This window comes from Petaurus breviceps, unplaced genomic scaffold (genome assembly GCF_028583685.1).
Source record: "Petaurus breviceps papuanus isolate PSGF00001 unplaced genomic scaffold, PetGlider_PUasm1.0 90903, whole genome shotgun sequence".
Lineage (NCBI taxonomy): Eukaryota > Metazoa > Chordata > Mammalia > Diprotodontia > Petauridae > Petaurus > Petaurus breviceps.
The window spans coordinates 156,428-287,072 of NW_027187376.1; the positions used below are offsets into that span (position 1 = coordinate 156,428).

General features: G+C 41.0%; 4 protein-coding genes across 15 annotated transcripts in view; 2 read left to right on the forward strand and 2 right to left on the reverse strand.

Annotated features, from left to right (window-relative positions):
• ZNF142 (zinc finger protein 142) overlaps positions 1 to 17,498 on the forward strand; it is a 20,224-nt gene extending 2,726 nt beyond the window's left edge. For 2 of the 7 annotated variants that reach the window (XM_069075139.1, XM_069075140.1), the window contains exons 2-9: positions 554 to 880; positions 1,971 to 2,573; positions 3,404 to 3,628; positions 6,026 to 6,838; positions 7,688 to 7,865; positions 8,370 to 11,301; positions 11,732 to 11,837; positions 13,017 to 17,498. In XM_069075139.1, the coding sequence (XP_068931240.1) occupies positions 601 to 880; positions 1,971 to 2,573; positions 3,404 to 3,628; positions 6,026 to 6,838; positions 7,688 to 7,865; positions 8,370 to 11,301; positions 11,732 to 11,837; positions 13,017 to 13,474 (5,595 nt within the window). In that variant the 5' untranslated portion in view covers positions 554 to 600 and the 3' untranslated portion in view covers positions 13,475 to 17,498. Of the gene's footprint in view, positions 1 to 182; positions 235 to 553; positions 881 to 1,970; positions 2,574 to 3,403; positions 3,629 to 6,025; positions 6,839 to 7,687; positions 7,866 to 8,369; positions 11,302 to 11,731; positions 11,838 to 13,016 lie in introns of all 7 variants that reach the window. The other 5 variants (XR_011165878.1, XR_011165879.1, XR_011165880.1 and 2 more) reach the window with 5 other exon arrangements.
• On the reverse strand, positions 15,049 to 40,309 carry PLCD4 (phospholipase C delta 4). The gene is made up of 17 exons (XM_069075145.1): positions 39,790 to 40,309; positions 31,504 to 31,647; positions 29,561 to 29,619; positions 29,246 to 29,404; positions 27,217 to 27,445; positions 26,023 to 26,152; positions 24,599 to 24,830; positions 20,734 to 20,935; positions 19,785 to 19,929; positions 18,898 to 19,050; positions 18,186 to 18,386; positions 16,826 to 16,982; positions 16,372 to 16,488; positions 16,006 to 16,172; positions 15,570 to 15,705; positions 15,316 to 15,465; positions 15,049 to 15,176 (listed from the first exon to the last, which is right to left on the reverse strand). Exons 3-17 carry the CDS (start codon positions 29,583 to 29,585, stop codon positions 15,073 to 15,075), a joined length of 2,307 nt encoding a protein of 768 aa, XP_068931246.1. The 5' UTR covers positions 29,586 to 29,619; positions 31,504 to 31,647; positions 39,790 to 40,309; the 3' UTR covers positions 15,049 to 15,072.
• A 3,251-nt stretch (positions 40,310 to 43,560) lies between these two features.
• On the reverse strand, positions 43,561 to 70,817 carry CNOT9 (CCR4-NOT transcription complex subunit 9). Its single transcript, XM_069075138.1, has 8 exons — positions 70,376 to 70,817; positions 63,089 to 63,268; positions 61,438 to 61,553; positions 58,793 to 58,902; positions 50,819 to 50,928; positions 47,362 to 47,460; positions 47,101 to 47,192; positions 43,561 to 45,843 (listed from the first exon to the last, which is right to left on the reverse strand). Exons 1-8 carry the CDS (start codon positions 70,397 to 70,399, stop codon positions 45,675 to 45,677), a joined length of 900 nt encoding a protein of 299 aa, XP_068931239.1. The 5' UTR covers positions 70,400 to 70,817; the 3' UTR covers positions 43,561 to 45,674.
• Positions 69,981 to 121,363, forward strand: USP37 (ubiquitin specific peptidase 37). 6 transcript variants are annotated; one of them, XM_069075133.1, is made up of 20 exons: positions 69,985 to 70,111; positions 76,741 to 76,837; positions 80,571 to 80,683; positions 81,352 to 81,572; positions 84,431 to 84,602; positions 85,609 to 85,709; positions 87,172 to 87,353; positions 88,755 to 88,832; positions 92,199 to 92,296; positions 92,710 to 92,794; positions 93,917 to 94,078; positions 94,651 to 94,782; positions 99,970 to 100,093; positions 102,074 to 102,279; positions 106,487 to 106,604; positions 107,934 to 108,013; positions 109,735 to 109,899; positions 113,996 to 114,061; positions 117,235 to 117,376; positions 121,004 to 121,363. In XM_069075133.1, the coding sequence occupies exons 4-20, from the start codon at positions 81,417 to 81,419 to the stop codon at positions 121,346 to 121,348; spliced, it is 2,412 nt and encodes an 803-aa protein (XP_068931234.1). In that variant the 5' UTR covers positions 69,985 to 70,111; positions 76,741 to 76,837; positions 80,571 to 80,683; positions 81,352 to 81,416; the 3' UTR covers positions 121,349 to 121,363. The 6 variants fall into 6 exon arrangements, with proteins under 6 accessions (XP_068931236.1, XP_068931234.1, XP_068931237.1 ...); XM_069075132.1 differs by lacking the exon at positions 69,985 to 70,111 and adding an exon at positions 71,023 to 71,228; XM_069075135.1 differs by lacking the exon at positions 76,741 to 76,837 and having other exon boundaries at positions 69,981 to 70,111.
• Positions 121,364 to 130,645: the final 9,282 nt, after the last annotated feature.

The window sequence follows — 130,645 nt, forward strand, 5'->3', positions numbered from 1 at the left end:
CCAACCAAACCAAAATGTAATTGGGAAACCTGTAACAAAATGAAAATACAACATGTAGATGATGTTACATTTTAAAAGTAAGTCAATATGTCATCCTTGGGGACCCTTATGAACAGATGAGTGGCCCTGTTTCTATCTGAGTTTGACACCACTAATTTAGTTCAACCTACTTTATTTTGCAGACGGGAAAACCGAGAACCTAAGAAGTTAAAAGACTTGTTCAAGGTCACACAGGTAGTGAGTGGGAGACCCTGATTTCAAACCCAGGTCCTTGGACTACATCTAGTACTTTTTCCACTCTATTGATTCCCCATTAATAGACCTATTGTGTGTGGTTTTTAAAAATTATTTTTGCTACTTAAAAATAATTATAATAAACAAGAGAACACTTTTCTGGATTCTTCATGTTAGATGGTACCATGAATACACGGTGATGCCCAAATGGGCAACCACTGGACTCTTCCAAGTTTGCCACCTCCAGACTAGATAGTTCATTTGGCTTATGGGGACCCGTGGAGAAAAGTAACTGGACATCTTTTGCTTTTTCTCTCAGTTGGCTTACTGGCATCCCAAGGAAGTACAGCAACTATATACGAAGTTATGACTGATACTGTATTGGACCCACAACAAGAGAATCTCAGTAAGGAAATGGATGGGCTGTGCCCTCAGCTGTTACTACTGCCCCTCCCCCTTCCTGACCATGGTGTCCCAGGGCCAGTTCAGAGCCCTTCCTACTCGGAGACTCTCCCATCTCTGCCTACCAACTCAAACTGCCTGCTTGTGGAAGCCACAGCAACAGAGGACAATGCAGCAAGCATGGAAATCTTCGTGGAAGCTGTCACTGGAGACTTGTCCCAGAGTGCCCCTGGAGAGACCCCAGGTACAAACATACTTTTAAACACTGATTTTATAGCAATTGTTAGTCATATTTGTAAAAATGTTTCAAGGGCCATCTTGGTGGAGGAGGGGGAAAAATGGCTTTTAGTCAGTAAGTGTTGATTGGGGAGTGTCTTGATTCGTAGCTTTGTAGCTAGTTCCAAGCACAATCTGTTTTCTTGGAGTTTTCTTCTTCTCCCATATGGATGAGATAATGGTTCCCATCTGGAACGATTCTCTAGGAAGGCACAGATGAGAGGGAAGCTGTTCAGAGACATGTGCCGATGCCTGTATTTCTCAGGTGCACTTTCCCTGATGCTAGCCAAGGTTTCTTAGGTGGGCAGACTTTTCCAAAAGTAATCTAGTTGTGTACCCCTACTCCAACCCCTGACCCAGGCTCCTAGGCAGATCTGTACCAAACTCAGCCTAGACAGATTGTTGAAAAGTGGGAGCTGAACGTGTACCCTGAATTAGTGTTTCCCGTAGCTGCCGTCTCCATATTGATCATACTATTCATTTTTAGGAAGTTCTTTCTGGCATTTAACTGCAACACCTTGTGCTAGAACTTTCACTTATTTTTCTTGATTATTTCTGTAGAGATGATGAATGTCCTCTGCTTAAGATATTACCATGACTTTGTGTCCTGTGATCCATCTCATCTTCTCTCGGCTTTCTCACTCTCATCTGTCTTTCCCCTTCCCTCATGAGATTGTTGTGTTTTAGTTATTGTCATCTCTGTATAATCTCCTTTTCTCTCCCCATATTTCATACGTCCCTCTTCAATAATGAAACTCAGAACTGGACTCGGGATTCCAGGCAAGTTCTGAGGTCTGACTGAGGAAAGTAGAAAAATGGCTTTTTAGTTCTATCTACCTGTGAAGATGGGACCACGTAGCCTCGGCCTTCTATATTCCCCCTTAGTGTGTAACATCATGCCGGGCTTTCAGCTAGCTCTTCAGTAAACATTTTGTCAACTGAATGATTCTGCATCTCACACTGAGAAGCCATTTCTCAGCCATCCTCACTATGCTTGAGGCTTTTGTTTCCTCACTTTTCTCTCCTGAATTTCTGTCTCTGTGCCATCCTGTCTACAGGTGTTCTGGTGAAGGTGGTGAAGCTGTACTTTTGTGAAGGCTGTGAGCAGAGCTTTCCTGAGCCCACACTGCTGGCCCTGCACCATTGTCCCAAGACCCTCTTACAATCCAAGGGCAGCCTCTCTATTGCCCAGCATTCTGCAGAACTGAACCTTGGGGATTCCAACCTCCCCAACCCCCCACAGGGGCACAGCCCACCAAGTGGGAATCCCATGCCATGCCCAGTGTGTGGGCAAGAATTTGCCCAGCCACAGGTCCTGAAAAGTCACTTCAGGAGCCATCAGGTCAGCCCTGAGGCCCTCTCCTGCTCTGAGCCAGCGTGTGAGTTCTTGACTAAGGAGCGCAAGGAGCTACAGGTCCACCTGCAGCAGGCCCATGGTTTGGTCCCGGTGCCCTGCTCCTTTCGTGCCTGCTCCTTGCTCTTTGGGAGCCAGCAGGGCATGGAACTTCACCGCCGTTCCCACTACCCCTTCCAGTGCAGCCACTGCAGCTACATGGGCTCCAATGCCAAGCTGTTCTGTCAGCACCAGAGGAGCCACCTGCCTGGGGCTCTCACAGAGCCAGCTCCTAGTCAGCACCCCTCTTCTCAGGAGATGCAGCCAGGTATGAGGCAAGAGCTCAGAGTTTCCCCACTCTCATTTGAAGGGAATTTGGTTTATGGGCTTTGGTTCTAATTTCCAACAGGAAAGATTGCTGCTGGCTTCCTTCCCCCTTTCAGTTAGAATAACAGATCTTATCAAGAGCAGGGTAAAGAGGTTCACTCTTGAAATAAGGGAGTAATTTAGGTATGGGTAACAGCACATCTGGACAGGAGAATCCAAGATCTTCAGGAAAAAGAAAACTCAAACATTTAATTCCTTTTCAGAACTGCCAAAGGAAGAATATGTTTGGCAGTGTTGGATGGGTAGCACAGAAATTTCTTGAGCTTGGAGGTGACAGGAACCTGGAAAGTGGAGAGATGGAACAGAATTGAAAATTCTGAGTCTTGTCAGTGCATAGACTGCAAAGAGAGTAACCACCTTTTTCTGGTGGTAACTACTTCCTTGCTGTGATGAGACAAACAGGTTTAAAGGTGAAAGCTTGGTCTGAGGCTAAAATTGGATTAGGGTTTCCAAGTGAAAATGCCTGAATAGGAGGGATTACAGGCCAGCATTGTGATCTTAGCCACCTTGGGATCCCTGGGCCAAGGGAGAAAGGGAAAGGTCTCTGTCCTTGGACGTGGAGCTATAAAAAGCTGAGGTCTGACCCACTCATTTTACAGAAGAGGAAATTAAGGCACAGAAAGGAGAAGGGACTTTCCCAAGGTCTCTCAGCCCTGGGATGACAGCCCACATTCTCTTCCATATCCAGTGTTCATAAGAAGGACTAGTGGAGAGACACAGGCAACACCATTTAACTTCTGTATGACTGTACCAGGTTAAATTTGTTTGCAGCAACTGAGCAGTCCTCTGGTGAAGGGAAGCCTTCTGAAGAAGCAGGTAGCTTCCTGCCTGGCAGGAAATCAGTAGAAGAGGAAGAGGAGAAAGAAGAAAGTGGAAGGGACCTTCTCTCTCCTGAGGAGAAGGAAGAAGAGAAGAAAATAGAAGATGAGAGTGAAGCCAAGGGTGGGAGCAGCAAGAAAGTCCAAAAGACACGAAAAGGGCCCCGGCAATTCAAAGGTAATTGTATTAGCCCTGAAGCTCTTTGTGAGTAATGAGTAATGCTTTCAGATTTATAAAATAATGTGTTATCTCTGGGGTTTTCTTCACAACAACCCTTCAAAATAGGTATTAGATTTTACAGATGAGGAAACTGAGGCTGAGAAAGGTTAAGTTTCTCAGGGTCACTCAGCTGATAAGTATCTGAGGCAGAATTTGAACCCAGGTCTTCTTGATTCCAAGTCTAATCCATTGTGTCACCTAAGCTGCTCCAGGGTGGAATCCAAGGTCCCCAGACTTTATTTGAGTAAGTTTAATGATGGAGGACTTCATGGCCTCTGAATTGGGTTTTGTTTCAGGCTAGAGCAGAGCTGAATACCATCAGGGTGTTACATTTTTCTCCAGCTTTGCCTTGTCTTCTCTGGAAGGGTATATGGTAGCTATGGAAATGGGATTAAATTAGATCGTTTATCTTGGAGTTTTAAAGTGTTTTGATCAAACCACCATGTATTGTCTGGGCTGTTTTCTCCTGGCCTCAGCTCTGTCTTTTCTCTTTTCCAATTTAGAACAACAGCATTTAAAATCTGTCCTTCAGGGAATCTATCTTGCACAATGAATACCAGAAATACCACTTTTACCTATAATCTCTCCATTTTACAGAATAAGATGATCCCATTTGGATTGTTCACAGCTTTTTACTCCTGGTTTCCTGCCTTAGACTTACTTTCCATTTCACCAGCACCTCTTCCCTCCTTGTCTTTATCAGGACAGGCCCAAGGAAGACAAATGAAACTGTGCTGTTCTATGTGAGGCAGCTGGAGGCTCAGTGGGAGGAGCACCAGGCCTGAGCACAGGAAGATCTGGGTTCAGATCCAGACGTGGGCACTTCCTGACTGTGTGACTCTGGGCAAATCACTTCACCCCTGATCCCCTGACAAGACGGATCCACTAGATCCAGTCAAGAAGGAAATGGCAAATCACTCAAGTTTTGTGTTTGCCAAGAAAACTCCAAATGGGGTCACAAAGAGTCAGACATGACTGAACAACAACAGTGCTGTTTAATTTTTTTTTTCCAGTGGCTTACATAAAGATATACATGGCTGGCTTATCAAATTGGCAGAAAACTCAAAGCTCAGAGGGATTGCTAACACGTAACAGAATTAGACTTCAAAAAGACCTTCATAGGTTAGAACCTGGGCCAAATCTCATAAGCTAAAATCTAGTTTGGATTTCCCTTAAAAAAAACCTACCCCCACATATACTAAATGGAGGTACAGCTAGAGAGTAATTCAACTGAAAAAGATCTGGGGGTTTTAGTGGACTACAAGCCAAGGATGGATCTTTACTGTGATATGATGACCAAGGAAGCTTGTATCATCTTAGGCTGCACTAGAAGAGGCGTTGTGTTTTAGGAGTAGGGAGGTATGATGTCTCTGTCTGCTCTCATTATTGGACCACACTGGGAGTATCATTTTCAGTTTTGGACAGTTTCAAGATAGATATCAGTGAGCTGGAGAAGCACTGCAGCAAGGCCATCTGGGTAGTGAAGAGCATTATTTTCATGTCCTAGGAGGACCGTTTGAAGGTACTTTGAGATGTTTAGAATGGACAAGAGAAGCTTTGGCTTGGGCAAGGGAGAAATACCATAGTCTTCAAATATTTGAAGGGCTACCATGTGGAAAAAGAGAAGGCCTGTTTGGCTTACCCCCAAAAGGCAGAATTAGGAGCAGTGGGTGACAGAGGTGCAAATTTGGGCTTCATGTGAAGAAAAACTCCAGTCCAACAATTAGAGCCACCAATAAGTGGAATAGCTCTGGAGGAAATTCTGAGTTCTCATTCACTGGTGGTCGTTAAGCAAAGCTGGGAGGCCATTTGTCAGGCAGGTTGTGTAAGGGGCCTTTTTCAAGTATGGTTTGGACTGTATGACCTCTAAGGTCCATTTTGTGTCTGGAATTGTGTTTCTTTTGGGTGGTTCTAGGAAAAGTTTTTAAAGCAATGGGATAGACAGGGACAAAACTATAATTTGTTTATCATTTGATTGATTGATTTAAAGGGGTAACTAGTCTTGAAGATTTTCTGTGGCTTATGTTCCTTAACATTTTCAAGAATTAATTGTGTTTATTTCTTGGAGGGTGTGCTGTCAGTTTAGTTATTGTCTCTCTCTACCCTGTCTGAATCTCAGAACTTCACACACACACTTTCTCTCTCTCTCTCTCTCTCTCTCTCTCTCTCTCTCTCTCTCTCTCTCTCTCTCTCTCTCTCTCTCTCTCTCTCTCTCCCACTCTCACACCCTACTCCCCCTCCTATCTCTACCTCATTCCTCACCTATGACCCCCCCTCCCTCTCTCTGTCTCTCCCCCTTCCCCCGCTAACCCCCGATCTGCACTGCCCCTGACTCTGTTTCCCTCCCCCTCCCAGGAGATGTGACCGCTGGCTCTGAATCCTTGTTCAAGACACACATGTGCCCCGAATGCAAACGTTGCTTCAAGAAGCGGACCCACCTGGTGGAGCATCTCCACCTGCACTTCCCCGACCCCAGCCTCCAGTGTCCCAACTGCCAGAAGTTCTTCACCAGTAAGAGCAAGCTCAAGATCCACTTGCTTCGGGAGCTGGGGGAGAAGGCCCACCGCTGCCCCCTGTGCCACTACCGGGCCGTGGAGAAGAACGCTCTGAACCGACACATGGCGAGCATGCACGAAAACATCTCCAACTTCTACTCGGATGTCTACACGTGCCCCGTGTGCCGCGAGGAGTTCCGCCTTAGCCAGGCTCTCAAGGAACACCTGAAGAGCCACGCAGCCGAGCCCACGCGCCTCCATTGCTTCCAGGAGGGCTGCAGCCACGCCGCCTCTGACCGCAAGGCCTTCATCCGACACCTCCGCGAGGCCCACGGGGTGCGAGCCGTGGAGTGCCGGCACCACGCCTGCCCCATGCTCTTTGCCACAGCCGAGGCGATGGAGGCCCACCGGAAGAGCCACTACGCATTCCACTGCCCACACTGTGACTTCGCCTGCTCCAACAAGCACCTCTTCCGTAAGCACAAGAAGCAGGGGCACCCTGGCAGTGAGGAGCTGCACTGCGCATTCTGCCCCTTCGCCACCTTCAACCCCGTGGCCTACCAAGACCACGTGGGCAAGATGCATGCCCACGAGAAGATCCACCAGTGTCCCGAGTGCAGTTTTGCTACTGCCCACAAGAGGGTGCTCATCCGCCACACGCTGCTGCACACTGGTGAGACTCCTCCTCCCTCTGGGTATCCCCCACCCGATTATAGGGTAGTCTCCCGAGCATAGGGCTGCAGGAAGATAGTGGAGAAGAATGTCTCCATTTGGGTCACTAAAGGTTCCTTCTGAAAGAGGCTGCAAATAAGGGGCCAGTGACCTCGAATTGTGTGGTTCCACCCTCTGTTGTGCGGGGCTCAGCTTCTGGAGAGACCCGGTTTCTTAGCTGGCCCAGTAGAAAACACAAACCCCCATTTGTGATCTATTTGTGAATATATCAGTGTGGTCAACTTGGTGTAAGAGTACGGTGTTTGAGCGTCTGAGTTTATTAACTATCCCCAAAATCCTTCATTTACGTAATCTTGCCTAACACCTTTCAAAGTAGGCCCAGGGATCTGGAAGGTGGTATAATATATGTCCTCTGCTCCTGATTCTTCATTCAGACCTAAGAATTAATGAGTTTGAGATTCTGACCAATTCCAGAAGTTTGCAGAGCATCCATCCATGCTAATAATAAAAGAAATTGAACAGAAGGCCCTAATGCCAATTCGGATTATCCCACTTTTACTTTCTTCCCTTTTCTGTAGAGCTCTTTTGTTTGCTTGTCTCTGATAGATTGTGGGGGTTCTGTGGGTCCTTGAAGATGGCCCATAGAAATCAGAAAAGAGGGTGGCTAAGACCAAAAGGCAGCCTTGGGAAATGTGACTGTATCTGAGGCCTAGGTCTCTGTCTTGGACTCCAGGAGGCCCCCAGACTCCATCCATTGTCCCAGTGGTTATGAGGAGGAAGCAGAGGGGCAGAGGAGAGGATGGAACCCCTACTCACTCTTGTTTCTTCCCCTTTTCTCTTTTTGCCCTAGGAGAGAAACCCCACAAGTGCAAGCTTTGTGACTTCACCTGCCGAGATGTGAGCTACCTGTCCAAACACATGCTGACTCACTCAAACACCAAGGATTACATGTGCACTGAATGTGGCTATGTCACCAAGTGGAAGCACTACCTCAGTGTGCACATGCGCAAGCATGCCGGGGACCTCAGGTGTGCACCCGGCTCCGCCCTGCTCTTCCCACCCTTGGCTCCTCTTGTCCTTCCCTCCATTTGCTCTTGACGACTTCCATGTATGAGAGCAAGAGCGAGGCTGCATCATGTGATCCCCTCACCCTTCCTGGAACTGAGCCAGGAAATGCTGCGTGAAGCTCAGGACCCATATCCTCATGTGCCCAGGCCCCCCCACTCACACTCATTCACACTCATACTCTCATACACTCACGCACACTCATGCACTCACACTCATACACACACATTCACTCATACATACATTCACACTCACACACACTCATGCACTCATACACACACTCACACTCATACACACACTCTCTCTCTCACTCTCTCACTCTCTCTCACTCTCATCCAGCCCATCTTTATTCCCCTCAGACTCAGCAGAGGCCCCACACAGACACCATACATTGGCATAGTAGAGTCTGAAAGTGAAGACCAGGCCATGTCTAAGCTGTCCCTCTTTTCTGCCCTCTTCCTTCCCAGGTACCAGTGCAATCAGTGTTCCTATCGCTGCCATCGTGCCGACCAGCTGAGCAGTCACAAGTTGCGCCACCAGGGCAAGTCCCTGATGTGTGAAGTGTGTGCATTTGTCTGCAAACGCAAGTATGAGCTGCAGAAGCACATGGCCTCCCAGCACCGGCCAGGAGCCCCAGCCCCGCTCTACCCCTGTCGGTACTGCAGCTACCAGAGCCGCCACAAGCAGGCCCTGCTGAGCCACGAGAACTGTAAGCACACACGTTTGCGAGAATTCCGCTGTGCCCTCTGTGACTACCGCACTTTTAGTAACACTACTCTCTTCTTCCACAAACGGAAGGCCCATGGCTATGTGCCAGGGGACCAGGCCTGGCCCCACCGACATGCCAGCCAAGAGCAGGAGGGTGCTGAACAGTGCTCAGCTCCCCTGCCAGCTCCAGAGGCCTCAAGCCAGTCTTCTACCCAGGAAGAGGGACAGTGCCCACAGCCTGTGGAGTCAATCGAGTCCAGCTTTAACCAAGCATTGTCAGAGATTTGCATGGAGAAGGGAGAGGGAAAAGGAGAGAACAGTGCCCCTCCTGGGGCTGACTTTGTGGGGACCTCTCCCAGCCCTGCAGAGGTAGATGAGGATGTCTGTACCCTGCATTTGGAGGCACTAAGTGTTGAGTTGGAGCCTGCTGCTGGGCCTCCCCACAGTGAAATGACAGAGACATCCCCTATGGAATATGGGGATCTGGGCACCTCGGAAGCTTTGGGGCCAGAGGAGCCAGATGGCACGTTGGAGGCTCTACCTGACTTTGAGGAAGAACCAGAGCTCCATAATGGTGGGCAATCTGACTTGGGGACTGTGGGAGAACCTGTGCTAGAGAAGCCAGCCCCTGAGGCCCTTAGAAACCCCTTATCCTCAGATGACCCCCCTGATAACTTAAAGGTCCCCTTTAAACCACCTCCATCACCTGGGGCACCAGCTCTGTCCCAGCTCCCTCAGTCAGAATCAGTGCTCAAAGCACTAAGGAGACGGGACAAAGAACAGGCAGAGACCTTGGTGCTGGAGGGGCGGGTGCAGATGCTGGTGGTGCAGGGGGAGGGACAGGCCTTCCGCTGTCCACACTGTTCTTTTGTCACCCGCCGTGAGAAGGCGCTGGGACTCCACACCAAGACCGGGTGCCAGGGCCGCCGGGAGCCCCTCCTTTGTTCAGAATGTGGGGCTAGCTTCAAGCAACAGCGTGGTCTTAACACCCACCTCCTCAAGAAGTGCCCTGTGCTCCTCAAAAAGAATAGGCCTCCACTCAAACCCAGTTCTCCCGCCCTTCTGGACCCTCAGCCTGTTGTCACTGTTGCCTTGGAGAATGTAAGTGAGGAGTTGCCTCACCCCGCAACCTGGGCAGTTCAGCTAGTGCCTGCTGACGGGCCCCCCGCCGAGCCTCCCCGGTCACCCCAGGGAGGCACTGAGACGGAGGGCCCTCCCTTTGACGCACTAGCCCCAGTGGAAGAACATCCCACACCCTTGGCATCCCCTGAGAAATTCCACTTTGAGCAGGGGAAGTTCCATTGCCGTGCCTGCCCGTTCCTTTGTTCCCGTCTCTCATCTATCACTTCCCACGTGACTGAGGGCTGCCGGGGCAGCAAACGTGGTACCTGTCAGACCGAGCTGGGCCCAAGCAGTGAGGAGAAGAGCGCACCGAGGAGTGATCGGGATGAGCCAGGCCCGGCTGGGGAGAATCATGCACCAGAGCCCCAGAAAGGGCAGGGGACCCGCTTCTCCTGCCCCACCTGCCCTTTCAGCTGCAGGCAGGAACGGGCTCTAAGGACGCACCAGGCCCGGGGCTGCCCCGGCGCTGAGCCCCAAGAGCTGCGCTGCAGTCTCTGCCCTTTCACTGCTCGAGCTCCAGCCGCCTTGCGGCTCCACCAGAGGCGGCGACACCGGGCAGCCCCCACACCTTCCCCCACCCCTCCGGCTACCCGTGGGCCCCGCCCCCTGCTGCGGTGCCAGGATTGCAGTTTCACCTGCAAGCAGAGCCGGTGCCTGCAGCAGCATCAGCGGCTGAAGCACGAAGGGGTGAAGCCCCACCAGTGCCCCTTCTGTGAGTTTTCCACCACGCGGCGGTACCGCCTGGAAGCACACCAGTCTCGGCACACAGGAGTGGGCCGCATCCCATGCGGATCCTGTCCTCAGACTTTCGGTACCAACTCCAAGCTGCGTTTGCATAGGCTGAGGGTCCACGACAAGACACCCACCCATTTTTGTCCACTCTGCGACTACAGTGGCTACTTGCAGCATGACATCACCCGACACGTTAACAGCTGCCACCAGGGCGCACCAGCCTTTGCCTGTCCCCAGTGTGAAGCCCACTTCAGCTCAGAGACGGCACTGAAGCAGCATGCACTGAGGCGACACCCAGATCCCGCTCCTCCGGCCCCGGGCTCACCTGCTGAGGCCTCCCAGGGCCCTCTCCTCTGTCCTCACTGTGGCCTCTCCTGCCCCAGCCCCGCTGGCCTGCGCTGCCACACCCGCAAACAGCACCCCCGGCTGGAATGCGGTGCATGCCAGGAGACCTTCTGCAGCCGTGGGGCCTTAGAGGAGCACCGGAGGCAGCGGCACTTCAGCCACCGCTGCCACCTGTGCAGCTTTGCGGCTCGCGAGCGGGCTGGGCTGGTGAGGCACTATCTGGACCAGCACGAGAAGGCGGCTGCAGGGGATGGTGGGGCCGGGGGCCCCCCCCTGCGCTGCCCTTTCTGTGACTTTGGCTGCCGGCACCAGCTGGTGCTAGATCACCACGTGAAGGGGCACGGGGGGACACGACTGTACAAGTGCACCGACTGTGCGTACAGCACCAAGAACAGGCAGAAGATCACTTGGCACAGCCGTATCCACACTGGGGAGAAGCCATACCGCTGTCATCTCTGTCCATATGCTTGTGCTGACCCCTCCCGCCTCAAGGTGAGGGGCTGGGGGAGGGCTCCCTAGAGGGTGAGGTTGGTGTTAGAATGACCAGCTCAGAAGACGATGAAAGGGAACATGATTGACGGGTGCATCGTGCCTGGAGCCTAGCTGAAGGACCAGGGATGACAATGCTCTCTTCTTGGTCCTTGATGGCCCATTGGGGAGGTCATTTGAACCTGGAAATCTAAGGACCAGGGCTGAAAGTAGAAACTCCTTACCCCAGATCCTCACCAGACCCAAGGCGTCCTCATCTGTAAAGGGGGGAGGACCTCTGAAGTCTGAATCCTGAGATCTGGGGGCAGAGACAGGGCATGATAAAGGGCTGAGAGGAGAAGCAGTACTTAACCTTGCCTTCCAGCTCCCTGGGGGCTGGGGGGCACTGAGTGACCTCATCCATTCTGTGTGCTGCCTTTCTCCCCATTTTTAGTACCACATGCGAATCCACAAAGAGGAGCGTAAATATTTGTGTCCCGAGTGTGGCTACAAATGCAAGTGGGTAAACCAGCTCAAATATCACATGACTAAGCACACAGGTGAGTCTGGGCTTTGTGGGGAGGAGGCGGGTTCACTCAGCCTCACTGAGGCAGCAGGTGTGGGAGTGCTCGCACTATGACCTGCAGAGTGTCTGCATCCTGCCAGGCCTGGGGCGACTCAGGGCAGGGCGGCCTGGCTCCTGCACGAAGGGAGCGTGAACTATTCTGAGTCAGGCGAAAAGAAAAGGCAGATCAACCAGATAGAATATAAGCTCTTTGGGAGCAGAGATTATTTTATTTTTTAATCTTTGTATCTCCAGTTTCTAGTGCATAGTAATGCTTATTGATCAGTTGGTTTCATACAGCAGACAGCCATTTGCCCAGCATAGCACTCTTAGAAAAACAAGATGGATTTTCAGGGCTTCTAGGATTTTGTAGATATTGTTTACTCCTCCCCAATCCAGTCTTCCCAGCCATCCTCTTTTACCTATTTTTCCCTTGACTTAGACTAGTGTTTATTATTTGTTTCTAAAAAACTGAGACTCTGGAGCCTCTCAACAAATAGTGAGTCCCTTGGCCATGCCGTTCCTCGCCCTTTTTGGACTCTTTCTACATAGCCATTGCTTCTTCTTGTCCTGAAAGGTGGCAATTTAGGCATCAGTTAGTGATACATATTGAATGCCCTTGTGGAGGGCATGGAGTACAAAAGAGGAGACGTGGTCCCTGCCTTTGAAGAATTTACAGTCTAATGGGGAAAGCAGGAGACAACAAGAAATCCCCAGAATAGGGTTCTGAGGGTTGAGGTAATGTGAGCTGTCAGAGCTGATATGTTAGGTTTTGAAGTTCCCTGGAGGAGGGCTAAAAAAAGGAAACATAACTAGTGTGTAAGCTCTGAACAAGGCTCTTTCCCCCTTGTTTGGAGATCCCCTCTTCACTACTATTCCCACCCCACCCCCAGCTCCTGGCTTTACCTCCCTGATTATTCTAGTAAAAGGCCAGAAGTCCAGATTAAGCTGTGAGCCAGAAGGCAGGGACCTTGGTCTCATATCTGTGCTGTGGCTAGCCCCCATGCCAGGAGTTGAAACCTGTAGAGGACTCACCTCATGGCTAAAATACTTGTCTCATAGCTGTAATACAGCTGGGTCCCTTACAAGCCATTTGCCTGTTGTGCTGTTTGCTAGTAAGTCACTTGGGACTGGGCACTGAGCCTCCCCCCTCCTTTTGTCTCTCCCCTGACAGGACTGAAGCCGTACCAGTGTCCAGAGTGTGAGTATTGTACAAACCGAGCAGATGCGCTGCGGGTGCACCAGGAGACTCGGCATCAGGAGGCTCGGGCCTTCATGTGTGAGCAGTGTGGCAAGGCCTTCAAGACAAGGTTTCTACTACGCACCCACCTTCGGAAACACAGCGAGGACAAACCATACGTGTGCAACGTGTGCCACCGAGCTTTCCGCTGGGCTGCTGGCCTACGCCACCATGCCCTCACCCACACTGACCGCCACCCTTTCTTCTGCCGCCTCTGCAGCTACAAGGCTAAGCAGAAGTTTCAGGTGGTCAAGCATGTCAGGAGGCACCATCCTGACCAGACTGACCCCAGCCAGAGTGTGGGCAAAGACCCTACCACCCCAACAGTGCATCTTCATGATGTGCAACTTGAGGATCCTACTTCCCTACCCCCTGCTGCACCTGAAGGCTGAATCAGACTTTTGAGAAGTCATGCATCAAGGGACAAGGGCTTGGACCAGAACCCGCTACTGGTACTGAGGAGGGGCGAGGAATCACAGGCTTTGTCCCTTCTGGGAGACTGGAGCCCTCCTAGGACTGTGCGTAGGGTACTGTGAAATGTACAGCTGTGTGAAAATGACTGATCAGAGGATGGCTTATCACATTTAGGGTGTTAGTCCTCAGGATCCCGAAGGTTTTCTTCTAGAAATCCTCAATTTAGGGGCTTGGAGTTTATCGATTCTTTAAAGGCCTTTTCTTCTTCCTTGTCATGTCTTTCACTTGTCATGTCATCATCATCCAAACATCTTTATTAAGCATCTAATGGCATAGACTTTGTACAAAGCAACTTCAACAGGATGTGATCTCTAGCTTCAGATCCATGTCTGTCTTTTTCTTAACATATCTTAACCAAGCTGCCACTTTATTCTCCCCTTCCTTCTCAGACTCTTCTCTGAATCTTTTCCGTCCCCATTGAAACATAGGAGTCTAGTGTCAGGTGTGAGGGCTATGCAAGCTTTCACTCTTGTCCTTGCTTCTGACCCCTGCCCCCCTCACCCCAGCTCTGAAAAAGGGTTGGGTAAAGGAGGTTTAGCAGGAGGGGAGGCCTGGAGCAGATAAACAGTTTGTATTTCCTCTTTTTCCATAGGAATCCCCAGCCCTGAGACACACCCAGAGGCTGACCAGCAGCTTTCAGGAGCTGAAGGGCAAAGAGGGCTCTGGAGATAATGGCCCACCCAGGGCCTTCCTCCATGATCCAGGAGCCTTAGGTGAGATCTGGCTTCAGGCCTTGTGCATCTTTCTTGCCTTTCTTCCCTTCTGTGCCATCCACCCCACCAGGGTGCTTTTCCATTTCCTGCTCAGCACCTTTGTTCCCTTCATCTTACCTTCTCTCCCCATCCCCCAACAAAGCTGGACCCTGCCCTTCTTCACTGCTGGGGCCCTTTTCTACCTTTTCCTATGCTCCCTACTCCAAAAGAAGGACAAGCCACATTCTAGACTGAATTAGGGGGAGGAGCTGTATTTTGTACAGGCAGGCCTAGGAAGGCCAGCAGGAGATCTAGGAGAAGTGTTTAGTGTCACTCTTAAGAGGTCAGATGCAGTGCTGTCCAGGGTGCAGTGACCCGATTGTCCCACAGCCTCTGCCCCAAGGGCCCTGGCTTCTTCTTTTCCTTAGCACTTACAGCAAAGGATGCAGAGCCCTGCCTTGAAACTCCAGGTACCATTTCTGGGTTCCTCAGCCCCAGGCTTTCTCTTCATCTCTGGCTGCAGCAGCCTTTGCCTCCGCATGGGAGTGAGAATCCTGGAACTGGACCCTGGGGTGCCACAACAAAAGGAGCAGCTTCCAGGGAGAGCAGGAGCAGGGGATACTGGTGGCATGGCAGAAAGCAGAAAAGATGCAAAAGGCCCGAAGAAGCAGAGACCTAAGAGGAGAGGGAGGATGAGGCCTCTTTTCTCAGAGTTGGGCAAGGGCCCAGGGATGCAAGGAGAAGCTCCATCTAATCTGGGAGCCCTCCCTGACACCTGCTAAGAGAGGAAAGAACCATCCACCTGAGCTGCTGACGCTTCTTACTCAGTCGTCCTCATCCAGCTCTTCCCGGATCTGGATGTACACAAAAATGGAAGCAGGGTGGAGACTCGTACCGTCCTTTGAGAGAAGATGTATGTGACGGTAACCTGAGCAAGGAATAAAGCCCAGTGTGGGCATGGTGTGGGAGAGAAGGGTTTCTGAAGATCCCTGTCCCTTAGCTAGGTTGGGGTCAGGGTCAGCCTGCTGAGAGACACAGCTTGGGTAGGATGGGACAGACAGGCTCACCTTGTTGGACACAGGTCCAAGGTAGTGTGTACTGACCAACAAAGTCATTTCTTGATGCCCTGTCATAATCTTCCACCACAAATCGTAGGAGGGCAAGCTCTGGCACCCGGACTCGGAACTGCAGTGTCTGCCCCCAGTAAGGGTTAAAACCTGGTGGGCCAGGAGACAGCATTGACGCAGTAAATAGCTGTGAAGAGGGAAGGGGGCATGTGGCAATGCCTCCCCCTACCCTTCATGGGACCAGTCTTCCTCACCATTGTTTTCCACATGGCTGGTCTCCTGCCGGGCTGTGTCTCCTGGCACTCCATAGATTTCTACCCGCACCAGGGGATCCACAATAGAGCCCTCTTTGCTGTTGGCCACTTTAGGTAGTTGCTGACCACTGATCACCTGCAACCAGACAGTGACCCAGAGCTGCCCAAGTAGTTCCCTCGGCCTCTCTAAATACTGCCTTCGTTCCAGTTAATATCTGGAATATCTGGTGTCATTTTCTAAGATGGAGTTTCTTAGACTTCAAGTTTCTTTCCATATATGTACTTTGCAGTTTATAACACATCCAAACAGAACAATAAGATTTAAACGAGTATCTAATGTTGCTTCTACATGTTCAGTCTACCCATGTTAATCCTCACCATCCTGCCCCACCTCCTTCACACACACTCACGCTCTTATTTCCTCAAAGCACCATACCTGAATGAGAAGAGTCAGCGTGGGACTGGCTGGTCTCTCAGGATGAAAGGAGCTTTGGGGGTCACACAGAAAAGCTGGCTTCAGCACATAGCCACAACCACCATTCTGACCAAAAAGCCCATCACAAAGGTCCATCTCCAGCCCTGCAGTCTGAATGTTGAGGGCCACTTGACAGGCCAGAGAAAAGGGGTGGGAATAATTCAGATTGTGGCGCATGGCCCAGTAACCCCACCCCTCCCCACTCTGGCCTCTCCCCCAGACTTAGTCTGCCCCTTCCGGAGCCCCATCTCCCACCCCCAGAGTGTCTCTGCATTTGGGTGTCCACAAGTTTTTTCCCTTTTCAGTCTGGGCCCGGTCTCCTCTCACCCATCTGGCAGCCTGCATTCCAGAGCTCCTGAGGGCTGTAATTGGAGGAGTCTGTCCTCAGACCACTCGGATACACTCGGCTCAGCTGCCATGCATTGTGCTGCACAAATTCATTACCTGCAGAAGGAGTTGGGAGTGAGGAGCTGCTGAGCTCTCCAGTCTCCAGCAGAGCTAGAGCCCCACCACACAGGACTTATCTCCGTAGGACCTCTCTGAGTTACTGTCTCCCCAACTTCCCCAGCTTGACCCTCAGTCTCCTTTTCTTTGGTACCCTTTACCTTTCTTCTGTTTGGACACCTGCTCCTCACAACTGCTTCTGCCTCCTGTCCTCATGCTCCCACCCCCATAACCTACTCCCTCTCTGTCCTTGGCAGCCTTCCTGTACTTTGGTGCCCCAGTACACCACACCCAGCCTATGTCCCTCCTCTCGATTTCACTCTCTCCTTGTCCTAACCAGCCTCCTTGACCAGGCGCCGGGCCTTTGCCTCAGAGAAGGATGACGTCTCATAGAGGCGGTAGTGAGCCTTCGAGTGCGAGAAACTTCGAAATGGAACACTCTTCATATAAACAACCAGGGCAGATAGGGCTGGGCACAGGGTGGTCTTGGATTTCTAGAGAGAAGAAAGCTGGTGGTAGTGGAAATGGGACAAAGAAAAGAGAAGAACCTGACCTAAGATTGAACCATGCCCCTCATGCTAAGGCCCTCCCCACCACCACCACTAGGCTTCTCCTCCCAACCCTTCCCTCCCCACCTCACCTGCTTGGGCAGGAGAGGGGACCCAGACATGGGACCAAGGACCTGGGGCCCAGTCTGACAACACACAGACGGACACAACAGCCGACAGGACACAACCTGGGGGTGGGAACGGGAATAAATGCAGCCTGGATACCCTAATGGTGTCATTGGGACCCACCATATGCTCTGGGTATGGATCGTCTGCCTGGGCACGTTCATTAGCATCTGCTCTCTTGCAATTGGGGGGGGGGGAGGCGCAGGGACTGAAAAGCAATGGGGAGTATTTCTCTTAAAACTACTAATCTGAACTTTGTATCTCCCCCCAGCCAGTGCCTAGCAATGTTCTACAGCTAGTAGGTGCTTAATAAATGATTGTTGATTTTAAAAAGCCCTTGTCTAAGTGCATGAGTACAAATAGTTGTTAATGGTTTGCATCCTAGCCCTGGGAACTCTGGGTATGCTTTCTAGAATTACCATTCATGTTAAACACAAACAATGAGGTATCTCACCAGCTGGATAAGGTTAAAAGCCTCATCATAGGAACAAAGGAGATATATAGATACTACAGATAGACCCAGAGCTAAACTTCTCATCATGAACCTTAGAGGCTTCCACCAAATTGCCTACCTTCCATGTCTTCTGACTACCCTTCCCCACCTCAGCAACCTGTCTCTACACAGCTAACCACCACCTTCCCATATTGGGAAGCTATCCCTCTTTTCTGTCAAACTTTTTCTTCTCTCCCTCTACATTTTGCTCAAAACTTGCCTCCATAAAACTTCCCCACCTAACTTCCCTGGATGACATAATTCCAATTACTCACAACAGAAATATCTCTGTGTTCTCTCATGCACATGTGTACATATAAATGGTATCATCATGCCTGTCAATTTCCTAAGCAAGTATGCTATCTCCCCCCACAACACAAACACATGCACACAATTAAATTGTAAGCCTCTTCAGGGACACAGATTTTTGCCCTTTACTCCTTTGAATCTCCACCATCAACTGTTGCACGGTTGTGCAGTGATAGTGTCTCACAGAAATCCAAGGGATCCTGCAGCCAGGTTAAAACTACCTCAAGCCCCACTTTCTTTTTCCTCTTGTCCTCATTTCGAGCTGTCTCATCAAAGTCCAGTACATCAGGCTCCAGTTCTGGCTCGGGCTCCTCCTCTTCTTCAGGCTCTTCCAGCTCCTCAGGGTCCCCTGGAGCCTCTCCAAGCTCCTCCTCAAGTGTCCCCATCTTCTTCCCCTTCAGGAGAATCTTCCCTCGAAGTTCCTAACAGTATGAGAGGGAGGGAGATGAGGCAGGACAGGTTCCAGACCTTTCTACTATGGAACCAACCTGAATTGCTCATACTGAAGCACCTCCAAGCAGGACATGTAAAGGGTGTATGCATCTGCAGATCACCCCACAGAAGGTGAGAGCAAGGCCTGAGCCACCTTAGGGTGAGGATTTGGTGGGAGGGAAAGAGCACTAATTCGGAGTCAGAAGATGAATTTAATTCAGGGACTCAACCTATGGATAGATTTCAGGGGTATCTATGAATTTAGGAAGGAAATTACATCTTTATTTTCCCTAGCTCTGGGTTTCCTGGTTCATTCATTTTATATACTTAATGCACTCAAAAACATTATTCTGAAAAGGGGCTGCTTTGCCAGACTACTAAAAGGGTTTCACACACACACACACACATGTTGAAGAACCCCTGGTATTTGACCCAAAAAATCTTAAAATCTGTGAAAGCTAGATCTAAGAGAAGAGGGTGGGGAAATAAGGATACCCATACCTCTGGGGATGGCAGTTGGGTGGGCAGGAGCCCATCCAAGGTGGTATTGAGCAGTCGCTCTCCCAGGATCTCTGTCAGGTGCTGGGCAATGACTTCTTGTTGTTCCCAGCTACAGTGATTCTCCAGGGACACTATGACTGGGAAGTCTGATGTCTGTATCAGGGATGCAGTATTGGTTTCAGATACTGGATCCAGGCCTTTGAAATGACATCTCCCACCCTCCCCTAATACTTGCTAACCCTGAGGTCGCTAGTACCTCAGTCTTCACCTAGCAAGGGCTTCCCCAGGTGTCCTTGAACAGAGCTGGTCTTGACACCCCTTAGAATACCAAGCTAGGTCTCAGTCTAAATCCCAAAGACCACTCTCTAGGGAATTTTATCATTAGGCCGAGATTGGTAAAGGCTCTTTGGGGCTGGGCTGGAAGTCCTAGATTTTAACTGTAGGAAGTATGGTGCCATTCACCTCATTTCTATCTGTAAAAAATGACTCTAAAATTTTAGAGCTACAGAACCCACAAAATAACAGTGAAATACATCTCCAGCTGAAGTCAGCCTGGCAAAACTATGCCAGGAGAGCAGAAGCAGCTTCTCTGAGTACAACCTCAACCACAGATTGTGTCTGCTTGCTAAGTACAGAGAAGACGTCCACCGATGTAAGTTGGCTGCTAGGTGATTAACTCATAAACTCCAAGGTCTCCATCTCCCTAGTTCTCCAGACATCTAGCCTTCCCTCTCCCCAGTTCTCAATTCTTCCCTCTAATCTACTCCTTCCCTGCCCCTTAGACTCCACAGTCCCATCTCCTTATCTCCCCACTCCCAACCCCAACCCCAGGCACTCTTTGCTAAGATCTTCCTGCCTCACTTGTTCCCCAGTCTCAGGTTCCATACCTGGAAGGCATACTGGGCAATCGTAGCCACAACATCTTGGAAAGGGATCCGAGAAGTCAGAGTGTGTCCATGGTAAACAATGGGTTCCCCACTAGGTCCATCCCATACATCCACTTCCACACAGCGACATCCCCGCTTCAGAGCCCTGCAGGACCCCTCCAACCCCAAAGGGCATGAAGGGTCAGACAGCCTTGCTCATAATAATTTTCTCTCACATATTTATATTAGGGCTTTGTAGCATGCAAGAAACTTTCCTTCCCATTTTCTCCTTTGATCCTAATAACTATGCTGTGAGGTAGGTGGAGCAGGGATTTTTTTTAAATTCTATTTTAGAGGTTATATGACATCAAGTGACTCCCAAAATCTATAAGTAGCAGAGCTCAGATTCAAACTCAGGTCTCCAGTTTCTTAGTCATGTACTAGACTAAAAATGTTTTTAAACATATGTTTAACATTGTTTGTTAAATGAATGAATGAATCACAGGATAATAGGATTTTGAAAATAGAAGGGACCTTGGAGATTATCTAGTCCAATCCTCTAATTTTAAAGACCAGGATTCAAAGAAGTTAAGTGATTTATCCAAAGTCACACAGCTAGCAAGTGGCAGAGCTGGGATTCAAACCCAAATCTTCTGTGATTCCAAATAGCCTCCCCCTCCCCTTGCTGAGACCTCCCAAATTTCATGACCGTATCATGAAGTTCAATTAACTCCATGATAAAGAGGAAAGTAACTCAACCACCCTTAGGAACTCCACCTGCTCTCTGTTTTCTGGTCTCCAAATCTACTGATATCCCAGGAACTCTCTGGTCTCCCCACTTCCCTCAATCTCTCCACACCTACAGATGCTTCAACCCTCATTCCACCCCCCTGGGACCCTAATGATACCTCCCTCCCCCACTCCACAGAATTCCCTGGGATCTTTCATGCTACCACCCCATGCTTCACACCGTATGTAGCCTTCCACACTGCTCTGTCCTCGAAGCTGGTCCCCCAGCAGGTACGTGTTGTGTGAGGAGTGAATGAAGTAGTGATTCAGTGGATAGCTCATGTCCTGGTAGACAGGTCGGCAAGCTGGAGAGAAGATATCTCCATCGGTGGAACAGAGGTAAGCAAGGAAACCATCTATGGTCAGTACATGCCGCAATTTGGCTGTAGAAATAGAGTGTTAGATAGGAAGACCCTGTCAATGTCTGACCTGAGAATACAGCTATGCCCCCTGCCACAATCTTTACCACCCCAACCCAACCCACCCTACCAGTCCTGGCTAAGGCTATAACTTCGGCCATAAGGAAAGAAGGGGATATGTGAGGAGGAGGAGGAGCTCAATATCTAGACAGCAACAAAGACAGTGAGAGCCTCCCTTTGAGCTGGTCACTGCTGCCTGCATCTCTGAAAGTCCAGTTGGTTGTCATAAGACAACCACATAATTGGCATAGATTGAGGCCCAGCCAAAGGAGCCACTGGTTTAGAGATTAATTCACCTTTTTGTGTCATAGCCCCCCTTTGGGAGTCTGGTGAAGCCTTGGGACCCCTTCTCAAAATCACGTTTTTAAATGCATAAAAAATGCATATTTTTACGAAGGAAACCAATTATATTGAAATAGTTATCAAAATATTTTAGAAACAGGCTCATGGATCCCAACTTAAAAGCCTCTGGATAGGACTAGACTAAACCCCTTCCATCTCAGCCTCCAAATCCTGATCAAGAAATGCCCCCTCTTTACATGGCCTTTCCCATTTAGTGCTACCCATCCTTCAGTTATTTTCATGTCAAAACTCTGGCCTCTAGAACTTACTAATAGAATGATGATGATAACATTATTAACTCATGTTCATATAGAATGGTGAGGTTTTGAAAACACAGGGTAGCATGGGGAGGCAGCAATGATGGCAGAAGCACTAGATTTGAAGTCAGTGCGGACGTGGGTTCAAATTCTGGTTCCTCTCTATGTCTATGATCTTCAACAAATTATTTCTCCTTTCTGGCCCTCACAGTCCTTGTTTGCAATAAAATAGGGGTGTGGGACTAAATAATTTCTAAAGTCTTTTCCAACTGTCAATCCCATGAACCCTGTATAACGGGTACCTTAGAGGTAGAAGGGACCTTAACAGTCACGAAGTCTGACTCTCATTTTACGGATGGATACACTAAGGCTGAGTCTCGGGGTCATTAGTGAGACTTGGATCTCCTGATTCCTAGCCCATGGCTCTTTTCACAACATTATCCATATGGAATGTTATGTCTTCCTGTCACTTGTATCAATTTCAGGGTTTTTATTAATGAATATCTGTTTTGTCTCTCCCCTTAGTGAACAGGGACCATGTGTCCTTCTATATCTCTCTTCTTCCTCAAACAGCTATTTAGGTTCTGCATGAAGCAAGGAGCCAATGCCCAGTGGATTGAAATGATGGCGTGTCTGCCTTTCTGTCTCCCATTTATGTCAGTGACATTCATTCAACAGATATGTATTCAATGTCCTACTATGGATATATGACAGAATGGAACTGATGAATTCTACATCCAGAGGGACACTAGTATTTACTGTCAGTCATTCAATCAGCGAATATTTATTAATCACCTACTATGTACTGGGCACAGTGCCACACACTAGGGCTACAAAAATAGGTAAAAGACAGTCCCTTCAAGGAGCTCACAGTCTGATGGATTTCTGTAACTTACTGTTCCATCATTCTTCCTTTCAAACCCTAAACTTGAAGAAAGTAATAAGAGACATATAATTCTCCTCTGGTCGAAGGGAGGGAGAAGGTCAGGAGCCAGGCAACCTGCATCTAGAGTCCAGCTCTCACACACATTTCTGACTCTCACTCTGTTGTCTATAATTCCCCAAAGTCGGATCATAGGTTTAGAACTTGAGGAATTTTAGAGATCATCAAATACAGCCTCCTCACTTACCAGATAAAGAAGCTGAGAGACCCATAGTAGGAAAGTGATTTAACAGTGACAACAGTAGCTAGCATTTATACATATAATGCTTTAAGGTTTGTGAATCATTTTACAAATATTATCTTCACAACAAACCTGGGAGGTTAGGTACTATACTGAGGCAAACAGAGGTTAAGTGTCTTGTCCAAAGTCACACACACGCACACATATTCAGTTAGCAGAGTGTGGATTTGAATGTAGGTCTCAAAACTTTGAATTGAATGCTCTGGACCAAAGAAGGAAGGATCCTGACTCAGTCAGAGAGACAAAGAAGGTTTGCTGTATTTATTACAAATGAAAATATATCATAATCATCAATCTATAGCAACCCAATGAATCATCTCTAGTCAAGTTCGGTCCAATGCTGGACTCAACAACTAAAGTTAGATGGGGGGAATGTGGGGAGAATACAGTGAAAAAAACAAAAAAGACAGATTAAATCTGGGAAATGAAACCTTATCATTTATCTCTGAGAAGAGAAGACAGCAGAGGGATCATGGAGTGATGGATAGAAAGCTGTCCTCTGACTCAGGAAGACACAGATTCAACTACTGGCTGCTAGGGTGTACATCAGGCAGAGTCCTGGGCCTGGAGTGAGGAAGACCTGAGTTCAAATTCAGTCTGAGACGCTTGCTAGCTATGTGGCTCGGGGCAAGTCACTTAACCTTTACCTTAGTTTCCTCATCTGTAAAATGAAATAGTAATAGCACCTACCTCCCAGGGTTGCTGTGAGGACTAAATGAGATATTTGTAGAGCCCTTTGTAAACCTTAAAGCACTACATAAACACTAAATATTGTCATCGTCATCGTTGTTGTTGCTTATTATTATTTATTCTGACTATGTGAGCACCAGGAAGCTCTCTAAGACTGGCAAATTGTAAAAGAGTTGCTTATCTGCTTCGGTGGAGTGTCTCCTCGTTAGGGAGCACCCTATGCTGATGAAATAACAGGTTTGGTCCAAAATTTAAATTAAAATGTACAGAGGTGTTTAGGTGGCGCAGTGAATACAGCACTGGCTCTGGAGTCAGGAGGACCTGAGTTCAAATCCGACCTCAGACACTTAACACAAAAAACTAGCCGTGTGACCTTGGGCAAGTCACTTAACCCCAATTGCTCTACCCTCCCCCCTCCAAAAAAAATGTACAGAAAGAAAAGACAGGTAGTCGATAAGCAGTTTAGTCTCCCTCTCTGGGGAACATGGAACTGAAACTGCAGTAGATGGAAGTTAGGCACTCGAATCTCCTAATAGTGAGGGATGAGAACAGTTGCTTGGCATTAGTCAGAGGACCTGGGTTGGAAGCACTGTTGTCCCCTTACTACCTTGTGTAACCTTGGACAAGTCTCTGCATCTCTAGGAGGCCTTAATTTCCTCATCTGCAAAATGAGGGGATTGGTTTAAGTGATTTTTTCCACAGTGGATAGAGTGCTGGACCTGGAGTCAGGAATACCTGAGTTCAAATCCTGCCTCAGACACTTATTACCTCTGTGACCCTAGTTTCCTCATCTGTAAAACGAGATGGAGAAGGAAATGACAAATCACTCCCAAGAAAACCCCAAATGGAGTCATGGAGAGTCAGGAACGACTAAAAATGACTGACAAGGAAAAGCTCTTTTCTAAACCTAAATCTGTGTTTCCATTAATGGTTACTGTGGCAGTCATTCCTTCCCTGAAGATTTAGTCAGTGTCATCAGCCATGATCCCCAGAGATAAGATGCCACGATTGGGAGCAAGAACAGGGATTTGTAGCCAGTCCAGGATTAGATAAGGGGCTCCTTGTGAATCTGTACTTCACCCTCTGGCATCCCACACCATCATCCTGTTCCCTTTCTTTCTCTCTTCCCCAGCCACACCCCCAAACACATGTACCACTCTCTGATGGTTCATAGCGAGCAATCAGCTCCAAGGCAAGGTCAGAAGCATGGTCTCCCTCTTTCTGCTCTTCCCGAAGGAAATCCACAAACTCCAGCAGCGTCAACTTCTGGCCATCCCCTGAGAGGGTTTCAAACAGCTCCAGGATCTCTGAGCGCTGGGTCAGGGCCCGATAGAACTCCACAAATTCCTCTCCTTCCAACATCCCTGACTCTGACTTGTCTGCAGCCTGTGTGGGAAGTTGTGGGGATGGAGTTTTCAGGAACCCCATTCTCCATTCCCTCAGCTCCCCAACCAGGCATCAGCCATGCAAAGAGATTATGAGAAAATGATATGATATCCCCTCTTTGTCATTTAACTTCTCATGCATCTCATCTCTTGTGAGACAAGATGCATATACATCTTGTCTCCAATATCAATGTCAATTAGTCATTTATCAAGCCTCTACTATGTGCCAAGCACTGGGGACACACACATAAAAGGCAAAAGACAACCCCTGCCCTCGAGAAGCTCACAATCTAATGATAATCCAGTATGATATTACAAACTCCTTAAGGAATTATGCCTTAGATTTAAAATAGATCATAGAATTTAGAGTTGGAAGGAATCTTACAGATCATCTAGTAAAGGGATTCACCCTTACAGCCCACCATGGGGGCTGTGGAGTTATTGGAAGGCTTCTGGGAATCTATATGTAAATATATAAATAAGCAAACATACCTTCTGTAGATTGAATAATGATGATGATGGTAAAAGATAATAGCTAGCATTCATAAAACATTTTACAGTTTACAAAGCATATATATATATATATATATATATATAAAATTTCAATTCTTATAACAACCCTGGGAAGTAGGTACTTTATTATCCCCATTTTACAGGTGAGTAAACTGAGAGAGTTTAAGTGATTTGCACAGATTTAGTAAATTTCTGAGACAGGGCTTGAATTCAGGTCTTTCTGATTCAAGGATAGTGCTCTCTCTAAATGCCTTACACACATATGGAACATATATATGGCTTTTTTTTCAAATGTATACAGATGCTTTTTTGGTTAATAATATAATAAACTAATTTTAATAAATAAACTAATTTTAAAGCATCGTAAGATTAATACTAACTTGTGCTTATTCTGTATTTTCCCAACCAATGTATATTCACTACAGTACTATCACATAGAAGAGGTAGTCTGTAAAATATTTTATCATCAGAAATGAATCCTCATACCCAAAAAGGTTGAGAACCATTGATCTAGACCAATTCTAGGTGGTTCTTTGTATGCCCTTCCCCCACAGTGTCTAGCTAAGCAGATAGACATTTAATAAAATATTAATTGATTGAACAACTAAATGATATCAAGGGGTGGCTTGAGCAATTGAGGTCAACTGGACCTTTTCATCCCTCCCCACTAGGACACACACCTGGAACAGCTGGAGAGCATGCTCAGGGTCCATGTCTACATTCATCAACCGTAGTAATCGCTGCACTTCCCGGAAACTCATTCTACCATCCTGGTCTTTGTCCCCCTGCTGAAACCAATCACTCAGCCATCTGCATCAGGGTGAAGGAAAACCCATAGGCTGGATTTGGGGGTTGGGTTTTTTTTTTTTTGAGAGGGTAGTGTTTTAGCATGAAGGATAGACAACCTAAGGAACCTGAAATGATTCCATACCTTTTGACCCATCAAAGTACAATAATTTCTCATCCCAAATACCTTAGCATATCAGACCCTTATTTGGCTTCTTTGTCCCAATCTTTGTTTCCTCCCTTTTCCTCTTCCTTTCCTGAGCATGACATCTCCTACTGCCCATTTCTCTTGTCATTTTCCCCTGGGGTCCCATCGTGCTATGCTCTTGGGCCCATCTCTGTTACTTGTGCATCACAGGGCATCCTCATGCTGGGCCAAAGTCATTGATCTGCCCAGGATCCATTCCCTTGCTCCACTTCTGTGACTCCCTTTAGTTCAGAGGTTCTTAACCATTTCTTTGTGACATGGACTAATTTGGAAGGCTGGTGAAGACTAGGAACTTCTTTTTTCAGAATAATGTTTTTAAATGCATAAGATTACAAAAGAAACCAAATATATTAAATATAGTTATTAAAAAATTTTTTTTGAAAATTCACATACCCCAGGTTGAGTCCTTGCAAGGGATAGAAGAATGGATGAGTGGATAGGTAGGCAGATAGATAGATAGATAGATAGATAGATAGATAGATAGATAGATAGATAGATGGATGGATGGATGGATGGATGGATGGATGGATGGATGGATGGATGGATGGATGGATGGATGGATGGATGGATGGATGGACGGATGGATGGATAGGTGGGTAGACAGATGGATGAGATGGATAGATAGACTGATAGGCAGATAGAACATGTGTTACTATGTGACAAGCGATGGGCCGAGCACTTCAGCACCCTTGGACACTGCTACACTACACACACTCTGTAATTACCTTCTAAGCCCCCCTCCTTACCTCCACCTCAGCCCAATCACGCCCTAATCCTAGTCCTCGATGTCGCATCATTCCTCTGTTCCTAGCCCTGATATCTCATACCATTCTCTGGGCTCCTCCCACATATACAACCAGTTTCCTCACTGGAAGGATACTGGTCCATCTTCTCTTGCTGGTCCATGCTGGTGATAATCTCCAGCAGGCGTCGAAGTCCTTGCACCCAGCTCTGCGCCTCTTGGACGCTGCCTGCCACCAGGTCCAGGTTGGGGCGGCGCCCATGGAAAACCACTGTGAAGCCGTGCTCTAGAGGGATTTCATCGGCTAGGCTTCGCAGCATTTCTGATTCATGGCCCTCTCGAACTGTCTCCACATCGGAAATGGAGACTGAAAATGGAGTGGAAAGAGCAAGACAAAGGAATGGGAAGGAAGAAGAGTCAGGATTTTGTTTTGTTTTTTAGTTCATAGGCTTTCAAAGTCAAGGACATTGTTGTGAGGTCTCAGAGAATCTCAGAAACGGAAAGGAACTCAAATATCATCTAGCCCAGTGGTCTTTAAACTTATTGTCTTAAGAGACCCCTTTAGACTTTTTAAAATTATTGAGTGCCCCAAAGAGCTTTGGTTTATGTGGGTTATATCCAAGAGTGTGCTGGTAAATGTTTAACAATTGGCTTTCCAGAGGGAAAAATGTACTTATGACACACTTTTAAGTTTTATGTGGATAATTAACATTTTCTCTAACACTTTAAGTTTCAATGATCAATAAAACAATAAATCAAGTCCTAATTTGTAGTTTGCCAATATCAGAGGTGTAAATAAATATTCACATTGAAAATTTAACAATTGACTCTCTTGAGCTGGTATGAGCCAGCACCAGCACATGGTTATACCTATCAATATATAACAGATATTAAAATGGATAAAATTTCAAAATATGTATTAATTCATTAAAATTATAAACAATTACATATTAACATAAATAACATTTTAAATTAAAAACAACTATATTTTCTTTTAAAAATTAGTGGTTAGAATGGCATTATTTTATATATTTTCGCATGTCTCTTTAATCTCTGATAACAAAAGAGATTCTCGTGTCTACTTTTGTGTTCATTCTGTTGTGAAATGTTTTGGTTGAAATAGATGAAGAAAACATGGCTTCACACAGCTTAGTTGGTAAAAAAAAAAAAGGAGGAGTATTTTCATGAGCAAATAATGTCTTAGTATTATTATAAAGGAGGGTAGTTAGGTAGTACAATGGATAGAGAGCTGGGCCTGGAAACTCTTTGTGACTCCATTTTGGGTTTTCTTGGCAAAGATACTGGAGTGGTTTGCCATTTCCTTCTCCAGCTCATTTTACAGATGAGGAAACTGAGGCAAACAGGGTGAAGTGACTTGCCCAGGGTCACACAGATAGTAAATGTCTAAGGCCAGATTTCAACTTAGGAAGATGAGTCTAGACCCAGAACTCCAACCACTATGCCATCTAGCTGCCCAGTGTATGAAAACTCATGAAAGGGTAAATATGCTACAATTTAGAAATTCTTATTGAACCTAATTGTCTGATTCCAGTTCTGCAAGGGAGAAAACTAATCATTAGCTTTTCCTGTCTATCAAGGAACTAAATTGTTTAGCTCTTCTGAAAACACTTGAGATTAGATCTCATTTTGGCCTTTACATTTTAAAAGACCTAGAAGGCCTTCAGTTTCATAAGCAAATTGCCTCTGGAGAATTAAAGAGAGAATGTGGACAAGAATGATATAGGATAAGAAGGCATGCTGGGTTGCTGTCTGTACTGCTAGAGGCAATATCCATATTAATGATACAATAGATCTATTGTTATAAAGTATCCTAGTCTATGAGTCAAAAGATGGCCCTCTTGGAGTGATCAGATCATAAAATTCTAGAACTGTTATAATGGACTTGGCCAATGGTGTTTATAAAATGTTGACATTTATTTCATGTGGAGTTTTGAAAAGGAAATAAGAAATCACACACCTTCCCCAGACCCAGCTCCTCCCTAGAAACACAATCATTGTGTCAGAGTCCCAGAGGGGACACACAGGCACAGATATAGTTGGCTCACTCGGCAGATACTTTTGTTAGTCCCTGATACCTGTCCTTAGAACTTAATCTCTCAGTGTCTTTCTCCCTTTCCCCGTCATCCCTTTCTCCGCAGTCACTCACAGCTGGGTTTGGTCCTTCCACCAGCCTGCCGGGCATACCAAACAGTCATTCCATCATCCTGTAGTCTATAGTATCTCTGCTTCTTCCAACTTCGGGATTTGACCTTGCGTAGCATAGAACCATTCTGCATCAACAGCAGATTGTCATCCAGAGGCAGCCCTACAGGTGGGGAAGGCAATGTAACAGAAGGTCTGGTTGGGGAATTGGAAGAGACCAGGTAGACAGCTCTAGGACTTCATCCAAGTCATCTTGGTCACCACTTCTAACACTGCCTCCTGCCTCCCCACATTGTCCTTTCTTCCAACTGATACTCACGAATGCTGTGCAAGGGTGATGCCATGACCCTTGCGGCTCCCAGATTTTACAGAAGGCACCTGCTGGGGCAAGAGCGAATGTCAGACAATGGGGTTATCTTGAAAGTCACACATAAGCAAATAATCTCAGAAATGGAAAGGACCTCAGAGGACACTGAGTCTAATCTGCACTGGATTAAGAATTTCCTCCATAACATACCCAACAAGTGGATATCTTGAAGACACATAAAGATATGACAACATACTTTGTGAAATAATCAAACTACAAATCTACATGCATTCATAGACTGTTAGAGCTGGAATGGTCTTTAGGAATTATTGAATCTATAGAAGCATATATAATACTAACACTTCACTAGCATAGTAGCTAAGAGGTGCAGTGGAAGACCAGAATTCAAATCTGGCCTCAGACACTTGCTAGTGATATGGCCTTGGACAAGTCACTTAGTCTCCATTTGCTTAATAATAATAATAATAATAATAATAATAGCACCTACCTCACCCGAGAGTCAGGAAGATAAAAAGAGAAAACTGTTGTAAAGCACTTTGCAAACTTTAAAAAAACACACTATCATAAATGCTAGCTATCATTGTTAAGAAAGATTTGGAATGCTACCGGAAGTACTGTAAGAAATGATGAACAGGGGTGGCCAGGTAGCACAGCGAGTAAGAGCACGGGCTCCAGTGTCGGGACGACCTGGGGATTGAATCCGGGCTCAGACACTTAGCACCCACCCAGAAACACCTGGCCGTGTAACCTTGAGCAAGTTACTTAACCCCAATTGCTTAACAAAAAAAAATGACGAACAAGTCGATTTTAGAAAAAAACATGGAAAGACTTGCATGAAATAATGTGGAGTGAAACGAGCAGAATCAAGAGAACATTAGATACAGTGTCAGCAATGTTGTTTTAAGAATGACTTTGAAATGATGTGAACTAAAAAATAAAAAGTTAAAAAATAAAAGGAATGACTTTGAGTGCATAAGTTATTCTGAGTACTATAAATACTCAATTCAAGTACAAAGGACCTATAAAGGAAGATGCCATCTACCTCTAAAAAAAGAACTGATAAATAGAAGTATACATAATATGGTTTTACACACACACACAGATATCTATATCTGTATATATCTATATATGATATATCTATCTATACATATATATGTGTATGTCAAATGGTGGCTTTCTCTAGTGAGAGATAGAGAGGGACAGAAAGAGATGGTTCAGAACTTAAAATGTAACAAAAAATTAATTTAATTTAACTTTAAAAAAGAAAAAATATATCACAAGTGACTTAATCCAAAGTCCTCGGACTCAAAAACTAATTTGTATTCTTTGAAGGGAAGATTTTATCAGTTTCAGGAAGGACTCTTTATTTCCTGAAATTAGGAGACTTGGATTTGTTTATTTCTATCAAACAAGAGCATAAATGTCTTTAATTATATTAGGAGAAATATCTCTTTGTTCACCTTTGACCAAATTAAAAGGGCAGTAGCTGAAGGAATGATTGATTTTAGAAGTTATCTTTTCTAAAAGTGCACCAGAAATAATATTACTTTAGTTTTGTTTCAGTAAATAAAAAAAAAAAACCTTACATTTAACCCCTGTACCTTTGGTTTATTTTGGTGTGGAAGTATCTTTTGTTTTAGTATGCTTGTAGAATGTGGGACAGCTAGGTAGAACAGTGGATAGAGTGTCAGACCTGGAGTCATGACTCATCTTCCTGAGTTCAAATATGACCTCATAAACTTGCTAGCTGGATGATCCTGGGCAAGTCACTTAACTTTGTTTGCCTCAATTCCTTATCTATAAAATGAGCTGGTGAAGGAAATGGCAAACTACTCCAGTATCTTTGCCAAGAAAACCTTAAATGGGGTCATGGAGAGTCAGACAAAACCGAAAAAATGACGGAACTGAATCTGTAGATTGTAAGTGGAAATTACCTGGGTGGTAGAGAATTTCGATCAGCACTGGGAACTTTGCCAATTTGGACCTCTCTCATAGCTGGAATGTGCATCTAATAATAAATCATCTCAGAGCTCTTGGCTAAGTTTTTCTTCCATAAGTTCAATACTCTCATCTTGCTGCTAAGAAAACAGAGACTCAGGGTGGTTAACAGGACTTGCCCAATGTCACATAGCAAGGCAGTTGGAGAGTAAGAAGCAGAACACAGTTTTCCCAAGTCCTGGTCCAATCTCTACTCTACTACTTTCGGAAACAGACACAGATCTTTTGAACTACCAGTCTACTAATGCTATTTTAAGAAGGAAATAAAGTTAATCTGGTATAATTCATTTTTATTTTTAGTAAGCCTATACTAATTCCTAGTGATCCATACTACCATTTCTATGTGTTCACAATTCATCTGTGTAATAAGCTGTTCTAAAACAGCCTGGGGATTAATGTCAAGCTCACTGAAAGATTCTTTTCAGGGTCCATTTTTTGAAAATCAGGACTTCCTCCTGTCTCTGGTGTTTTGACATCTGTCTACAATGTCTCAAAGATAGAACATCTCTCCTGCCTAAAGTTTCTTCAGTCATCTGGAATCTAATTCATCCACACCTAGAGACATGAATCATTTAGAATCTAGGTGTTTCTTTATCTTGTACTTCAAATACCTGATTATTTTAATATTTCTATTGACATAGCCTGCTTTTATATCCCCTTTATTTCTGAATATATCCTTTCCCTTCCTCTACTCAGTGAGCTGCCCATGCCTTGTAAGAAAGAATAATAAAGAAAAAGGAAAAGAAGTTTAGTAAAAGTACATGGGTGTAGTAGAAAAAGTACCAGGTTTCGAATCAGAGGACCTGGGTTTGACTTACTACCTGTGTAACACTGTGCAAGTCATTTTTTATTTTTTTGCTTTTTGGAGGGCAATTGGGGTTAAGTGACTCACCCAAGGCCACACAGCTAGTAAGTGTGTCAAGTGTCTGAGGCCGGATTTGAACTCAGGTCCTCCTGACTTCAGGGCCAGTGCTCTATTCACTGTGCCACCTAGCTGCCCCGAGGCAAGTCATTTTTAAGTCCCCAATTTTCCTCATCTATAAAATGAGAGGGGCTAGCCCTCTCTAAAGCCCGTTCCAGCTTAACTGTATGACCCCATGGTTAGCTGAATCTGACAAAATAGGTAGCTCCACACCTATAATATTGCAGCTCTGCAAAGGAAAGAGAGATTGCTGTTGTTTAGTCATGACCCCATTTGAGGTTTCCTTGGCGAAAATACTTGAGTGGTTTGCCATTTCCTTCTCCAGATCATTTTTACAGATGAAGAAATTGATTCAAACAGGATAAACTGACTTGCCCAGGGTCACATTGTACATGTCTGAGGCTGGATTTGAACTCAGGAAGATGAATGTTCCTGACTCCAGACCCAGCATTTTATCCACTAAGCCACCTAGTTTAGGGAGAGATATATTTTCTTATCTTTGAGACCAAGCCTGCTCATCAAATACCTCTTCAACCTATGTTCTTCAATATTTTCCAAGATGAAAACTAGAGTAATACAGAGTAGAAAGAGAAGGAAGCTATATTTCCTTTTAAAATACCATTTAAAAAGAACTATTGTTTTTTCCCCAATTTTTATTTAGAATTTCATTTTTTCCCCAGTTACACATAAAAATAATTTTTAACATTCATTTTTAAAACTTTGAGTAAAAAAAAAAAAACAATTCTTAAGAAAGTGTTTGCATTTGCCTAAATTTTATTGTTTTAAAAGAAAAGGAACCGAGTTAGATCCAGGAACCTGTCATCAGAGTGGATTCATTCTGTGTTCTATGCCTTGTTACAACCAAACACCCCACGTTAGCCATACAGCCTCCAAGTCAGACTTTGCTCCTCTTACCCAGCCTTAGTGGGGATGGGGAACAGCAAGGTAGACCCATCACTGTAAACACCTTTCAGAATCTTGAAATCTGCCCCTTTGTTATTTTCTTGTTTAGCTCCCTCACGAGGCTCATTTTTCAGGCTTGTCTGTTTCTTAGTTTTCTGGCCATTGAGAATCACAGAATGTTGGAGGTGGAACCTCATTCCTTGGGTCATCTAATACAACCACCTCACTGAGCAGATGAGTAGCTTAGGACCCAGAAATAACTTAAGCCAGTGTGGTGGGGTGAAAAAATATTAAGCGACCTTCACATACTTGCCCCTGCCTACCTTTCAAACTTCACTGCACATATATTCCCCCTCCTATAGTCTGAGAACCAGTCAAACTAGCCCTCACCTGAAATGTATTTCCTCCTCACTTCTACCTCTTAGAATCTCTTCCTTCAGACACACATCTCAGGAATCACCACCTATAGGAAGTTTTTTGTCTGATTTCTTTCCTCCTTTGCCCAAATTGCTAGTTATCTCCTTCCCTAACTACTTTAAATTTTAACTGGCTTGGCTTTATTTTGTATTTATTCTATATATTTAATATTTGTTCCATATACTAAAATACATAAATATTTGTTCTATATACTTATGGGAATGTAAATTCCTTGGGTAGGATTTGTTTCATTTTTTTTTTTATATTTGGAATTCCCAGAACCTGGCATGGCATCCCAGGGCTGGGACTCAGAGCATTCTTTTAGAAGGGACAGCCCCTTTTGATTTCTTCTGAGGTGTAACTAGTATAGAAATTGAAGAGTAATACAACTGACCCAGCCCTCAGAAAAACAAATTTCTTTCCTTGTTTTTAAAAGATCCCAGAACTGGCCAGAGCTCTCTCCCCAAAACTAGGGTGTGAGCTCTCCTTTCTTTCTCACTCCTGCCAGACATCTTATCCCAAGGGCTGGGCACTGACCACACCACTTCTCTGTCCTTTGATTCCTCTCTTTGTGGCCATAAGAGATAGAGCTGTTGTTCGTGTTTGAAAGGTGGGACTCACTTTATTCAGCCTTGGATTGTCATGGATACTGGAGCCTCACAAAGGACCATGAAATGGAGACAGAGTTAGAACAGGTCACTGTATCTACTGTTTAACAGTTGGAGGAAATGGCTTTGATCTCCCTTGTCAAAACTTCCCTATCCACCCTTCCTCCATCTCCACATCAGGGTTTTACCTGTGTTCAAATAAGATATGATCATCTGTGGTGCTGATTTCATCTAGAAGAGCATTTTATGGGTAGAAGGTCAAGACAGAGGAAGGAGTTGGTCTTGAGACAAGGGATATGTTAAAAGACTCTTCTTTCCAGGAGCAACAGACCTTCGTTGCCTTCATCCCTGGGGGCCACCACATTCCCTGAGAAATGCATTTCTCTGGGCTGTCTGCGTGGCTCTCAGAACTGACAAGCTGCTGAATATGAGGAAGCAGATCTAGGCCACAGTCACTATCTTCTCCCACCAGATGGCTACCTGCCCTCTCCAATTCCAACTCCCCTTTCCTCCCTTTCTTAGCCCCATCCACTTCACACATAACCCTTTCCAGCTGATCAAAAGCAGTCACATCTATGGTACTTAACTGCTGTTTGCCTCAGTTTACTCATTTGGAAAATGAGGGTAATAACGGCTCCTACCTCTCAGGGTTATTGTGAGGATGAAGGAAGCCCTCAGCACACTGCCTGGGACATAGTAAGCATTATATAAATGTTAGATGCTGTTGTGTTGTAACCACACAGGCCTGTCCCTGACCCTAAATTCCTGGACCACGCTCTCATTTCCTTTCTTGTCATTCCTCATACAGTGACAGTCATTTTGCAACATCTACAATCTTCTTCTTGTCTCTGTCTTGATGAGTTGAGTCACCCTCCCCTCCACACATGGTTCTCATGCTACCCATCTTCCATTAACATCTCTCAACTATCTTCTCCTTCCATCCATCCTCCTGTATTATTTGAACTCTATCTGTTACCTAGATCCATAGCTAGGCATTGTTTTTGGCTCAGGGGCTAACGGCACAAAAACAAAGGACTTTAAAGAGAACATTTTAGTATAAATTAGTTTGATGTATAGATAGAGACTCCCTTCTGGATAGACTCCAGACCATAGTAAAGCACTCATGTGTGTATGTGTGTGTGTGTGTGTGTGTGTGTATGTGTGTGCCATGTACACCCTCCAGAGCTCATCTCAAATGCAAGGTAGAAGAAGCTAGGAAGGAGGAGTCAGTAGGTGGTGATCCTCCTAGTTTATGATTCTTTTAGGGTAGCTAGATGGCTCAGCGGCTAGAGTATTAGACTTGGAGCCCGGAAGACCTGAATTCAAATCCTGCCTAAGATATTGACTAGCTATATGACCCTGAGCAAGACACCTACCCTCTACTTACTTCAGTTTCCTCATCTGTAAAATGGGGATAATAGCTTCTACCTCTCAATATTGTTGTAAGAACATGCAGATATAAAACACACATGTATACTATATATGTATATATATACATACACACATACATATATATTAAAGCTTAATAGCTTAAAGCTGAACTAAGACTTTTGGGAACACAGAATACATACATACACACACACATACATCCTGTCTCCTCATATCTTTTTTTAAAATCTTTTTCTATTCCTGTCCCTAATCTCTTCACCTCATCTTCTCTTCCCTCTTCTATCATTCTTTCCCCTCATCATTTTATTCTCAAAACTCAGTTCCTTTCACTTCCTTGTTCCTTCTTCTTATCACCTCCACCTTCTTCCTCTTTATTTTCAGACCTATTCCTATACCATCTGAGCCTGTCTCAATTCTAGTCATTTCCAAGGTAGAAGACAAAATGTTTAGGCTCTGTCCCTAGGACAGGCTTCCCATCTTGGCTTCAATATCTTCCCATTTCCTACTAGGAGACAGGATTTAAAAACATTCTCCACAAGAGAACTGGAGTTGGAACCCAAATGTCCTACCTACTAGTAATTTTCCTAGTGCCCAAGGTGGAATTGGGGCAGATGGGGTCAAAGCAATGGCTAGTGAAGGATTGAGGATTTTTAATAACATGTTTAGAGAGATGGGTGGGGGAAGAGTAGGGGTTTAAAAAGTCTTGGGACTAAAGTGGAGTAGGAACAAATTTGGGTAATGGCATGAGGGAGTTTGGATTCCCAGCAAAGTCAGCATGTCAAGATGAAGACAATGGATAGAGACAAAGAAGCACTCTAGTATCAATAATGCATCCCATCTTCATGCCCTATTCTTCTCCACCTCCCTCCCCACTAGACCCTGGGGAGCAGAGGAAATGATCTTTCATGCTATAACTGGGAAACATGAGGCATAGATAGGAAAGACTCTTAGTCCAGAATTGCAGGGTCAAGCTTCAAGCTCTGACATCCACAGACCACATAGCTTTGATCTAAATTCTTGGAAAATGATTGCCCTAGAGTGACTGCTAGCAACCTTTAGATAGTACTGCTTCTGGCTGGGATCCCAGGGGTTCTGAGGGTGGGGTTGAAGGGCAGCATCTCCAAGAGAGTGGAAGGAGAATTTAGGTCATGTTCCCCATGTCCCTGCTTCCAGGAAGGGCTATATAGCTCACCTAGTTCAGAAGAAAAGGGAGAATGAAGTCATGGACCAAGATCATAGAACCATGGAATGTTGGATCTGGAAGGGAGGTCAGAAATGGTTTGAGTCCAACCTCCCACTTTTACATATGAGGAAATGGAGGTAATGAGGGAATATAAAGTCTGGGAAGCCCTCTGTGAAATAACACACATTCAAAAAAGCAGAATTAACTAAAACAGGGCATTAATTAGAACACTAACCTTGACCATTAGCCATCACAAAAGAGGAAATGCAAATGAGAATTCAGGGACTAAGATTCCTGATAGGGACTTGGGAGAGTGACTGAAAGGTTATAACTTTTATGCACTGAAATGTATTTAAATGTAAATGGTTGTAAAACATGGTTAATTAGTTGTGTCATGCTTAATATTGTTTATAATTATTTTTTAAAGAAAAAATGAAAATAAAGAAGTTCCATTTTGGAATTTCATTTTGCTTCCTATAGTAATATTTTCCATTCTTTAGAGATAAGGGATGGGGAACAGACCTGTGATTTCATTAGCATATACAGGGTGCTTGCTGGTGAGGCAGCACCCTCCATGAACAGCAGTTCCATACCTTCTCTGCAACTTCTAGCCATATGGAATTGTCTAAGGGTGCTCAGAGGTTGAATGACTAGTCACATCTCATGGCAGGAATTGAATCTGGGTCTAATGTTCTCTCCACTCTGCCATATTGGCTGATGACTGCCTACTATGTACAAGATCCAGTGTTGGGTACTTCAAGATATGAACATGCATAAGATTTGGGTTATTTAGGACAGGACAAAGTCATGGGTTTAGAATAATTCAATGCCCTCATTTTACAGATTAGAAAATTAATGCCCAGAGAGATGAAGGTTAAACAAATTAGTAAAATGCAGAATTAAGATGTGAATGTGTGTCTTCTGCCCACTTAGGTGGGTTTTAAGGAAGAGAAGAACAGAAGACAAAGAGGATTGGAGAGTGTAGTTCAGGCATAAGGGATAACCTATGTTATTAAATGTTTAACAACTGGCTGTCCAAAAAAATGTATTTGTGACATACTTTTAAGTTTAATATGCATTCTTGAAATTTTAACTTACTTTCTTAAATTGACTCTAGACAATTCAACAAAAGGAGAAATCAAGCCTTTGCTGCTCTGATTTCCCAGTTGTATATGCTCATATTGACAATTTAATTATCTCTCCAAGAGCATGTACAAGTTGGCTCCAGAACAACCATCAAGATTCCTAACCTTTTTTCGGTCCTGGACCCTCTTTGGCAGTCTGATGAAGCTAATGGACCTCTTCTCAGAATGTTTCTAAATAATTGAAGAGTATGCTAAATTTCAGTGAGAAGTTAGTGAAAATAAAGATACAAATTTTCCCCACCTAAGTTCATAGACACCACTACTCCCTGCTCCCAAATCTATTCAGAAGGGCCTTGAACCTCAGGTTAAGAATCCACACTCTAGGAGCTCCTAGCCGCTAGGGGACAAAAACACATATAAAGGGATTGATCTTTGAAGAGATGGACCTCAGGCTACTCTCACATACCAAGTAGCGGGTAAAAAGACAAAAGGGAAGTACAAATAAAGTACCAAGAGACATCAGAGATTTCTGGTTAATCTGGATAAAGGATAATGAGATTTGGTCTCATTAGGATGCCATGTCTGCCAATGGCATTTCCTCAGCTCACCTCACCTTGATCAACTTCTCTCAAAACATCTACCAGTAAAAAAGAATCGTTTTGGCCTCACATTAACCAGCGTCCACAAAAATATTCCATTGCAAAGCTTTGCTTAGCTCAGAATATTTCCACATTTCCTGTTCTGGGATGTTTTCTTTTAGGGAAAGATACCTCTGTAATACACTGGTGGCCAGGAACTGAAGGCACAGTAGTCTGAGGCTTGAACATCTTCGTTAAATGCATTGCTACTCCTAACTACTTACAGCCTTAGGAGACCTTTGCATGAAGTCAACTTTAAGTTTTAAAAGATGTGATTTTATGGTCATTGTAGATGCTTTCAGCTTCAAAATAAGAAAAGAATTGAGTCAGGAGAATCAATTATACCAGCGGTGTTCAAAATAGAATTAAGTGATGAACATTAGAATTTGGGATAAGGCGAGCTAGTCCTGGACTCCCTTTGAGGAAGCTTAGTTATGGAGATAGCATACAATTTCCGTGCCCACCAAAGTTATCTGGTATATAGTAGATCCTCAGTAAATGTTTGTTCATTCCCTGTCCTCTACACCATACTCACTGTTCTGAGAACTCTCCATTGACCCTATTCACAGTCTAAGAACCAAGTGTTTTGAACTCAGAGCCTTGCTCTTTCAGGAGAAGTTTAGGAATTTTCTTCTCAGTTTAATCTTAGGGTAAATGACCACAGTCTTGACCAGTAAGGAAGTTTGGTTCTATTGTTGTTAATGATAGGACCCATCCCTCTTTGAATGAGAGACAGAGACAGAAAGAGAGACGGAGACAGAGGGAGGGAGGGAGAGAGAGAGACAGAGAGACAGAGAGAGAAGAGATTGTTGAGTACTGGTATGTAGTCTAGACCGGGCAAGAGGATGGAAAGCAAAGCGCATAAGCCAAAAACAGAGCCTAGGGGCAGGTTGTGCAAAGCGGTCCCTGGAGGAGAGAGCTCTAGGGATGAGCCACAGCGATGGGTCCCACGCACGGGACAGATCTGGGTTAGGGGTGGGGAGGGATAGGAGAGTAGGTAGGAGTCAGAGGTTCGGGAGAATCGAGGGAAGCACAGTGGGCTGGGTAAAACTGAACGAATCCCGCAAGTCCTCTTACCGTGGCCAGGATAATCCCAGGTCCCGGTGCTGGAATTCCTTTGCGCTGCAGTTTTTTCTCTTCTTGCTTTATTGTCTCCCCTTCTTTGCTTCCCTCCCCTCCTCTCCCTTCCCCTCCTTCTTCAGCTGCAGATCTTCTAGCCACTGCGACTGGCTGAGTTACAGCAAAGCGAAGTGGGTTGCGGGCGGGCGGAGGTGAGGGCTTTGCTCAAGCCTGCCTATCAGACTCTTAAAGGTCCAGGACACTGGGCTGGGCAGGGAATCTGACAAAGGAGGAGGGGTATGAGTAAAGGGGGTCCACCTCTTCTCTGAGAAAGGGCATTGGCTGCCTCTGTCTTGATTCTAGCCCTTACCCTAAGTCTTCGGTAGCTCTCAGAGTGAAATCTAAGAAGTATCTGAAGCCTGTACAATTTGGTGAATCACTGCTTTCTACTCTGGTAGTTTTCCTGTGTGTAACTCTCCGGTCGCTGCTATCTTTCGTCTCTTCAACAGTTTCTGTTTCAACTGACCAGGTCCCAGGTCCGTCCGATCTGCTTTGTACAACACCCAGCCCCGCATTAAGGCAGGAGGAAGAGGGGGAAGGAGGATGGTGATAATCCCGGATTATCCAGGGACTTTGTAGTGCTTTTAATATAGTAGGTTCCCAACGATTGTCGGACTGATGGATAGATAAATGGCAAGGTCCCTTTAGGAGGAATTGGAGAGGTTGGGAAGAGGGTTGGGAATGTAGAAAGAGAAGTAGTATAAGGTTCTGCTGATGAGGGGAGAGTACGTATTTAGTAGGAAACCCAGAGAGGAAGCCCAGTTTGTGGGAGTGGGAGCAGTAGGAAGGAAACACTGAGATACAAAGGTAAGGGGCTCCATCCGCACCCCACCTCAGTACCCACCAGAGGGGTTGTGAGAAGTGTTTTGCTGTGACATTTTCCAGAGGGTGAAGCTGACCCTGAGTCTTAAGGAGGAGCAAACTATCCTGTTGTCTGTCAATAGCTAAGTCAAACTTGGCTCTATGTTCCTTGAAATCTCACCAGTGACCTGAATTGGGACCTACCCAGCCACTGTGATTCTGTCTAGGTCTAGACCAACTCTGCAAGACCCCCTCAACATCCCCACCCTCAAGCCTGCCCTGCCCCAACAGCCCCCATGCCTGATGATCTGACTCTCTGACAAAAAGAGGAGGAGGTCATGATGTTAAAGTCAGGTTGCCACAGGACCCAATATTTAAGTGCACATTGAGCACCCGCCCACATTCCTCCTTGTCTATAAGAAACCTGCAAAAGGCTTCAAGAACACTTCCCAGAAAATCGAGCCTTCACTGTAGACAGAACAGGTCTGTATGGCATGATTTTAGAGGCAATAAGAAAACATCTCCTAACCCTCAATATTTTCCCTATAATTATTTTCAATATTCCTGAACTTTCACTATTAGAACTTCATTACTCTAGCTAAAGACATATACCCTATTAAAACACAAGTATCATGGGAGGAGTTTACATTATATATACTTAATAAGACTATAGAAGTTTTAGAACAGTGGTCAATCTAGTGTTGTGTAGTTTTTTTTTCTTTTTGGAGGGGGGGAGGCTGGGCAATGGGGTTAAGTGACTTGCCCAAGGTCACACGGCTAGTAAGTGTTAAGTGTCTGAGGCCACATTTGAACTCAGGTCCTCCTGACTCCGGGGCCCGTGCTCTATTCACCACAACACCTAGCTGTGCCAATCTAGTGTTTCTTTACTGAGAGTTCTCTGAATCAATGAAATCACAGGTGTGGACCCCCTGCCCAAGTTGTAGTTATCTAAATTTAAATTTATTAGATTCCTAAGATTCTGCTTGGATTTGGGTAGTAGAAAAAGAGCCTAAAGGAACTAAGGGGAAGTGAAGTAGGTGCCATCAATGGAAAAGGGGGCCCAGAGGGAGGTTGGAGGTCACCTACTTCATTACCCTCTCAGGGTAGTCTTATTCCCTAAGCTCTGGTCCTGACCAGCATCTCCCTTCCTATGTCTCCCTGCTTCATTTACTCTCTGTCCCTCACCTGTTCCCCTGGGAATCCACCCCACATCTATATATAATCCCAGTCTGGGTAAATCTACCTCTCTCTGAGCCTCCATTCTCCCCTTAGTCTTATGCTGCACTTGAATCCCTCCCTTCTGGTAATTAATTAGGGAGGATTTTGGCAGACCCTCAAATAAAATTATTTTAGAACTGGAAAGAACCTCAGAGGCCACCTCGTCCAATGTCCCTTTTATATATAAGGAAATGGAAGTTTAGAGGGAACGTGATTGATTTAGCAGGTCATCTGGCTTTTTTTAGCAGGGCAGTGATGAGAAATGGTGATCTTTCAGCTACATCCCATTGCCTCCTCTGGTTAGCACAATCCTAAAGGGGATGTTGGGAAATCATGTCAGTTGCAGAAAATAGGAAGATAAACAAGACCCTCAGGGCTCAGCAACTATTCGTCTGATTTAGTCCTAACAGGGACCAGGGTCTTGTTCTTTTCCCTTCCCCCATTGTTGTCTATTATTAAATGGGCCAGAAACTTGAGCAGGACACCAGTAGCCCAGGGATCTTCTGGGAATTGTGCCCAGGAGAGGTCTTGTGAGAGGCCCTAAGCCTAGCAGAAGTTGGCAGGAAGCTCTACTACCACCACCACCCTGTACCCCTAGCTTCTTCAATATCAACCCAATTTTTGAATCTTTAGTGTGCCCAGATAAGAAAATGGATCCTTAATGTCCCATTTTCCACTTTGGTAGCTAGCTCAAGTATATCTCTTTAACTGGGAGTCATGTGGCATGAGATCAGAAAGTATTTTGGTTCTCAAGGAACCCTAAGGCTTTCTAGGGTCTTGCCACTTTAATGGTCTCACCTTGCCACCTGGAGTTAAGTCCTTGAAACTTCTTGACACAGTACCCACCCATATCCTCATTTCCCAGGGTCACTGCTTTAGCAACTGGGAAGGCCTATTTGTCTGTCTCCCCTCCCCCTTCCCTTTTTCTGTTCTTAGCATTCCACTCCCCTGATAAAATTTCTTTAAAATGTTTTCAAAATCCTACTAAAAACCATGGCAAATATCTAGACTTCATTTCTGCTAACAGCTTCCACTCAGCATTAAATAACAATTTTGAATCTTTTCAATCAGCTCCATTTCATTCTGAGGGAGGGTGGAGCTGACATGTTCCAAAAAGGACAAATAGAATGAATTATTCTGGAAATTGTGAGGCAATGGTAACCCTCCTCCTCCCAACACCATTGATTTCTTAGTTTAAAGTCATCCTAGGCCATTGCAGAGAGCAGCAAACATGCTGGCAGCAAAACTAACTGCCCCACAAAGAACCAGGCAGCCCTCCAAGGGCCAGGAAAGTACATACAAGGCATAGAAAGGACACTGAAGGAGGGCACCGAGACTCAGTCTCCCAAGAGAGATGAAAGCAAAAACACAGCATAGAATTATTCAGTGCTCACATCAGCTGCAAAGTCCAGCTGGAACAGAAATTGGATGATCAAAGTCAGGAATGGAGTAGGTTGGGTGGCGCTCCCTGAATATAGTCAGGCCAAGGGGCTATTTGTCCCTAGAGTATAGATAGGGGTCAGGCAGATATAGGCACCTTCTCTGGCTCTAATTCTTCAGGTAGACATCCCACCTCTTCCCAGGCTGACCCATATAAAGCACAAAGTGGAATACTACCACCCTCTGGAGGTCAGGTCATCGGACCAGAGCTTCTAGGCATACCACAAATACACAGGTAAAACTTCAAATTAAAAAAAAAAAACCAAACTATTACAAAACAGAAGCATGTTTTATTTCAATCCTGTTGGGATGAAAAAACACAAAATGGGATATTCTTTACATACATGAAATCAACCAACTTGCAAGGAATAATACCCATCTTTTCCCTGCCTCCTATATGGGGTTCCAAGGCTGGTTGGGAAGGGAAAATGGGGCAAGAGTTAAGACACTATTGGCACAGTAATATGGCCAATGCACCAAAAGACAGGAGAGAAGACAATTTCCCAGGAAGGAAGCCCTGGGCTTCAATTGCTTCCCCAGCAGAGGGGGAGTGGAAAACCTTTGGCTCAGCAAGAGTAAAGTTGGCAGGGATCAGGGTTCCCCTCATGGGCCTCCTCTCCTTGTAGATGACAGGCCAAATGGAGTCAGACAGCTCATGTAGCATATGATGCCTTTGGCTTTCTCAAACCCTTTTCTTCCTTGGGTTTGGATTATACAAAGCAGGCTTCACTCTCTCCCTTCTGGAAGGGAGTTGAGTTAGCGAGTATACAGAATCCAGCTCTGGATCTGGTATAATGTCTAACCAACCTACAATCTGACAGCGGTGGCTATGTTGCTTCTGAAGAGGCAGAGGCCAACCAATGAGGCCGGCTCCCTTTGTGAAAGTCGGCCTTAAAGAGCCCTTATGTTGGCAAAATCGCCTCGGGAACACTTTGTGAGCCTGGCCCTTGTGACTCTTCCACCCCACAAACTTGCACAGATACTTTAAACTATCTCAGATGGGAAAAATCACCAGTCCCTCCCTCTCTAGGGCTGGGGGATATTACCAACCCTATGTTGAGTAGGAATACGGAGGGGCCCTTCACCTGTCTGGGCATTAGGCTGAGGCTTCAAACTTATCACCAAAGTGGAAGGACAGCCACCTGGGCACAAGAGGCAGAGAGGGAAAGGGGTTTTTGTTTTTTTTTCACCGTATGAATAGGAAAATAATCTTTTAATGGCAACCCTGTAATTCTCAGACAAAAAGGGAATGTGCCAAGGGGGACAAAGGATCAAGCACATGGGGTCCCGCCCTTGATATCTGTATAAAGCAGACTCAGCCAGCTAATACTGATTCAAGTAGAACGATGAGGCGACAGGAGCTAAAGAAGTGTGCCCTAGAGCTGAGGATGGGGTCCTGAGGCTGGGCCCCTCCAACTCAATCCTCACCCTCTTACAAAGCATTCCAGGGAAAAAATCCAGGAAAACCTGGAGAATGTGGGCCAGGACTTTCTCCACATCCCCCAGTTCCAGGACAGTCTCTTACAGGAGGGGAACAGAAAGTGAGAGGGATGTGACAAGCCACAGCAGCTGAAGCCAGAAACAAGGCCTATCACTGGGGGGAAGGGGGGAGGGAGTTCCTTGTAACAGGAGGAGGCAGTGGGAGGAGAGAGGTGGGTGGGCAGGCAGCAGCACTTGAGTTAAGGGTTAGGAAGCAATGACAGTGGTGGGCTTTTACTGTCTTTCTCCCTTCTCACCCCCTCCCACCTTTTCCCTACCTCTAAACGGCTCAAAGCAGCTTATAACTGGCTTGCCAAAGGGGATGTAATTAATGCCTGGACCAACTTTTTAATTCAGCTCGTGTAGCTAAAAGACTTGTAAACAGTACCAAGTGACAATGTTTTGCTGAACATCTCAGTCTGTGCCCACTATTTACACCTCTCTCCTTGAGAGTAAAAAGAACAAAAAACACCACTGAGAGAGAGTGAAGAGACATGTCTCGAGTCTTACAGAAAGGCAAAAATGGGAAATGCCACATGGCTTGGTCCCAGGCATCCACCATGCCCTATGTTGCAGCTGCTGTTACTGTATCCCCTCCCTGTCAGAGAACAGGAGAATGCAGGGGAAGGGGGTGGTCTTGGGCATGCTGTATTACTGCTGGTGTCGCAACCCCCCCACCCCGGACTGTGAGGGGTGCTGGGAGAGGAACCTATTCCTTGGAGCAGCAGAATGAGGCCAGATTTTCAGGGTTGTCCAGGATGACACCCATATGCCTCAGTAGGGTTTGTCCCTTTTCTCCAGTGCAGTTTGGCGTTGAGGTCAGCGGTAAAACCTGAGCTGCTTTCCTCGATGGTTCTCCCTCCTTTTTCCCCAGGCTGGGGGACAGTGGGAGGGAATGGGGAAGGTCACTGAGGGGGCAGGGGGATGCCTCGGGGGTCGGTGACCTGGCCTTCCTGCAGGTTTTTCACCAGCTGTGCGAGCCAGCGCTTGGTGGTGGTGTCATCTTTGAGCACCTGGGCAAAGGTGGTATCTTTCAGCTGGTCAGGCAAACACTGCCTGAGTGCTTCACGAGCCCTATATCGGAGAACAACAACCAAGAGAACCACAAATGAGGCCACACTTACAAGACGGAACTGTGGCCTTGCCCACAAACACATGGGGTCTAGACCATCTACAGCTAGCTCAAATTGGCAACAAAACCAACCCCTGCACCATCCCCCTCCATCCCGTTCCTGGGCTCACCTGTGCCACCTGCCTGCTCCCCCACCCTTGTAGTTTGTTCCACTTCTGCTTACTTCTGAATTTAGGTATTTCAACAGAATGCTATTAAATTATGGAAGACATCATGTATCGTTCTATAGTTCTGATTTAGATTGAATCACCTATGGCCTTTCTGTACTAGTTTGGCTACGTAAATGTGGTACTAAAAGTTACTAGATTTTCAAACTCTTGCTTAAATAGATTAAATAAATTCAGCTGATGATCTTCCAAAGAAAAAACCTTTGGAGAAATGGCCAGGCTCTGTATGTTCCTATCCCACTGATTAGAGGCTGAATTAAGAATCAAATTGGAATCCCAATTTCCAGAGACATGCAAATGACCCTGTCAACTGTCCTGAGAATCTCTGACCATTTAGGCAAGGTCTTCATCGTGACTGACTAACTTAACAAAAACATCAGAACTTGCAGGTCAACATTTCTAATATAAACATTATCTGGATCCAAGAAAGAAAGATTCTGAAGCACAGTGAGGTGAAGTACTGCTTCCAGGATTTCTGAGGGAGATGTGGGACACAGCTAAGGAGATGGCTCATGAAGACACCAGCCAAGCTGGTCTTTCTAAATCAGTATCTTTCTCATCCTTCTGGGGTAATGAAAACTCCAAATCACAAAGACTAAAGTACATTTAGTCAAGGAAAGGCTAGTTGCTGATCACCTGCTATTTCAGATGTGGACTGTAGGAAGCATTTAGGCACAGATATCATGGGTTTTAAAATCAGTATTTCATATTTTTAAAAGTTACTCTGGGGGGTGGCTAGGCAGCACAGTGAGTAGAGCACCAGCCATGGAGTCAGGAGGACCTGAGTTCAAATCCAGCCTTAGACACTTAACACATAAATTAGTCATGTGACCTTGGGCAAGTCACTTAACCCCCTTCCCTGCTCCAAAAAGCAAAAAAAAAAAAAAAGTTACTCTGAAAGCTCTGAACTTAAAGTATAACTATATCCCTGATGATTTCACTCTGAGATATGGGGAAGTCATTGTTTACTAGTGTGGGCAATAATTTTGCTGGTTCTTTCCTTAATTCCTTACATATCCTATAAATATTTACCTGGGATTATCTGAAAGGCGAAGATAACATCTGACCACATGCTTCAGCAGACGAGCAGAAGGTTCCTTGGACAGCTGCAGGACCATCTTACCCTATTTCCCCCAAATTAAAAACAAAATATAGTAAATGCATTCTACTACTCAAAGTTTCCAAAGTGCTACTTCCAAATGGAGGCCTCACATTGGTTAGCTCCAATAAGGAAAGGAATAAGCTGTAGTCAACAGAATTTAAGTAAAAGGAATGATAGGCAAAGGACCTCACCAAGATCATGGCGACATGGGAGAACCGCTCATACGTCTGACATATATATGCCAATCCAGTGTCATCCAGGAGAATCTTCTGCAGGATGAATGTGGCAACCTGGTGTAAAACAAATTGAATGAGTCTAGTTTTGGGGGAAGCCAAATGTCTTCTAACACCTCCACGCCCTCTAAGAGTCCTGTTGGTTACAGAAAGGGATCAGATGGAGAACTTAGGGCTCCATATTTCAAGTGGAAGCAAAGAAGATACACAGCAATAGAGAGAGCTAATGCTAAATATATAGTTCAAGTTAACAGAGGCTATTGAAGGATGCTAGAGAGAGCTGACCTGAAGAGGTAGTTTTACACAATCATCAAGGACCCTACCAGGTTTGTTTGCTAGGAAGAATTACTCTAGTTTGAAGAAATTTGGTCTCAGGTCTTCAGGATTCAGTTAGGTCCCAGTGATCATGTCTAGATGAGGATATGGGAGAATGTGAATATTTTTATATTCTTAAAGATCTTCAGGAAATCAAATTCCTGTCAGGTTAAATCAAGTCCAAATTCTTCCTGTCTCAGATTAATAAACTCATCAAGACTTATGCAACTCAATTCAACAAGTATTTATTAAGTGCCCGAAAAAACAAGAAATAATCTCTTGACTCTAAAAACACGTTTATTCTTTGGAGGGTGAGAGATAGGATGACATTCAAACAGATAATACAATGTGACTTGAGGGCAGATAGAGCAATAACAACCAGGAGTATTAGGAGAGCCTTCCTATAAGAAGGGGCACCTGCACTGGATACTGAAGGAAATCAAGCACACTCAGCAACAGAGATGGGAACAGAGTGCCTTCCAGTTATTCAGGATAACTTGTGCAAAAGCAAAGAGAGGAGATATGGAATATCATGCAAAAGATGCAGCAAGCAGCCCAAAGTGCACAAAAGGGAGTCCTAGAAAGGAAGGCTTTAAATGCCAAGTGGATAAGTTTGTATTTTATCCTAGAGGCAACAGGGAGTCACTGAAGAGAATTTAGTAGAGGGACTGAATTGGAGGTTGGATTGGGGAGGCAAAAGACTGATGTCAGGGAAGAGTTCAACTAAGCCTGATCTATGCTGGAAGACAAAGAAGAGGGAAGTGAATGAGAGTAACATTATGCAATTAATAAGAATTGGCGGCTGACTGGAATGGGGATGAGGAGGGCATTGTCAAGGATAATGAACTGCAAGGTTTCATATATAGGTAAGCAGGAAGAAGTATTTCCTTCAATAGAAATAAGGAGGTTAAGGAAAGGGGCATTTAGGACTGAAGATGATGTATCAACTTGGGCATGGTGAATGTGACATGTACTGTAAGCAATTGCTGATATGGAACTGGAGCTTGAGAGAGATGAAGGATGGTCCAGAACTGTGATTTCATCAGTAAGGGGAACTACAGGCATGGAAATTCCTTTCTACCAATGTAGAACTACAACTTATCTTCAACTCCAGCCAGAGAAAGCTGGTTAGGGCACTGAGAGGTTAAGCTTGACAATGGTTACATAGGCAATATATATCAAAGACAGGATGGAACTCAAGACCTTCCTGCTTTTAATGTGGCATCTCCCAGGAAAGATGAAAGTACATATAAAGAGCTAGAATGATAACTGAATTCATGGGAGCCAACAACTCCACCAAGAAAGAGGGTCTATAGACAGAAGGCCTTTGGCAGACCCTTAATGGGGAAGACAAGAATAATGATGGGGCAAGAGAGGTTGAAGAGGAATATGTACAAGCAATAGAAAAACCACCAAGAAAGCAGTGGTACAAAAGTTGGAGGAAGAAAGATCCAGGAGAAAAGGGTGGTCAACTGCAGAAGTCAAGAATGTGTCCTGACAAAGACCAGACTTAATAATGAACAGACTGCAGGTAATCTTGGAAAGAACAATTTCAGACAAGTGGGTTAGTAAAGCCAGACTGCAGTGAGCTGAGAGTAAGAAGTGGAGCCAATAAGTATAGAAAATTTCTCCCCCTTAATGATTGTGGTTGTAAAATAAAGGAGAGATATGGGGCAAAAACTTGAGGGAACAGAAAGGTCAAAATTGAGTTTCAGGATAGAAGAAAATGAAATGTTTAATAGGCAGCAAGAAAGGAGATAATAGATGAGGCAAGACTGAAGACAAATGATGAAGGGATAAACTCCCACAGAAGACAAATGGAGATGAACTCATCAAGGTCCCGGTTTGCTAATGATACAATGAGGGTTCCAGAAAGCTCAATGCAAGGGGAGGACAGAAGGAAGAGGCTAGGAACTCTACTGCCACATAAGCAGTCAGACTAAAATACTTGGTGAATTAAAGTGAATACTTCTAAGGTCTTCAGTATTAATAGAGAAGGCAGTGTGATAAAATTGAAAGGGTACTACTATTCCTGGGAACAAAAACAACTGAGTTCTGGCATTTACTTGGCAAGTTACAACCTCTTTGAGCTTTAATTACTTCATCTGCAAAATGGGAATAATACTAGCACTATATCTCATAGAGCTGTGAGGAAAATGCTTCATGATCTTTGAAGTATTGTGTAACTAAACTGATATTATAACAGCAAACTGATCATTATACACAACTTTACAGAAAGTATGTCACTAATCCATTCTCCTTTTAGTTTTTTTATTCAATTTAAATACTCTAATGCCTTTAAGCATCCCTTAAAGGTCTATTTTCTAGCATAAGTTATTCTCACCATTCCCCTTTTAACCTGTTCCAATTTACAGGGATTTAAAATCGGAAGAAACCTTGGAGAAAATCTAGTTCCACAGCCTTCCCATTTAAATAAATAAGGAAGTCGTGGCTCAGAGAGGAAGTCATTTGCCCAAAGTCATAAAGGTGGTAAAGTACAAGAGATTTAAAGGGTCATACTATGATAAATAGCAATGTAAACAAAAAAAATTCTTGAAAAACAACCACCCACTGTAAGATGGTTAGAATTATATATCCTTTCTCAAACCCAAGTGGGTCATATACCTGGAAAAGTTCCGCAATGAAGTTCCCCTGCCTTTTAACTCTAATTTATTTCAACTCAATACTTAGACAAAGATCTGAACTTCAGAATGGCCTTTTCCAAATGGGTCCTGGGAAGGTATAAGGTACCCACTCCAGCTATGCAGACTCGGGGAAAAGGTGCTTACAATAATTCCTCACTCAAATTCAATAAGGAAGGGAACTTAATAACAGTAATAATTCGGCAAGGATAAAAGAATGTTATTCTTTGGAGTCATCTATCATGAATCAAAGCATGTCTTTTACTTAAATGAATTACACCAAAGAAGAAAAAAAATGTTTTTCTTTCAAAGTTGCAAAAGGTTAAGTTTAAACATGTTCCATAAGAGGTCCCAAAACTCTGAACCACTTAGAATAAAAAGACATAGACATAATGAATAAAGGTCCTAATGCCCAAGAACCGAAATAATGAGAATCTAATTAAACTAAAAGCACATACCGTTTTGGAAAGTTCACTTCCAGATTCCATAATGCGCAAACATAAAGGGATAATTTCTGTCGTCAATAAGAAGTTGATTACTTCTTGTTCATCTGTTTTGACCAGGGCCCCTAAAGAAAAGAATTATGGACAAATGCACTTTATTTTCAGAGAGTGTTTCCACTTAAAAACCACCCTGAATTGCTTGCCCAGTTGGTTGGGGGAGTACAAAAGCCATAAAACAGAATCAAGGTCAAAATTTCAGTAGCTGTGGTTTGTATCTAAGTGGAGATTAGATTCCTACTGTCCTAATGATTACTAAATAGGGAAAAAAAAGAGTAGGCTGTTAGTCGCCTGTCAAATCAAAAGTGAAGCTCCTGGGAACACTTTATATTGCCAGTGTTGCCATGGCACTGGTTCATCACTTGGTTGTCAACTAAATCAGACCTTACAAAAGAGAGCAGTGACCTAACTTTCCCTGGAATTTCTTATGAGTTGCAGTTAAGAGAAGAAAATGCTGCTCTATAGCCCTAGGATGTATCTGGTTGAAAAAAAAAGAGGTCATTCTGAAACTAGTCCTTTAGTGGGCATGAGTTTCTTTAGATACAACAACTATTTATTTAGCTGGTCTCTACCAAAGAACTCACCTTTTCAAGGCAATGTGATATAGGAGAAAAAAGTACTACCTGAAAGTTTGTTATTAATAACTGTGACCACGGGCATTAGACAACCTCTAAGGTTCTTTGGACTTCTGGCCTGAGCAACACAAGAGGTCAGTGATATTGTCCTAATATTCTATATAAGGAATCTGAGCCCTGGAGGGCAAGCACCTGCCTCAGGTAACATACTGGAAAATGTGCTGGACCATATGTCTAAAGTACACACTTTCCCTTCCTAAAACAATAGCTCATAGGGAGGTAGCATTTATTGGAACCAAAAACAAATCGGCAAAGACTACCATTACCAATGACTACATTTCCATATTACATTCCACAAAAGATTATAATCATAGTTGAAGTCAACACTCAATCTCTATGACTCCTAAGCCATGAGAGATGGACCCTCAAACATTACTTATTAGAGTGATCTGGCAAGCTCAGTTTCTTTGAAAACATTTATGACAGGGGAAGGAATCAGTCTAACAGTGCTGCTCTGAATGCTCTTCTTCTTCTAACCTTTCATAAAAACATCATTACACTACAACAGGTTGAGAAAGAAGCAAAGTACAGATAATTAGTGATTTTTTGTCCAGGAGACACTCTGACATTTAAAAGGCTAAATTAAGTAGTTTTTAATAGCTCTGAAGCAGAAGTGTTTGATTTGGAAAGTATTTCCAACTGATATAACATCAGGGTACGGAAATCTCAAACCAACATTTACTAGTAGTGTATGAATCAATGAACAGTCATATCTTAAAAGGGCAAAAAGGTTAGCTATGTTTTTGAAATATGAATCCTAGAAAGTAAGCTATTCTTGACTTTAAAGGTATAGGGCCTTTCATAACTCCTTTTAATATTGGTTTATACCTCTGTAATGATAATAGAAATTTGAAGATCTTCCTTGTCCCTTCATAAGCCTAAGTTGAACTGAAGGACCTTTCCTGATTTGGAAATACACTCTGCTCCCCAATAGGCTGCATGTGCTCACCTGGAGCCTGTAGCAGGAGGTTTGTTTTTCAGGAAGGCACAACTTTTGTTACTTTGGAGTCACGTGGGTAACGAAGCTTGTGATGTTCTCTGACCCTGGAGAAAGCTATAGATACCTCTGAGGCAAAGTTTTGCTTTGGGGCTCACTTTGGGAAGAGCTGTGTGATTTGGCCAGATGAGGCTCTGAGCAGCTGTTGAGGCCCCTGGCTTTGAAAACCCAGATGTTGGTGCTTCTCTCTCTCTGGTGACTAACTAGGTATGAATGTAATGGTCAGAGAGTTAGAAGCCTTGTCTACTGAACTGTTATTTTCTCTTGTAACTTCTGTTTGTATTTTCTGAAGTTCAGGGTGCTGACTTTTTCCCCTGAATGAGGTAAAAGATATATGTTTGATTGATTAAAGTAAGATTGTTAACCCTTTTTGAGTTGCTTTCCTTTAGAAAAGCAGATCAAAGAACCTGTGCTAGCAGCCATCCTGGGTATGCTAGGGTGCTTGCTGCTACAACCTCTGTTTTAACAAATTTTCCCTGGTCAGTAATTAAATTGCCCTCATAGTCTTATAATACTGAAGTATGAATGAAAATACCCCCAATAAAAGAAGCCTTCTATAGTCAATTTTCTTGTCTAACATTAGCTAAGAACATTACAGGCGTCACAAATGAAATTCCAAAAAACTGAAAAAGAAATCATGTTGGAGAGATCCACAAAAGTTGCCGAAATCCTTTTACTACCTAGAGACTGAGACAGAAATGGCCTATCTTATTTTCTGGTGGAGACAAAAGCATTCAATGAATACCCTAGCAATTTCCTCCATATAAAACAGTAAGTAGAAGTCTAGATACACTAACTTGAGGATTGTGTGCATTTGGTTTTATATAGGAGAAATCAGCCCCAGAATCAGAGAGTGTGTGTGTTGTAATAGTAATGGCATTTGAAGATTCCCCTGTATTGGCCTGGTTTTTGGTTTGATTGTGTTAAAAGTGGGATGGACTTGTTGATGTGAAAAGAGAGTGCTGAACTGGGAGGAGCTGGTGACGCAGATTTGGAGAGACAAGAGAGAGAGGCAGAAGAATTTTTTGGAAGCAGCACCTATGGAGGCAGAGAGAGACTGAGAGGATTGCTGAGGGCCACTTTGAATTGCCCAGGACTTTGAGAGCTGCCGAGGACTGAGGAGACATGGCTGTTTTGATGTTGTTTTGCCAGATTTGTCCACTGGTGAAGGACAGTGCTATTGTTGCAGGAGTCTGGGAACCTTTCTGTTGGTTAAGAGCTCCTGAGACTGTTCTGCAGACAGAGAGTGAATACTGTCCACTGGTGAAGGACAGTGCTGTTATTGCAGGGGTCTGGGAACCTTTCTGTTGGTTCAGAGCTACTGAGACTGTTCTACAGACAGAGAGTGAATACTGTCCACTGGTGAAGGACAGTGCTGTTATTGCAGAAGTCTTGGAACCTGGTTGTTGGTTCCGAAGCCCTGAAGAAGGATTTTCTTGTTGTATGTTTACAGAAATCCTGGAGGAAGGTTTTGCTAATGTTTTCAGGGTAAGTCCTAGGACTGTTCTGCAGACAGAGAATGAATTGATGAAGAGACTGGCAATGTATCTTGTGGCCTTGCTAAGCTTTGTCTCCCCAGGAACAAAGATTGCTGAGAACTTGCCTGTGTCAAGATGAAGAAAAGACCTCCATTTGGGTATTAAGTGCTGTGCTTAAACTTGTTGTAACTCTGGGGTAGATTCAATTGTGATCCAGGGGTGGGGAACTTTTGACCTTTTGTGTTCTATGATTGAACAAATGAATGTACTTTACTTATGATTGGAAACTAATCTCCATTTGAGAAGAGGGGCTTTGTGATGGACTAAATGAAGGTACAGCCTAGGGGTGGAGTAGTATTTAGGGACTTTGTAATTGATTGAATTATTGTAAGGTCCTGGGGTGGGGTAGTACTTAGAGATTATTTAATCACACTTAGTAAATGCTGTATTTTGAATGATGTCTTATTTTGATCTTCTCTGTTCTTAATTTGTCACTGAATAAAATGGAAAGCACCTATGCTGGTATTTTGAACCTTGGGAAGTGACCTTTGCTTGGCATTATATTACATGTGTGTGTATCTAGAAGGGAGAACAAAATAAACTATATTCCCCAAAGATTACCTCTGATCACTTAACTGAATCCCATTGCTACAACCCTTCTTCCTAGTCCCCACAGTTGAGAGTTTTCTCTTTTATACATGTGTTGACTGTACTCCTACAAGGATGGTGTCTTTTTTTTTTTTTTAAAGCAATTGGGGTTAAGTAACTTGCTCAAGGTTACATGGCCAGTTATTTTGTGTGGATGTTAAGTATCTGAAGCCAGGACTGAACCCAGGTCTCCCGACTCTGGAGCTGGTGCTCTTACTGCACCACCTAGCTACCCTGGTCTTTTCTTTTTTAATCAAATGCTTTATTAACTTCTGATTTATTTCCACAAGATTTTGAGTTACAAATTTTCTCCCCATTTTCCCCTACCCACCACCCAAAATAGCAATCCCACTAGAAAACCCCTCCTCCAGTCTGCTCTCTCCCATATCTTCTTCCATCCCCCCTCCAACTTCCAGGTAGGGTACGGTGGATCTCTATGCCCCAGTGCCTGTATCTCTTATTTCCCAGTTACATGTAAAATAATATTAATAATAGTATATATATATATATATATATTAAACATTTGATTTTAAAACTTTGAATTCCAGATTCATTCCCTTCCTCCCTTGTCACCCACCCTTATTGGGAAGATAAGCAATTCAATATAGGTTGTACACAAGTAGCTATGCAAAACATTTCCATAGTGGATATATTGTAAAAGACTGACTATATTTCCCTCCCTCCTATCCCACCTCCCACTTGTTCTATTCTCTACTTTGATCCTGTTCCTTTTCAAAAGTGGGTGCTTCCAACTTCCCTCCCCCCTGCCTGCCCTCCCTTCCATCATCCCCCCTCTCATCCCCTTCCCTCCTACTCTCCTGTAGGGTGAGATACCGTATTTAGTGTGTATGTCATTCCCTCCCTAAGCCAAATTCAATGAGAATAAGGTTAACTCATTCCATTTTGCCTTCCTGTTCTTCCCCTCCATTGTGACCATATTCCTCTCTCACCTCTTAATTTCACCTTTTAATTATCATCCCTTCCTATTAAATTGGTCCTGTGCCTTTGTAATATAATGCCAAGGAAAGGCAACTTCCCAAGGTTCAGAATACCAGCATAGGTGCTCTCCATTTTATTCAGTGATAAACCAAGAACAGAGAAGATCAAAACATGACATCATTCCAAATACAGCATTTACTAAGCGTGATTAAATAATCTCCAAGTACTACCCCACCCCAGGACCTTCCAATCATTCAATCAATTACAAAGTCTCTGTTCTAAATACTTCTCCACCCCTAGGCTATACCTTAATTTAATCCACCACAAAGTCCCTCTTCTCAAATGGAGATTAGTTTCCAAACATAAGGTCAAAAGTTCCCCACCCCTGGATCACAATTGAATCTACCCCAGAGTTACATCAAGTTTAAACACAGCACTTAATACCCAAATGGAGGTCTTTTCTTCATCTTGACACGAGGCAAGTTCTCAGCAATCTTAGTTCCTGGGGAGACAAGGCTTAGCAAAGCCACAAGATACATTGCCAGTCCCTTCATGAATTTATCCTCTGTCTGTAGAACAGTCCTAGAACCCCTGAACACATTAGCAAAGCCCTCTCCCAGGATTTCTGTAAACATACAACAAGAAAATCCTTCTTCAGGGCTTCTGAACCAACAGAAAGGCTCCCAGACCCCTGCAACAACAGCACTGTCCTTCACCAGTGGACAGTATTCATTCTGTCTGCAGGACAGTCTCAGGGCTTCTTAGTGAACAGCCAGGTTCCAGGACTTCTTCAACAACAGGACTGTCTTTCACCAGTGGACAAATCTGGCAAAACAACATCAAAACAGACAGACAAAGTACCAGCGAAACAGCCATGTCTCCTCAGTCCTTGGCAGCTCAGGGGGCAGGTCTCAAAAGTCCAGGGCAATTCAAAGCGGCCACCAGCAATTCTCTTAGTCTCTCTCTCTCTCCACGAGGTGCTGCTTCCAAAAAGATCTTCCGCCTCTCTCTTGTGTCTCCAAATCTACGTCACCAGCTCCTCCCAGTTCTCGTCTCTCTTTTCAAGTCAACAAGTCCATCCCACAGGTGGGATTAACAAGCTCTGGGTTTTAACATAATCAATTTGAAAAACTAAGCCAATACAGGGGAATCTTTAAATGCCATTACTATCACAGCCTTCTATGTATACCTGTACACATATATACACACATTCACATATCTATCCATGTCCATATATCCTCCTTATATAGACACACACACCACACACACACACACTTCTATTCCCTTCAACTATTCTCATACTAAGAAAAGTTTCATCAGTTACAATTATTGTTTTTCCATGTAGGGATGTAAATAGTTCAACTTTGATATGTTCCTTATGATTTCTTTTCCCTATTTACCTTCTCATGCTTCTCGTATCTGAATATCAAATTTTCTATTCCACTCTGGTTTTTTCATCAAGAATGCTTGAAAGTCCTCTATTTCATTGAATGACCATATTTTCCCCTGAAACATGATACTCAGTTTTGCTGGGTAGGTGATTCTTGGTTTTAATCCCAGCTCCTTTGATTTCTGGGATATCATATTCCAAGCCCTTCTATCCCTCAGTGTAGAAGCTGCCAGATCTTATGTTATCCTGATTGTGTTTCCACAATATTAAAATTGTTTCTTCCTGGCTGCTTGTAATATTTTCTCCTTGATCTGGGAATTCTGGAACCTGGCTATAATATTCCTAGGAGTTTTCTTTTGGGCATCTTTTTCAGGAGGTAATCAGTGGATTCTTTCAACTTCTATTTTGCCCACTGGTTCTAAAACATCAGAGCAATTTTCCTTGAAAATTTCTTGAAGGATGATGTCTAGGTTCTTTTTTTGAGTATGACTTTCAGGTAGTCCAATAATTTTTAAATTACCTCTCCTGAATCTATTTGAAATATCTATATCATAGATATTTCACATTGCCACATCATTTGTTTGATCTGTTTAACAGTATCTTGATTTTTCATAAAATCACTAGCTTCCATTTGTTTCAATCTAATTCTGAAGGAATGATTCTCTTCAGTGAGCTTTTGAGATTCTTTTTCCATCTGGCAAATTCAGCTTTTTAAGGCATTCTTCTCCTCATTGCTTTTTTGAACCTCTTTTGCCATTTGAGTTAGTCTATTTTTTAAGGTGTTATTTTCTTCAGTCAGGTTGTTGACTCTCTTTTCATGATTTTCTTGCATCGTTCTCATTTCTCTTCCCAATTTTTCCTCCACTTCTCTTATTTGGTTTTCAAAATCCTTCTTAAGGTCCTCTATGGCCTGTAACCAGCTTGTATTTTTCTTGGAAGCTTTTGGTGCAAGAGTTCTGACTTTGCTGTCTTCCTCCTGTTCCATGCTTTGGTCCTTTTTATCCCCAAAATAGGAGTGTAAAGTTGGGTTGCTCTGTTTGCTTTGCTTCCTTTGCCTGCTTATGTTGCCACTCATTTTACTTGACTTTTGGGCTTTTTGCCACAGTAGGACTCTGCCACCAGACAGGGCAGCTTAGTCTCAAACGCTGGGGTTTTCTCAGCTGCCGAAGGTATTAGTTGGGTGCCCTCTCTGAAGCTTCCACACATTCTGGCAAGCTGGTTGCACACCCCAGGACCTCCACCCTCTCACTCTGTCTTTAGTATGCATTTGTTGATAATTCTGGAAACCGCCACAGCTGCTTGTGATCCGAAGTCCCTCTAGCCGGCTGCTGGTCAGGCTGCCCTGGGGCTAAACCTCCGGCTTGAGAGGTGCTGGGCTCAGCTCCCAGAGCACTGCACTGGCCATTTCCTGCCAACCTGCTGGGCTGTCCTCAGTGGGAGGTTGGCTTCTCTGTGTCATTTTGTGGGTTCTTTGATGCTGACTAGGCGTATGACCTCTCTTGAGTCACCTAACCTTTTTCAATCTCAATTCAAGTCAAGAAGCATTTATTGATTGTCTAATATGTGTCAGGCCCAGGACGGTCTTTCTTGACAACATCTGGAAACGTATAGCCCCATGGCTACATTATAAAATATTAATCACTTATATAGAATAGCTAGTTCCAGTTTCTCAGAATGGTGTGTGATAAGTGGCCCATATGATTTTCCCTTTTGTTTATTGCCAGAAACAGACAATCTATAAGACTGAAATGAATACTGAGTGAATAAGCAATGAGGCAGAAAAGAACTCATACCACCTATTGAGAATGATGGTCTTAGGCTTCCAAAAGACGTTCAACAACTTACCAATAACTCCAAGGCTGGTGAGACGAAGATATTCAAATGGACGAGTCTTGCTGACCGTGTGCAAAAAGGGATATAAGAAGAGGGGGATGTGGGCTGCAAGAAATGCTGACCTTGGAAAGAAAACAATTATGTTCAGAGTTCATGTTGTCTATTTCTAATATTTAAAGATGACCAGGTAATTGTTTCTACTATGTATTGGCCTCTGACTATTGTAAGAATAGTTTTTTTGGTGACAAATCTGTTTCACCTTTTATTAGGTTGACCCAATGGATAAGTGAATGCATACGTCATGCTGTTCACAGCACATGTAACCATAATTTAGAAAAGGATCAATTTTAAATAAAATTTCAAGTCTATTTGTTTTAAATTTTTTTTTTCACATCATAAAAGACTGTTAAATAGTCAGAAGATTCTCACTGATATCCTCCCTCACCTCAGATTATGACAAATACTTTTAAGAATAGTCAGGTAAAGTTTAAACCAGAGCAAAGGACTAAGCCTATTCTTTCCAGGTTTATTTGCTACACAGTTCTGTGCAAATTCATTCTTGATTCCTTGTAAGAACTATTCAGATATTCTTAATATTCTTTAATATCCTTGCCTTTTGTGCTCTTTTTTGTTACTCCATCTTGGAGAGAGAGAATCAGTCCTTGGTACCCTTTGTCAACTGTGAGTGCTCCTCAAGGCTATGTCTTACCTCTCTTTGCCCTACATTTTCTTAGAGAAATCATCTATTCTAATTGCGTTAGATACTGCCACTGTGAAGACATACGTATCTATGTATATACTACCCCTCCCCCATCTTTCCTGTGAGTCTAGTAGGACTTCTACCTAGACATCCCACTGCCACATCAAGTTCAACATGTCTAAAACTGAAGCCATCTTCCTTCCACACCTGGCATGGTTCTCCTCCTAGCTTCCCTATTTATGCTGGCTGACATTATCCTCCTAATCACAAAACTTGAATAATTCTTTTATTCTTTCCTTCTTTTTTACCTTCATTTATATATATATACATATATATGTATATGTATACATATAAATACAAATATAAATTTTTTTAAATTTAAAATGTTAATTTTTTACATTAACTGTTTTTCTGAGTCTCCATTGTAACATTATATGAACACATATACATATATTAAAAACGCACCTGATTACTTAACTCTTTCTGTGGCCACCACTGTAGGTCAGGTTCTTATTACCTCTTGCTTATGTTATTTTAATAGTATCTCAACTAATCTCTCTCCTTTCCAACACTTCTTTCAGATAGCTGCCACAACAATATTCCAAATGCATAGTTCTGACCAACTCATACATTTTCTCAAAAACAAACAAATCAGCAAACCATAAGTGACTTCCTAATGACTACAGGATAAAATACACAGTCCTTCATCTATCATGTAAGACTCTTCAACAATCTGGCTTCAATGTAGTTTTCTACATTTCACACTCCTCTTACCACTCTCTATAATCAGCGAAATAGCACTCCAAACAGTTCCTTGTCCCCTCCTAGAATCTGTGCAGGCTTACCGCCCATGTCTGAAATGTATTCCTCATCACCACCTATTCCTTTAGGGCCTACTCTAAGGCACTTTCTCCATGAAGCCTTCTCTGTTCTCCCCAAGTAAAAATATTATCTATTTTGTCTTTATGTTCTACATTTTATCATAGTGATTTGTGTGCATCCTATTCCTCTAATTTAAGGTTCTTGATGGTACCATTTTTAAAAATACTTTGTATGTCTAGTATTAGCATAGGTAGAAGGCACTTAATAAAGGTTTGCTGAATTTATTTTAATTTGCAATTGAGTAATGCAACCAATGCTTAGCTATAAACAGGGTGGTTAAAATGGAATTTTCCACGAATGGAAATACTAGAACCAGTTCCTAAGATTATCAGCAAACACACAAGAGCTTTAAAATAATTTAATTTTTTAAACACAACACACAAAGGTTATCATCAATACAATTTTCTAATTTTGTATATCATATAGGTATATTCTGATCAACAAAGGCAGTTAAGAGTCATTATTCTCCGCGCCCCCCCCCACTTCCCCCGCAATGTGGACATGGTCCATATTTGAAAATAATCTGTAAGCAATGTCAAGTTTTTAAAAAATTAAATTTAAAATGTTTTATGAATTTTTAAAATATCACCTGTTTCTGAATGTCCCTTTTCTTCTTCTTTTACTCATCTCTTCTAACAACTCCCCCCCCCGCTTCCATAAAAAAGAAATAAAAGCCATTTGGCAAGTTAAACCAACACATTAAGAGAGTCTGACAGTATATGCAATGGACCTTAACCTTTGCAAAGGGAGGGAGATTTATTTTCTCATCACCAGGCAGCTAAGTGGCACAGCAAACAGGGTGCTGGGCCTAGAGTCGGGAAGACTTGAGTTCAAATTTGCCTTCAGACACTTACTGGTTATGTGACCCAGGCAAATCATTTAACCTTTGTCTGCCTCAGTTCCCTCAACTGAAACAGGGAAAATAGTACCAACCAACCTAACAGTTAGCTATTAATATTATTACTATTACTTCTTCTGGACATCAATTAAAAAAAAAAAACAACCCACCCATGCAAATCAACCCTCATCCCCCAATTAAGCATAATTTAAATCCCATTCCATCCAAAGCATTTACCTGGTTTCTGGGTGTGATGCCACGCATTGCAACAGTGCCAAAGCATTGCAAACTCTGTTAGACTGATGTGCAGTCAAGGTAGGTGGATTGATAGATGGGTAAATATTTACAATTTCCTAAAAATGAAATGGCACTAGGTCAACAGGAAATGCTTGGTTACACCTTAAATGCATGGTTCTGAAGGCCTGAAGAAGTCCTGGTTACCTTTACCCTATGATAGTCAGCCCCAAAAGATACCTGCACCTTGCACTGTTCAAATTTGCAGAGCAGGACAGCAAATTCTGTCAAGCCCTTGCCCTGCCCTCCCCATTCCTCTCCACTTTAGTTTTACCCCACAGCTTTCTGCTAGGCCACAGACCTTAAAACCTGGAGTCTGTGCATCTCCCCTCTAGAAGGCAACATGGTAAAGTGGAAAAAGTGGAAGAAGTCAGAAGACAGGGATTCCAAACCCTCTTACAAATGTTATCTGATATATACTGCTTGTATGGCTTCAGGCAAGTCACTGAACCAGCCTAATCTGTCGAAGAAGTGGACTGGACCAGGCACCTCTAGAATCCCTACAAACCCCAGATTTTTAAACCACAACTTAAGTAACCAGGACCTTTGTCTCTTTATTTAGAGGAATATGTAATTACCAATCTTTGGGAATCCCTCCACCCCCACAAACATTTAGATCAAAATACAAATCAATTAAGTGATAACTTTAAAATGTTAATTGATTTTGAGATTAATGAATAGACTTTTTAAATGCAAAGTTTCTAAATGATTTCATCAATAATCTACATGGGAGGGGCGCCTAGGTGGCACAGTGAGTACAGCACCAGCCCTGGAGTCAGGAGGAGCTGAGTTCAAATCCGGCCTCAGACATGAACACTTACTAGCGGTGTGACCTTGGGCAAGTCACTTAACCCCAACTGCCCTGTCCCCCTTCCCCCAAACAAACAAAAAAAATCTATATGGGAACTGGTAGCAAAGTCAACCACAGTACTGCTTGCTATTATTCTAAATTTAGGCATAAAGAAATATACTCTAAGCTACAAACAAAAAGAGACAAGATGAAATACAGATGTTCACAAATAATGTGGAGATACTCAGTACTATGCTTATGACTTAATTACTTCAATAATTGGAACTCCAGAATAGAAGGAAAAAATAACAAAGAATGCTTTGAGGATTATTTGGTATAGGAAAATAATCTACCTGATGGATTTGAAAGTCTGAAGATAAATTTTCTGGAACTTCATGCAACATTTTAAGGGAAGGAGAGCTAATTTGGAAAAACTAAAGCATAGAGAAGTTCTCCATGTTCTCTCTCACTACTTCTAGACTATTTTAGAAGCTTTCCCCATATCCTATTTCTCAACAAGGACCCCGTGGCATCAGATAACCATTTTAAAATACACAAGTTTGCTTTCCTTCCATTCTGCATTAATAACTTCTTCAGGTCTCCTGCTTCTACTAGCATATACATGTACTCTTGTTCTTAGGTGTAAGAAAGCAGCTTATGAACTCACTCTTATTACCAACCCTCTTTGAGTTGCCATGAAAAATCACCTGGTGAATCATGGCAGACACCCTCCTTATTCATTTAGGAAATGCTGAGAGATAGGTGTGAACAAGACTAAATTGCCACTGTCCCATATATACTTACCTGTAAGAGAGCTGCAATAGTACCAAAAGAGTGCCACAACATGGGAGCAAGGTCAGGAACAGATTCACGCTTTTTACTCAGCTCCAGAAGAGCATTTTCCCTTGTCTCTGGACTGGACAGCTCATTGATCCACTGATAGATCTTCTCTCTATCCACTTGGGCCAATGCTGTGGGCACAGGCTTAAAGGGCAAAAGCAAACATAGAAATGAAGTTTCATTAATGCCCAACTGTTCATAGGAAACAAACTTAGATGCACCTGATTCAGTACTTAAGTTGAAGGGAAGTGTCAACTGGCTGGTCTGAATCATAACTGTTAGAGTAGCAGTGTGACCTTGGCAAAGACTTCTCAGTCCTCATCTGTGAAATAGTGGAATGAGAGGTTGGAAAAAGTCATTTCTAAGGTGCCACCTAGCTATAACATTCTAAGCTACTTCTCATACCTATTGAAAACATAGGACTGAAGAGTGAAACTGATTTATCCTGAAGCAAAATTAAGTCACTGACAGACTTAGAAAAGATATACTTTTAGATTCCCATCTACTCCTTTCCCCAACATGAACAACTTGTATAAATAGATACCCTGGATACAAATGGGAAGCTCAATATCATTTCACAGGCCTTTGCCAAAGGAACCACAAAGTGCTCTGCTAAATGGACTGAAACATCAGGGAGCTCCGACTTTGGATTCTTTAAGTGCTTTGGTATGGACTATATCTTATAACTGAACAGTGATGATCCTTATGGAATCACCCACTCCTAAAGCAAACAACCTTGGGGAAGCAGGCCTCTTCTTTTTCCAACAGCTAATAAAAGCACTTGCCCTTTCTACACCACCATAGATAGGCCCTGAACTCAAGAGCAAAAGACAACTTAAAAAGTTATTTTTAGAAAATTGCCCCCCATTATGGGGATAGGGTACAAACTGATTTAGATCCATGAGCTTAAAAGCTCAGAAATGAGTTAGGATTTCAAGTAAAAACTTTCACTTCAATCTTTAGCTTTATGTTGAAAATAGAAGAAAAATGAAATCATTCATCTGGGTGCTTACCATACTAATGCAGAATCTGAAAGTACAACTCAAGAAAACATCTCATGCTTCGAACTAAGAGAAATTTAAAACCTGCTTTACTGTGCTTTTGTATCCCTATTTTTCTAAGTTGTAAAACACATGAATGTGATTTTTAATTATTATGCCTTTTTTTTTTGGAGGGCAATTGGGGTTAAGTGACTTGCCCAAGGTCACACGGCTAGTTTATGTGTTAAGTGTCTGAGGCCAGATCTTAACTCAGGGAGTCCTGATTCCAGAGCCGGTGCTCTATTCACTGCGCCACCTAGCCACCCCAATTATTATACCTTTCACAAACACACATTTAGATGATTCATTTTTCTGCACATGAAGAAATACAGAGTCATTAACTGGTACATTTTTTTCAAACTTAACAAAGCTTGGGCACCCCAAATCACTTTTACTAATAAAGGGAAAGAAGGAAGAAGAGAAGAGAAAGGTTGTGTGATGTTGAGTGGAAGGGATTTTTTTATTTTTTAAAAAAGATTACATTAAGGATTTACAATTCAAATATTGCAATTTTCTTTTTCCATAATAGTCTAGCTTCTGCAAGACTGGTGAATATGTTTGGTTACTTGATTTAATTAGAACATTTTGCCTTATAACAGAAACATAAATTAATCCAGGATTTCCAACCACTATCACTCAACCTAGATCCAACTGATGAATGGTTAAAGAACATGACAGAAACAATGTACCTTGTATGTTACAGTACAGTTTTCAGTTAGAGACAAGGAAATAGGAGAACTACTGTGATCTAGACCAAAGCATGACAAGTTTGCTTAGGACCTAAGAGTCAAATAAAGTTTGCAGCTTTCAAAGAAAGGAAAATAAAAAGTAAGGGGAAAAGTCAGTAATTTTAGCAAATTACTGTTTCCAAATCTCAGAATAAGTGCAAGAGTCAGTGTGTATCTATAAAAGGAGCTCAAAGAATCCTCAGCAGAAGACTGAAAGAGAGCAATGAGTAGCATACTGGACACTAGCACTTTGTGGGGCAAGTAAGTCTAAGTCTAAGTCATCTCCTACACTCTGGGAATTCAAGAAGCCCCAAGTAAGTCCCGGCGCTGCTTGTATACTAAGAGGCACTGGTGCTCCTGGCCGCTTCTAATCAAATTATCTTTGCTCTTCTTTGCTATTATAAAAACAGGAGCAACAGATTCATTTTATAAATGAAAGAAATCTCTCTCGTCTACCCAGAAATGGGCAACAAAAAACAAAACCTCATTTACCCAGAAACGTATCATTAGCAAAGACATCTCATCAACATTCTCAAATAAAACTTAAGAATAAATGTTTCTTGATTCCATAATCACAAAGTAATCAACTATCACCATAAAACTGTGCGTATGCGGCTGAATACATAAAGGTGGTGGTTTTGTTTTCCAACAAATACAAATTTGTGGTTAAAGAAAGAGTGCAACCAAGTGAGAATATTCTGGTACTCTTTCCCAGGCTATAAAATATGGACTTGGGTAGCAACCAAACAGTGACACTTGGATCTGTAGAACACAGTTCTTTTAAGGAAATACCAAGAGTGAAAAAAGTGAGTTAGATCACTTATCACTGTACTACCTACCTCTGTAAGGTAGTAACAAACATGCATTATTACTCCTAAAAAGTTATTTAGAGGAACAATCAAAGAGGTTAAGCAACTTGCCTAAGATCTTAAGAGAAATCAACAAAAGAGCTAAATTGAAAGCAGTATATTTCTAGAGAAATACTGTTTTCCAAAAAGGGGGAAGGGGCTTCTTTTGGGAAAATAACACCAATTATAGGCTATACTTGAGTGTCATACAAGCTATATCTCAGGGGAAAAGTACAGCATACTTTTAAATAAACTAATGTTTTTCATTATGGTAATTTTCCTGGGACAGAAGATTTATACTTCATACAGTACACCGGCCAGGAATTTACCACAACTGTCTACCTAATGATTTATTTTTCTCCTTACAGCAATTCATTCAGACTGCCTACTAAGGTTTGGAGGGGCCCTTCTTCGCACAGTACCATATCCTTGCTACTGAAGTCCTATGTCTAGAAGAACAGGAGTTCTGCCATTAACTTGCTGTAAGATCTCAGACAAGCTACTCAATCTTTTTTTTTTTCATTTTTCAAATGCTTTATTAACTTCTGATTTACATCATTCATTTCTTCCAGATTTTGAGTTACAAATTTTCTCCCTATTTTTCCCCTACCCACAGCCCCAAAATAGTAGTCCCACAGGATATCCCCCTCCTCCAATCTGCTCTCTCCCATATTTTCTCCCTTTCAACTTTTCCAGTGGATCTCTATGCCTCAGTGCCTGTATATCTTATTTCTCAATTACATGTAAAATAGTATTAATAATAGTGTGTGTGTATATATATATATATTTAAACATTTGATTTTAAAACTTCGAATTCCAGATTCATTCCCTTCCTCCCTTGTCACCCACCCTTACTGGGAAGATAAGCAGTTCAGTATAGGTTGTACATGTGTGGCTAATGCAAAACAATAACATAGTAGATACATTGTAAAAGACCGACTATATTTCCCTCCCTCCTATCCCACCTTCCACTTGTTCTATTCTCTACTTTGATCCCATCCCTTTTCAAAAGTGGGTGCTTCCAACTTCCCTCCCCCCCAACCTACCTTCCCTTCCATCATCCCCCCTCTCATCCCCTTCCCCCCTCTACTCTTCTGTAGAGTGAGATACCTTATTTAGTGTGTATTTCATTCCCTCCCCAAGCCAAATTCAATGGGAATAAGGTTGACCCATTCCTTTTTGCCTTCCTATTCTTCCCCTCCATTGTAACCATTTTCCCTTGCCTCTTCTATATGAGATAGTTTACCCCATTCTGTCTCTCCCCATCTCCTTTCATTATATTCCTCTCTCACCTCTTAATTTCACCTTTTAGGTATCATCCCTTCCTATTAAATTGGTCCTGTGTCCTCTATGTATACCTGCAAACATATATACACACATTCACATATGTATTCATATGCCCATATACCCTCATATATAGACATATATATTTCTATTCCCTTCAACTATTTTCATACTGAGAAAAGTTTCATCAGTTACAATTATTGTTTTTCCATGTAGGAGTGTTAATAGTTCAACTTTGATAAGTTCCTTATGATTTCTTTTCCCTGTTTACCTTCTCATGCTTCTCTTGCTTCTTGTATCTGAATGTCAGATTTTCTATTCAACTCTGTTTTTTTCAACAAGAATGCTTGAAAGTCCTCTATTCCACTGAATGACCATATTTTCCCCTGAAACATGATACTCATTTTTGCTGGGTAGGTGACTCTTGGTTTTAATCCCCGCTCCTTTGACTTCTGGGATACCATATTCCAAGCCCTTCTATCCCTCATTGTAGAAGCTGCCAGATCCTGTGTTATCCTGATTGTGTTTCCACAATATTCGAACTGTTTCTTCCTGGCTGCTTATAATATTTTCTCCTTGTTCTAGGAATTCCAGAACCTGGCTATAATATTCCTATGAGTTTTCTTTTTGGGGTCTTTTTCAGGTGATCGGTGGATTCTTTCAACCTCTATTTTGCCCTCAGGTTCTAAAACATCAGGGCAGTTTTCTTTGAGAACTTCCTGGAGGATGATTTCTAGGTTCTTACTGTGATCATGGCTTTCAGGTAGTCCAATAATTTTTAAATTATCTCTCCTGGATCTATTTTCCAAGTCAGTGGTTTTTTCCATGAGATATTTCACATTGCCTTCTATTTCATTTGTTTGGATCTGTTTAACAGCATCTTGATTTCTCATAAAGTCATTAGCTTGGATTTGCTCCAATCTAATTTTGAAGCAATGATTCTCCTCAGTGAGCTTTTGAGATTCTTTTTCTATCTGGCAAATTTGTCTTTTCAAGGCATTCTTCTCCTCATTGCCTTTTTGAGCCTCTTTCGCCATTTTCCTCAGTCAGGCTGTTGACTCTCATTTCGTAATTTTCTTGCATTGTTTTAATTTCTCTTCCCAATTTTTCCTCCACTTCTCTTGTCTGCTTCTTAAGGTCCTCTATGGCCTGTAACCAGCTAGTAGTTTCCTTTGAAGCTTTTGGTACAGGAGTTCTGACTTCACTGTCTTCCTCCTGTTCCATGCTTTGCTCCTTTTTGTCCCCAAAATAGGAGTCTAATGTTGGAATCTTCTGTCTGCTTTGTTTCCTTTGCCTGGTCATGTCGCCCCTCAGTCACCTGGGCTTTTTGCCACAGTAGGACTCTGCCACCAGACAGGGGAGCTTTTGTCCCAAATGCCGGGGTTTTCTCAGCTGCTGGAGGTATTAGATGGGTGCCCTCTGTGAGTTCTCCACACGCTCTGGCAAGCTGGACACACATCCCAGGACATCCACCCTAGACTGCAATCCAGATCCAAAAAGGTTAAAGCAAGAGCTATTACCCCTCAGACTGGTGCTGGGTCCCCCTACACTTTGCAGACCAGGAGCTGAAGCTGCCATGTGGCTCTGGCTGGCTGTGCTGGCCTCTCAGCGGCTTCTTGCCCCGGGGGCAAAAGCCATGCATTCCCATTTACTGGGTCCCAAAGTCCAGAATGCACTGACCTCTCACTTTGTCCTTCACATCTGTGTGTTGATAAATCTGGAAACAGCCACAGCTGCTGGTGACCTGGAGTCCCTCTGGGTCAGGCCCTCCCTGGGGCTAAAACCTCAGTGTGGGGCTGGGCTCAGCTCAGGGCTGCACTGGCCAATTCCTGCGGGCCTGCTGGGCTGTCCTCAGCAGGTTAGCTTCTCTGTGTCATTTTGTGGGTTCTGCAGCTCCAAAGTTTGTTTAGAGTCCCCTTTTTACATGGATTGGGGAAGTTGGAAGCCAGAGCCACAGGGAAGTCCTGCTTCTATTCCGCCATGTTGACTCCTCAAGCTACTCAATCTTTCTGAGCCTAATCTGTAAAATGGTAGTAATTCACCACATATTTATGAAGCAACAACTACGTGCAAGAAGGGGCAGCTAGGGCAGCATGGCTTGGAGTCAGGATGACTCATCTTCCTGAGTTTAAATCTGGCTTCAGACACTTACTAGCTGTGTGACTGGGCAAGTCACTTAACTCCATTTTCCTCAGTTTACTTATCTGTAAAATGAGCTGGAGAAAGAAATGGTAAACTATTCCAGTATCTTTGCCAAGAAAACCTCAAATGGGGTCAAAGAAAAGTCGACAGGACTGAAACAACTGAACAACAACAAAATGTGTAAGGACCAGTGTTGGGCATTTCAAAGGGGAAAAAAAGGAAACAGTTCCTGTCATCAGGGGGTTTTAGGCTCCCCCTAAGAGAGAATTCCAGATGAATACAAAGTAATAGGAGGGAAAGGATCAGGAAAGAAAATTCCTGGGTGGAGAAGAGGGGGGAAAGGACCTGAACTGAGCCTTGATTTCAAGGGGTTTCAAGAGGAGATGAGAACGTTCTAGGAAAGGGAGGAAAACAGTTGCAAAGGTGAAGAAGCGGGATATGGAAAGTCACATACAGCAAGCAAGCCTGTTCAGTTCCGAGTGGACTGAAGGTGAGGGGAGTGCAGGCTGCAGGAGGCTGGAGCACAGGTCTCAGTCTCCCTATAGAGGAAGGCAGGACACAGTGGAAGGGGGACAGAGGCAGCCAACAGCGAAGCGGAGAGTGACCTCTTGAAGGCTAACGCAGTCCTCCCGTAAGAAGCACCCCGAACCCGGGTGGGGGCACTCGCGTGAGCGCAGCTGTTGGCAGAAGGAGCCCAGGCAGCAGGGCGGGGGGCTGCACACCTGCGGGACCGGGGACACAGGCCTGGGGTCCAACAGAGTGGGAACGCGCTGATGCCTCTGGAGGGGCAGGGAACAACGTCATGAAAACGCAGGGAGGAGACGGCACGACGGCAGGCGAGGCAGGCCGGGAGTAGCCGGGCTCTCCAGCGCCGGGCGGCATCCAGGAAGCCGGGACCGGGCCAGCCCCCCGGAGGCCCCTGCCCTCTAACGGGAGACACAACAGGTCCGGCCATCCCCGGGACGAGCTGGGGGGAGGGAGTCTCGGCCCGGCTGCACCCAATGGGAGGCCAAGAGGCGGAGACAAATTGAGTGAGGGGGCCGGAGGCAGGGGGGGAGGGGTGGGAAACAAGTTTTGTGGAGGGCCGCAGACGGCTCCCCGGCAGGGATAGCGCGGCTGACACGAGGAAGGCAGAGGCGCTGGGGTGGAGGCCAAGCCTGGGCCCGGGGACCTGGGGGAGCGACGGAGGCTGCTCCCGTCGCCACTTACCGCGGCTGTCGCCAGGCTGTGCATCTTGGGAGCGGCTCCTACTCGCTTGCCGCTGCCGAGCGCCCTGGCTCCCCGTTCCCGCTTCAGCAGCCCCGACGAGAAGCGGCGGCCACCGCCATCCGCCCGCCGCTGGCTCCGCCCCCTCCACCCTCTGACCCTTGACCCCGCCCCCACTCTCTGGGGGGGGCCTCAGTGTCCGCTCCCGCCTGGCTCTAGTGCCTGGCGAAGGGGAGCTATCCAGAGCTAGGTCCTGTTCCCAGCCCCGCCCCTTATCTCGGTTGTGGGAATGATCGCCACCGCCCTTCGCCGTTTCTGAGCACAGGGCTGGTATCCCAGAGACGGGGATGGGCCCTGTCCCACCTAGAGAGGCGGGAGAAGGGAGGAAAAAAAATAAGAGTGAGATATTTTGCTCTCACCCCCACGCCCAATGGGCGAGGAGGGCGCATGCGTAAGGAGCACCAGGGAGCTGCTGGGTAGAAAATGAGTCACTGGAGGAAAGTGGACGGGGCTGAGGTTGAGCTGCGCAGGCGTGGCGGGAGGCGGGTTGCAGCTGCTCAACATCGCTCGGCACGGGCCGAGAGAGGGGCGGTGGCAAGGGGCGGGGCGGAAGGTTGTGCGTACGCACGCACGCACGCGCTGCGTCCGTCCGTCCGGGCTCGGCATTGCGCGCCGAGTGAGGGAGTGCGTGCGTGCGTGCGTGCGTATGCGTGCGGTCCCGGTTCCCGCCATCAGCCGCCGGCCCTGACGGGGGGCAGAGCGCGCCCCCTCTTCTGCACCCGGCGTTCCCTTTTCCCCCTCCCCCCTCCCGCGTCCCAGCCCCGCTCCTCGGGGCCTCCTGGAGCTGCCGCTGCAGGTAAGCAAGATTCACCCCTGCTGCCCCCGAAGCCGCTCGCTGCCCGCCCCCGGCCCGCCCCCCTCCAGCTGCCCGGTCCGGGACGCCCGCGGCGCTCCGGGCCCCAGCTCCCCGCCCACTCGGGCCCTCTCCCTGGCCGCTCTCCTTCCAGAGACCCTGGAGCCCCGGCTCAGGCCTCCTGCTCCTGCGAGCCCCCCCTCCTCCCGGGCGCCTCTGCGGCCCCCTCCTCCCCGAGGTGGGATTCGAGCCCCCTCCCCGCATCGCGAGAGAAAGCGCGTCCCCCTTCCGGGGCGCCGGGTGAGAGCCGCGTCCTCGCCCCCTTCGGGGACTGCGGGCCGGGCAGACTCTTCTGGACCCAACTCCAACTTCCCGGGGTCTGGAGTCCTGTGTCTCTGGGGTTTTCTTTTTTCTGTCGGTCTGCCCCCTCCCCGCCTTCGAGCCCTGCCCACTGATCCTCCCACTGAGTTAGTGGGAAGGCTCCTGTCCCCTCCCGCCCCCACCCCTCCATTCATTCATTCCTGCCCTGGACGCCGAGTCCGAGTCCTTTGCCTTTTCGGACCTTGCGGGGTGGCCGAGGGCCGGGCCATGCACAGCTCTGCGCACACCTGTTACGGGCTACGAGGAGCCGCGAAACCCCTAGTTGGGACGTTCCCAGCAACCACGGTGGGAGGAGAGGATGCTGTTTGATTTCTGGAGGGGCAAGAATTGAACCCACAGAGAATGGGCCGGTGTGTTGTGGCTCTGCAGCCAGCCCGGGGGAGCAGGGAGGGTTCCTACTCCTGACATCTGGCTGCACAGCCAGCCGAACGGAACTGGGAGAGGGTCAGGAGCGATAAAGCCTCTCCCGGAACAGCTTTGTAGGTGCTTCCCTAGTTCTGGGATGTAATCATTGCCAGGAGAATGCTTCAGTGTAAGGGGGCTATCCTCTATTTTTGTTGGGTAACTTCATACAGTGACTGACGAGTATCTGAGTGTTAGAAAAACAGACCCCTTTGTTAATGTTGAGGCAGATTTCTTATTTTCTTTAACAGCAGGAAATAAAAGCTCCAGGAAGAGTCATTGTGTACTATATTAAATGGTGGGGATACTGAAACGCTCTCTTTACTTTGTAGCGTTTAGTTTGAGGATGTTGAATGAAAAAAGTGTTGAAGTATAGGGTAGTCAGATAAAGAATCCCAACGCAGAGTGCTCTGTTTTTTAAAAAAAATTATTCACTGTATGTTTCTGCATCTAAGTTTGGCTCCTGCTCTTTGGAAGTTTTTTAGAGCCGGTTTTTTTTTTTTTTTTTTTGAGAAAAGGGGGTGTGTGTGAAAGGAGAGTAAAGTTTACAAGCTGTTTCTATTTTTAAATGGCATTCATTTTTGGTAATAAGTTGGTTTAGGTTTATAGAACAACTTTAATATAAAATTTTTGGTTTGTTTTTTTAATTGAATGCCTACACGTTCAATTCTTTGTAGAGAGAGAGTAAGAAGAAAACTACTTCAAGAGGTTACCAGAGAATTACTACACTGGGCCAGACCCATGGTTCATGCAGTACAGAATTCTGTCTTAGACCTAGGCATGATCTCTTTAAAAAAAACAAGATAGATGTGAATACATCTGTTAATCAGCTAGCGTTTATTCAGTACCAGGGAATGATAGGCACTGAGGATCCAAAGACAGAAATGCTGTGCCTGCCTTCAGAAGCCTTACAATGTAGTCAGGGTAGATGCACATTCATGCAAGTATGTGCAAAATGATAATTTGTGGAAGGAGATGAGGAAAGACCTCATGTAGGAGGTATCCTTTTAAGCTTTGAAGGAAAGCTAAGGATTCCAGGAGATTTCAAAAATCATTGGCTATTTTTCTTGGCTTTTAATTTTTATGGTTTTTCTTTCTTTGGTATTTGAATTGCTTGCTGTTCTGAGTTACAATTTATGTCCTCTGAACTCCTTATTTTCATTAACTCAGAAAAACTTTATAGATGATTCTGTGTATTTCGTTCTAGCTAGGATTCCCAGGCCTGCACACTTCAGTTGGTAATGATTTTTACATTTCTAGGTTGACTTTGCTTATGGGAAATGGTATCCTGTCTCTGATGCAAGAGTACGTGTTAGTGTTGAAGGGATCTGATTAGGAAAAGAGCTACTTTTCCTTGGGACAAATGAACATTATGATTTTTTCCCCCTGTTATCAGTGGACCTCAAACAGTAGAAACTGTATGATAATTTAGACTGGACAGTGTTCTAGGTACAATTAAGAATTTTAGAAGCACTGGTTCACTAGTAATTTGCTATATATGGCAAATACTTTTCCCTTTTTATAGCAACCCTATGGGCTGTGGAAGCAAAGAAGTTTCCAGTTTTGGGATTCCAAAGCTATCATTTGGCCTACTCTTCCTACAAGATTACTTGCTACACTTGGGGAAATTTTAGAGTGTTGTGCAAATATAAGGTGTTAACATTAGAGTTGGAAGGTATCTAAGAGGCTATACCTAGTCTGTATCCTCCCCTCCCCCCATTAGTGCCTCAGTTTCCCCACAATTTGATATTTTCAACTGGTGGCTCAGTGGGTAGAACACCGAGCCTGGAGTCAGGAAAACTTGAGTTCCTATCCAGCCTTAGACACTTATTAGATGTATGACCTTGAGCAAGTCACTTAACCTGTGTTTGCCTCAATTTCAACTATAAAGTGGGGATAATAATAGCGTTTACCTTGCAGCATTGTTTTGAGAATCAAAGGAAATAATAATTGTAAAGTGCTTGGCACATAGTAGGTATCGTATAAATATTTATTGCATTTGATTTCCTGCCTACCTATCTCACAGGGTTCTGAGAAAAGCAGTTTACAAAACTTAAAAGTGCTATGTAAATGTGAATTGTTATTTTTCTTATCCCTTCCCTTCTTCACAATGAATGAAAAACTTGGGAAAGATTATTTAGAGGGCTAGAGACTGGATCATTGATTTCATTGGTACTGGGGAAAGGGCATGGGGAAGTGATAAGCATTTATATAGTGTTTACTATATGTTAAGCACTTTACAAATATCTTATTTTGTCCTCACAACAACTCTGAAGCAGGTGCTGTTTTTATCCCCATTTTACATTTGAGGGAATTGAGGCAAACAGGGTAAGTGACTTGTTTGGGGTCACACAGCTAGTGTCTGAGGCCAGATTTGAACTCTGGTCTTCCTGAACTCAGGCCTGACATTCCATCTCTCTGGTGAGGGCATTCCTTTTACCAATGCAAGTAGAGGCTTTCTGTGCCACTTGTATTGTCTTAGTTGCTTAGAATACTTCAGTCTTAAGTCCCTTGCTCAGGATTCCCCAGCCAGTGTACATCAGAGGTGCTGATTTGATTATTTCTCTGTTTGTTTAGGATGGCAGGGGGGGTGTAATGGGAAGAACATTGACGTTGGAGACAGGAGGCTGACATTCCAGTTATGACTCTACCACTTATTTGTGACTGGGGACACATTATTTTCTGAGCTCTTGGTGTTAGCATCTGTAAAATGAGCAAAATAAGACTTGCGCTATCTACTTCACAGGGTTATTGAGAGAAAAGTAAGCCTCAAAGTGCAATTATATAAATGGGAGTTGCTGTTACTGCCCTCTTGGGTGTTTTTTTTTTTTGGAACCCAAGAAGACATGGGTTCAAGTTCTGCCTCAGACATAAACTGTGTGTGACTCTAGACAAGTTAGTTGACCTCTTGGTACTCTAGACCAGAGATGTCAAACACCACAACATTCAGTGTGGCCAGAACCAGATTAATATGTAATGGAGAACTATTTAATAACAAAAATAAAAATGCAATAAAATAGATAATGCTATATTTTAAACTAAGTATGTGGCCTACAAGGATCCTTATGTACAGGTAAGCGGCCCCCTCCTCCCCATTTCTATTTGAGTTTGACACCACGGTTTTAGAAAACTGTAAGAATGTATGTTGTAGATAAAGGTGCTAACCTGCACTGGTATAGAGAGTTTCATTCATCTGAGAGTTCCATATACTATTACTAAATGAAATCGCAATACTAGTCATCTCTTCTTAGGAAATGGTTTCCTTGTAAAGACAGTGCATTTTTGAATGAATATCAGACATTAAGTTGTGACACTAGTGAAGAAAGGGTTGCATTGAGTTTTTTGAAAAGTAGCATTTAGTTTTAGAGGCATTTTTGTTTGTGGACACAGAGGTGGAAAATGTTTTGTTAGGTTTGGGGGTCTTGTTTTTGTGGGTTTGGTTATGTGTTCAAATGATGGATAAGAATGTAAGCAGAGTGGACCTAGATTGTGGGGAGCCTTTATGTGTCTGGTAGAGTTTGGATTTAACTCTCTGAAATGGGAAGTTTTTGAAGGCTTTTGAGCAGCACAGTGGCTTCTCTCAGTTTACCAATATTAGTTAAATATCTTCTTTGAGTCTAGCACTTTGAAGGATACAAAAGAAGTATAAGAAATACTCTCTTATCATATAGCATTAGAGGTTATCTGCTCCATCCTCTTATTTGTATGGTTGAGGCAAACAAAGACAAACTTGAGTGACTTGTTGAAGGTCATAGGTGGCAGAACCAGGATTGAACCATGGGTTTTTTTTTATGTCAAATCCAGCGTCCTTTCTTCAGGAGTTTACATTTCATGGTAGCTTCTGTAGATACTAAATAGCATATTCTTGGGCCTCTAAAGCCATCATAAAAATAGGGGTTTTTGAAAGTTGATGTTGTGGCAGTATGCAAAATGTATTGGAGACAAAGCAAAATACAAGAAGCAAGGAGACCAGTTGCTAAGTTTTTGCAGCAAGGAGATTAAAAGTGACAACTAAGGGATTTAAATGGATTTAATTTAATTTAAATAGGATTTAAATGACCTTTCAAAGGAAGACTCAACTGCTTATAGAAATTGAAGGATACTGACTCAAAAAGGCACTATCATTAGTAAAAGTAGTGTAATCAAGAAGAGAAAGGAAGACATCAAGTTTGAAATGGTGATATAATATCCAAGTGGAAAGGTATTGTGCAGTTGGAGATACAATATTAAAGTTTTGGTGAGAGTTCAGGTCTGAAACATAAATTTTCCAGAGCTTGGAATTTGCCTATATTTAGTCAGTTTGTATCAATACTCCATTAAAATGTTTTGGGGGGTGAGTGGGAGTATGAATGGATGTTTTTGGTTTTTGTTGTCCTTTTTTAAACTAAAGGCAACATTATATAGCAGTGTTTTTAAAGACATCAACAAAGAATGTAGTCTTTATTTCTTAATTTCAAAATGTAGCAGGGACAAATGAACCCATAGTCTTATTATCAAAGTACATCTTGACTTAGCAGAGCCCTGATGTGCCTCATTTTGCACAATGTTCCTGAAAATTTCTGCCAGTTTTTTCGTGAAATCATATTTAAGAACTTGGGGTGGAGGGGGGAGGGTCATGCTAATAAAAGTACTAAAAAGATAATCTTTTGTTATGCCAATGATCAGACTTTTTTTTGTTTGAATTTTCATATATTGGATTTTTTTAAAGCAAGCACACCTGTATTTTCTTTAGCTTGAGTTGATGTCTTCGGGAGTACTGGAATAGCTGCAGAATATGGGTAGTTCCCCAAGAAGAGTTCTTTACCTATGGCACAAGCATCAAAATAAAGGTGAATTATTATTAATTAGCTTTCATTAAAAAAATAAAAATCACTGGAATGTAAGTAATATTTTCATTACTATGTTTATGTTTGCACATATTTGGAAATTGGCAAGAACTGACAGCATTTCAGTGCTGTATTAGAAACCAGCATATTTTGAACTTTTAGATTTACACATGCTATTTTATACAACAAAGGGTCCTCTTCAAAGTGATGTTTCTCTGCCTATCCTAAAATATGAACCTCAAACACATGAAATAAGGGAACAGTAACATTATTGCCAACATATTTGGCTATTTTATATAATGTCCAAAATCAAATCACAGTTTTTAAAATGGGATGACATGTAGGGCAAAAAGGACTTGTTGAACATCTGTAAAAAGCAATGAGTAGTTAAGGATATTAACAGGACCTGGGATTTAATTGGTATAGGGAACTCCTTGATGAGAAAACTCATTGCCCCTGTAAGTTAATGCCTTCTCTACAACTTCCAGTCTTAGTGAGTTGCCTAATTTATAATTTCTAAGATTAATCAATGCTAATGTTGGCCATGATAAGAAAATTAGCATTACGTAATCCAAATAATCTTGATTTGTAAGCTCACATTAGGTATAACTTCTCCCAGTCCATGGGTATATTCTGAAACCTGAGAGAATGAGTATGGATGGGCAAAAATGTCTTAATTCCTTCAAAATCCAAATGGGCACCGTCCACAGAAATGGTCATCTTCATATGAATGTCATTTAATTGCATCTGTCAATTTCTTGAACTGCACCTTTTTGTTTTCTCCTTGAGAGAAAAGAGGTGTTAATCAGTAAAAATAATTTATCAAGTGTTCAAAAGAAGAAGCAACATGTTGACTAATAAAAAGGTATTACCCAGTGGAATGAGCCCTGTCTTTGTAACTCAAAGACTAGCCTTCAAATCCTGGTTCTGCTCTTAATTCTCAAATCCTTCCACAGTTCATTTCACCACTCTGGGTCTCAGTTGGAAATCGAGGGGTTCAGACTAGGCAGTTTCTGCTGCCTCTGCCTAATTCACTGAATCCTGTGGGTGCTATTCAAGGGAGGGCCACAGAGTCATGTAGTGCTTCAGAAAGAATTCAGGGGGCAGAAAGGTAATGTGACCGATGATTCACCTGTCATTGTTCATGTACTTTAGTAAACCTGGATCCATATAGCTCTATGCTTCATTAAGTAACCTTAAAAAAAATATGATTCCTTCTGTTGAGAAGGTTCTAGTGTCTACTGATGGATGTCACTTGGTACCTTAAGGAAAAACACTGAAGAAGCATGGTTCTTTGTTCTCCTTTTGAATTCAGGAGCCTGAGCCTTAAAAATGCTTAAGGAAAGGTGTAGGAGAAATATATAACAAGTGGTCTAACTTTTAATTTTGTGTAGCTATAAACTTTATAGACCATTGTTTTGGGGATGTTTACTAAACATTTTTGTTTTAAGAGCTCACCTCATTACTACACAATAAATCTCTTGTGTTCTTTCTGGTATAATCACTTCATAAATGATCTGTGTTCTAGTGAGTTTTCATCAGTAAGGAATGAAGTCAAATCTTTGCTGTGTGGGAAATTTCAGAATGTACCTTGAGAGAATCAGAGATGAGGAATACACATTGTTGTGGATAGAGGGAACTTGGTGAACATAACAGGAATTGTCATTGTAATGAGGATTTATCATTTCAGTATGTGCCATTGTATACTTTTATACTTGACCAATATACTAAAGGAAGTCAGTTGTATGTGAGAGTGTTTAGGGAGAAAATACTTCAAGGACACATTGAAGCAATGTAACAATGTCAGTATTTAGAAAATGACAGTAGCAAATATTGCTCACATGAAATATGGACAGTTACTAGTTTGAGGAAAAATGTTGTCTTAATTAAAAAGGTGACGATTGTGATAGACTCTAGTGTTTCGTGGTAGCTTCCTGTGCCCAGAAAAATTACATTGCTACTTAGATCTTATGATACAGAGAAAAGTTATAATTTTGTATAATGCTTTTCAACTTCTTTGAATGATTTCATCATTTTATTTTCTTCTCATAATCCTATATGGTAGGTAGGGCAGGGAACAATAATGCCTCATTTCTCTGGTCATTGGAATGAAGTGTTTCAATGAAAATTCCAGATCACTGAAGCTTATTCCTTTTAAAGATGCAAGCTTATCTTAAGGACAGTTTTTCTATAATGTATTACATGCTTTTCTGATTTCTTAAACAGAATATCCGTAACATAATTTAATCTTTTCTTGATGACTTGGGGTCATCATGGACTTCACTTATTTAACTGTGCTCTAACATACTAATTTGTTCAGGGATTAATGAGACGTGGAGAACTGTCTGGCCCTACACAAAGTAGCCCTAGACTGCTGTGTTTGAAAACTATTAAAAATCAAAGGGGCTGGCCTGCTGTTGATAGCTCTTTTGTTTCTTTCCTTGACTGTCCGCTCTGACTTGCTCTCCTAAGGTCTCTTGTCTGGTTGTCATCAGAACACTAATGACTCACATCAATAACTTTTTAAGGTTTATTCCCCACTGCATGTGCAATCTTATTTATACACAAGGGGCCAGGTACTTCTGCCTATTCCACGGGGTGAGAATAGGTGGGTTTGTTGGCAGCTGTTTCTTGCTCAAGAGATCTTTTTATGTCATGGTTGTGCTCTAGAGCATTGGAGTCACTCCAGTAGGAATGGGGACCCCTGACCATACATAAGGGCAACAGATTGACTTAATTTTTAAATGTAATTTTATCTGTTTTGTTATATTTTTATTAATTTCATTAAATATTTCCCAGTTACTTTAATCTGGTTATGGCATACAAACTTGGGAGTGTTGCCCCTGCTCTACCGATAGATAGTTGATATCCACTCCCAGTAAGTAGGCTGTTGTAGTATCAGCACCATTTTGCAAATGAAGAAATTGAGGGAAAGAGACTTGATTTTTGTGGCTTACTTGAAGGTACACAAGTAATCAGTAGCAGAGTCAGGCAGAACTAGCACAGTTTTCCTGAATTACCAGTCCTGTGCCTTTTTTTCTGCACTGCATTGCTCCCTGGGATGATTCACATTAATCAGAAAAAAAGATGAACTATTTAGTGGCTTAGTATCACATGAAACTTTATTTGGACTACTTTGGTGAACATTTGTCAATTTTTTTGTATTTGTTTTTGAATTGAAGACTGAAGCTATTTTTAAGCTAGTATTCTAGTGATAAATGAAAGTAAAAAACTGAATCACTGTTACTTTTTTTATTTAGACATTTTGGATAACATTTTGTATTTTGATTTCTGTTGTTAACTTGATGGTGTTTACTTGTTGACATTTGAAATTTTACTTCGAAATGTTTTATATATGCAATAATTACAGTAAATAGAAGTACATTAATAGAAATCTGAATATTTGTTAAGGATTTAAAAAGTGAAAAGGCCATCTCTTTGAATAATAAAAATAGTTGACTAGAAAATGTGCTACTTTATTAGAAATTTAGTCACCTGTTCCAAAACTATTGTTACGAGCTAGAATAGGTCAAGTAATTTGTCTCCTGTAGCTATAGCAGAGTATGACACATGGATAAATGCTTAATAAATTTTGTTTTGTTTTTGAGGGAGGGGGAGGTTCAATGATACTAATGAGTTCATTTCCCCATGTGCTATAATCCTAGATGTTAGACTGACTTTATTATTAGACATTTTTTCTTATTATTCTCCCTATATATATTTGCTTATACTGCAGACTATTGGAAGTAATGACACTTGGCGGACATGCATTGTTATTTTGAGAGGAGTTATAAACAACTGAATAGACAAATAATGGAATCAGATTGGTGGAAACACTATTTCTTTTTGGTAGGTGTTTGAAAGTCAAGACCTATTGCTGTTCATAAAGAAAGAATGGAATCAGCTCTTTAATGGTTAAAGTAGAGACTGATCCACATTGTAATAGAATATCACTTTCAGAATGGCATCTTTGTCAGCTTGTTTTTAATTGGCATTTACTAAATGAAAGAAAAATGGTATGTACAGGGCAAAATACAGACTTGGACACTTTCTCTCTTTTTTGGAGGGGGGAAGGTAGGGCAGTTGGGGTTAAGTGACTTGCCTAAGGTCACATTGCTAGTTTTTGTGTGTGTGTGTTAAGTGTCTGAGCCTGGATTTGAACTCAGGTCCTCCTGATTCCAGGGCTGCCTCTCTATTCACTGCACCACCTAGCTGCCCCCACTTTCTTTCTTTAGATTTGCCCTTCTAATAAGGGCACCATCAATGTATAGGTACAGGTGAGTGGCTTTAAGAAGCAGCTAGTGAATATGTAACCAGTTTGCTTTTTTAAGAAAAATCTGGCTGGATTAATGGTACTTTTAGGGCGATGCTGTGTAAATGACTAAAATTTATGGTGTAAGAATAGTAAAATATATCAACTGAGTTGATTATTGGTGAATACGTAATCAGTCTATTAACTACCACCTTTATCCATGATAAATTATAATTTTTATTTCGTTCTATTTTTCCTTCCTCAGAACATTTCAGGTGAAGTTGTGATTTTCTTTTTAATTTGAGTAGAAGCAATTTATTTTTAAAAAGTATGGCTCCTTTGAAGATACATGGTCCTATCCGAGTACGGAGCATTCAGACGGGGATTACAAAGTGGAAAGAAGGATCCTTTGAAATCGTGGAAAAAGAAAATAAAGTCAGCCTAGTGGTTCACTATAATGCTGGAGGAATTCCAAGGACATTTCAGGTATTCCCATTTTGGGTTTGGAGTAGATTAATTAGTGCCCTTTAGTGAATAGTAGTTCTATGCCAGAGTTAAGTTTCATGTCAACTCCCTTGCTAGACTATTTGTTCTTGTTTCTTATTTCCAGTACACTAATCCTTTTGTATAAATGCATTGTAAATTATTCAAGAGCATTGTTGGGTGGCCTGCAAAAGTAGACAGTAAGTCCCATTATTTAAGGGGAAAATGGGGCTTGGAGTCGATATCCAAACTATTTTCTGTTTTGTTTGTTTGTTTTAAGTTAGGACAATGTTTTAGTACTTTTTCTTTGTTTTTAAAATTTGTGATGGATACCAAGACATTTTAGTCTTAGTCATTAAAAAACACAGAGACATAAAATCCGTTGTTTTTTTTTTTTTAACAGTTCTGCTAAAGATAGAGTATTTTACCTGTAAGGATTGTCATTTCTACTTTTTTCATTTTTGTAATTTCTAATTTTAAAAAATATATGCATACTTTTAACATGTTTTAGAAATTTCATTGCATGCATGTTGTAGTTTTGTGGTGTTAGAAGCTTTGTATATCAAAAAGGCACTAATCTGGGTGAGCTAATTTTATAATCATGTTACATGTAGAATTTTTCATACTTAAGTGATTTAATCTCAGTATATACCACCATGTTCATACCATGTGGAAGTATAGGCTTCATTCCACATGTAAGTGTGTGAGTATGATGTTCTGGCTAGAGGGTCGCCCTTGTATGTGTATAGGAGGTGTGGGGGAGAGTAATAGCTTTATGTTTAAGAGCTTGATGCAAAATTCCTTTGATCATATTTAGACAAAAGTACTGCCTCTCTAAAAATAACCTGTCTTTGTTTAAGGGTATAAAAAGTACTCTTGAACTAACATAAGCCCTTCTCCAACATTACACTCATAAAGTAATGGGTGAAGGAGTTGGTGGTAACATAAGAAAAGGAATTAACAGCAGCTGATACTTCCATACACATTGCATTGACCATCTTATAACAAAACAAATTAAGTATAGATTTGTGTATGCCTTCAGTGCAGGCTGGCACTCTGTGAGAAGATTTTATTCTTTGACTTTTGTCTGTAGGAACTTGATCTCAACTGAGGCTGTAGCCTGTGTTACTTTCCAGTCCTAATAAAAGAATAAGACTAGAAGTGACTTGCTGAGAAGTTATTGAGGCTTCCGACAGTTTTCTTCTGTATATCAGGAGGGCTCTATTATATACATATATGGTCTTTTAATATTGTGGTTTCTGAGAGAACCAGAATTTTAGTTTCTTGTCTTGTGTGCATGCTAAAAGAACCCTTAATATTTTTTTCCCCTTGAATTCAGTGCTCTGGTTTTACAGGAGGTGGTAGGCTATTCACTAGATTAATGTGTTATAAGAACTTTTTTTCTTTTCAGTTCCAGGCCTGTTCTCTTAATACTTCCAATTCTTAATTAGTTTTCCAAATCAATTTGCTTTGTATATATAGAAAATACATTGTTCTGATTAGGGTCATAACTTTGGACTTGCTCTGAAGTTTTAAACAAGAATAAAATTTTGTATAAATAAGAGTCTCTTAAGAAATGAATTAACTGATATGTGTATATAGTCCTGCTTTTCCAAAAATTGACAAAAGCCAGTTGGACCACACTTTTTTTTTTTTAAATGTGATTATCTCTTGGCATAAAGTTAAGTGGAACAGGGAATTAAACTCATATTGTAAGCAGAAGGAAATGTTGAATGAACATTTGTGGGGCTTAAGGTGGGGAGAAGTTCAGGCTAGGACACGTGAAGCTGTGGAAAGAATTAACCTTATCCTGTAGAAGTAGCTAAGAGGGAACAAGTTGCTATTCTTTTTAAAGATCATCTAAAATCAGTTTCAGAGCCACACAGCTTGATTTTATTGAGGAAAAATAAGATGAATTCTAAAAATAATGTATTCTAGAATGCTTTGGAGTCCTACTTATGACCAAGAGTTAAGGGGAGAACCCAACAGAAACTGAGTTGTTTAACATTCATTGTGAGAGACAGCTTAGGGACTAGGTCTTTAACTTCAAAAGTTAGAGGGGACTCTCACATGAGAAAACTCCCTCTGCCAATGCAGGTCTCAACATAGTCTTAGAGAACTACCTAGAACACCGAAAAATCTGGTTATCTTGCCTAGAGTCACACAGACAGCACATATTAGAGGCAGGGCTTGAAACCAGGTCTTCCTGACTTTGAGGCCGGTTTTCTGTGCACTATACCATGCTATCTTTCCATGGTCAACTTAGGCAGTAAAAGTAACACATTTTGTATATTCATAAGAATTGGGGGATTTTAGGGGTGGTGATTAGAAATTTGTGGACATCATAGTTTGGTAGAAAACTTTGTTTTTATGCCATTTTTGATTAAGATTTGCTATTTAAAATCTTTGGCTTGAAAAAATTAGCATAACATATTCATTGGGAGATGCCTATATTGTTGCCCTTTCCTCTGTAATATTTACTGATTAATGATGGGCAATTAGTGACACCATTATTTCTCAGACCTTGAATAGTCAGTACACTAATTTTCATTCAGTTTTGTTAAATTGTCCATGTTTCTGAAAATATGGAGCTACTAGCCTTAACAGTAACTTAGATTTGGCAACAATGTAAAATATTTTTAAAGAACCTTTTGTTATTTTCATAATTGTATTACTACTTTCAGAAAAAGTATTGATTTTATTGCAACAAGAAATGGAGAATAAAGTCTTCTTTATAATAGGGAAAACTAGGTTTGCCATGGTGAAGGGAGGAAATGGTTATGAAGATAGTATCCTTTAACTAGTTCTTCATTGACAGTTTCACATTGATAATAATAAGATCATTTGCCTTCCCCACTCAGCTAAGTCACAATATAAAGAATGTGGTTCTTCGGCCTAATGGAGCAAAACAAAGTCGCCTGATTCTTACACTGCAGGATAACAGCTATTTGTCCATTGACAAAGTACCATGTAAAGATGCGGATGAAATGAGGTTGTTTCTGGATGCAGTCCATCAGAACAGACTCCATACAGGTGAGCACTAATCATCCCAAACTGTGGGCTGGTTGGTGCAAAAATTAATTGAATGGGAGGAAAATGGATATTTCAATTAAATGTGGGTCAAGTGTACTGATATTGGTTCATCTAACAGGAAAAAAACAGTGTAGGTCAGGAGATCCAACTAAGACATTCTCTTAAAATACAAAGTAATTGTTGTGGCAATCAAGGAGTTCCACCAAAAGGTGTCTTGTTTACACATGGTTTGACACTGATGATAAAACCTGCTGTAGCTTAAAAGAAAAAAAAAATAGTTGATAAATTGGAAGCTGGCCTTACCCAAACATAAAAAGGGAACTCTTAATTTCTAAACAAACATATATAAGAATTCCCCCTACTTAATATACCCATTGTGTTTCACAAGTTCATTTTTTAAGTTGTAATCTTTTCCCACAGAAACAGTGTCATAAATTGTAGAAAGATTTCTAATACTGACTCACAAGCCAGTTTAAGTTATAACATACTTGGATTTGAGTACTAACACAGGCATATACTGTTACTTTTCAGCTGATTGCTGATTCATTACAGATTCTTGTGGAGCAAACTGCCCTCTCTATAACTTCATTTTGCCCGAGAGTATGTTTTCAGTTAGGTGACGTATGTCCATAGTATTATCTTGATTTCTGCATCCTGGGCAGGAGGCTGTGTAGGAGGCTGTGTCTTGTTAAGTGGGAGAGGAAGAAAGATAAGTTCAATGCTCTGTCTACCACACTGTGCTACCTTTTCTTAACTGAAATTACTATCTAGATTCTGGTTCCTCAAATGGATAGCTAAGGTTAGGTTGTAGGGCAGTCGAATCTTATATTGTTATTTACATAGCACCTATTTCAAAAAACTTTGTGTCAAAAATATTTATCAATAAACATTTTGGATATCTTTTTTCCCTTTGCTTTTCCTTCCCTTCTTTACCCAACTATATAAAAATACTAGTAATCATCTCTTTGTAAAAGTTAGTGATTTGGGGGTGTGCCTTTGTCATTAGCCATGAAACCTTCCCAGGGGTCTGGTAGCTTTGGCGGAGTTCTCGGGAGCAGGACTACACAGAAGGAAGTCAACAGGCAGTTCTCTTACATAGAAAATCAGGTATGTTAAACTGTATTTTAAAGTATTGAAATCTAATTATTAACAACTGAGGGTTTGTCATTTCTTGGTGTTTTTGAAGGTAGTTGAAGGAGATATAATTTCTATAGTAATGCCCTGTTTATCATAAATCTCCTTTTAGGCACCCATTTCTTTTTATTTTAACCATTTTATACATAACATTTAAAAAATATACTGCACATTTCACTGCCTTAAGAAGCAGAGTATAAGATGAGCATTTTCTTAATGAATCAACATCACTATTATTCTTTATTGTACTCTGTTTTAATATAATAATGCTTTCAATGTTTTTTAGTCATGTAGAACTGCTTTACACCAAATATTGTTAGATTGTTTTGTATTTAATATTTGTCTCTCTTCTGGCTAATAGACTATCATCTCTCCCTTCTTGCTGATGTATAAGTATGCTTTTCTTTAACAGCCTCCATCCTCCCTTCTAATTTGTCATCACCAGTCTGCTGTGGTCTGAGAAACCAGACCACTGAGCTTATTAAAAGTTAAAGTAAATAGGTTTTGAATGAGGCCTATGAGGCTTTCCTACAGATATAAAGTACATTAGTTTATTTTGGGTTTGCAGATATTTTTTGCTTACTCTCTGGTGTTTTCCCTTGCCTACCACCTGTGTTCCAGTTAGTGAGGGTGATTTGTTGAGTGACCTCCATAAAAGTAAGATACCCTATAATGATCAAAAAGGGTTGGGAGTATATGTTGTCCTATATATAGTTTAGTTCCTTAATCTGTTATTGGAAATTTGTTGGTCTTTGTTAATATTAAATATAGATATGGATAATAATCAGATAAATTCATTCTCTTTCTTAATGTAGTCACAAGCTAATTTGAGAATGTAGTTTTTCATAAAAGATAGGAAATTGTTCTTCATGGAGAGGTCTCACACTTAGTGCTTGAAAAGAGTATCTCTTCTAGGTGTTTCCCCAACTACTATGTTAAAACAGTCAGTTTTTCTTTGGTTATTTCAATTCTGGCTTCTCCTGTATAGACTACTGGTGCCACTTCTGCCAGTGTACTGTGTGCTCTTCACCCATTTTCCCTAGTGAATGTCTCATTTCTTTTTCTCTTCCAAATCAGAATTCTGTTTGAAGCTTACCTCAGGCATTATTGGATTCTTTGTCAATTAAAGTGGCCAGCTCCACTCTTTTCTCTAATCTTTGTTGGTCTCTTTTTTCATTCTCTTGGTCAAATGTATTTTTTCAAAGGCCTACTTCTTTATCCTCTTCATCCACAGAATGCCCCATGTCTGCTTTGGTTAGTGAGTGTCAGGATTCTTTCTTTTATCTCTCTCATGTGCCTGGAAATTTAGAAATTTACAAGCATATTGAAGAAAAAGAATTGCAAACTTGGACTTTAGTCATCTTTGTATAATTTTATTGCTTACATTTGGAGGCATACTTGTTTAACATATTTTGCTTCTGTTTTTTTCTTTTAGAATTCTTCAAAAAAAGCAAGTTTGGAATCCAAAGATGATACTACATTTCGAAAAGTTCTTGGTAATCCAGGCAGAGGATCCACAAAGACCCCGACAGGAAGTGTAATGACTGGGACACGCATAAATACCTCTCTGACGTCTACTCCATCAACACCTTTAAGAACAGGATTATTAGAAAATCGGTATGAAGGCTATATACATTAAAAATTAGTTATCAATTGCACATATTTACAAACATGTTTTATTCTGTTTTAAAAGACTATCTTAATTGTTCCAAAGTTGACATAATCTTCTAGTAAAACTAATGTTTTGAGGAGGGTATTGAAAGCTAGGAAAAAGTCCAATGTGCACAAGGAGCTATTATAATATATTAGAGATAATAGTGTGAAATAATATAGAAAGTTCATTTTTGGTAAGCAGTTTGAAATTTTTGTGCCAGTTTGCATAACAGAAATTTAGTCAGCATCTATTTAGTATGTGTGTAAAAAGCAGAGAATTTTGACTTTGACAACAAATGGGGCTTTTTAAAAGCTGTTTTGATAAAAGAGAATTAAAGAAAGCCTAGGACTGCTGCTTGGGGTGTAAGGGATGATAGTGAGGAGGCAGAAATACTTAATTGTTTATTTTCTCTGCTAAGGAGGATGATCTTTGGGCTATAAAGAATAGAAGAAAAATATTTTAATAAAGAATTGAAACTCAAGATAAGTAAAGTCATAATAAGAGTACATAGTGGGGGCGACCAGGTAACACAGCGAGTAAGAGCACCGGCCCCAGAGTAGGGATGACCTGGGATCGAATCCGGGCTCTGATACTTAGCACCACACCCAGAAATAACTGGCCGTGTAACCTTGAGCAAAAAAAGAAAAACAAACTACCCACTAACTTCACAATTACCAGGTCACCCAATTTGTGGCTAGCTAGCTAGTAGTCACATGAAAAAAATGCAGACATTTTAATGACCTGCAAGTTCGGTATGAGTCAGTTGTATGATTAGGCAGCCAAAAAAGATAATATGATCAAAACCTTCTTTAAGACACTTATAGTATCCAGAGTATGAGAAGTAATGATTATGCTGTAGTCTGGCCTAAAATAGCACATCTTGAGTATTTTGTTCAGATCTTGTTACCATATTTTAGAGGGACCTTAAGCTGGAAAGCCTTCAGAGGAGGCAACCAAGAAGCTGAGACTAGACACCATTCCACATGAACATCATATGAAAGAACTAAGCCTTGGAGAAGACCAGGGGGAATGTTGGTTATCTTCCAAGTATTCCAATGGTTGTCCTACTGATGCTCAGAGGACACACCTGAGAGCCAAAGGTAGAAGTCATGAGTATTTGTTAACATGAGGGGTGTACAGAAGTATAAGGGGCTACATTATAAAAGAGCTCACTAGGAGCTGGAGAGGTCTAGAGGTAATTCTGGTGTAGGCTGAGTCTGATGACCTCTGAGAGACTGAACGAATGGCAGATGTCATGATCACAGATAGTATCCTCAAGGCCATTAGGAACTCTAATTTTGATGTTGTAGTTAATACAGTAATGTCTCTTGATATTTAGAATACCTATTCTCTGTATTCTGTAGGAATGAAAAGAGAAAAAGATTGCTCTCGACGGGATCAGAGATGAATGAAGATTACCCTAAGGAAAATGATTCATCATCGTAAGTTGCCATAAAAGCCTTTGTGGCATTACATTAGTGTTTCTTACCCTGATGGTTGGATCCACTAGGGAATACAGTACAGATGGTTAGAGAACTGAATAGGTATTAAGTGATGGTATTCAACTGTATGCCATCTGAAAAAAATGATGTGGCAGCTGTCGCCCTCTTGTTTTGTCAGTATTTATTATTTGTAGTACCAGGAGGGAGAGAAGTAGTACGGGTCCAATGGAGTGGAGAGAACCCTGGATTTGGAACTGGAATACCAGGCTTCACATCTAGGCTCTATGAAAATTCCCTATGTTCACTTTGACCAAGTCACTTGACCTCTAGTGGGACCTCAGTTTCCTCAACTGTCAAATAGGAAGTTGGATTCCAAGGATCTTTCCTATTAACTCTGAACAGATTTTTTAATAGTATTTGTTCTTTTGGGATTAACAGTTTTAATTGTTATCATTAACAAGAGGGAGAGGAAGGTAGTTAGATGGAATATTATAATTTAACCTCTTTGGAAATTATGTTGCCATTTAGTAAATCAGGTTTATACAGCATAGGGAGATTTTAGGCAGAATTCAGTAAACTTTCACAATGGTCTCAGTCAACAAGCCTTAAGCATCTATTATATACCAGTCACTGGGGATACAAGTACCAAGAAAAAACAATCCCTGTTCAAAAAAACTTATATTCTAATAGGGAAGACAACACATAGAGAATATATAAAGATAATAAGCAAAAAGTAGTTAAGTACAAGGTAACTTGAAAGGGAGATTAGTGTCATTTAGGGGGAAGGGATCAGGAAAGGCTCTGTGGGGCTTGAGTAGCATCTTGAAGGAAGAGGGAAAATTTTTTTTTGAGACAGAAGTAAAGAGGTGGTAAATTCTGATGAAGATGGAATACTGTGGGTAAGGAAGAAAGAGAAGGTCAATTTGACTGGATGAGAGTGGACAGGTGGAGGAGTAATGTCTTAAAAACTAAACGGGGGTTTATCTTTCATCTTAGAGGCAATAAGGAGTTGCTGGAATTGGTAAAATAGGGAAGTGATATTGGCAGATCTTAGGAAAGTCAAATTTGGCAGCAGTCTGTAGGATGGGCTATAGAGAAGAGTGATTTCTGAGGCAGGGAAACCATTTAGGCTACTAAAATAATATAGGTGAGGTAGAGGTGATGAGGAACTGTACCAAGGTGGTGCTGATGAGAATAGTTAAAAGGAGTCTTACATGAAAACGTTGCCTAGTTGTTTTCAGTTGTGTCTAATGACTTGGTTTTTTTTTTTTTAAAGCAATTGGGGTTAAGTAACTTGCCCAAGGTTACACGGCCAGTTATTTCTGGGTGTGGTGCTGAGTATCTGAGCCCAGATTTGATCCAGGTCATCCCGACACTGGAGCCGGTGCTCTTACTCGCTGAGCCACCTGGCCGCCCCGAGTGTCTAACGACTTGTGACCCCATTTGGGGTTTTCCTGGTGAAGATACTGGAATTTCCCTCTCCAACTCATTTTACAAATGAGGAAACTGAGTCAGACAGGGTTAACTGACTTGTATAAGGTCACACAACTAGTAGGTATCTGGGGCCAGATTGGGACTGGGGAAAATGAGTCTTCCTGATCCCAGGCCCAGTGCTCTACCCACTTAGCTATCTAACTGCCATTCAACAATTTAGCAGTGATAACAAAAGATGGGAATGGTAAATATTGGAAGGCTTATGGAAGGACAGGCACACTAATACATTATTACTATATTTGTGAGTTGGTGCAGTTATTTTGGAAAACAGTTTGAACTTATGCTTACAAAGTAAGTAAAATGTCTATACCCTTTCATTTTTAGATCCCTCTGAGGCAATTTCCTCAAGGAGATCAAAGATCAAAGATTATCTCACATAATAAAGGTCGCTAATCCTTTCTTTCTACCCCCACCTAGAATCTTCTCTTGTAGTAAAGAAAAACAAGCATAATGAATTACTATAGCAATTCTAATATTTTATACCTGTAGTCTCCCACCTCTCTACCTAGAGGAGGGAAGTATGTCAAGCTTGATGAACTGGCAAATTCGTGAAAGAAGTGTCATAATCATATGGGAAAATGTTTAGAGAAATGAAAGTTATAACAACTTGAGTTCTATTTGATTCTTCTCAGATGAACTAAGATATTTTAAAATGGTGAATTAAATCTGTGGTTAAAAAAAGGCAGTGCAAAAGTAGTTCCAAATTTTTTGTAAAGCTGTATGGAAATATAAATAAGAATTGCAAAAAAGTATTTAAAGTTACATTAAAAAATTTTAATAAGCATTTTTTTTCCCTACTGGAAAAAAAATACAGAAACCCTTATATCAAATAAGCATAGTAGAGCAAAACAAACTCTTACATTAGTTATTTTCAGAAATAATGTTTCTCATCTTGCTTTTAGTCCATCACCCTTGTCATGACTTCATTGGTCCTCTGAAATTATGGTTGATTGTTGTGTTGATCAGAATTGTTCATTTGTTACTTATTGATATTATCATTTGAATTTTTTTGGTTCTTCTTGCTTCATTCCTAGTGTCACTATTCATAATAAAAACTAGAAATAAACTAGTTATTCAATGATTGGAAAATGTTTGAACATGTTATGGTATATGAGTGTAATTGTATGTTATTGCGCCATAAGAACCAATGACATGAAGAATTTGGAAAAATAGGTAAAGACATAAGAAGTGATGCAGAATGAGGAAAACAGAACCAAAAGAACAATATATACTTTGACTGCAATTATATAGTTAAAGACACTAACAGGAAAAAAATCCAGATTAATCATTCATAAAAGATGAAGGAAACAAAGAAAGTTTAGATACAAAAAAATACTAAAGGACCAAGCTTAAAGAACTGTCTCCCTCCAACTTTGCTTTTCCCATCTTAATGTAATTATTTCACTTGGATTCATTCTTTGCAAAGTATAATCTCATATAAAGGTATGGTATTTCTTTCCTTCTTAATGGGTGGAGGGAGGGAGAGAATTTGGAACTGAAAATAAATATAAAATCAAAACAAAAGTATAATCTTTTAGCTTCTTGCCATCACCATGAATTGGCATTTTGTATAAATGATATGTTCTTCCTAGTTTTTATTTACTCATTATGATATTGTATTGACTTTTGACTTTTTAAACAAAGTGGTTGTTTTAATGATTCTTATTTGGTCACCTGTATAGACCAAAAATGTTACTAACTTCAGTCTCTCCAGGCAGTTGGTCTAGTTGATCTCAAAGGCTTCTTCCTGCACTAAATTCCATGTTCAAGGCACTTCATTGAATGTACTCTTTGAAATAAACTGTCAAATGCTTTAAAAGATAGCAAATTTTTGCATGCCAGTAATATTTGGTATAAACTTATTATGCCTAGGAACAATAAAGCCATGACAGATCCTTCAAGGAAGTATTTAAACAGCAGTAGAGAGAAACAACTAAGCTTGAAACAGGCAGAGGAGAATAGAACATCAGGTAAGTAGCCTTTAGATAAGATAGTAATTTATTTATATAAAGTATTTTTGAAAACGTGAATCCATTAATGTCAGTTTAGTTAAATATTAACTTCATTTGTTCACTAAACATATTAAGTGCCTAATATAGGCAGAATACTGTAATAGACATCAGAAGAAATATAAAATTATATAAGACAGTGCCTAGAGCTTTCCGTTTATTAATATTAATTTCTAGCTGTTCCCAGACTTAGGGAAAAAATGTTTTTATCAACTTTTGTCATGCTTTACCATTGTTTCATCTAGTGGAATATTAATATACAAAATTGCTGTTTAAGGTAGGCACATTGCTTGAGCAGTTATGTTAGCTTATATCTTTCAAATATGAATTGGCAATTTCAGAACTCATTTTCCCTATTTGGTCCCTTTTTACAGGACTTTTGCCCCTTCAATCATCATCCTTTTATGGTAGTAGAGCAGTATCAAAAGATTATTCTACTGGAAATTCAAACCTAGACAGGTATGTATTAATCTTATGTTTGACCTGCAAAGAACTTGGAAACTATTTGTTTATTTAAGAAGTTAAGCTTTGGATTTTACTGTGTATTGAACATGTGTTTAAAATAATGAAATTGATAATAGAATCATAAGCTCAGAATTTTTATTGTTGGAAATTACCTTAGAAACCAGCTAGTATACCTTTCATTTTACAAAAGAGGAATCTGAAACTCAGAGAGGAGTGGTGATTTTTCCAAAGCCACCATAACAATGTAGTTAGGGACAGAACTGGGATTGTCACTCAGTTCTGCTGACTCCCATGATAGTGCTTTTCACACTGTACCATCCTGCCTCAAAGCTGTAAATATAAAAAGAATAGCCCTTCAAAGTCAAGTTGAGTTGACTGGAATTACAATTTTGAACCTCATTTTGAAAAAATCTGATTAAAATACTGAAAATCCTCGATGAAATCATAGGGAAATAAGTTATTTATCTGAAATGACAGGCAAGGAGGAGTGATTACTGGAAAGGCAGCAGAATTGACCTGTGCAAATACTCTATTCCTAATCCAAGTCCTTGAGCATTATCATCGATAATAATAATAATAGCTTGGTCAGTTTTCTGTTGCTTTGAAAATTTTTTAGTTTAAATGTTTAGTATCAGATCAACATTTTATTTCTAAAGTGGTAAAGTAGAATTATTCCCTTTACAAGTCTGGCCTAGAAACCATTTGAGATTTGTCTTGTATTTATATTTGGTAAACCATTTAGGCTTTCCTGAAGTATTTTTTGCTATACTGAAAGATGTTTTAGTTGGCAAATCTGGTACATTTTATTAGAATGCATTCAAAGTGGTGTTTTTCCATGAACTTGCTAGTCTATTAAATTTCCTAATTATGTAAAATAGTTAAGTTGAGGCAATATTGGGGGCTATTTCATGTACTTCACCTCTCGTGTCCATTAATTAACTGATCAATGCTAATTGATTGAACTTCGTCAGATGACTCGGATTTCTGTGAATGTTTCATTTTAGGCAATTTTTCTTTTTTTTAATACTAATCCTTGACCTTTGCCAAAATTGCTTGGGAAAAATAGAACATTTTTTAAAAGAGTTAGGCCTGTTTATTATTTATGCTTATCTGTAGGTCTAGTGTTTCAAGCCAGATTCCCTCTGCCAAAAGGAGTTTGGGATTTCTTTCTCAGCCAGCCCCTCTCTCTGTAAAAAAACTAAGGTCTAACCAGGATTATACTGGATGGAATAAACCAAGAGTGCCCCTTTCTACTCATTCACCACAACAATTACAAGGGTAGGTGACAATTTTCTCTTTTCCTATTCTTTACTGAGTCAGCTGAAGAGAATATATGCTTATTAGCATGAAAAAAACAATAATACAATTTGGGGGAAAATCAGATGTAGTTTAGTGAAAGCTTTAAACATTTAGACACTACATACAAAATCTTTGATAGTAATGTTGACTTTCCTTTGTACTACCTACCTTAATTCCTTGGCCACAGTAGGTACTTAATAAATGCTTATTAACTTTTAGCTGCTGTTGCCACTCAGTTCATTCTTTGAATATGTGTAAGTTCTTTCCTTACAGTAGCAAATTCTAAAGTGTAGCAACTTCTAAAGTGTTATCTTCAACTCCGTGTTACTAAAAGGAAACAAACTCTGAAGCTGTGATTTGCCCAAACTCATATGACTAAGAAAGTTTTGGGTCTCTGAGTCTAGTGTTCTAGTCTCAGCATAGGGAGAGAGCTATATTATTTCCTGGATCTACAAAATTAGGAAGGAAAACTCAGCTAATATTTCAGTGGATCTATATAGCAGGAACCCTTGCACAGTTTTCAAGTAATGTTTCTGTTTCTTATTTTTCAGCTTTTCGAATTTGGGAAATACTTGCTATATGAATGCCATTTTACAGTCCCTATTTTCACTTCAGTCATTTGCTAATGATTTGCTTAAGCAAGGTATCCCATGGAAAAAAGTACCACTTAATGCACTTATCAGGTAACTAGTATTCTTAGGTAAAACATTCTTACTCTTTTTTTATAAGTACTGCTATATTTTCTATCCTTTATTTTTTACCCCTTGTATGCTAATAGGTTTTTTTTCTGGCGGGGGGTGGGGGAACCTGGTGGTTAAGAGAAGCATAATGTATTTGATATTTCTCAGAGGCTTTGTGTATAACTTTTAGAATGTCTTATATGCAAAATTCTTCAATTCTTTTGTAAATAAATGGAAAGAATTTAGATAAGGAATGGTCATTTTTACCCAACTTAGAAGAACATTTTCTTTTCACCATGATTGATTTTACTTTAATTTGAAAATCTTTTTCAAGTAATTTCCTAGTAGAGAATTTTGTAACTTGACTTAATAATAGAAGATTTAAGAGGTAATTATCCACTACCTTTGGTATTCATTTTCAAATATAAGCTAACTGAATTCAGCCAGTGAAAAGGAGATAGAATACAGAGAGGATTGAGTCTGAAAGTGGAGCCAGGATGGCATTTGTAATGGTAATGTAATTTGAATTTGAAGATCCCTTTATGTTGGCAAAGGTAGCAGGTACTTAGCACTTAATAACTGGTCAAGCCTCTCTTGGGGAAACAGAAGGTATGAACTCCTGTCTCCTGTTACTGATGTAACAGGAAGAGGTTGGCTGAAACAGGAAGCTAATGCTGTGTGTATATAAGGAAAAGCCCCAGAGAGGCACAGTCAGAATTTCTTGAGACTAAGATCTGGTGGCAGAGCAGCTACAGAAAAATGGAGACCTGAGCCAGAATTTCCTGGGAGCTTGTGGTGGTGGAGCTTCTTCTGGACTGGAGCCTGGAAGCCCGGAAGCCCAGGAGCCCAGGTGACTGAAGCGTGACTGGGATGCTGAGACTTTGTGGCTTGGTTGAGCCTTGAATTCCCTGGAGCAGAAATGGTGAAGGATCTGACATGGACCAGACACTGTGAACTTCAGTGTGGAGCAGGACCTGTCCAGAGAGCTGGTCAAGGAACTGGGAGCTGTCTGCCATTGCACCCAGGTGACAGTCTTGTGAATCCAGGTAGAATCTGGGACCATGGAAGGGGATCCAGGGAATCTGAGAACAGGCCCCAAGTTAAGATGAAAAGACCTCTCCTTGGGTACTGAGTAATTATGGAATTATAGTTTACTAGTGACCAAAGGGGTAGAGGGTTTTGTGTATGATGCTTAGTAATTGATTGATGAACAAGTGACTGACTGAGTTAATCAAGACTTTGCCCCAAGAGTGGAAGACTTTGGCTATTGTACTTTGAGATATTGTTACTGATAAGTGACTGATTGAGTTGATCAAGAGTTTGCCCCAAAAGTGGAAGATTTTGACTATGTACTTTGAAACTACTGATAAGTGACTGAGTTAACTTAAGAGCAACTATTTTACTTTGAGACTATGTTGTGAATATTACATTGTGATTTTCTGTGATGTTGTAATATTATACCTTGATTCTCTGTGAAAGTTTTGCTTTGATTTGTTATGGAATAGAGTGATCACTGTACTGTGTAATCAGAACCTTAAAAGCTGTTCACAGTAGCACTCTTCTGGAAAGCTGCTTGTGCATGGCATTACAGGCATAGAGATAGGAAGCAATGCATTGACCTCTTCTATAGGAACTTCTACTAAATCTGAAAAACGTGCCAGATTGAAACCTGATGGGGAAGTCCAGAAAAGGACACATTGAATCCTTTGCCCAGCCTAGCTTGGGAGACAGACAGGGAAGTCTATGGACACTGAAGATGGGGTTGAGCAAGAAGCTCACTGCACACAGGATTCCAGCATCTAGGAGAGGCATTGCACCGGGGTAAGAGGAGGTCTCAGACTCTCACTGTGGTACTGGAACGAGGACAGGTGCCAACTGATAACTTTGTTGCCCACTCCCCAATCTGACGTCATAGAACCAGGAAAGAGTGAAAAGGGGACCTGTACGACTTAGTGGCTTTTCTGAATAAGGAGACCTTGGGCAGTGTTCATAGAAAAGAGGAAGTTCAGAAGCCAGAGCAACAGTGGTGTGACTCAGAATTTAGGTGCAGAGCTGGGTCTCACTTCCAACATCTAGCCCATCTTACAGAGGAATAGAGCAGAAATCCAGGACCATAAAGGAGCTTACAATTTTGCCACTTCAAACCAACAGAGCTTTCCAACTGACTGATGAAATAGAGTATAGTAGAACTGCATAAGTCAGACCAGGAGGGCAGCAATCAGACTTTGTCCCAGATCAGACCAGTTAGGAGCACTGAAAACCTACAGGTGCCTAGCCTGCCTCTGAGATCCTGGAATAACATTACATTTAAGCAAGCAGCAACAGGACCAGCCCAGACCTTCCCTCTAGAATTGCTGCAGAATCCAGCCCTAACATGAAGTCCCTGGAAGAATGGACATACAAAAAAAGGACCTCACCATGATGAGCTATTATGGTTGTATGGAAATTCAAGATACAAATGCATAAGAGGATGACTCCAAAACATCTACAGGCATTGCTTCAGGGGAAAACATAGCTTGAGCATAAACTTAATCAGAATTCCTAGAAGAAATGAAGCAAGAGTTTTGAAAAATAGTTTAAAATGTTTTTATAAATAGATTGTGAGCATTTGAAGAAAATTTTGGAAAATAATTAGGAACTGTTGAAGAAAGAATTGGAAAGAAAAGTAATAGCTTGACAAAGAGGTCCAAAAACTTTGCCTAAGCAACAAATTCCCCCAAATTCAAATGGACCAATTAGAAACCAATGACTCTTTTAGTCAACAAGAAATATAGCAAAGTCAAAAAACTGAAAAAAATTGAAAAGAAAAGGTATCTCGTAGCAAAAAGCAACTGACCTAGAAAACATTTAGGAGAAAAAATTTAAGGATCTTTAGACTATCTGAATGCCAAGACCAAAAAACCAAGGCACTATATTGCAAAAAAATATTTTTTTCCCCCTTTGGAGGGGCAATTGGGGTTAAGTGACTTGCCCAAAGTCACACGGTCAGTTAAGTGTTAAGTGTCCTAACTCCAGGGCCAGTGCTCTATTCACTGCACCACCTAGCTGCCTTGCAAAAAAATCTTAAAAGTAACCTGCCCACATCTCTTAGAACCAGAGGGCAAAGTGGAAATAGAAAGAATCCATCATCATCTTCTGAGATAAATCCCCAAATGAAAACTTCCAGGAACATGACTGCCAAAATCCAAAGCTTCCAGGTCAAAGAAAAAATATTGCAAGCAGCCAGAAAAAAAAAGAATTCAAGTACCAAGGAATGACAGTCAGTATCACACATTATTTAGCGACCCCCACTTTAAAGGAGTGGAGAACCTGGAATACAATATTCTAGTAGGCAAAAGATATGGGCTTGTAGCCAAGAATAAAACTGAGTATAATGTCACAGAAGAAAAAATGAACATTTAATGAAACAGGATTTAAGGCATTCATAATGACAAAACCAGAGCTGCAGAAAAACTTTGAATTGTAAACAGAGGAATGAAGAGGAACATTAAAAAGGTGACCATAAATAAACAATGATAAGGGAATAAACAAAGATAAATTGCTTATAGTTAAATATGGCGAGATGATTCATGGGTGCTCTCTTTTCCCTCTCATCATTAGGGTTCATAGAAGGAGTCCAATCCGGCAAATCATTAGAGTGGTTCTGTTAAGTCTTAATGATCTTAAGAACAGAATGAAAAGAGTGGGGAAAATACACAGGGATAGGAAAGAAAGGGTAGGGAAGATAATCTCACTAATGAGAGTTCACAAGTAGATAGCTATACAAACAATGACAAGGTGGTTAGTGGGGAGCCACTGACCTCCCATCTAAACTGGATAAAAGAAGGAAGAATACACGTTTGCATGCCTGTAAACAGACCCAGAAGTACATTACACTCAGTGGGAAAAGAAAAGGGAGAAGGGGCAAGGAGGTAGAATAAGGAAGGGGTTAATCCTAAACAAAACAAGTCCTAAAGATTAATAAGATAGCTCTTTTTGAGGTGGTGAAGAATGAGAATGGTGGTGGTGGCCTATAAATTGGAGAATATGTGGACAAATTGTGGTAAATGAATGTGATAAAATATGCTGGTGTGTTGACTCTTAGCAGCATAATGACCTATCATTCCAAAGGAATTATAATAAGACGTGCTGCCTATCTCCTGATAGGTGAAGCACACGTGGCCAATGAGAAATTTTGTTTTACTTGATTATATATGCTTCTAACAGGGGTTTTGTTTTTCTTGCTTTCTCAGTGAGGGTGGAGGGAAGGAAGTAGAAGGGATAGAAGACTGACCTTTCTTGAAAATAAAATGTAATTATTTTATACTGTTCATTGAGTTGTTATTTTGTAATAGTTATCTTTATAATTTCTATTATTAACTCTTTAACTTTTCCTGTCTCTCTTGTCTTTTTAGATAAATTGTAAGCTCCTTGAGGGAATTTTTTTTCTCCCTTGGGAGCAGTTTGCAGAAAGATCTTGTTAGATACTAAATTCCATAAGGCAAATTTTTTTAGGGAGGGAAGTAAAGAAACAAGTATTTAAAAACATTCTATGAGCCAGGCACTATACTAAGTCCTGGGGATAAGAAATATCAGCAAAAAGAAAGTTGGGCCCTGCCCTCAAAGAGCTTACATTCTAATGGGAAAAGAGTACACGCAAAAGGGAGCTGAACAGGTGGAAGGTGAGGGAGGAGAATGAAGAAATCCAGGTCCAGATTATAGTTTTGAAGTCCAAAAAGTCAGGAGCAGACCCTGGAGGGGAATGAAAGCTGTCTGACCAAATGGAGACCCTGGGAGTAGCTCACCAATGGAGGAAGGGAACTGACTTGGTGGAGGGATATTCCAAGGTGAGAAGGCCTCAGGGGTAGTTATATGTTCCAGGGTGAGGAGGCTGCAGGTACTGAGGAAAGTTGCAGGATAAAATGACAGCTGAGGCATGGTCTTGAGATCCAGACATTCAAGAGCATAGTTGAAAAGGGGATTGGAAATGGAGAGGATTGGACCTATGGAATGACAGTTCTTTTACAAACTGTTAAGAATTATAGTCTGAACTTCAATCCAGATGCAAAGCAATTTTAAAATTAATCCCCTCGCATTGAGCCTTAATGGCTATAGAAAAATCCAGGTTTGAGGAATTTAGATTTTTGTACTTACACCTGAAGATACTTTGTAATCTCATAATTTGTAAACCTTGTGTTTTCAATTTACTAGACGCTTTGCCCACCTTCTTGCTAAGAAAGATGTCTGCAATTCAGAAACAAAGAAAGATTTGCTCAAGAAGGTAAAAAATGCCATTTCAGCTACTGCAGAGAGATTCTCTGGCTATATGCAAAATGTAAGTAATGATTATTTTGTTGTTTTTTTAAAGTTATGATTATTTTAAAATATCTTTAGCATTCTGTGAGAAGTAGTTTTTAAATTTTAGCATGGTTGTTATTTTAGGAAAAACATTTTTAAAAATTTAACAGATTGTTTTAGGTTGGAGAAAAAAATTTCACCGTACACGCCTTGGGGAGGGGGCGGGCGTCGAACCCACACATCCCCAGCCCAGCCGTGGTCCCCTGCAGTCTTGGGGCCAGCTCCAACATGCCCTTTGACTTCAGGAGATGCTGAGGGAGAACTATCCCTGGGTTATACATCTGTGATTACTAGGAGGTGAGGTGGAAGCTCAGAGAACTGCAGGAAACGAAGTTTTTTTAAGTGAAGGTAGTCTGTAGATGGTTTCATAGGCCTGGAGCTTCTGGGTGTGTTAGAGGTGGTATCAGGGGATCTCCATTGTAGTATTGATCATGCGGGTCTTAAAGGTTCCAAAAGACTTTTCTAATATGCTATCTCCAGCAGAAGAAATACCCAGGGCTCTCAGAATTGATCATATCCAAGATTCTTGTGGATGTACACAGTTTTGCTGCAGTGCATAGATAGCAAAAGTTCAAGGGATGGTGAAAATCACCGTTTTACCAAATTGTTGCAAAGCTTCCCTCATCATGCCTGACTGAGGTCTAGTATATCTGTCCAGACACAGTGCTAAGAGTTGATCTCCATCACTAGAATACAGCCTGTTGTGATCAAAGTAGGGCTAGTCTAGAAGGATGGGGTCCTTCATCCTAGTCCAAGAGTGACCACTCACTAGCTATTATAATCTCAGGCAAGGAGCTTTACATTTATGAACCTCAATTTCGACATGTGAATTGGAGGTTTGGCCTACCTCATGAGGTGGTTATGGTAAAATGAAGATTGAAATGAAATGGTGAAACTGAAAGAAGTTCTGAGAAGGCAGGTATGCTAATGAATTGCTAGTGGAGCTGTGAATTGGTCCAGCAGTTCTGGAGTGCAATATGAAATTATACAGATGAATTAGCCAAAACAGCCATATCCTTTGACCCAGAGATTCTACTGCTTGGTCTGTATGTCACCAAAATCATTGATAAAGAGAAAAAATCAACATTACCATACTATAGCAGCATTTCTTGTGCTAGCAAAGAACTGGAAACAAAGTAGATGCCCATCAATTAGGAAAAAGCTAAACAGATTGTGGTATGGGAATGCAATGGAATATTGCTATGCTATAAGAAATGAATATGATGAATGCAGAGAAGCATGGAAAGATTTAGCATGTTGATGTGAAGTGAAGAAAGCACAGGAAAGAAAATAATAATATGCACAGTTACTACAACTATGTAAATGAAAAAAACAGCCATTACAAAACAAATGAAAATGAATGTTTTTTGTAAGGTCACAAAAAAACAAAACAAAACCAAGCTTGGCCCCAAAGAAGAAATATGAGAAGATACCTCCTTCCTACTCTTTTGCAGAGGTACAGGGATCCATGGGTTGGAACATTAAATATACTCACACACATAGATAGATAGATTTTTGTTCCCTTCTCTTTTTATTTTTTTTTTTCATTCTTTGTAAAAGGAACGACCGGCCTTCTAGAAGGGGAAGGGGAGAAAAATACAGGGAGAATTTAGGTGATGTAAAAACAAAATATATTAATAAATTTTTTTTAATGAAAAAAAATTTCACTGTAATTTTATTTTACTGTTTTGGGAGATTGATTTTCAAGGGTCTGAACTTAGTGGTTTTGCGTTGTAAAGTCAGTAGTAGCATATAATTGGTGCTAAGCCAACTTTTTAGAAATCCATTTTAGATTTTAAGCTACAAATTGCAAATATACTAAGATACCTTGGAGTTAGTGTCTCTGCCTTTTGTATTCAGTTGTACTTTGTTTTGATAAACTAAATCATGAAAGTTATCGAGAAGGCTTCATATGAGGTTGGTATTTCTGATCTAATTGAGTGGATCTTCTTCTTAGGATGCACATGAATTTTTAAGTCAGTGTTTGGATCAGCTAAAGGAGGACATGGAAAAATTAAATAAAACTTGGAAGACTGAGCCTGTATCTGGGGAAGAAAATTCTCCAGGACGGACTTCAGATGATATTGCAGCTACCAGGATATACACATGTCCTGTTATTACTAATTTGGAGTTTGAGGTCCAGCATTCTATCATATGTAAAGTGTAAGTATCCTTTGTCATAGAGAGACGTGTTTTTTTTGTCTATTTATGCCTTTAAAATTAAAAGATGTGTATCATGACATCTTTCTGTAACTCATCCTTTCTTCTTCATGTCTTCAAACTCTTGCTGTAGTACTTCCCTGATATGTAAACCAGGATTCCTATCTAAAAGAGGAATTCTAAACTTAGATTCCTATCCTAATAACTAAATAAATAGCAAAAACCTTTTTAAATCAGTTATTCTGTGCACTTAAGGCATATTGTCTTGTCCTCCATTTCACTGCCAAACTTGAAAAAGAATAATCTTTGTCTAATACCTCTACTTCTTGAATTAATGGGAAAATTTTTAGGACACCTTTATTATACTTGTTATTTAACCACAAGATCTGGAGGACAGAGAGAGTCCTAATGCATCCATGCATTCTTAGTCTTAGCCCAATGCCTTGCACAGAGTAGGCACTTAGTAATTGTTGAATCAATTACCAGAGGTTCTGAAATCTTAGTGTCTTCTTTTCATTTTCTGTCTCCCACTTCCACTCAGTTTCCAAATCCTCTGGATTCCTCCACATCACTGGAATCCAGCCATCTCTTTCCATTCCTGCTGCTACTCTGTATTCAAGTTCTTATTGCCACTGACTTAAGCTATTACAACAGCCTTCCTACCATGTCACACCATCCATCTCTTTTAAATCTGTTCTTCACAATGGTTAAGATTAACCTTATGACTAGATCTGGTCGTGTCATTCTCCAGCTCTAAATTCTTCAATGGTTCCAAAGTGCCTACTAAATAAACTTCAGACTCCTTAGCCTAGCTTTTACTATATTCTGTATTCTCATACCAAGAGCATTGAGGAGAAGGCAGCAGCCTAATCTGGTGAAGGACATGGATTTCATGTACTGTGAGAATGATTTGAAATAACTTTAGGTGATTGGGCAGGAGCAGAGACTTCAAGGCTCTTGAGGGCTGTCATGTGAAAGAGGGATGAGAGGTATTTATTTTGGTCCCATAGCACAAAACTATAAACACTAAGTGGAAGTTGTAAAGATGGAAATTTATGCCCAAGATAAGAAAAAACTTCTTGAGCACTAGAACATCAGAATGCAGAATGGGCTGTGTTAGGGTGCTGGGCATCCTGGCTCAGGTCTTTTGGAGTGGAGAGCCATCGTATCTTCCATTACTTACCATTCACTTGCTCTGAGTTTCAACCCAAAGGTTATTCCATGAACAACACCTGACCTGTCCTGACTTTGTGCTTTTGCTCCATACCCTGCTAGAAAATGGAATACCCTCTCCTCTCCTCTCATTGCTCCTATTGAAGCTCTGCCCATCCTTCCAGACCCAAGTGAAACATTTGGGATTGTGTAAATAGCGACTGATTTGGTAGTCAGAGGGCCCAGGCTGTGATCCCACTGCGCCACAGCGCTGCCTGCGTAGTGAACCTTGGGCATATTGCTTAACTCCACTGGCTCTCAGTGTCCTCTTCTGTAAAATTAGTGGGCTGGACTAGAAGGCCTCTGAAGTTCTCTGTGCAGCCTTCCATGACCTCTAAGATGTACTGGATTAATTTTTAGACTTTACCTAATACTTTGTACTGCTTCCTTATTTATCATATTCTGTTTTGTATTAAAGTTATTTTTGGAAAAGTCTTCTCTTCCTTTCTAGATTGGAGGTTATTAAGGATAGGGACCTATCTCTCTTAACTTTGTAATTTCTTCATCACTTGCTACAGTGCTTTCCACAAAATAGTTCAAGAAATGTTTGTTGAGTTGAATAGTTGACTGTCTTATGATGTAAGTTCTGCTTGCCTCATTCTTCTTTCTAAGGTGTGGATGTTGAAATCCATTGATTGTTCCCACTATCTTTTTGTAAGTATTTTGAGCTCTTTTTCAGTGTCTTTATTCTTCTTAAAAAATGATTGGTAAAATGAAACTAACTTTAAGCTGAAATGATAGAATAATCTGTTGCATTTCTTTTTTTTCTTTCTTTCTTTCTTTTTTTTAAAGCAATTGGGTTTAAGTAACTTGCTCAGGGTTACACAGCCAGGTGTTTCTGGGTGGGTGGTAAGTGTCTGAGCCCGGATTCGATCCCAGGTCATCCCCACTCTGGGGCCGGTGCTCTTACTCACTGTGCTACCTGGCCGCCCCTGCATTTCTTAACATAAATACCCTTTTCACATGCTATGAAATTCATTTTTGCACTTGATTTTTCTTTAAAAGGGCCTTTATATACTAGTTGTTTTTTAATCCAGAACTGGATAGGTCTTTGAATAAAGACTATTTTCTCACTGAAAGAGCCATTCACATATCTTAAATATCAAACTGAGAGGCAATGGCATAGCAGGTGGAGAGCTGGTCTCAGAGTCAGGACACCGCCATTCACATCCCCACTCAGACACACATCATGTAATTCTGGGCAAATTGCTTCACTTCTTAGAACCTCAGACCACCTTGCCTGAGAGTAGAAGATGCTGGAGAGATGCTGAGCTACATCAGCACCTGGAGTTTTCTCCCTGGGAGCTCCAGAAAAGCAAAGAAATCACAGGCCCAGGGCCTTTCTCTTCATCGTCCGTGACCTTCCCCAGCCCCTCCAGGAAAAACAAACAAACGAGAAAACACCTTAATCCTATTTTTTATTACAGTCCATTTAACTATGACATAGAAGGGTTTATTTTAATGAGTAGATTAGACAGCAATCCCTGTCACTGTTTTTAGTCTCTAGAGAGGAGGTGATTTGAACTTGAAGCTCTCAGATGCTTAGGTTTTATGAGCTAGTGTGTATTTCAGATTCTGTAAGGCTTTATTTCCATATTACCAAGGTTTGTTCATCTTTGCCCTAGTTAGGTGGTTGAGCCACACATCCCATAGTGCTGCCTTATTGTGTACTGTTATGCAGCTCTTAAAGCATCATGAAGATGCCTGTATGTTCATAAGTGTAGAGCTGTCAGGGCCCCTGGACACCATCAGATCCAGCTCCTTTATTTTACCAATGGAGAAACTGTGGCTCAGAGAGGTTAGGGCACTTGCCCATGATCTGACACCGAAGTGGCAGAGGTGGGACTCCATTGCTCTGTACGAGGCAGCCTCCGGTCTGTTTGAGTTACCTGCTTCCTTGTTTGTGTATTTTAGGAAATGTTGTTGTCTTTGATACTGAGAGTTGTAATTGTGCCAATAAAATAGTACCTGGATTTATGTAGTACATTGCACACATTATCCCACTTGAGCCTCAGAACCACTCTGCTGTGGTAGGTGCTACAAAAGCAGCTCAGCTGCAGAGAAGCTACATGACTTGCTCATGGCCACACAACTAGAAAGTGTTACAGACATGATTTCAACCCAGTCTTCCCAATATCAAGTGCAGTTCTCAGTCCGCTCTGCAGTACAGCTGTACTTATTGGATGATGTAGACACCCTCTAAAGTAAAGCCTGGAGCAAAGTCATAAATTAACTAATCCACATGCCCCCCTCTAGTGAACTTGCTTGGCTCAGGATAGTAAAGGAGTGCCTGTTGTCTCATATTTCCCATCAAATTACTTTTTTTTCATTATTTTTAGTCAATTATTTGTTTTCTTTTTTTGTCTTTATTAATTTGTTTACTTTTAGTTTACAAGATTCATTACCACAATTACTTGAATTTCAAATTTTCTCTCCTGCCCCCCGCCATGGCGGCATGCAATCAAGTATAGTATCTGCAAATACTTTCACATTAGGCATTAGTCAGGTTATAAAGATTGTAAAAGATGGAATGAAGAATGGGAAAGAGGAAACAAAATCAAACAAGAAAATGAAAAAGGGCAAGTAGTTTACTTCAGTCTGGGTTCAATCTCAGTTCTTTCTCTGGGTGTAAACATCTCTCTCCATCATGAGTCTTTTAGGGTTGACTTATGACTGGATTGCTAAGAAGGGTCCAGTCTATCGAAGTTGGTCATCACACATACATTGTGTCTGTAATTGTGTACAAATTCCTCCTGGCTCTACTCTTCTCACTCAGCATCAGTTCGTATAGGCCTCTCCAGGTAAATATAAAGTCCATCTGCTCCTCGTTTCTTATTGCACAATTGTATTCCATAACATGCATATACCACAACTTGTTCAACCGTTCCCCAATTGATCCCATCAAATTTCTTAGAGAGAAATTAGTTTTTACAAGTATGACATTTTATTCTGCACTGTACAGTTGTGTTTAGAAGAATATGTTTTTTATGTTCTGTAGATGTGGTGAAACTGTTCCCAAACGTGAACAGTTTAATGACCTTTCCATTGACCTGCCCCGAAGAAAGAAACCACTACCTCCTCGGTCAATCCAAGATTCTCTTGATCTTTTCTTTAGGGTAAATAATACTATTTGTTAATAGAAATGTATATTTCATAGATTTATTCTGATTAGTTCTGATGTATTGCTTTGCAGTTTGTTAGATAGCTTGGAAAAAATAATTATCAAAATAGGAATTGTTTAATATTACCTTTTGCTTTAGTGGTTTATAATTTTTAATATTCCCTTTTAGAGGAAAAGGACTTCATAAACCCATTGTTTGTTTGTTTTTGCCTTTTGGAGGGCAGTTGGGGTTAAGTAACTTGCCCAAGGTTACACAGCTAGTTTTTTTTTTATGTGTGGGTGTTAAGTGTCTGAGGCCGGAACTGAACTCTGGTTCTCCTGACTCTGGTGCTGGCGCTTTACTCACTGCGCCACCTAGCCGCCCTGTTGATTTGAAAACAGATTGCTTAAGCAGAATATTCATTTTGTCTACCAGCAAATGTATTTAGAAAATAACCCTACTCGTGTTTAATATTAATGAACAGGAATGACAATTCAGGGTTAATAAAATTTTATGTTAAAGTATTTCTGCTTGTAAGATAGGTTAAATTTTTTAAAGTAGGAGATAGATTTTGCAAATCTACCTTATTAATCTGTTTTTGTTAACCAATATGTAAATCCCCACTGAGAAGATTTGGGGGGATCGGTATATATCCTTTGTTTTTTCTGAGGTAGTATAAGACCTACAAAGAGAAGGGGGAAAATTCTCATGTTTTAGGACTGTTAGATAAATTTATTCCTATGGTTCATAGTAACAGATCCTTGAAAGATCCTGTGGATAGTTAGAGCTTCCATACAGCAGTACTTCTTCATGAGAATTTGCCAGGATCCCTTTTGATTTTACAGTAATTTCTATTTTGTTGGAGTGAATTCATGGGTTTTCCCTGCTGAAGGCTATATACTGATACTATTTCTTGTATTAATTGACAAGTAACGTCTTTATTAATTAGTGCGGTGATTTGTGGGTGTTCTGCCTTCACTCTCTAACCTGGAGTAGGAAAGCCTCAACCAAAGTGTAATTTCTTACTATTTTTTTTATTATTACTTTTCAGTTAACAAGAGTCTAGCTTCTCTACCTTCCATCTTACCCTCACCTCCCCACTTAGAAAGGAATAAAAATGAAGCCCTTATAACAAACAAAGATTCTCTTAAAGAAATTAGAAAATTTATTGAAACCCAAAAGATTCTTTTGAGAACCAGATCTCAGTTTCTTTAGGAAGGAAAAATCTGCTAAGTTGTGGCCTTAAACAGAAATCAAATTTCCCCTGGTTCAAAGTTCCTAATCCTCTCAGTGGGTATGAAGATGCTAGTTCAATCTTGTGTTTTTGTGTTTTGTTTTTAATAGGCAGAAGAGCTTGAATATTCCTGTGAGAAGTGTGGTGGGAAGTCTGCTATTGTCACACACAAGTTCAACAGACTTCCCAGGTAAATTTTGGTTCAGTTTTGCTTCTTTGGTATTCTTTATTTCTCCTTGAAAAGTAGAATATCTGAGAAAAGTAGAAAATCTTAAAGATTGAATGCATATATAGAATTGCCAATAAAGTTTGACAGTATGGGTTAGTCAGGAAGATAAGTAAAACTAAACCATAAATAGGAGTGTTAATGGTAATGATTTCAAGAGCAGAGATGGGTTTATTTGGTTAGTATACTGCTATGCAAAAGCAATTTGGGATATTCTAGCAGCATCCTTTTTTTAAAATTAGTAATAAAGTACAGAGCCTTTTTTTTATTCTAAATTTTAATTTTTTATTTTTTTCGTTTTTACATCACCTTTTTTTAATTCTAAATTTTAATTTTTTATTTTTTTCGTTTTTACATCACCTTTCTTAATCCCACCTACCTCCCATTACCCGGTGAGCCGTCCCTTCTAAGAAAGTTCTCTTGTGAAAAGAAGGGCAGAGAAAAGCCATTGAATAAACCCCCAGTACATGTGAAACAGTGCACATGTGTTCCCCATCTCTGCCTAGAGTTTAGAGCAACAAGAATTTATTCAGGTTTTATTACATGCCAGTTACTGTCCTCAGCACTGGGAAGATGAACACAAAGAATGAACCAGCCTCTCCTCCTACAGGGAATAATACTTATAAAGTTTAGCAGAGACTTCTTTTTTAATTAGAAAAGCAAAAGAAGCACAATTAAGAAACCCTTGCCCTCATTTTGCAATTTCAGAGCAACTTTTAAAGGACTTAGTGAATTTTTGTTTTGTGGCTTCAGTAATAAAGGCACACACTGTAAGAAAGCAAGCAATTTGCTATCAGTCTCATTTGTTTGGAACTGTGGTTGAGTTCCCATATGAATTTTGAAATCCAATTATAAAATGTTTATGTGGATTGTAGTCATTTGGTCCATCAAACAAAGATTCATTCAGTACTAAAGGTGAAAAGATCACTTGAACACCAGCCATTGAGTCTAATGGTGCCAAAGAGCTCAAAAGCCTTTTCAGACCCACAAACTAGATTGGGTCTACAAATTTCCAAACACAGATAGGTTAACTAATAAAGGAATACAGTAAGAGAAAAAATTTTAAATAGGGAAAAATAGGTTTGCAGGTTTCTTTTTCTTATCTCAGATTCCCTAGGGAAGGAATGTTGAAATATGGGTTAAGAAAGAAAAAAGTATTCTTACAAGTACTCACTAAAGAGCTATTTTGAAACACTGAAAATTTTTCATCAAAGGCTATATAACTGATTGAAATGAACAAGTAAACATTTAATCTAGTATCTTTTACCTGAACTTAAAAAAACCCAACTTTTTTTTTTTTTTGCTTTTTGGAGGGCAATTGGGGTTAAGTGACTTGCCCAAGGTCACACGGCTAGTTTTTGTGTTAAGTGTCTGAGATCGGATTTGAACTCGGGTCCTTCCTACTCCAGGACCAGTGCTCTATTCACTGTGACACCTAGCCAGCCCAAAAACCCAACCTTTTTTAGTAACTTAATATTTTCTTTAGTATTTTTTTCTAGAATTCTTAAGACACTTTAATCTGTTCTGCACTCTTATGAGTCAAAAAGGTAAATAAAACAGAATTTTATGCTAATCAAATAAACACGGAAATTTTCTAATATATAGGCTTAGATTAGGCTGTTTTGAGATTCAGATGAATGTTTCAATATGTATGAACTAACGGATTATATCATCATCTCTTTTAGGGTCCTTATTCTTCATCTGAAACGATACAGCTTCAATGTGGCCCTCTCTCTCAATAACAAGGTTGGACAGCAAGTGGTTATTCCAAGATATTTAACTTTATCATCCCATTGCACTGAAAGTACAAAACCTCCCCTTACTCTGGGTTGGAGTGCACATACAGCAATGTAAGTCCTTGGAAAAGAAATTCCTTCAAGCCTTTTCAGCAAGTCTGATGGTGATCTGTCTGCCACAGATGGATAGAAATAGAATCAGCCCCAGAAGTGAGGAAGGGGTTTTTTTTTGTTCTAGTTTTCATGTGATGAGCCATGTCTGCATGGAGAAGAGTGGTGAGATAAAAAGAATTTCCCCAGGACATAAGACTTCCTAGAAGTTACTTTTTAGGGTGTACATATATTCTTCTGTGCCATTGTAGGACAGTTTGATGCATTGCAGGACTATTAAAAATCAGTTTCCCAATTGCTGTTCATTGGGCTGACAAATTTTTATCAGCATGAAAAGTGATCACTTCCAAAGTTGTTAAAGACAACTGTTATGAAGATGGGTGATGACTTGTGTGGAGTGTTGTGATAGGGATTCCTTTTCAAGTATACATTCTGCTAGCTGGCTTTTGAAGGCCCTTAAGACTCCTGAAAATTTATGAGGCCATGCAAAGTCTTTAAACTTAAAAAGCCCCATACCCTAAATTATTGGCCTCTTTATATCTTTGTCTTGCTACTTGCACAGTCTACCACTTCCTGAACTTGACCAAATTACATATATTGAGTGGTGAAAGGCAGAGAATTTAGGTGTTTTATCAATCTGTGATATAGTTTGGGTTGAGAAAACACTGCATTTAAATAGAGTCCTAGTGCTGTGAAAAAGTGAATATGGGGGCGGCCAGGTGGCTCAGCGAGTAAGAGCACCATCCCCAGTGTCAGGATGACCTGGAGATCGAATCCCGGGCTCAGATACTTAGCACCACACCCAGAAATAACTGGCCGTGTAACCTTGAGCAAGTTACTTAACCCCAATTGCTTTAAAAAAAAAAAAAGTGAATATGCCTCCATAAATGTCTAATAACTGTTTTGTTGTTTTAATTTAAGAAGGTGAAAAGAAAATTTAGACTTAAGAAAGTGATGGAGAAAATGTTAACAAGACATCTAGCCTCCTACACCCCTAGAGTCCAACCTAAATGTAACCAAAATACTTAAAAATAAAATATTAGAAAATTTACATCTTAATTTTAAAAGTTATTTAATCTGTTTATGATGCTTCATGCTTACAAAATCACAGTAAAAATATATGTACAACATTAAATTGGCTTCTGGAAAGGTTTTGTGATGGAGAAAAAAAATTTTTTAAGAAGATTTTTATTAATATCTTTTTATTCTAAATTACCTAGATTTTCCCCCTGTATACTTTCCCTCTACCTTCCCAGAGAGCTTCTACAAAGATTTTTAGGGAAAAAAGAAGAAAGAAAAAATTAACAAAACTTACTAACCTAAATGCAGTGTTCCAAACCCATGGATATCCCCTACCCTCCCCCCCCACCAAGGAAATTACGTGGTAAATGGAAAAATAAAATGACCATGGGAAAAACAGGGAATATAAATGAATGGTTCAATACTTCTAAGAGTGAGGCACAGTAGGGAAAAAAGATGGAGAGAAGATCTACAATACCAGGAGTAACTTAATAATTTGTTAGAAGAACTTGAACATGGGACTTTAGAAGCTTTAGTTTCTGAAAAACACAAAGAGGTTGAAAAAGGAATTAAATATATAGACAGTGAATAAAAGAATATGTTTATAATAGGGAAGTTGTTCAGTTGTGTCTGACTCTTTATGACCCCATTTGGGGTTTTCTGGGCAAAGATACTAGAATGGTTTGCCATTTTCTTCTCCAGTTCATTTTGCAGATGAGAAAACTGAGGCAAACAGGGTTAAGTGACTTGCCAAGAGTCACACAACTAGTAAGGGTCTGGTGCTGGATCTGAACTCTTGTCTTCCTGACTCCAGGTCTGGCACTCTTGTCCACTGTGCCACCTAGCTGTTTCAGAAAGGGAAGACAACAAGATAAAACAATTGTTAGAAAAGAGTTGCCTTAAAGTAGATTAAGAATAATTAATGGTAGATATGGTGTGCTAACTTAGAAGAGGAAGAAGAACCAAAAAAAAGTCCTAATTCAGAAAAAAAGAAATACTAGTAAGGTAAATGCAAGCCTAACTATCATAACTGTAAATGTGGGTAGATTAAACAATCCAATAAAGTAACAGTGACAGATTAAAACATAAAATCCCACAATTTGTGGCTTACAAGAAAAACATCTAAAAAGTAAGGACATACATATATTTAATAATGAGAAGCTGCAACAAATTTATTATGCATCTGGGAAATAGGAAGAAGCTGAGTTGCACTCATACTCTCAGACAAAGCAAAACCAAAAATTTACAATGTTGACAGATACAAAGCTAAAGAAGGAAATAGCAATATATTGTCACTATTAATTCTCCAAATGTCATAGAATCCAAATTCACAAAGGAGAAATTAGCTGAATTGCAATAACATTGCACACAATAGAAGTTGGAGGCTTTAATGCTCTACTTCATGGTTAGATCTAATAGATCAATAGGAGGGAAAATATAGACTTTAGACAAATTATTGGAGATATTAGAGCCAAAAGACTTAAAACTGAATGGGACCACTAAAGAATATACTTACTTCTTAACACTACATGGAACTTTTACAAAAATTGGACATATTATGGTACAAAGAAATTCTAAGTACATGTGAAAAAGAAAGAAATAATAAATGTATCCTTTCTAGATCATAATGCATTAAAAATACTAATCCATTCAGGAAGCACAAACAAAAGACATAAACCTAAATGGAGACTTAATCATGAAATCCTAAATAATATTGGGTCAAGGAGCAAATCATAGAAACAGGGAATAATTATGTGAAAGACAGTCATGATAATGAGATAGTGTACCAGAGCTTCTGAGATGTAGCTAAAGCAGTTCTCTGGAAAAAGTATATTCCTCAAAACATAAATTGGCAAAATAGAAAAGAAGATTAATGAAACGTATATACATTTTTTAAAAATTAGAAACCAACCGTTAAACTCAAAATAAGTACAGAAGTGGACATCTCGAAAGTTAGATGAGAAATAGATAAATTGGAAGTCAAAATTATTATAGAAATGATAAAGCTAAAAGTTGGTTCTTTGAAAAGTTCCACAGAATTGATAAATGTTTAGCTAACCTGATTGAAAAGAGAACAGAAAATCAGGTCAGCAAAATAAAAAATTAACACCATGAAATCACAACAAAATAATAAAAAGAATTGTTGGAAGCTACTTTGTCAACAAAGAAGAATGCTGAACAAATGATTACCTTCAAGAATTTAAAAAACCCAAAGGGAAATCTTAATCCATTCTCAGAAAAGGAAATAGAAAAGTGTGTTTTTGTGTCATCATGCATGTGGTTTAGGTGTCGGGATTCTTGGAGCCCTGTATACCTTCTTTCCCTTGAGGCTGGACAACCTTGCTTTCTTTTTGCATGACCACTTGTTGGCAAGACATCTTTAGTTTAGAGTCCCAGAATGGGGCAGAGCTGGAAGTGACCATAAGAACTCCTACAGTCCAGCTTCCTCACTCTACAGAACAGGAAACTAAGTCAGGAAGAGGCGAACTAGTCTAAAATCAAAGAGCAAATCAGTGGCCATCTCTTGATTGCAGTGAAATAGTATTTCGCAGCCTGAGATGAGAGGCTGTTAAAGAGAGATAATATGAAAATTATTTTGTTTATGGCCCCTCAGTGTTCTTTCTGGGACTCTTGTATAGACTGCTCTCTGCTGTTGGAAGCATGATGCTTCCTCTCTGCAGTACTTGAACAATGATTTAAAAGATATGATTCTCCTTTCACTTCTCTGTTTCTCTAGTGTGAACTTTTCCTGTATGTGCCCTTTTAAAGTCATCTTTATCCATATTGTTGCTTGACCTTTACTGCCAGTTGTGTCCAAGTGTTAGATTATTGGATTAGAGAGCATGTAATGATGCTGTTTGTATTCTCTCTGGTTTATTTAGTAGCCAATATATTTAATGGAATGCATAGTATACTCTGCTTGTCAAAGATATTGATCTGTCAGGGATTAGGACTTCTTGTAAAGTATCTAGCTTCAGGATATAAGTAAAAAAAGTGTTGTTTTTTTTCTGGAGATTGTAACTGCATTTGTGTATATAACATTTATATATGTGTGTGTGTATGTTTAATTTTCTGATAGCTCTCGGCCATTGAAAGCATCCCAAATGGTGAATTCCTGCACCATCAGCACTTCTACACCTTCAAGGTTAGTTGTATCTCCTGTGTACCTGGTGATTTTCGAGGATTTGACATGTTCACTTCTCCAGCTCCTTTTTTCATTTTTTTCCCCACTTTACATATTTCTGCAGTTGTCATTTTATTGACCATACTTTATTTGACCTAGTGTAGAGCAAACTTTAACAGTGAAACAATGAAAAAATGAATTTACTCCACTAAGATTCTGTTACAAACCTGTGAATGTTTTAGACTTTACAATTGATAGCCTAAAATTTAAGAATATTTAGGAATTAATCTAGTTTGTTTATAGATTTTTTTGGGGGGGGAAATCAATATTAATGTTGAGTGTTTTATTTCTAAAATGAGTGTGTAGATGAAAAATGTTTACCTGCTCATGTGCCAAGAGGCAATCTAAACTCAGACATAAAGACTTAGATTCAGTGTCATCAGACACAGACTTGCTGTGTAACTCTGGGCAAGTTGCTTAACTTCTCTGGGCTTTGGTTTGCCCCTCTGTACCATGGGAATAAGAGTAGCTCCACCTTCCAGGGTGTGGTGAGGATCAAATGTAGTGATGCCCTCAAAGCCCCTTACGAACCTTAAAGCTCTTGACAAATTTGAACTGGAGTCACTTGTTACTGTTAGTTTTCATGATTTAGTCACTGAACTTGAGTGGTTTTGACAACGACTAGGAAAGTACATTCTTGAGGAATACTGTACTACAGGAATTTTACTGCTGTCCCACAGAATTTAAAGGACTAGGCCTGGCCAAGGAAAGAAGCAGATATTTCCACTTCACCTTAATGTACTCATCCTCCAAGAATTAGTTGGAACCACCAATGTTGAATATTATACCTCTCAATAACCACCAATGTTGAATATTATACCTCTCACTTCAAGTGACTTGAAAAGTCAGCAGTATCAAAATTTGGCCTGTTTTATAAAATTTATCCTAAAATAAATTTTTTTTTTTCATTTTGGAGGGCAGTTGGGGTTAAGTAACTTGCCCAATGTTACACGGTTAGTGTTTTTGTGTGTGGGTGTTAAGTGTCTGAGGCTGGAACTGAACTCAGGTCCTCCTGACTCTGAGGCTGGCGCTTTACTCACTGCGCCACTTAGCCGCCCCTCTTGTTCTTTTTCAATGCAATTAATTCCAGGTGATTTAAATAACTCAAAATCTGAAAGTGTTATGGATACCAATATTCTTCCCCAATTCTTTAGAAAATGAGCAAGTAATGAATTATATGATTAATATTTTTCTTTAATCTAGACAAACTATCATCTGTGAATTTATTACTTATTAATGGGATGTACTCTGTAGCAAATCACTGTAGTAGCCACAAAGAGATGACTCCATTGAACATTGTTAATGTCTTGATCTGGTCATCTGTGCTCCAAGGTCTTTTGTTCTGCAAGCTTGATTTTCTATCACACTGGGAGTGAGTAGGCCCTGGCAAGCTAATCATGTTGATAAAGCTTAGAAAAGATTAATTTATGAACCAAGAAAGCCATTTGGTTTTTTATAGTGTCATTTATTTCATCTAATGCACTCTGCATAAGCTACTAGGAAACAGGCCCCTTCCTCAGCAGAGTATTTGCCTGGACACATTATGCCTGGAGGTTTCCTTAGTGACCATGAAATCAGAGATACAGAATTGACATCATTGATAGGACATTTCCATTCCAGTTTTATTAAACCCACATTGATCCAAACCTTCCCCCCAACCCCCAGCAAAAAAAGACAGACCTGAAAGATCACACAATTGTTGGATATTATTCTAACTAATAACACCTTCTGGGGCAGCCATCTCCCATAAGTGTTTGGTATGATTGCTGACATATCTTTTTTTGAAAGCTGTGTTTTCTAAGCAAAGCATTTCTGCATCTTATTTCCTAGTTATATGATTTTTTTTTCATTTGTGGTTTGCAAAATTGGGTTTGCATTTATATTTCATTCCTATTCTGTTTTGCAGTGTTAATATCTTGATTTATGTTAATTCATATAAAAAGAGATTTTTCTTTGGGACATTTCCTTATTTCTTTTTCCACTTAGTTTATAATGTCCAGGATACTTAGAAATAAAAAATGAATCTTATGATGATGTCAAATAAATGAGGTGTTTGTGCTAAGTGTATTTTCCATACAAACTCTTAAGTATTCAAACTTATTTCAACCATTTATGAAAGTCTTCCTAAAATACATTACATTTCCAGACTCTCTTAAACTAAGTACATTGGATATAATTTTAATTTTTTTATTGATTACATAGGTTTATAACAATGTCAATTTTTGTTCTTTAATGTAGGGATGCCCTTGAGGGATTTTGGCCTGACTGGCCCCACATTAAATTATTCTAAGCTAATCTGTTTTTATACTTCTTTGGGCTTTTTATTGTTCTGTGTATTAGCTATCACTTGTATATCCTCACTGCTGACAGTGTGTCATCTTTCTAATTTATTCCATTATTTAATACACAGTTTTGGGTGTTTGGGGGGGCTTTTTTTGAGGGTGGAAGGTAAGGCAATTGGGGTTGTGACTTGCCCAAGGTCACACAGCTAGTAAGTGTGTCAAGTGTCTGAGGTCAGATTTGAACTCAGGTCCTCCTGGTTCTAGGGCTGTTGCTATATTCACTGCACTATCTAGCTGCCCCAGTACACAATTTTTTGAGTGAGAATTTAAGGGTGACTTCAAGCCTCTCTTGTGCAATAAGATGCCTGAACTTAAAGCTTGCTATCTTCTCTCAAAGCCTGTTTTGTTGACTTTCCCCAGCTACGTTTTGAATGTTTGAAATCTGACTTGTTAATAATTGTGATATTATTCTAATTAAAAGAGTGAGTGGATTATCCCATGGATAGTGTTGTTAGATTTATTCATTGCCATGTTTGCATGAAATACATTTGAGAGTACCTAGTTTATAAATATAATGAATGTTTCATTGGAATTAGTCATGAGAAGAGAAAAAGACAAAAAGTGGCTGATTAAACTTCAAAAGAGCAGTGTTTTGGGAATAAAGCAAATATATGCAGATATATCTTTAGCATTTAGCTAAGTAATTTTCAGTTAGAACAAAAATGGTATGTGTTCTACTAAATTTTTTGTATTATAGTGTTTCTTTTTTTATTAGTGGTTCTCATGTTCCTAAAAAGAATAACAAAGATAAATTATCCAGAACTGGAAATACATATATTTTTTAATTTGCAGGAAATATACATTTAAATCTAAGAGCTCCATAGGATTTTCCATTGATTCAGACAGTGAGGATGAGCTGTTAAAACGTTCTGTGGTCCTTAGCCAGAGACTTTTTGAAATGCCAAGCAGGGAGCAACAGGAAGACCTGGAAAAGGTAGGTGACTTCCATGAAAATGTCTGACAGAAATTTATGCATCACTTCCTCCCACATGAAACCAGTCGTATGTTCTTCAAAATAAAGGTTCAAAAAATCAGTAAGGATAGATAGTAAATTTTTTGAGAATAGAGAAAGTTCTTTCCCTGACTAGCTCAATAATCTGTACAATTTGGTGACGTGTGCTCATAGATTTAGTAACTAAAATATAGTGAGTGAGAGGATCTTCCAGAACATTTAAGACCAACTTCTTTATTTTAAAGAACTGAGACCCAAAGAGTTTATTATTTTCTAAAGGTTATACAGATTTCTTAAGAAATATGAGTTGCTATGAGTTCCACAATACCATTTTACTTTTTGGTCTTTGGAGAATTTTGAGCTTATTTCAAAATGCTTATTTGTGAGGAAATCATAGTAAAAGACTTTTAAAAAATTCATTCAATCTGGGCTTCAAATTGTTGCTAGTGGGATCATAGATCAGTCTCCAATCAACAGTCATTTAGTAATACCTATGGCAGGTATATGCTAGATTCTGGGGGTGCAAATACAAAGAATGAAACAATCCCTGCTCACAAAGGACTTAATGTTCTTTTTTTCTTTTTATTATTATGAAAAATCATAACATTTTATTCCATGGAAGGCTAAAGCAGGAATAATCAAATGTCGTAATTACTCAGTACGGGACAAAAGCAAGAATATTCAAATTATCAGAATTTGTCCATGAACCTTGGGCCACATCTCCACAAAGGCTTGCTCTGTCCATGGGGAGAGGGATCACACACTTGAAGAAACCTAGCAGGAAGACAGATAAGTGGGGACAAATAAGTGCCCCCATTCCTGAGGCGACTCACAACCTTGACTGTAGACTTGGAAATCTTGGTCTAGTCAGAAGCAGTCTGTACCACCTGAATTCACTTAGCTAATCACCTGATCCTCACCACTCTCTGGCCATTCATAACCCCACTTCCATTCTCAAGCTGATGAAACAGGAACAAGGAGCTGAAAATGTGTCATAGGCTTTTAACAAGGACTATCTCAGTATTGCCCTTGCTCAGCGACAAGCCGTTCCTTTGAACCATAGAATTCTGGAACTCTTTGGGTTGACTTTCTGGGCGTTGCAGACAAGCCTAGTCAACATAACTTTCAACAGAATTCTGTTTTCTTCAGTCCACAAGCACAGCTCAAAACAAGAAGTATGGGGACCAAACTTTTCTTTCTGTTTCTCTCTCATTAAACAATAGAGGGCAATGAAAAGCAACTATGTACCCTTGGGGAGTCCTGTCTCTCCCTCCCAGGCTCCATGCAGTTATCTATCTGAGCATTAAACTCAAAAATGCTCATTACATGGCCACATGGGGGGGGGGGGGCAGTCCAGGAAAGGGTCTTTGTAGAAGATGGGACTTGGGTTGTGTCCTGAAGGAAGAGGGAAATTATGTGACACAAAGGTAAAAGAGGTATACATTCCAGGCATGGGAGATAGCCAGTGCAAAGATTCAGAGATAAAAGATGGACTGCTATAGATGAGGAAGAGGACAGAGTGGGTAGGAAGGATGTAAGGCTAGAAAGATAGGTTGAGGTCAGTTGTGAAGAGGTAAAAGCCAAATAGGATTTTATATTTTATCTTAGAGACAATAAGGAGCCACTGGAGTCGGTTGAGTTAGGGGAATGACAGTCAAATCTACTTAAGGAAAAACTACTTTAGCAGTTGTTTGGAGGATGAACTGGAGTGGGGAGAGGCTTGAGGCAGGGAGACCGACTGAAGCTGGGGGGTGGAGGGAGACTAGGGCTCTTTATGTAAATCTGAGATTCATCTGCAGAGAGATGATAATGAAACCCATGGGAACTGATGAGTTTACATAACAGAAAAGAGGAGGACCTAGTTCAGAATCTTGACTGATTATTGACGAATCAGCAGAACATATTGAGGAGTGTTCAAACAGATAAGAGGAGAACTAGGAGAAAGTAGTGTCAAAAAACCCTGGGAGTGAGAGAATATCCAGAAGGAGAGAGGAGTTAACTATGAGATGCTACAGCTAAGTTGAAAAAGATAAGGACTAAAATAAGACCATCAGACTTGGCAATTAAGAGACAATTGGTAACCCTGGAGAGAAGAATTTTAGTTGAGTGATTGAGGTCAGAAGCCAGATCACAAAGGTTGCTAAATATGTTAATAACATAGTGATCCATGATTACTTGGGACATTTAGATTATCGCTTTTTACAAGGGAAGAGCACTTCATGGGCATTTTTATGAGTTTACCTTATTAGAAGAACAGAATTATTTCAAAAAGCCATTTTGTTGTGGTGAGGTAAATGTCTTTCTGCATAATATTAAAGCTAGGGCACAGTTTGGATGATAACCACCTTGAATGAAAAGGACATTCAAAGCCATAATTATTCACTTTTCAGTAACTTTTAAATATATGTTTTTTCTTTTTATTTAATTTCATTAAATGTTTTTTCAAATTACATGTAAAAACACTTTTAAATATATTTTTTTAATATTTTAATTCATAATTTTCTCCTTCCTTCCCTACTTCCCTCATTGAGAAGGCAAGCAATTTGATACAGGTTATACATGTACAGTCATATAAACCATTTCATATATATATATATATATATGGGGTAGCTAGGTGGCATAGTAAATAGAGCACTGGCCCTGGAGTCAGGAGGACCTGAGTTCAAATCCGGCCTCAGACACTTAATACAAAAACTAGCCATGTGACATTGGGCAAGTCACTTAACCCTGATTGCCCTCCAAAAAAGCAAAAAACATATATGTGTATGTATACATATGTAACATATATATATACATATTTTTATCAATCTTGGGGAAGATTATGTGATTTCAGTTTTTCATTTGGATTTGTTTTGCAGCTAATGAATCAAGGAAATCCAATTTCTACTAATGTCTAATATGGTAAAGAAAAACTAAATGGCCATTCTTTGACTGTATGTTGACCATTACTTATAATCATTTTGAACCCATTTCCAAAAACTTCCATTTCACAAATATAGGCTGTTGGAAGCATGACTAGACCACAGTTCATGCAAAAAATATCTCATGGTTTTTGTGAACTAAAGATTAAGATCAGTCAGTAGGGTGCCATGGCTACCCAGAAGCCAAAACACATTGTCAGTCTGCATTAAGGAAGAGTATCCGACTCTAGAATGTGGGGTGTGGTAATCCTCTGCATTCTGCCCTCATCAGACCACATCTAGAGTACTGTGGTCATCTGAGAAAATTGAGAAGTGGATTCTCCAGCAGAGGTGGCAGGGATGAGAGGTTTGGTTGAAGCTGTTGGGAAGCTTAAATATGAAGACTTTGAGGCTAGGGAGACATGATGACTGCAAGTGTGGGGAATGCTGCTATATGTAGAGTAAAGCTTATATTCTGCTTGGACCTGGAGAGGTTTAAACCTAATGTAAGGAAAAGCTTCCTAACAATTAGAACAATCTAAAAGTTGACTGTGAGTTGCTTTGGTGGAGGTGTTCAGGTGGACGCCAGATGTCCACTTCAAGGATATTAGTGAAAGGATTCCTACTTAGGTATATGTTGGATTAACTGACTGACCTGGGGCCCTTGGAACTGTTTAGATTATGTAATTCTGTGCCTTCTTCTCTATAGGGTTCAAAAAGATGCAAAATGGAGTCCGAGAAATCAGAATTGGGAAACTCAGGATTTGATGGAATGAGTGAAGATGAACTTCTGGCAGCTGTCTTAGAGATAAGTAAGAGAGAGGCCTCACTGTCTCTGACTAATGAAGATGAGGATAAGCCCACCAGCAGTCCTGATACGGGGTTTGCAGAGGATGATATACAAGATATGCCTGAAAATCTGGAATCACTGGAGGCAGAAAAATCAAAAGTCCCCATAGAAGCTGGTAGGTTAATAAAAATGACCATATCTGGTCGTAAACATAATTGGAACCCTTACAGAGTTAGTGATATTTTTAGTAGCAAACAGAAATGACTTGTCTAAGAGTGGTGTGGGTAATCGCTTCTAAAGTATTTCCATCTTTTAAATGAACTAATTTCATTGAATTTGAGACACTGTATGTGACTAAGCACCTAGGAGTACACTGAGAAGTATGCCTCTTTCTGGCATGTATGGCAAATTAATTGATGCTGTTTTGTTTGTCTGTTTGTTTTTGCTTTTTGGGGGGCAGTTGGGGTTAAGTGACTTGCCCGAGGTCACACGGCTAGTAAGTGTTAAGTGTCTGAGGCCAGACCTGAGCTGAGGTCCTCCTGACTTCAGGGCCTGTGCTCTTCTCACTGTGCCACCTAGCCGCCCCAATTGATACTATTTTGGCCCATGAATGTACGTGTTTGTGTCTTAGTGTATGGCTTTCTTCTGTTTGGTCTTAGCATTTACCTCAAGAATTCATGTACAGTACAACTCAAGAACCTCAAGAATTAATATATAGTAGAACTCCTAGAACACCCAGGGACCATTTCCGACCTTCATACATACCCCTGCTCTTAAACTAGCTCCCTATTGGGAGCATAAAGAATGCCAGACAAGAAAGTCCTAAATACTGTTTCAACCCCCAACCAGGTGTATTACATTAAACTTTAAGCCTCAGTTTTATCACCTACAAAATCAGGATGATACTTACCTCATTAGATTGCTTCTAGAATCAGAATTGTTTTAAAAACTCTGAAGCTTGAGTCAAATCTAACAATGAATCAAAAACATTATTTTATTATATTTTTTATTTTTAAACATTATTTTAGTACCCTGCCTGCCAGTGGAAGAAATGAACTGAGACTCTTTGCATTTACCTATTCCATGAAACATTTGAAATATCAGTAGTTTCACCAAAACATTTCATCCACTACCCATCAGCTTACCAACATTTTCCCTCATGACAGCAAGTTCTTAAAAATCTGTAATATGTGAGATATATAAATGGGCGATAAATTATAGAATTAATTTTATTCTACATGTATTGAATAATTAGATAATCTGTAGGTTAATTGGTGTGTAGGAAAATCTTGTAATTTTGGAATCCAGAAATAATTCTCTCCCTTTTTATTAAAAATGGCTTTATTATGAACTAGAAAAATATTTTAAAAATTAATATTTCCATATATAAAAGTCATAAAATGGGTATATGAAGCATAAATCCATTACAAGCAGCTTGTTTCTTTAAAATATATGTTACACAGAAGTGGTGGTGACCAGCACTGCCCTGCTTTTCTGTGTCTTATTCTGAACTTGCTTCTCTCTTGTGAATTTTTTAAAATTTCATTTTTTTCCATCAGCAAAAATCTTCTCTCCTCCCCTATTTGAGAATGAAAAACAAAATCCCTATTACAAAAACATAAAGTAAAATAAAACAAATGTCCACATTGTCCATGTCCAGAAATGTATCTTTTTCTGCACTCTTGAGTCCTCCATCTCTATCAAGAGGTGAGCAGCATTTTTCATCATCATCTTCATTGTTGTTCAGTTGAAGTCTGTCCACGTTTATGTTTCTCTGACATTTCTCCATTTCATCCTTTGCCCTTTTCCTTTTGCATTTAGTCTTTGCCAACATTAGGGTCTTTTCCATTGAGTTCTGTCTTCTTATTGTGTGGCCAAAGTATTTAAGCTTCAGTTTCAGTATTTGACCTTCCAGTGAATAGCCTGAATTAATTTCTTTAGACATTGACTGATTTAATCTCTTTGCTGTCCAAGGAACTCTCAAAAGTCTTCTCCAGCACCACAGTTTGAAAGTGTCGATCCTGCAATGGTCATCTTTCCTTATAGTCCAACTCACAGCCATACTTTGCTACTAGAAAAATCATGGCTTTGACTATATGGGCCTTTGTTGGCAAGATGAGGTATCTGCTCCATAATATGGTGTCCAGATTTGCCATAGTTTTCCTTCCAAGGAGCAAGCATCATTTAGTTTCCTGGCTTCAGTTGCCATCTGCAGTGATCTTTGAACCCAAGAATATACAATCTTATGCTGCTTCCATTTCTTCTCCATCTATTTACCAGGAAGTGTTGGGGCCAGTTGCTAGGATCTTAGTTTTTTTGATGTTAAGCTTCAAGCCACCTTTTACGCTCTACTCTTTCACCCTCATCAAGAGGCTTCTTAATTCCCCTTCATTTTCTGAGTGGTATCATCTGCATATTTGAGATCATTGATAGTTCTCCTGGCAACCTTAATTCTGGCCTTTCTTCACCCAGCCTGACGTTCGTTTCACATGATGTACTCTGCATGTAAGTTAAATAAGGTGACAACATATGTATTGTACTCATTTTCCAATTTTAAGTCATTCAGTTTTGCCATGTTCAGTTCTAACTGATGCTTCTTGGCCTATATGCAGACTTCCAGGAGACAAGATGACCTGGTACTCCCATCTCTTTGAGGACTTTCCACATTTTGTTGTGATCCACACAAAGGCTTTAGTGTAGTCAATGAAGCATAAGTAGATGTTTTTCTGAAATTCCCTTACTTTCTCCATAATACAGTGAATGTTTGGAATTTGGTCTCTAGGTCCTCTGCCTCTTCGAAAACTAACCTGTTCTTGTGTCAGTTCTCAGTTTACATATTTCTGAAGCGTAGCTTACAGAATCTTAAGTGAGACCTTGCTGACATGCAAAATATGCACAATTGTTTGGTTATTTGAACTTTCCTTGGCATTGCCTTTCTTTAGGAGTGGAATGTGAAATGATCTTTTCCTAGACAGTGGCTACTGTTAAGTTTTTCAAATTTGCTGACATATTGAGTTCAAAAATTTAACGACATCATCTTTTAGGATTTTAAATAGCTCAGCTGGAATTCTATCACCTCCACTAGCCTTATTATTAGCAGTGCTTCCTGAGGCCCATTTGACTTCATTCTCTAGGATGTCTGGCTCTAAATCAGTAACCACATTGCCATGGTTATTGATAATGTTAAGATCTTTCTTATATAGTTCTTTTGTGTATTCATGTCACCTCTCAATCTCTTCTGCTTCTATTAAGTCTCTAGCATTTTTGTCTTTTATCATGCCCATTTTTGTATGAAATGATCCCTTGATATCTAATTTTCTTGAAGAGATCTCTTGTCTTTTGCATTCTATTGTTTTATTTTTGTGTATTACCCATTTAAGAAAATCTCATCTCTCCTTGCTGTTCTTTGGAATTCTGCATTCAATTAGGTATGTCTTTCTCATTTTCCCTAACCTTTCACTTTCCTTCTTTTCCTGAGCTATTTGTAAAGTTTCTTCAGATGGTCATTTTGCTTTCTTGCTTTTCTTTTTCTTTGGTATGTTTTTGTTGCTGCCTTCTGAATGATTTTGTGAACCTCTGTCCATAGTTCTTAACCAGATCTAATCCCTTAAATCCATTCATCACCTCCAAAACCATCCCCTTGATCATTCCCCATAGTATAGTATTCCATCACATTTATAGGCCATAACTTCCTAAGGCATCCCCCTGTTTGTGGACATTCAGATTCCCATCCTTTGCCACCTCAAAAAGCTATATTTTTGTACATACTTAGGACTAATTCCTCCCTTAATTTGCCCTCCTTTTAATTCCTTTTTAAATTCTCTCTTCTCCTTTCATTCCTAATTCCATGTTGAATGAGGTGTATTTCAGTATTCAGTTCTGTGTGTGTGTGTTCTTAACCTCCTTTGGCCAGGTCAGATGAGAAAGAGTATCAGGTATCCACCCTCCTGTTCCTCCCTTCCTTGTTTGTATAAATGTCTTCTTGCAAGCTCTGCTTTTGTAAGATCATTTTCCCTAACCTTCCTTTCCCTTCTCCTCAGCCATCATCCTTACCCCTAAGGAATTCTTTTCCTCTTTCTTTCCATTCTCCTAAAATCATCAAGACTTAACAGAATCACTCCCATGCATTGTCTAATTAAGACTCCCTCTATGAGCATTGATGATGATAAAGATCAGAGGGGGCAAGTATTATCTTCCTTTATCATAATGTAAACAGTTTATTTTTCATTTATCATTGTTCATGTTTACTTTTATGTTTCTTTTAATTTTGAACTTCAGAGTTTCTACATAGCTCTTTTTATCAGGAATGCTTAGAAATCATCTTTTTCATTAAAGCTCTGTTTTTTCCTCCTATAGGTTTATATTAATTTTTGTGGAGTAAGTTATTCTTGGCTGTAGGCCTGTATCATTTGCCTTCTGAAATATTGTGTTCCAGATTCTCTGCTCCTTCAGAATGGTGGCTGCTGAATCATGTGATGCTGTCTATTAGTAATTGAATTGTTTCTTTATGACTGTTTGCAGTATTTTTTATTTGACCTAGAAGCTCTGGATTTACAATATTTCTGAGAGTTTTCATTTGGGGATTTCTTTTTTTTTTTCAGGGAGGATTTCTTGTAAGAGGTGACTGGTAGATTCTATTTCTACTTTACTCTGGTTCTAAGAGATCTGAGCAGTTTTCCTTTTGTAATTTTTTAGTTTTTAACATTCATTTCCACAAGATTATGAGTTCCAAATTTTCTCCCCATCTCTCCCTCCCCCCTCCAAAATGGCATGCATTCTGATTACCCCTTTCCTCAGTCTCTCTCCCTTTTATTTCCCTCCCCACCCCTTATCCCCTTCCCTTCTATTTTCTTGTAGGGCAAAATAGATTTCTGTACCCCATTACCTATATATCTGATTTCCCAATTACATGTAAAAACAATTTTTAACATTTGTTTTTAAAACTTTGAGTTCCAAATTTCCTCCCTTCTTCCCTCCTCACCCACCTTCATTGAGAAGGCAAGCAATTCCATATAGGTTATACATGTGTAGTTATGCAAAACATTTCCATAGTAGTCATGTTGCGAAAAACTAACTATATTTCCCTCCATCCTATCCCATCCACCACTTATTCTATATTCTCTTTTGACTTTTAAAAAGTGTTTGCTTCTAACTCTTCCCCCTCTTTCAATCTGCCCTCCCTTCTATCATCCCCCACCTCCTTTTGCCCCTTCCCTCTTACTTTCCTGTAGGTAAGATGCCCAATTGAGTGTGGATATTATTCCATCCTTAAGCCAAATCTGGTGAGAGTAAGGTTCACTCATTCCCTCTCACCTGCCCCCTCTTCCCCTCCATTATGAAACCTTTTTCTTGCCTCTTTTATGTGAGATAATTTACCCCATTCTAACCCTCCCTTTCTCCTTCTCCAAATATGTTCCTTTCTCACCTTTTAATTTTATTTTTTAGATACATCCCTTCATATTCAGATCACTCTGTGCCATCTGTCTGTCTGTCTATCTATCTATTTCCTCCAACTACCCTAATACTGAGAAAGGTCTCATGAGTTACAAATACCATCTTTCCATGCAGGAATGTAAGCAGTTCAACTTTAATAAGTCCCTTATGGTTTCCCTTTCCTGTTTACCTTTTTATGCTGCTCTTGCTTCTTGTATTTCAAGGTCAGATTTTCTATCAGCTCTGGTCTTTTCATCAGGAATTCTTGGAAGTTCTCTATTTCATTGAATGCCTACTTTTTCCTTGAAGTATTATCCTGCTCAGTTTTGCTGGGTAGGTGATTTTTGGTTTTAATCCTAGCTCCTCTGACCTCCAGAATATTGTATTCCAAAGCCTCTGATCCTTTAATGTTGAAGCTACTAGATCTTGTGTTATCTTGGCTGTGTTTCCACAATACTAGATTTGTTTCTTTCTAACTGCTTGCAATATTTTCTCCTTGATCTGGGAACTCTGGAATTTGACTATAATATTCGTAGGAGTTTTTCTTTTGGGATCTTTTTTTTAATCAAATGCTTTATTAACTTCTAGTTTATATTATTCATTTCCACAAGATTTTGAGTTACCTATTTTCTCCCCGTTTTTCCCCTACCCACCACCCTGAAATAGCGATCCCACTGGATATACCCTCCTCCAATCTGCTCTCTCCCATATCTTTTCCCATACCCCCTCCGACTTTCCAGTAGGGCACGGTGGATCTCTATGCCCCAGTGCCTGTATCTCTTATTTCCCAGTTACATGTAAAATAATATTAATAGTATACATATACTATTATATATGTTTTTAACACACACATATACTTATATTATTTGATATTAAAACTTTGAATTCCAGATTCATTCCCTTCCTCCCTTATCACCCACCCTTACTGGGAAGATAAGTAATTCAGTATAGGTTGTACATATGTAGCTATGCAAAACATTTCCATAGTGGATATATTGTAAAAGACTGACTGTATTTCCCTCCCTTCTATCCCACCTCCCACTTGTTCTGTTCTCTACTTTGATCCTGTCCCTTTTCAAAAGTGGGTGCTTCCAACTTCCCTTCCCCCCAGCCTGTCCTCCCTTCCATCATGCCCCCTCTCATCCCCTTCCCCCCTACTCTCTTGTAGGGTGAGATACCCTGTTTAGTGTATATGTCATTCCCTCCCTAAACCAAATTAAATGAGAATAAGGTTGACCCATTCCCTTTTGCCTTCCTGTTCTTCCCCTCCATTGTAACCATTTTCCCTTGCCTCTTCTGTATGAGATAGTTTACCCCATTCTGTCTCTCCCCATCTCCTTTCATTATATTCCTCTCTCACCTCTTAATTTCACCTTTTAAGTATCATCCCTTCCTATTAAATTGGTCCTGTGCCCTCTATCTTATGTATACCTGTAAACATATATACACACATTCACATGTGTATTCATATGCCCACATACCCTCCTATATAGACATATGTGTGTGTGTGTGTGTGTATACACATACATTTCTATTCCCTTCAACTATTCTCATACTGAGAAAAGCTTCATCAGTTACAATTATCATTTTTCCATGTAAGGATGCAAATAGTTCAACTTTGATAAGTTCCTTATGATTTCTTTTCCCTGTCTAGCTTCTCATGCTTCTCTTGCTTCTTGTATCTAAATGTCAAATTATCTATTCAACTCTGGTTTTTTCTTCAAGTCCTCTATTCCACTGAATGACCATATTTTCCCCTGAAACATGATACTCAGTTTTGCTGGATAGGTGATTCTTGGGTTTAATCCCAGCTCCTTTGATCTCCAGAATATTATATTCCAAGTCCTTCAATCCCTCAGTGTAGAAGCTGCCAGATCCTGTGTTATCCTGATTGTGTTTCCACAATATTCAAATTGTTTCTTCCTGGCTGCTTGTAATATTTTCTCCTTGATCTGGGAATTCCAGAACCTGGCTATAATATTCGTAGGAGTTTTCTTTTTGGGATCTTTTTAGGAGGTGATCGGTGGATTCTTTCAACCTCTGTTTTGCCATCAGGTTCTAAAACATCAGGGCAATTTTCCTTGAGAATTTCTTGAAGGATGATTTCTAGGTTCTTTTTTTTGATTGTGGCTTTCAGGTAGTCCAATAATTTTTACATTATCTCTCCTGGATCTATTTGATCTATTTGAAATATCTATATCATAGATATTTCACATTCCCTTCTATTTTTTCATTTGTTTGGATCTGTTTAATAGTATCTTGATTTCTCATAAAGTCTCTAGCTTCCATTTGCTCCAATCTAATTATGAAGGAATGATTCTCTTCAGTGAGCTTTTGAGATTCTTTTTCCATCTGGCAAATTAAGCTTTTTAAGGCATTCTTCTCCTCGTTGCCTTTTTGAGCCTCTTTTGCCATTTGAGTTAGTCTATTTTTTTAAGGTATTATTTTCTTCAGTCAGATTGTTGACTCTTTTTTCGTGATTTTCTTGCATCGTTCTCATTTCTCTTCCCAATTTCTCCTCCACCTCTCTTATTTGGTTTTCAAAATCCTTCTTAAGCTCCTGTATGGCCTGTAACCAGTTCATATTTTTCTTGGAAGCTTCTGGTGCAGGAGTTCTGACTTCCCTGTCTTACTCCTGTTCCATGCTTTGATCCTTTTTGTCCCCAAAATAGGAGTGTAAAGTTGGGTTGCTCTGCTTGCTTTGCTTCCCTTGTTTCTTATGTTGCCACTCAATTACTTGACTTTTTGCCATAGTAGGACTCTGCTACCAGACAGGGGAGCTTCGTCCCAAATCACTGGGGTTTTCTCAGCTGCAGAATGTATTAGTTGGGTGCCCTCTCTGAAGCCTCCACACGCTCTGGCAATCTGGTCACACACCCCAGGACCTTCACTCTAGACCGCAATCCATATCCAAGCAGGTTAAAGCAAGAGTGATTACCCCTCAGACTGGTTGCCCACTCACCCTACAATCTGCAGCCTAGGAGCTGAAGCTGCCACGTGGATGTGGCTGCATGGGCACTGTGCCTCAGCCGCTTTTTGCCCAGGGGGCAAAAGCCGACCACACTCCCAATTACTGGTCCCAAAGTCCACACTGCACTGACCTCTCACTTTGTCCTTAGCCTCTATGTGTTGATAATTCTAGAAACTGCCATAGCTGCTGGTATTCTAAAGTCCCTCCAGCTGGGGTGGCTAAAACCTCAGCTCCGGAGTGGCTGGGCTCGGTTCCCAGAGCACTGCTCTGGCCCCTTACTGCCAGCTTGCCGGGCTGTCCTCAGTGGGAGGTTAGCTTCTCTGTGTCATTTTGTGGGTTCTGTAGCTCCAAAGTTTCTTCAGAGTCACCTTTTACATGAATTGGAGGAGGTGGAAGCCAGAGTCCTGTGGAGGTCCTATTTCTACTCTGCCATCTTGACTGTTCCCCTCTTTTGGGATCTTTTTCAAGTGGCAATTTGTGGATTCTTTCCATTTCTGTTTTACCCTCTGGTTCTAGAATATTAGGGTAGTTTTCCTTGATAATTTCTTGATAGGTGATTTCTAGGCTATTTCTTTGATCGTGGCTTTCAAGTAGTCCAATAATTTTTAAATTATCTCTCTTAGATCTGTTTTCCAGGTTAGTAGTTTTTCCTGTGAGATATTCACATTGTCTTCTGTTTTTTCATTCTTTTCATTCTGTTTGATAATATCTTGTTTTCTCATAAAGTCATTAGCTTTCATTTGCTCCATTCTAATTTTTTAAGGAATTATTTTCTTCAGTGAGCTTTTAGGACCTCCTTTTTCATTTCACCAATTCTGCTTTTTAAAGCATTCTTCTCCTCATCAGTTTTTTGGACCTCTTTTTCCATTTGGGTTAGTCATTTTTTAGGGTCTTATTTAGCAGACTTTTTCGTGATTTTCAAAATCCTTTTTGAGCTCTTCCAATGACCTGTGACCAATTCATATTTTTCTTGGAAGCTTTTGATGTAGGAGCTTTGACTTTGTTGTCTTTTTCTGGTTGTATGTTTTGTTCTTTGTTAATAAAGTAAGATTCTTTAGTCTGAGTTTATTTTACACTGTTAGCTCATCTTCCCAACCAACTGCTTGACTTTCTAACTCTTTGTCAAGGTAGGACTCTGCTTCTGGTGTGTGGGGGGG

What these genes read in the sequence shown, in the direction of transcription:
- PLCD4 (XM_069075145.1), bottom strand. Translation starts at nt 29,585, where the DNA reads ATGGCATCACCCTTGCACAGCATTC. An exon ending in CTATGAACCATCAGAGAGTG is followed by an intron (nt 20,936 to 24,598) that starts GTACATGTGTTT and finishes CTATTTCTACAG; the next exon opens with CCAAATTGCGGCATGTACTG. An exon ending in GCGCCTGGTCAAGGAGGCTG is followed by an intron (nt 16,489 to 16,825) that starts GTTAGGACAAGG and finishes CTCCTTCTGCAG; the next exon opens with GTAATGAATTTGTGCAGCAC.
- CNOT9 (XM_069075138.1), bottom strand. Translation starts at nt 70,399, where the DNA reads ATGCACAGCCTGGCGACAGCCGCG. An exon ending in CACCAGCCTTGGAGTTATTG is followed by an intron (nt 50,929 to 58,792) that starts GTAAGTTGTTGA and finishes TCTTTTCTTTAG; the next exon opens with GGGCCCTGGTCAAAACAGAT. An exon ending in CGCCTTTCAGATAATCCCAG is followed by an intron (nt 45,844 to 47,100) that starts GTAAATATTTAT and finishes TCTCCGATATAG; the next exon opens with GGCTCGTGAAGCACTCAGGC.
- USP37 (XM_069075135.1), top strand. Translation starts at nt 81,417, where the DNA reads ATGGCTCCTTTGAAGATACATGGTCCTATCCGAGTACGGAGCATTCAG. An exon ending in TCTCTTACATAGAAAATCAG is followed by an intron (nt 85,710 to 87,171) that starts GTATGTTAAACT and finishes TTTTTCTTTTAG; the next exon opens with AATTCTTCAAAAAAAGCAAG. An exon ending in ACAGGATTATTAGAAAATCG is followed by an intron (nt 87,354 to 88,754) that starts GTATGAAGGCTA and finishes TGTATTCTGTAG; the next exon opens with GAATGAAAAGAGAAAAAGAT.